The 144,179-nt window shown below is 39.6% G+C and overlaps 3 protein-coding genes and 2 long non-coding RNA genes across 13 annotated transcripts; 3 read left to right on the forward strand and 2 right to left on the reverse strand.

Moving 5' to 3' along the window:
• The first annotated feature begins 853 nt into the window (after window positions 1-853).
• On the forward strand, window positions 854-68,859 carry tcf7l1b (transcription factor 7 like 1b). 6 transcript variants are annotated; one of them, XM_061906732.1, is made up of 12 exons: window positions 854-1,600; window positions 1,692-1,764; window positions 1,827-1,954; window positions 36,376-36,489; window positions 58,260-58,395; window positions 60,153-60,255; window positions 60,576-60,659; window positions 64,853-64,996; window positions 65,077-65,239; window positions 65,331-65,438; window positions 67,492-67,543; window positions 67,946-68,859. In XM_061906732.1, exons 1-12 carry the CDS (start codon window positions 1,415-1,417, stop codon window positions 68,419-68,421), a joined length of 1,767 nt encoding a protein of 588 aa, XP_061762716.1. In that variant the 5' UTR covers window positions 854-1,414; the 3' UTR covers window positions 68,422-68,859. The 6 variants fall into 6 exon arrangements, with proteins under 6 accessions (XP_061762716.1, XP_061762718.1, XP_061762721.1 ...); XM_061906734.1 differs by having other exon boundaries at window positions 65,080-65,239; XM_061906735.1 differs by having other exon boundaries at window positions 855-1,600; window positions 36,376-36,459.
• LOC133556625 (uncharacterized) lies at window positions 43,866-91,462 on the reverse strand. The gene is made up of 4 exons (XR_009807561.1): window positions 91,329-91,462; window positions 84,566-84,678; window positions 84,079-84,197; window positions 43,866-43,929 (listed from the first exon to the last, which is right to left on the reverse strand). It is a non-coding gene; the product is annotated as an uncharacterized LOC133556625 (long non-coding RNA).
• Window positions 91,463-91,553: 91 nt separating this feature from the next.
• Window positions 91,554-101,412, forward strand: tgoln2 (trans-golgi network protein 2). Its single transcript, XM_061906739.1, has 4 exons — window positions 91,554-91,719; window positions 95,017-95,762; window positions 100,188-100,271; window positions 100,338-101,412. Exons 1-4 carry the CDS (start codon window positions 91,671-91,673, stop codon window positions 100,341-100,343), a joined length of 885 nt encoding a protein of 294 aa, XP_061762723.1. The 5' UTR covers window positions 91,554-91,670; the 3' UTR covers window positions 100,344-101,412.
• zgc:153044 (uncharacterized protein LOC751678 homolog) lies at window positions 100,843-106,536 on the reverse strand. The gene has a single exon (XM_061906740.1). It carries the CDS (start codon window positions 106,440-106,442, stop codon window positions 105,897-105,899), a length of 546 nt encoding a protein of 181 aa, XP_061762724.1. The 5' UTR covers window positions 106,443-106,536; the 3' UTR covers window positions 100,843-105,896.
• Window positions 106,537-107,627: 1,091 nt separating this feature from the next.
• On the forward strand, window positions 107,628-120,490 carry LOC133556623 (uncharacterized). Of its 4 annotated transcripts, none has more exons than XR_009807558.1 (5): window positions 107,629-107,781; window positions 110,623-110,779; window positions 110,881-111,058; window positions 111,363-113,620; window positions 116,609-120,490. It is a non-coding gene; the product is annotated as an uncharacterized LOC133556623 (long non-coding RNA). The 4 variants fall into 4 exon arrangements; XR_009807559.1 differs by having other exon boundaries at window positions 110,884-111,058; XR_009807560.1 differs by having other exon boundaries at window positions 110,979-111,058.
• Window positions 120,491-144,179: the final 23,689 nt, after the last annotated feature.

Raw genomic sequence — 144,179 nt, forward strand, 5'->3', positions numbered from 1 at the left:
ATCTAAAAATAAATACAAACTTGTTGAAAAATAAACAAGTGATTCAAATATAAACAAAGATTTCTACACAGAAGTAATCATCAAGTTAAAGTGCCCTCTTTGGGGATTGTAGTAGAGATCCATCTGGATTCATGAACTTAATTCTAAACATTTCTTCACAAAAAAATAAATCTTTAACATCAATATTTATGGAACATGTCCACAAAAAATGTAGCTGTCAACACTGAATATTGCATTGTTGTATTTTTTGTGTACAGTTTATGAACTTACATTCATATTTTGTTGAAGTATTATTCAATAAATATATTTATAAAGGATTTTTGAGTTGTGGCTATTTTTAGAATAATTTCAAAAAATCTCACGTACCCCCATTTGAGAACCACTTGTCCAAAATAATGTGTAATTATGCGATTAAACCAGACAACTTATAGCAGGGATCGGGGCTGGAACATGTCCCTACAATCCGTGACGTCACGTGCACGCATCGTCATATGGCGACGTTTTCAACAGGATACTTCACGCGAAATTTAAAATTGCAATTTAGTAAACTAAAAAGGCCGTATTGGCATGAGTTGCAATGTTGATATTTCATCATTGATAGATAAACTATCAGACTGCGTGGTCGGTAGTAGTGGGTTTCAGTAGGCCTTTAAGCATCATTAAGAATAATAACGTTTGCAGATGTACTGTATTGGTGCACCTAATGTTGTGGCCGGTGAGTGCGCCAAAGTTGCGTATTTTGATAGTTTAGTCGGAGTGTTTAGGGTTAAGAATAGCAGTGTTGCTGCATGGAGAAGAAGTGTCGGTTTTCAGAGTAAACTCCTCCTCTAAACGCACGGACGGGCTGCGCTCTTCCACTTGAGCAGCCAACTTGTTATCACGGCGCATTCTCCGGCTGCTATGTGCAGCGAAACACCCACCGCGTCCATTTAAACATTTACTTCCTTTAATTTTTTTTTTTTTGCACAAATTGTCAAACTTTTTTTTTTTTTTTTTTTTTACGGCCGCGCGTTTTTTTTTGTGCACTTTGAGGAGCGGCCGGGCATAAAGCAGGCACATGTAGCCATTGTTTCCTCACACATGGATCTTGTAGTGCTGTGAGTAACCTCTCCCAGGCTCGGACTGCAGAGTTTGTGTGTCCCCCGAGGGGCCCCAGAGAAGGACATCCCCACAGGAGAGGGGGGCGCACAGGCTGCAAAGGGACGACAAAGTTTGGACAAGTTGTTGTAAAATACTGTGGATTATCGCCGCCATGGACGTCAGGAACTCGTCCAGAGGATGAAAAAAATGGACATGTTCTGGTAGTTAGCTTTGTCTCTCAAGTGGTTTGTTTCCGCTGTTGCGCACGTTTTTTTTTTGTTGGTGTTTTTCCCCTCTTCATCCTCCTATTTATCCAATTTACTGGTGTGCAAAAATGCCTCAACTGAACGGAGGTGGCGGGGATGATTTAGGGGCCAACGACGAAATGATTTCGTTTAAAGACGAAGGCGAGCAGGAGGAAAAGATTTCCGAAAACGTCTCGGCCGAGCGAGACTTGGACGATGTCAAGTCCTCGCTAGTCAACGAGTCGGAAAACAACAGCAGCTCCTCGGACTCGGAGGTAAGAAGGTCAAATGTCTGTTCCCCCCCCCCCCCCCCCCTTCTCCCTGTTATGTTATAAGATGAAAATTCAACCAGTGTTTGTGTGTCAGCAAGCAGAGAGGCGCCCCCAAACAAGAGTTGACGCAGAAAGTTATGAGAAAGCAAGAGACTACTTCAGTGAAGGTAATAAAATTGATTTCTTATTTTATTTTTTAGTTTGATCTAACTTTACTGTACATTTGCAGCACTGAGAAGACAGCAAGATGGAGGTCTCTTTAAGAGTCCCCACTACCCTGGCTACCCGTTCCTCATGATCCCAGACCTCACCAACCCTTACCTATCCAATGGCTCTCTGTCCCCCAGTGCAAGAACAGTAAGTTTCCACATCCTGTGCTAATCGCCACTCTTTCCTGCCCACTCTTTACCTCTCCTGGATAACTTTGGCCCGCGCTGAAACGTGTCTTGTACATTGCCAGAGCGCCATATTCCCCTTAGAGCGGCCTCTCGAGGTACCGCTTCTTTGTCCGATTTGGGAGTAAGTGTTGCATTTGACAATGCAAATGATAGCCTAATCTAGTTTTTGGAATAGGTTCTGCCTAAATTCTCTGAAATAGTTGAAATGTTTTTGTTTGCCAGCTGCTACCCATCTGCGTTAAGATTGTGTCAAATACCAATATTTTGGAACCGATACCGAAAGGTATTGCGATACTTTTCAAGTGACACGGATTGGATATTTTTTGCAAACATACATTTGGTAATGCAACCAAAAAACAATATTGCCATTAAATAACATTGTGAAAATACTAGACATCTTCTCTTTTAGAGCTAAGTAGGCAAACAGGTTACAAAGGCCCTGTTTACACTACCCACCGAATTTGATTTTTTTCTCTCAAGTGCTTCAAATCTGATCTTTTTGCATCAAATTCAGGCCACACCAAGAGGTAGTCTAAATCCGATTGGAATATTGTCTTTCAAAATGTGACGAAATGCGTCCTAAATGCGACTTTCACGTCATCTTTGGGCGAGCTTCGTCATTCGTGTGCGTGGGAAAAATTATTCCTAAATTCCCTGACACATTTGAAATGTTTTTGTTTGCAAGCTGCTACCCATCTTTGTTAAGGTTGTCTCGATATAAATATTTTGGTACTGGCACGAAAATGTATTTCGATACTTTGTAAGTGACACAGTTGGATATTTTTTGCCATTAGAATCGCTCCAAAGTGCTTCAAATCTGATCTTTTCGCATCAGATTCAGGCCACCTCAGTATGTAGTCTAAGTCCGATTGGAATCTGATCTTTCAAAATGTGAAGAAATGCAACCTAAATGCGACTTTCACGTCATCTTTGGACAAGCTACGTCATTCGTGGGCGCGGGAAAAATTATTCCTAAATTCCCTGATACAGTTGAAATGTTTTTATTTGCAAGCTGCTACCCATCTGTGTTAAGGTTGTCTCGATATCAATATTTTGGTACTGGCACCAAAATGTATTTCGATACTTTGCAAGTGACACAGATTGGATATTTTTTGCCAGTAGAAACGCTCCGAAGTGCTTCAAATCTGATATTTTCGCATCAGATTTAGGCCACATCAGTATGTAGTCTAAATCCGATTGGAATCTGATCTTTCAAAATGTGACTTCAGTGTAAACGAAATGTGTCTTAAATGCTACTTTTACGTCATCTTTGGGAGAGCTACGTCATTCGTGTGCGCGAGGAAATTTTTTCCTAAATTCCCTGAAATAGTTTAAATGTTTTTGTTTGCCAGCTGCTACCCATCTGCGTTAAGGTTGTCTCGATACCAATATTTTGGTACCGGTACCAAAATGTATTTCGATACTTTTCAAAATAAAAGGCACCAAAAAAATTTCATTATTGCATTATCTTAAACTCTTATAATACATTAAACATACATCTGTTATTGCAACCAAAGAACAATTTTGGCTTTAAATAACATAATGAAAATACTAGACATCTTCTCTTTTAGAGTTAAGTAAGCAAATGGGTTACAAAGGCCCTGTTTACACTACCCACCGAATTAGATTTTTTTCTCTCAAGTGACGCGGAGCGTATCTCAGCTACATTTGGGCGGAAGGCGGGATACACCTCGGACAAGTCGCCATCTCATCGCAGGGCCAACACAGATACACTCAGGCCAATTTAGTGTTGCCAATCAACCTGGAGGGAACCCACGCAGTCACAGGGAGAACATGCAAACTCCACAAAGAAAGACCCCGAGCCTGGGATTGAACTCAGGACCTTCGTATCGTGAGGCACATGCACTAACAACCCCTGTTCAACAGTGCTTTCCCTAGCATGTAATATACAGTATATACAGTATTTATATACTTTGATTTCAAAGAAATAGCGATTGTTGAAGGACCGGAATTGTCGCTTACGCTGTCCCGTTTTTGCTGATGTGTGTGTTTACTTAAGTGAGTTGAACAATAAAGCTAATGTAAAGCCACGCTGATGTCGGTCATGTGTAATCATTCTAGTATCAACTAGATATTTGGTATTGTTACAATCGATATTTGTGTAAATTCACCCATTTATTTACATTCAGGAGCGCTGAATGGTGTGTGTAGTGAAACAGGTTCAGCTATTCCTCGTCCTGCAGGGATGATACTTGGACGAAACATAGTTTATTTGTCGCCATGGAGACAAGGATTAGTGATTTAGAAGTAGATAACACACTAGAAAGGGGACGTTACCTGCTAACTAGCTGTGTTGCTTTTAAAGTGCTGCTTGCAGAGCCACGCTTTAGTGTTTCTATTTCTTGTCTCCACACTGTTTCTGCTTGAAAGTGCTGTGTGTGGGTGTGTTGGCTAACATGGCGGCTCGTATGAAAGCATTGTCACCATGCGTGGCGCGCCTTATGTCGATGAAAGTACTGGTGTTTTTCAATGGCAGTATAGTACCTTTTTTATTTCATTAATACCACGGTATGGCACATAAGGTTAGTGCGTGTGCCTCACAATAAGAAGGTCCTGGGTTCGATTTTTTTGTGTGGAATTTGCATGTTCTTCCCGTGACTGCGTGGGTTCCTTTCAGGTACTCCAGCTACATGCACCTGTGGATAGGTTGATTGGCCTAGAGTGACCTTGAGTGTGAGTGTTGTCCGTCTATGTGCCTGAATACAGTTGGGATAGGCTCCTGCCACCCCGCAACCCCGACAGGGACTCGCGATAGAACATTGATGGATGAATGTATTGTACCGCAGTACTTATTGTATTGGTATACTGTACAACCCTGATCTGCTCTATATGGATTCTCAAGTCACACCCAGCAGTCACAACAATGTCATACCTTGCTTTGACATACATGGGAGGTATCGCACTGTTGTGTGTATGTCAGCTGTTGTCTAAGACTTTTTCAAAGTGTTGATGGGACGCTTGCGGGAACTTGTTGGGTGGATAAAGTGTCTTGCCCAAGGACACAATGGTAGTGACTAGGATGGCGGAAGTGGGGAATCAAACCTGGAACCCTCAAGTTGCTGGCACGGCCGCTGTACCAACCGAACCACACCATCTGCTCCCAGTGTCATCCACACTAGCTAAATGTATCTTAAAAAATCTAGACAAGGGGTTTCACTGTGTAAAATGTTTTGAGTCTCGAGAGAAAAAAAGCCTTATACAAATATAATTAACTTCGCTTTTTAGTGTGTTGCTGTAATACGCATCCAACCATGTTGTCCTTACAATTTGTTGGTTCGCGATAGGATACAAACATGACCCTTGCAGGGATATTTCAAATATGGGTCATAAGGGAAATAACAATACACAGTATAACGATAAACCGTTTTAAAAAGGAATTAGCGTAAACTTGTGATTGATATTCACACTTTAATAAAATCACCGTCTTAACTTAAATGGTAACATGAATAAAACATTTTTTTTTCTTGTATCCTTATTAAAGAACAACTTACCCTAACCTAAACTTGTGTACAGTAATCCCTTGTTTATCGTTAGTAATTGGTTAAATGTTAAATGACTGTCCTAAAGGAATTTCTAGAAAGTATAATTTATTAATTATACCTTGAATATTTTCATAGCTGTAGCATAAACACATGTTTACTACAGTCTAAATACAGTTTTCAACATTATGAAAATCCTGTAGAAATGAGATAACACCATTTAGTTACTGTTTTATTCCAATTTAGTAACGCTGCCTGAGGCTTAGCCAATAAGTGGCCACGATACTTAACAGTGGTTGGTTTGGTGTCATATAATGGCCAACACTACTGTAGATTTGATATTTGTTAGGTCTGAAAATGCTGTTGTAGAATATGAAAAAATGGCTTAGTGAATGCCGCAATATTTGAATTGCGATATGACACATTACTGTCTGAGCAACTAAGCTATTAAACTGGGCACGTTGAACTACAGGCTGTGCTCGATTAGGACAAATTGATTGATTAATCGATACTTGGAAGAGTTTGACACAGAGGTCTCAAGTGAATTTGCGTGATGTCACATAAACCGAAAGTGAAGCACGCCACATCCGTTTTTGCATTTTCAATAACAAACAAACAAACTCTAAAACCTCCAAATATTTAAACAGAAAATATTCAAATTAAAATATGGCTCTTAATAATTTGTAAGAAGATTTTATGTTTCTTCTGCTGAGAAAGTTTATTTCATTAGCATTTATCTTTGAAAAACTTGGCTAAGAGTTCAGTGTGTGTATACGTACTTTTTGAGTACATTCCACATACCGTTTCTATGAACGTGATCTGACATTTTGATATTGTTACTGTATGTCCTTTCGTGCTATTAAAACACGCAAAGCTAAATACTGTTAGACGTTCAAAATCTTGCAGAATGATAGTTTCCTAAATAGGACACAGGTTTCTAAAAATGTTCCAACTTGGAGAGCTGTTTCTCACATTTTATCCATCCCCCAACCCCTTTTCACCCCCCCCCCCCCCCCCCCCAAAAACAAGTACTTTCGTTAAGGCCCGTGGGCATCGAACTGAAAAGACCCCCCTCACGTTTTTTTCCCGTCGTCTTTTCACTGTTGCCGGCCCACCACTCCCCTCGCCTCCCTGTACCTTCCATTCAATTAGAAAGGCGTTAGTTGACCATTGTTATTCTGAGCAGTCTTGATGGCTTCATTGGAGGTCTCCATTGGGTCTCATTAACTAAAGGGTTACTCCACTCTCTCTTGGACGTACATCGCAACTTGTAGCACTTATAAATTATTGCTTTTGGTCACTATGGTCAGTATAAATACACATCTTACTGTGTGTATTTGTGGTATTTTTTTTTTCATTTTTGTATTTGTTATATTTTGGTTTGTGCCTCTGATTGTTGAAACAGTGAGAAATGTAAAGTTGAGACTCTCCACATGGGCAAAAAAAAATGAGGTCAACAGGACAGCGTGGGCTGACTGCGTCCATCGTCACCGTAGCAGACAAAGGCTGGCATACTTAAGAGCCATCTTGGGGTCTCCACATTGCCCAGTGGGGGTCTAATTGATGAGAGGGGTTTTCATTTAGAACTCAGAGCTTGGTTTGTCTGCACCGTGGATACGTTTCAGAGCAGTAAAACAGTAATCTTTCACGTTCGGCCGACAGTTGAAGTTCTGAGTTTTACAGTTACATTCGTCACATGAATGTATGTCGAAAACACAGAATGTCCTGTGAGATAAGAGTTCCCTTAAGGGTGCCCTAATATGTGTTGTCATCACTTGAGTCTGGAGAGACAAGCAATCCATTTGCCTGAGAGCATTTTATTTACTGTGCCCTGTTGCTTTTGGCCTGACAGGTTTGTTTTATGCACAGGAGTATTTGTGCAACAGGAGACAGATAGTGTGATTAATAGCAGGTAACAAGATCTGCTGCTTTCGCTCCCTTGTTGGGAGGTGCTGTTTAATTGGTTTAAAGAGCAAAAGGTGTTTGTGGTTACATGTACAACAATGTTTGTCCTTAAATAGCCTGTATTTGTTCATAGCCAATTGATGTCAAGCTATTTAAGGCAGCACAGTTTTCCTTTATGACGTATAAATTCAGTGGTAAGTTTGATCGGTTGATACAGATTAAATGTGTTTATGGTGAGTGCTATTGGTTAAATCACCTTAGTTTGGACTAGAGTAGTCATTAACGATTGATCTTTTAAGACAATTTTTTAATAGTCGACTAATTCAAATGACCAATTAAACAAATGTTTATTTACACTTGCATATTTTTGCTTACTATTTAACAATAATTAAACATTTCAACAAATTAGATAATACAATGTGGTTACAGAGGCAGTACTGGCCATACTAATACTGATCACAATGTTGATTAATAGAAAATATTTAAGTTAATTGAATGATTTTGCTTATCCATTCATCCATCCATTTTCTACCGCTTATTCCCTTTCGGGGTTGCGGGGGCGCTGGCGCCTATCTCAGCTACAATCGGGCGGAAGACGGGGTACACCCTGGACAAGTCGCCACCTCATTGCAGGGCCAACACAGATAGACAGACAACATTCACACACTAGGGCCAATTTTTTAGTGTTGCCAATCAAGCTATCCCCAGGTGCATGTCTTTGGAGGTGGGAGGAAGCCGGAGTACTAAATATTTAATTTTACGTAGAAAAAAATATAATATTCAAACATTTCCCTATTTTATTTTATTACATAGAATTGTCTGAAGAAAACAAAAGTCCATTTTCAAATAGTGAGCGATTATATTTGCGACTAGAAGACCAGTCAAAGGACTATTGCTTATGATCTATCTAGCAACAGATCATTGTCATATTAACCTCTTTCTACACTCTTACTAATCTACTTTCATGTTCATAGTTGCTTTTTGTTCTGCTTTAACGCGCTTTCATCTACACTTCTTAAGCACTTATTTCTTGTGTTTGCTTAAGCTATCTTTGTGGCTAGTTTAGCAATTAGCATACCTCCTTGTCTGCTGCGGCTTGCTTTTACTCTGTGTGTAATATGTTTAGCCGCTTCTTCCAGTCCTCCAGTGATAATGATACCTGTATTTTATTTTTCACAATGAAGGTGATGATTATTAACTTAGACTAATGCAGTGATTCTCAAATTGCGGTACAGTACGCGGGCTCAGTCTAGTGGTACGCAGAATAATCAATTATGTGTTATTTGCCTATATTCAAACAGTGTTACTGTTCAAACTGCGTAGCCAAACATGTTAAAGATACTTAAATAAAGCCTATGCCTTGTTTTTACTAATACTTAAGCCTACTACGTTACTGTATTTTAATGTTGGTGACATTTGGAGACCTAGATGTTTTCTGAGGTGGTACTTGGTAAAAAAAAGTTTGAGAACCACTGGGAAAATGGCTTTGCATTGTATTGACATCCACCGGGCACCAAAAATTAATCAACCAATAGGGATAATTTTTTTGAGAACAGCACAAAAAAAGGAGAAAAGACATTAATCGGAATTGGCATATAACATACTTTTTTCGCGTAAATTTGCCGATACTGATTGGTGGCCAACTGATTGGCACATTTCTAAAAGCCTACGGAATATGTAAAGAATAATCAGGCAGTGACTTCCCCATGTGTGCAGCACACTTAAGGATTGAAAAGCCCAACTTTTAAATTTGGATGTGGCGAGCCTATCATGAGCAATGAGAGACGGGCCTCCATGGGATCAGCACAGACTTCCCCTGAGGGCCAAGCATAACTGATTTAAAGCCCGCTCCGAGCTGACATTCCGCTGTAATCCACTGAGAGTTGAGGAGGAGGTTTTATGTTTGCAGAGATGTTCCAGCAGACGGCTGCCTGCTCAGGGGCGGAGGTTTGTCCCACAGAGTCTAAATCCAGCTCGTTGTTTGTCAATCTACTGACGTGATCATCACCTCATTGTTCCAGTAGTGACACAGCAGTGCCAGATTTAATGCCTGAATCTGCTTCATGGCCACGTCTGACAGCCTCATCAGCACTTTGAAACAATTCTGCAAGTAGCATCATCATCATCATCATCGCCACTAAAGAGTGAAATGCCTCTTGTGTGTGAGAAGTGTCGAGTAAGCAAGAGTGAGGTTGGCCACGCAAATATATTTTCATCAAATACACAAACTCCTGAGCATGATTGTTGAATAGGATTTTGTGTGCGTGATCGAGATATGAATGGAGAGCTTGTGTAAGTCTGAACATGTCAGGGGCTACAATTGCATGCCTTTCTGGATACTTTTTTTCTTTCTTTCTCTTGTGTTGCTTTTGCCGCTTAAAACAGACAAAGAAAAGTCAACACAGACATTGTCCTGATGAATAAAAGGGCCTCTCCCTACATAAACACATGCTGTTGGTGTGGAGGTGTCTTTTCATCAGGTTGCGCCGTCTATTCACCTTGGTACGCACGTGTGTGTGTGTGCGCGCGTGCACCCGTGTGTGTTGCACGTATAAAGTCTGCGAGGGTTACTGGAGGGTGTGATGGCGTGTTCAGGTGAAGCCCTGTGGATACTTTGCAACAGAGGCAACAGTGTCCTGCACTCACATTCTGACAACCCCCAGCGTTGTATTCGACTGCTGCAAGTAATCTCAATGGTGGAGTGCAAATATTTTTTCAGCCAAGCACTGTGTCAACAGAAGCAACATTTCTGACTGGCTATATAGTTTAAAAAAGATTTTTCCTTCAAAGGCAAACACGTCTACATCAGTTTAGTGGCACTGATTAATTAGCAGCAGATTGGCAGAAACCGCAGCAATGTCAGGACTGGCTTAAATCCTTGTTAACATTCGATTCACTCATATATTGATTCTGGGCGATATATCGATATATGCAATATATCGCGGGTTTGTCTCTGTGCAATATAGAAAATGACTATATCGTAATATTCGAGTAAACGTTCTCACGCAGTTGTTTTTAGCTGCGGGCATTACACTCCAGGCTCTCCTCACTCTTTCCTGTGTCTCCTTCTCACAGACAAGCAGGCGCACATTTTTACATACGTCACATACTTTCACGTCATACGTCACATACGTATACGCCCTCGCCCAGCAGAGAGGTAGCAGCGTGGCTAACGTTAGCTGTGATGCTACCGGGTTGTTGTGAGAGAAAGAAGGTGCGAATCTCGTTACAAATGAAGGACGAATTAATTCCCAAGAAAAACAGCACGTGGTCCATCGTCTGCCGGTGGTTCGGCTTCAAGCGGGAATATGTCGAACAGACAACTTTAATTTGTCGTGTGTGGGGCACAAGCGTTGCTACCAAAAGTAGCATTACTGCTAATATGTAGCATCATTTGAAAATTCACCTGCTAATAACTTTAATAAATACAGTTTTGGTAAATTGACTTACTTGTGATTTCCTTCTCAGCCTGAAAGTTTAAAAGTAGCATATATCAGTGCAGTATAACAAGAATGTTTTAATGTAGACACATGGAATCACCATCCTGCTATGATTATACGTATCAAGTGTTTATTCAAGGCTAAGACCTTGAATAAATATATCGTATATCGTGATATGGCCTAAAAATATTGCGGTATTAAAAAAAGGCAATATCGCCCAGCCCTAATTACAAAGTACCTATGCTGATGCTAATTTACATTCAAAACACTTTCTTTTAATCTAGATCATTGATTCTCAATCTGTGGTCGGTGTACCACTAGTGCTACGCTGCTCCAGCTAGTAGTACGCCTAAGAAAAACTTAATTAAATATTTAAACATAGTGTTACTGTTCAAACTGTTACAGTGGCCAAACATTTTAAATATACTTGTTAAATAAAACATCTGCCTGTGATTTAATGAATAGTTCGACCAACTACCCTACTGTACTTCAATGTTAGTCATTTTGGTGATACCTGGAGAGCCCAAGTGTTTTCTGAGGTGGTACTTTGCAATTTAAAAAAAAATATTAACGTCCCTCAAAGTCATGGAAGTGTAAAAATGTGTTAAATGATTTTAATATTAAATTGCAACTGATGCGACACATTCGTCCACATTAGGGCTGACCGGTACACCGGTGTTAGTCAATACTGGTATATTTTAGAAAGCGGTATGTATTTGAGACATTACCACCATACTGGTATCTTTCGATGTGCCTTTGTTATGGCCGTTTGCTCCTCTATGCGCCTGACAGGCGAAGCACAGGAGATCCTCTTTAGCTCATCCCCGCCCCTTGCGTGTTTATGTAGACTTCTCCAACGCAACATGACGCACAAAAACAAAATAAAAAACAAAACAAAATGACAATGCGGTGCCGACTTCTGGACTCCCGAGTGATAGAACGCTTTGGTCAGCGACTTAATTTGTCTATTGGTGAGTGATTAAAGCTTTATTTAAACACACACCAATTTGTTTAGGAATGTATAAATCTCCTTATAACAATTTTGTCACTAATCTTATCAATTTATGTTGTCCAATTCTGTTAGCAACTTAGCACAGAAGCTAACGACACCTCCTCTCTGCTGCTCGCTTGGTGTGTCAAATGTGTAACTACACCTCGGCTTGATAGTGCCTCTTGCCATAGCCCAGGGGTCGGGAACCTTTTTGGCTGCGAGCCATGAAAGCCAAATATTTTAAAATGTAATTCCATGAGAGCCGTACAATATTTCATAACACTGAATACAACTAAATGTGTGCCTTTTTTAAGTAGGACTAACATTTTTAGAGTATAATAAATCTCTTATTCTTATTAATAACATTGTTATTCTGAAGTTAACCAATAATAAATAAAATACGCCTAATAAACAGCGGCTGAAGAAAACGAATTGATGGATTAAGATGAATGAGAATGTTTTATATTCTGAATGTTATCTTTAACAATAATTACCAGCGGAATTATTCATTACTTATCGTGTTAAGCAATGTCAATCAATCAATCAATGTTTACTTATATAGCCCTAAATCACTAGTGTCTCGTCAGCTAAGATTTAGCTGAGAGCCAGATGCAGTCATCAAAAGAGCCACATCTGGCTCTAGAGCCATAGGTTCCCTACCCCTGCCATAGCGCGTCCGGACTAACCTACTTTAGTATAGCGTCTGGGCGGGTGAAAAGTAGTTTTAAATTAGACAGCCAGCGGGTAGAATCTCCATTTATACCCGTGCACAAGCGTGAGAATATAAACCTAACGTTAACGAACAAAATTAACGAAAACTGCTTTGACATAGTATGGGCTAATTAATTACTCTAAAATAATAAACAACACGTTACGTTACTACTTACAACACAAATCTCAGTACTCTCAACACTGGTTAGCTAGCCATAAAACAGTTAGGCAATTTGGACTAAAAAACTCTGTGAGGTGAGGCCTCGTGCTGTACTTTATGCTGAAGTTATACATGACGAATCCCAGTTTGGGCTCTTATTAAACCTATGCATATATTTCTCAAATATTTTGGTAGATCTACGACAATATTATGGAATAATTTATAGTACGTAGATCCATGTCAACATAAAGGAAAGCAGTGTTTCAACTGTCAGATCAGCAGATGCCATGTCAAGTGACACTTAAATAATATGTTACCTCAGTGGCTTCATGAATAACCCGTCTTTCTGGATTTTATTATGGGAACATGTGTTGTTTTTAGTTCCTCACTTCCTTGCAGTGCTTGTGTTGATCTGTTGGAAATGGTGTCAGTTCATCCTTCCCTTGTCGGTCTCGGTGGAAAGCAAGACATGGCGTCAATTTCTGTTTCTACCCCATAGCCTAGCTAGTTTACTGTCTAACCCGCCCGCTCAGCATTAGAAATTCTGTTTAAAGTGCACTCTGGCTTCTTCAGCACAGGACCCATCAGGAGAATCTCAGCATCCTTTGAGGGAAAGATAACCAACATCTTCCCAACTCCACTCTCCAGCCGTAGAATCCCCATGTTCAGTGACATCAATGAATCCCTTTGATGTAACATGAATATGTGTGCAAATGTGTTTTTATCAATTCATGTGTTTTTCTCGCTCACTGTTTGGCCAAAGTTACTGTGCAGTCTGGGTTTTTTTGGAACATACTTCTCTCTGTGAACATTTGTATGAACTCCTGTTGTCGGCCAAAGGTTAACACTTTTCTCTTGAGATAGCGCTCCTTTTTCTCCCTCACAGTTCTAAAGACACAATGCTATTATGTTAACAACATACCTCCTATTCCAAATACATGTATCAAAATAATGTAAAAAAATACCCAGCCCCTATTTTTTCTGTTGGAAAAAAAACATCTATTTGTTATCATCCGTTGTCCATGGATTTGTTCATTCTTAAACTTTATGTGGTTGATGACCAATGTCAATTAGGGTGTATTCAGATGTCATTTTTGGTCTTGTTAAAACTAGTGTGTTTGCTCATTTTCCCCATAAAAAACAATACACTGTGAACAACAACTTGTCTTTAAAAATCTCAGTTAATAGTTGGGATGTAACAGCATAAACATTTCATATCACAATTGTCATATCCAAAATTATCATGGTTATCATTTATATGAGACTGTTTTTGAATGTAAACCCACATAAATATTTTAAACAACAGACAGACAATATACTTTCCTTGGCAAAAGCGACACTACGGACAATTATGTTCTGGCTTCTTAGGAGCCGTATTATTATTACCATATTTTTCGGATTATAAGTTGCAGTTTTTTTCATTGTTTGGCAGGGGGTGCGACATATACTCCGGGGCGACTTATGTGTGAAATTATTAACACATTACCATAAAATATTAAATAATATTATTCATATAATTCGTGGAAGAGACGAAAAAAATGTCAGCAATCGTCACACACGTCAACCAATAAGAATTCGGCGGGGGAGGGTCATGGCAGAAGTGCATTGTGGGTCACGGGATGCCAACTGCTATATGCTATATCAGGGGTCGGGAACCTTTTTGGCTGAGAGAGCCATACAAGCCAAATATTTTAAAAAGGATTTCCGTGAGAGCCATAAAATATTTGTTTTAAGACTGAATACAACTAAATGCGTGCATTTTTCAGTAAGACCAACATTTTTAGAGTATAAAAAGTCTCTTATTCTTTTTAACAACATTGTTATTTTTAAGCTAACCAACAATAAATAAAATACTTCTTACCATTCATGCTACTTCTTGTACAGGTAGGGTAGAAACCGGATGGATGGATTAAAATGCATGAGAATGTTTTATGTTTTGAACGTTATTTTTGACACTGTGATTACCAGCGGAATTATTAATTACTTACCGTAATTAAGCAATGTCAGCTGAGATTTATCTAAGAGCCAGGTGCAGTCATCAAAAGAGCCACATCTGGCTCTAGAGCCATAGGTTCCCTACCCCTGTGCTATATGCTACTGCCGTAGCTAATAAATTAGATAATTTCAATGTTGGCGGTAACTTATAAAAACTGAGAAGGGCTGAACAAAAATGGCACCGAAAAGGAAATCATGTACTGCAGATTACAAGTTGGACGTAGTGAAATATGCAAACGACAAGAGAAAGTGGCGCATACCTTTGGAGTTGGCAGTTGTTTAGAAGCGACAGCGAGGAAGAAGATTTCATAGTATTTATCGATTAGGAGTGACAGATTGTTTGGTAAACGTATAGCATGTTCTGACTCTTACCATAATAAGTTACGTTAACATACCAGGCACCTTCTCAGTTGGTTATTTGTGCGTCATATAACGTACATTTATTCAGCCTGTTGTTCACTATTCTTTATTCATTTTAAATTACCTTTCAATTGTCTATTCTTGGTGTTCGATTTTATCAAATAAATTCCCCCCAAAAATGCGACTCGTACTCCAGTGCGACGTATATATGTTTTTTTCCTTCTTTATTATGCATTTTCGGCCTGTGCGATTTATACTCCGGAGCGATTTATAATCTGAAAAATATGGTACTTGGACATTTAAAAAAAAAAATCTCCTTCAGTTGTAATTTGTAACGGTAGACATTATTCTGTCTTGTATTCACATTGAGTTAGAGTTTATTTCAAACATGCAAGCATACAACATGATACATCACAATTTCCAGTTTCTCTTTTCAACATGTTCGAAAAGGAGTAGGAAGAAGCAGTTAGCATTTAAGCGAGCAGCTAGTAGTGGCGCTTGCTTCTAGCTCGCGATCAGTGGCATTTGCTGCTAGCTGGCGTTCAGCGCTGCTGTTTTTTCTTCTCCAGGAAATGAGCAGTAACACTTTTCCGTGAGTTCAATCAAACTGTGGTTTTACCTCAAATGTAATTTGAAACGGTAACACTAACCGTCAAGAGTTTTACCATGTTTTTTCATTAATACTGGTTATCGTTACATTCCTTGTTACTGGCAAAATAAACCTTTTTTGACTTCAAACCTCTGTGGACCTGCTTAAACCAGACATGATCACTTGTACTCAGTATTGCGACATGGTAGTTTAGTTTAGCAAAACAACTAGTCTACACATTTATATTTATTTATAACGATACGAAGGTCATCGTAGGGCTGGGCGATATGGCAAAAAAACGTATCACTCTTAATTTTTTTTCATATCATCCAATCTCGATTAATGTGCATTTTTTTTTCATTAAAGCGGATTGTCCTGTGCAGGATTACTATACCGGGTACCACATCCCTACTGTTTACTAGTGCAGTATCTTGTAACAGATATTTCCACCATGTTTGATCGAGGTAATATATACTAACAGCTGACAACTGTCATTTTGTTCATTTATATATTACTAGAGATCCAACGATACAGGTAACCCACGCTACGGTCCACACCTGGTTTTAGGGCCACAGTTTTGCTTCTTTTTTGGTACGTTTTGTGGGGGTAATAGGAACAACTTTTTTTCCTCTCAAAGTTATTTTGTTGTTTTGCTTCCCATCACAAACATTCTGCTGTAAACAAAGTATAATCGGTGTAGTGAATGCTATAAGACTTATTTGAAGTTAACCTTTACTAAACAACACTTTCAAATGGTAAATTATTATTTGCATTCTTGTATACATCGGTGCTTCTCACCAGTGCTTTGGCAAACAAGCAGTGACCTAGATCATGGAATTTTCAAAACCCAAATTGTGTATCTTATATTGAATTGAAATACATTAAAGTGCAGTTTGAATTTGAGGCACTGTAAAATAATATATACCAACACATAAAACAAGTTTAATGATTATTTAAGGAACAAAATGTTTTTTATGTATCCACAAACAAAAAAAAAGAGCACAATGTGTTTGTCTGCAGAGTTGTTTTTTTTAGAACATGTTATATCAGACGTGTGGAATCTTTGCATACACAAACTAAGAGTCTGACAAAAAATAATCAAACATAAAAATGCCTTTTCTGATTAAATTAATGGGTGTGTTTATTCTCCCAGTCGGGACCATTACGGTCACATAGACATTCTGAGTGACTGCTAGTCCGCATTCAGGACAGGATTACTGGTGTGCTGCAGCAGGTAGTGAAACTAAAGCCTTTCACTAAAGTCGCTGCTCCTTTTAAATTTTGTGTTTCAACTTCAATGTTAGTCATATTTCTTTATTTTGTTCTTCTCAGCTGCACTTCCAGCTGTGTAAGGGGAAGAGGCAGAACACTTATTGAACATTCATTACGTCGTGACAAGCCTCACTTTCGCGAAGGTGGAACCGGAGGTTGCCATTCTTTTCTGTGCACAAAAAAACGCTTTTGACGAGAGCCAGTTTTTTGAGAAAATAGAGGAAAGAAGAACGCAATAATTTCTACGGAGAAAAAAAAGATCAAACCTCAAGTATTGCAGCTGTACGTTCTGCTGATCAGCCTTGCATCAGACATCGATGTGGAACCGGGTCCTACATTCTGATTCCAAATGTTATACAGTATATTTTTGAAACTCAGTCTGCCGACCAGAAGAAATAGCTGTCACAGAGACGTCTAGCAGCCAACTGTATGTACAGGCTACATATGTAGTCTAATCAAGGCACTACTTCAAGCAAATGCATTATTGAGCAATATTTAGTCTGCTGATAAAAATTGAAGTGTGAATACAAACCAACTCTTATGCTATCTTTTTTTCAATTGCTAGTCCGGACCAGGGTTCCGTAGTGCAAGTGTGATTGCAAGGCAGTGCTAACTTAGAGAGTGCTATTTTTCTCGGGGACTGCTTCAGAGTATGTCCGCGCAATACGGATATTTCTTTCTGTTTAGTGCTTTGAACCGGAAGTACACGTGCCGTTCCCTATGCTAGTTGCCCTTAGCGTTCCTACTCGACTGGATTCTTCATTCATCTCTCAAACAAACATTGATAAGTTTTACAATATGTCTAAAACTATTTATGTTTTCATGCGTATTTGTACGTGCTATCAGAATGTTATCAAGCTATCACTGTTAGCATTAGCTATTATATTAACACGTTTATGAGTATCTTTGTTAGTTACAATGGCATTCTTTTTGTATTGTTTCAGTTTCACAAATTCCTCAGTAAATTCACCAAAAACTTCACCGTGGAGTTATTGAGTTTGTTTAGCTGAGCTAGCTTCTACAAATAGTGGGTCCATGACGACGACTTCTGTTATGTTTGATCATCCGTTTTACTGCACTTTTGCTGGCCCCATTTGAAAACAATAAAGGTATGTGAATCAATATTTACAATATCTTTGTGGGTAAATAACTCATTTCAGAACGTACAGTACATATTGCGGCTAATACATGGAAACATATTTTTTCGTCTAAGGTTTAGTGGGTGTGGCTTATATACTGGTGTGCTCTTCAGTCTGTAAAATACAGTCCTTGATAATGAAATACTTGATTATCAAGGGTTTAGTGGTAGTTCAAGGATACCTACAGTATAAAACCCCCAATCTTCCTAGGAAACTAATGTACTTTCTTTCTCTGCGACCCATTTTAACTTTTACAGAATTTTTTTCTCTCTGATATTATCAGAGTAGAAAAGTTCCGGTTCGCTAGGTAACTCTCGGAACAGTGGCTTTCAAAATAAAAGCAGCACAGTTGTGGCAGTACGGTCTTTCCCCCGTCCTTGGCTGGAAAACGTTTATTACATTGAAAGAACACGCAGGGTTGTGTATTTCCTTTATTTTCCGGTAATTGTACCTTATTTTCTATTGTTGACAGGTTTGAGTTGGAATGGAGTAAAACGTGACAATTGTCACTTAAATATTGTGTCCGTTGCTATTGTTAAGTTGCTTTACAGTCTGTATGTGGCCGTTACCACAGTAGTTTAGTTTGCCTAAAGAAATGCTTTTCCTCCGTAATTGTACCTTAAACACTTCACTCCATGCTAATAAAATGTGATTGCACAGCAGAAGAAGATGAAAAAAACAAAAAACACTTTAAACAGGGTTTCATCAGTCTGGTATTCCAAGCAGCTGTTTTAGTTTAAGCTCTGCATGCAGCAGAAGAGGGCGAGAGAGCAGGCAAAGACGAAGGAGATTGTTGACAAGATGTGGTGGTGGGAGCACAAACTGGGGCAGATACGGGTCCCGCTATTGCTTTGCCTGTTATCCTGAAGTGGGCCCACTTCCAGACCTTCAGGCATTTACTTATCAGGGGATTCTTGTCTCCCACAGAGCACCATGTCTTACCAGTGCCTCTCACAGCCCAATCAGCAAGCAGCAGAAGGCGATCAGATCACATACATGTGGCGTCAATACTGCTAAGATTTTTTTTATCAGGTTTCATATATAGTCTATCCACAGAGGGATGGCTAAAGACCATGTCATACAGTATGTGTTTCATATCAGCGAGGTTGTAGTGGTCATACTAAATTAAGAAGTGAATGGATATCCATCCAGGATGAGAGCAGTTGACAGCAAGAATAGCAGCTGTTCTTCATGTTAAACCTATAAATCACTTTAGCTGCTTCCCATTGAGTTTGTTCCATCAGTGGGGATGCAGCTCTGTAGTCTACTGATACAAATGTCAGGTTCAATGTATTATACCTGATACATTTGTGAACTAGAACATAAATTGTTTACTTCATCCAGCGCTGGCTTTAGAATTGCAGCCAGTGTTTGGAATGGATCACAAGTTTCCATTAAAGGGGACCAAAACCAACATTGCTTACCTATTTGTACCTTGTTTTTGTGTATTTGGGCTCAGCATAAGTCCCAAAAATTGAAATCAAACCATGGAGGCATTGGCAGATACATTCATAAAACAATCTCCTTCATACTTCCTTCAATTGAGCTGTTTGGAATTTGCCAAATTTGTGACGTTTTTCCATATCTCCATATATTAGGTTTTACCCTAAGAGCTTTTCGCGAGTCTGCCATTGTAGTCTGACGCTGTGGGCAATGAGTTTATTCTTTTTCTCTATTATCTTGTTTTGAGGCAGACTGGCTCGTGCATGCACATGCATCCTTCGCTGTTGCCATTTCTAATACAAAGTAGCATTTAACTTATATATGTCAGTAGACTCCAAACTGAGGCGCTAAAACTACAACATGGCAAACGGGGAGAAGACAGAAGCATGTAAATAACACCTCCCCCATAACGGCGCATCCTGAAGAGACGGTAAGAAAGTAGCTTGAAAATAGTCCGTAAAATATATTCTAAGAAAAATTTGGATGAAAGAACCACTGTTACATGTTGTGTAGACCACAAGGAAGTGTTTTAAATGTAGGGCAAAACAATCATAATATGACCCCATTAAATTAACTTTTAAGCGCCAATTTCAGGCTACATAGTCAATAAAAAATATTAGCATGGTTCAGAAATCAATTAACGGTTAATATGATGCATTCTGTACACTTGTCCTTATTGTTGTCAGCTACTCTAAAGTTTGTTATTTATTACTGTCTGTAGGTTGTGAGTTCAAACCCCGGCCGAGTCATACCAAAGACTATAAAAATGGGACGCATTACCTCCCTGCTTGGCACTCAGCATCAAGTGTTGGAATTGGGGGTTAAATCACCAAAATGATTCCCGGGCGCGGCCACCGCTGCTGCCCACTGCTCCTCTCACCTCCCAGGGGGTGATCAAGGGTGATGGGTCAAATGCAGAGAATAATTTCGCCAGACCGAGTGTGTGTGTGAGACAATCATTGGTACTTTAACTTTAACTTATATACCGGTATTTGCACCACATGTGTTTTGAGTTGATGTGGTGAATGCTGAAAAAACTGCAAGCCAAATTGTTTTGTTTTATAAATGAGAAAGAACAATTTATGCTACACAAATCTGATGTTTTATATAATACGGATTGAGTCACTGCTTGTTGAAAAATACATGTAAAGAGTACCTCAAAACGTAATTACATATTAAATCGCAATCTCAAAAAGTGTAAAAAAATGTTAGTTTGATTATTTTCTAAATAGTTTCTGCCCTACAAGTTGTATTAGTATTATTCCCCAACTTGCAGTAAAACAAAGTAACACAACAAAGACGACAGTATTCAAAGCCTGTACCAAGACCTTCCATATACACTTAATATACTATCATTTTGTGTTCAATATATAAAAAAATAGTTTTTACATAAAAATAGTAAAACTAAATTGTGAACGTATAAAATAATGGCATCCATTATTTTGTGTTATAAAATTTGTTTTTAATAAAAAATAAAGAAATTAAGTCATGAAGGTATGAAATAATGGCATCTGTAATTGTGTGTTATGAGATGTGTTTTTAATTAAAAATAATTACATTAAATTTTAAAAGGTATGAAATAATGGCATCCATAATTTTGTGTTATACAATCTCAATTACATATTTAAAACAAATTAAAAAAAGCTTTATTAAATTGTGAAAGTATGAAATAATGGCATCCATAGTCTCGACACAAACATTTAATTGCAATGGCACTCCTGTCAAATACTTTGAAGTTAAGCATTGATCCTTAAAACAAATATTAAAGAAAGTTAATGTACAAAAGGCTGAGTATTTTTTGTTAATGCTCTGACAAATAATAATTATTATTTTTGTAGTTGGCTCATAAAGTTAGATCGTTGCTTTGATAATACCGCAACCTCTGGTTGCCCTCTTCCTTCCTCAGTTACCCTCATAAACCAATTGTCCTAGTTAAAGAGTCACAATGTTCTGGCAAGCATCAAATTTGATTAAAGCCAAGCAAAAGCACAAGTCATCCTAAATGTGTAGCAGCTTTATCTGTAACCGGACTTGTGGATCCTGTCTGAATAAACGTCAGTAACGTCTGATGGACTATATCACTCTTTCCTGACCTTATCTGCTTAATTCAAAACGTTGAGGTAATGTTCTTGATTAGTTCTAAGCAATGGCTGTGGTTTAGGGACCTTGTGCTCCTCAAACACAAGACACTAGTAGATTCCCCTGGTGCCTGCCTCAGATGATCAGCATGATTAGGTTTCTTTGTTTAGACACTTCATCATGTGACATGTTCAGGTTGTACTGTCAGTGAGTTTACAAGTGTGAGATGAAGAGGAGTCGTTTGCAGGGCATTTACTGTTGACATAATCTTCAAGCCATTTCTGTGACCAGACACCCAGTCATTGTAAATGTGGGTGACTGTTTTACCTCAAATTTAGAGTATCTCCATGAGGAAAAAAAGATCTAATCAGTTTTATATGATATGGACTAGGCAGATGAGCCCTTTTGTTTGATTTGTACATGGTTTGGAGGGGCTGGCTATTGGAGATCCCTGAAGCAGGCATTAGGGGCAGGCCTGATTCTCGTGTGAAATGGGGAGGCTCTATAGCTCTCGGCTGACTTGACTGGGGCTGTATGGGTGTGTTGGCAGGGGGAGCGCCAACCATGAATAGGTTCTTTGACTACCTCAGACTTGCCCTGAAAGGCAGGACAAAGACCCTAGGGCAACGGCTTAGAGCCTCACAGCTGAGCTCCAGAATGCTTGGCCCAGTCTTCCTCCCTTCTTGCCTGATTTAAATACTACAGTGGCTTTCAGCATTCTGGTGACGGAGGCTCACATTCACATGGCCGCTAACACACCACCACCTTTTCTGTTTTTGTTTACAGAATACCATATTGTATACTATTATTGTCAAAACTCTAATGCAATGAACAGGACCCTTAGCCGCATAGCTTTAGGAATTAATTTTGATATTCCCTAATTGTATGGATGTGTGTATCACTCTCAAACACTACTCTGTTCCAAGTCGTTAATTATGGCTCATTTAATCTCATCTCCACGAGCATGCCGATGCTGACTAATAAACAAGATAGAAAAAGGTGTCCACCTCAAAATAACCTTATGGTGTAAACCTATTTAAAACCAAGTAAAGCGCCACACATCTTTTGGTTAATGTGGTTATTTGAGTCCTGAGCAGACACTCTCTCCCTCCACAGAGTGTCTAGTTTCAGATGTCACTCAGAGCTTTGTTTGCCCCCCAGGGTGAAGGGTTAGAGGCCAAGGTTCAGGGCCAGTTGGCTGAGTGGCCACAAAAGCCCAGGCTATCCTCGGCACATCCGATCCCTTCTTCAACACCAGCGTTCTCCCACAATGAAGGGATCAGCTTGCAACATTTGCCTTTTCTTATTATAATGGGGAATTCATTTCACTTATGTTACAATGTAATAAGGGTAAAGTTTCAAAATGAGGTCAGAAATCTGGTTTAGATTTGAGGCTTGATACTTTGAGTACAAACCTGGGCAACGTGTTGCACTTCCTTGTTTGGAGTTGTTCCAAAATGTTTGTCATCCAGCTTCTGTGCTGATTTATAATCCATAGAAACATGCTTTATCTTGCATTCTTCATCTATTTTAAACATTTACTGTATATTTGTGTGACTCTCTCTACCTTTGTCAGCCTCAATTTTACAGAGCCGAACTTCAGAAAAAATTTGTACCGGGTTGTAAAAAAAAAAGGCATCATATTTCCTTTGTTTAAAACACCTCTGAAAGTTTGGGAGCACATAACCTCAACCCTCATCAAACCCCCACCCAGGATCTCAACTTCTGCCTGCCCCGCCACCACCCAAACATGTCCTCCAGCCAGGTTTATTATGCCGTTTCACGCAGACCAAAATTGCAGCTGCAAGGAGAACAATCTGGAGCACATTAGCACAGGCACTGTGATTTATAAATTGTTTCTCAGGCCATAAATCCCTGCTGTAATTGTGCGCAAGCACCCCTCTCCTCCTCCGGTCACTCCCCCTTCACTCTCTCTCTCTCTCTCTCTCTGTCTTTCCCTCAATCTCTTGCTCAGAACCACTTACAGTTCTTGGGTTTAGTCTAATTGTTTGCAGCAGTGTGCAGTTCGGATCGAGTTAAAAGTTTGCTCAATTGTGGCACAGATTTGAACATCCACAAACAGCTCTTTAAGAAAGATAAACCTTCTTAGTTGCATTCTGTTCAAACTGTGAAAGTCATGTTGACGTCAACATTTGATTGTTGGTTTCTGGTTCCTGTTGCACATTCTTGGATTGTGTGTAATTGTATAGGGACTATCCTGAACAAAGTCAGTGGAAATGGAATATTTGCAGCAAAATTACCTTAACGTTCTAATTAGATTGTACCCAAACTAAAATATTGCAGCAGCTGGATTTGCAATGTCAAGTTCAGCCTTGAGTGGTCATTGGTGTGTTTAATGCTGAGGTCTTAAACTTGCGGCCCGTGGGCCCATATTTTATGACTCTCCACTCAACTTCATAGTTGAGTATAATTGTGGCCCGCACACCCCAATAGTTAAATGTATTATGGCAATCTTGAATCCCACTAGAGAGTAACTACAAAATCGGTGCAAACACAAAAATTACAACGCAAAATACATTGAACGTAAAGAGCAACTGGGGAATTCAACAGTGTCAAAATATACAATTTTAAATAAATAAATAAATGATAAATGGGTTGTACTTGTAGAGCGCTTTTCTACCTTCAATGTACTGAAAGCGCTTTGACACTACTTCCACATTTACCCATTCACACACTGATGGAGGGAGCTGCCATGCAAGGAGCTAACCAGCACCCATCAGGAGCAAGGGTGAAGTGTCTTGCTCAGGACACAACAGACGTGACGGTACTAGGTGGGGATTGAACCAGGGACCCTCGGGTTGCGCACGGCCACTTTTCCACTGCGCCACGCCGTCCCTCAAATCAAATTAGACTTTGATAATAACTTAAAGTGGAACCATGGTAAAGGCAAAGGCAAAATAAAAAAAAGTGCAGATTTATTTTAAGGTCTACCATAACTCAGGGTCACTGCTGGCAGTAGTAGTGAACACATTTAGTCACAAGGTTAAAACATGATTCTGAACTGAATACTTTGTAAAGCCCAGCCTCACTCAGATGGTACCATCAGCTGCCCCCAGGTAAATTGAGTTCGAGACACGTGGTTTGTTGAGAGGAGACATATTTCAATTGATGGTAATTAAAATTAAATATCTGTAAGCCTATCAGGTATTGACACTATATATTGTCATTATGCGTAGCAATTTTATGAGGGTAAAAAAGAGAATAAAGACAACAATATAACATTACTAAATAATGCTAAGCCTGGGGCCCTGGGCTGATATTTAAGAAGTCAATAACCGAAAAATAAATGAGAGGGTAACTTTTTTAGCGTCAGTAATCGCCACACACACGCATTCTTCGGCTGCAACAGACAGACCAGTCAATCTTAACAGCCACTGCAGGCGATTGTACTACATGCACATGAATAGTACTGATAACTGCTATAAAACTCTGCATTACCGTATTAAATTAAAAGGATCAGAAAACCGTGAAGGCAGCACGGAGGGGCAGGGGTTAGCGCCCGTGCCTCACAGCAAGAAGGTCCTGGATTAAATTCTGAGGTCTTTCAGTGTGGAGTTTGCATGTTCTCCGTGTGACTGTGCGGGTTCCCTCTGGCTCTGGTTCCCCCCACTCCCAAATACATGCAACTAGAGATAGGCTGATTGGCAACACTGAATTGGCTCTAGTGTGTGAATGCGAGTCTGAATGTTGTCGGTGTATATGTTGGCCCTGTGATGTGGGGGCGACTAGTACAGGATGTACTTTGCTGTCCGCCTGAGTGCAGTTGGGATAGGCTCCAGCCCCCACGTGACTCCGAAAGAGTCAAGCAATAGGAAATGGATGGTTGGACGGAAAAACTGTGATTGACAACTGCACATTGATAAACTTAGGGAAGGACTAGTGTTAGCTTGCTAACCAGCTTAAAGGCCTACTGAAACCCACTACGACCGACCACGCAGTCTGATAGTTTATATATCAATAATAAAATATTAACATTGCAACACATGCCAATACGGCCTTTGTAGTTTACTAAATAGCAATTTTAAATTTCCCGGGAGTTTGTTGAAAACGTCGCGGAATGATGACATGTACGCGTGACGTCACGGACTGTTAGGAAATATTAGCGCTGCGCACACACACGGCTCAAAGTCGTTTGCTTTAACCGCATAATTACACAGTATTTTGGACATCTGTGTTGCTGAATATTTTGCAATTTGTTCAATTAATAATGGAGAAGTCAAAGTAGAAAGATGGAGTTGGGAAACTTTAGCCTTTAGCCACACAAACACACGGTGATTCCTTGTTTAAAATTCCCGGAGGTGAAGCTTTCCTATGGATCAGAGCGGTCAAGCGAACATGGATCCCGACCAAATGTCAACTAGCAGTTTTCGGTGAGAAAAATTGTGGTAAAAAGTCGCCACTTACTGGAGATCAGCTGAGCTTGTGTCGTCCATACAGCTGCCGTCGACTTCCCTCAGACACTAACCTCAAGACACCCGTGGACACACCCTTCCGACTATCAGGTACAATTAAACTCACTAAAACACTAGCAACACAATAGAAAGATAAGGGATTTCCTAGAATTATTCTAGTAAATGTGTCTAAAAACATCTGAATCCGTCCCAATGCAATCGCGTTTTTTATTTTTAACTTGATTTTTTTTTTCTTTTCGTAGTCCGTCGCTATCAATATCCTCAAACACAAATCTTTCATCCTCGCTCAAATTAAATGGGAAAATTGTCGTTTTGTCGGTCCGAATAGCTCTTTTTGTTGGAGGCTCCCATTTAAAACAATGTGAGGATGTGAGGAGCCCTCAAGGGGTGACGTCATCGTCTGCGACATCCGGTAAAGGCAGAGCTTTTCTGTTGCCGACCAAAAGTTGCAAACTTTATCGTCGATGTTCTCTACTAAATCCTTTCAGCAAAAATATGGAAATATCGCAAAATGATCAAGTATGAAACATAGACTGGACCTGCTATCCCCGTTTAAATAAGACAATCTCATTTCAGTAGGCCTTTAAATGGTAACATAAACAAGAGACAATGTATTTTCCCATTAAGAAACGTCATACTCTAAACTTGGATACATTACTGTCCAAACCAGTGGTTCTCAAACTTTTTTCCACTAAGTACCAAGTAGTAGGCCTAAGTATTCATTAGGAACAGGGCAGAGGTTTTATTTAGCAAGTGTGTTATAATATTACACATAGTTTAAACAGTCACATTATGTTTGAATATAGGAGAATAAAAGTGTTACATTACTATATCTAATTAAGTTTTTTTTTTTTGGCTTACCACTAAATTAGGGCCTGCCTACCACTAGTGGTATTTGTACCACAGTTTGAGAATCACTGGTCCAAACAACTAAGCTACAATATTCACATTGAATTAAAAGGCTATGCTGTCTTTACATAAAGTCGTCGATATATAGTCGACAGTTTCCAGTTGAAATAGACGTACATACGTACGTATGTTCAACATGAAGTGAACTTTTGTGACGTCACATAAACCGGAAGTGAAACGAACTAACCGACCAATTTCCATTTATTAAAATCCTAAAATGTTTACAAATTAAAATGGAAAAAGATAAACATATTTAAACATATTTAAACACAGATGTCAAAAATATATGTTTTTTATGGAGCTAGAACAATATCTGATGTTTCTTTTGTCAAGAAAGTATAAAACAGTTTAGTGTGTATACAAGTACTCTTTAAATACTGCAGTAATAATAACTGTGATAACTTTAGTCACAATAACTTTATCTAGCCATTTTATTTATTGTGTTGGTAGTGTATACTTGAGGGTCCCCTACACCCTCCTTCACAGAGACAAAACCTAGTTTGTTTTTTTTGGTTGTGATTTTTATTAAATTGCAAAATTCTGTTAACATGGTATTTTTTTTTGTTGTTGTTTTATTTAACTTGAATACTTAAAAGATGACACTCCAATTCCAATGTTAAAATACACCCAAAATACAAGTGTATAGCATTTGAAAGGGTATACTTGCATTATTATTATGTATTATTTCACGTGTGGTTAATTTGGTCTCAAAAAATAATGGCAATAATATTGTTTATCGGCAGTAATTTGTAGGTCAATATATTGTCGAGCAGAATTTAATATGGGCCCAGGCCTAAATAATGCCTTGGTAAATAAATGCCTTACATTTTACATCCTGTAGCTTTGCTTTTATTTATTCTGACGAAAGAAAATGATGCAAAACTTAACTTTTAGCGGCAACTGTTTTCACAAGGCGGACGCATTAAATGTACAGCCATGTATTGCTCCGACGTGATTCAACGCTGAATATCATACGCGCAGCATGACGAAAACGAAGCCTCTAAATTGCAAGCGAGGACTTAACAAATGTTTGAGGTTTAAAAAATGCTTGGCAGCTATCCAGCACTCCCTGCAATCTGCTGACAATACGCATAGCTAACTCTGGGGAATGTCACGGTAGTAGGTCGGGTGCCGCGTTGAACTGTGGAAGAATGGATTTATGCTATGAGAGAAAAAAAATTCAATTCTATGTCAAAAAAACTTCAGGACATCATATTTTCTTTGCTATTATTTAGTCTAAATGAATTACAACTTGACTGTGACTGGATGATTTATTTTGCAGCAGCTGTGAATGTACTGTAAATTTCTTAAACATATTCTTCTATTTGTGCCGGAATATTCCAAAGTGAACAATGTCCAAGGACTTGAGCGTATACTTGTGGTGTGTGTTTGAGTGGGACAGAGCTGGCGTGCAGGTGGTGGGCAGCAGGCAGACAGCAGAGGTTAGCAGTGGGGTGTTAGGGATGTCAGGTAGTAAAATGTGAGATGAGGCAGGGCCCTGAAGTCTGTGGGCCTGGAGATTTGTGCTCGCACTCGCAGAGCAAACACAGGAGGCATCTGCAGGCAGCTGTGTGTGGGGGGAGGGGCTCCCGCTCGGGACAGGGGGTGGCGTGGGGGGCGATTGGGGAAGCTGGGTGGTGTTAGGTGGTGGTGAAGAGTGGAGGGGAGTGGGGGGTGGACTAGCAGAGTGAACACAATCAGCCCTCTGTTTTCATAAGACTTGTGGTATGTGCGAGCAGAAACAAATGTGTTTAATTTAGGTGTGTTTTTTTTACTTCACAATTTTGCCTTTACTACACCCACGTTTGCCCACCTCACTGCTTCGGTCAACACTGCCTTGCCTGATTTGTTTCAACGACTCTCTTTTACGGAAGTTTACTTGAAAGAAGAGCCAAGAAAAATCACCTACTGTCCTCCGTCAGAAAAAAACCTAAGATGGGGGCTGTGGGCTTGCGGAATGATCACTTCGCTGTGGTATTTACTCTGTTCAGTGTGAGGGGGGCTTATCATTACCTCTAATGCCTCGGCAGGAAACTCTGCATTATATCAGTCTGGGTTCAGTTTAAAATTAAAAGTTCTCACTTGTGGGTCACCGGCGTCGACTTGAAAGCGCACACTCATACGATATTGTAAGGCCATTTCTACACTTAGTCGTTTAACCTCTTAAACGAATAATTATTTAGCCTAAACCCCCTGTCAGCCACACAAAACCAGCGTTTAAAGTCCCCTTCCTCGGACAATTTTTACACGGGTCAATAAGCCATGTAATTCTTGAATCTCCGGCACTTGGCTTTGTATGGACTCATTGATGGTTTACAAAGTGAATTTGGAGAGGAAGTGATGCCAGAAAGACCACACCCACACAGGAAGTGAAATCAGAGCGCAACACAGCCAGCTTCATAATAAAATGGTTCTAGGTAAACACTGGAAATATGAAGACCAGTCATCCAGACATGTCCGTGTTTCTCCTTCTTCTAAATGTACAGACGCTTGTGGAAATAAAAAATAAAACATGAATACCTTAAGAGAAAGCGATTGGAGCTATTTGGGATACAACACTTCTCAGACGGCAAGAGAACTTTCCAATGTCCGGCCGGGTCAGCTGTGTTTGTACTTACCGAAAAACTTTGTCCATTTGTCAAAAGAGAGAACGAGAATGCGAGCTCCTTGAATGTGAGAAAAAAGATAGCGTGTTATTTTCATTACCTGGCCATAGAGGAAAACGGTAAAGCAGACTGTATTAGTTATTCTCCGCTATGTATGTCGCGGACTCAACGTCTCGGTCCGGTGTACATAAAGTCACCAAAAATGAATGGACAATAAAGGTGACGGCAAAACAGTGAGGAGTGTCCTGACCAGATATCTAGATCCCCAGTTTAATTAATGTTAAATGTTCATTATCACATTGATTACGTGTCTAATAAAGATTTGATTAATTTATGATGGCTCAGGTGGGACTCACAACAATAGGGTCCCACAGCACACTGGATTCCAGTTAATTGAAACACCACAACACTGGATATTGTTCAGATAAGTTACATTTAAGAACTTGCACACAAAGCAACACTGGAGATAACTATGATGTGAGCATTTTCCGTGCATGCGTACTAGGTCACATTGCTCCGGTGGACGGAGGGGGACAGGGGTATTAAAGGTGGCATTGTTGTGTGTGGACACAGATAAGGTTAGGTGTGATTTACCTTGGATAACCTTATCCAGCGTAGTGTAAACGGGGCCTAAGTGGAGCTTCGATATAAACCTCCAGCCGAGATGCTGCTAACCACCTTGTGCTCTGGAGTTAATTATACAGACATTTACGGCTGTGAATTTCAATGCAACGAGCCTACTCCCTGAACAATAAAAAGTTGTGTTCCTGTGGAACTAGACAAACAAAGCCACAGGATACAAAAAGTGACGACACCTCTGACACTGAAGGTGTAGCCTGTCTTGACATGAGAGCACGCTGACACCGAGCAGTGTTGCTGACAATTGAAACCAGATTTTTCAGGTATAAGAAACCACATAACTAACTTCTTATAATTGACTTGAACAGCTTTACACGCTCCTCTTTCTTTATGAGATGGCCTTGCTCATACCAGATGCATAATTACCTTCTTAAGGTATGCAGTTAGCTCTACATGGCTGGTCGCTGCGCTCCTTAACACAATAACTCACTTATTCCTCGCTTAAACTCCAGGTAAATATCTTTGCTGTAATTACATGTGAGTTAAATGATCTGAAAGTCAGCTAGTTAGAGTCGCTGCTGGGTTTAAAAGCACATGTGAGCTCCGAGGTACCACGCTAAAGCTGTGGATACAGGAAGCAATAACTCAGGATTGTGTCATGCAAAAGGAAAAAAAAAAAATCCTGCAGAAGTTGCTTGAGTTGCAGAAATTCTAACTCACTGGGTTACAGTGTTAAAGAAGCTCTTTTTGGGGTTGGGTTTATATTGGCCTTGTATTTTGGTCGTGCTGTTTTATTACTGAAACAACAGTAAATTACAAAATAATCAACCTGCGAGCCAGTTTGGAATATGTGTAAGTACCTCACACATTTCTTTTGTGTAATAGTTAGGACATATGACACTGCTGTTTACTGTTACAACAAACATTGTTTCCTCCTAATATTCTGAACTCATCTAAAGATGTCTGAGGTGCAAGCGGATAGATTGTATCCACCTTAGAAATCTCGGAAAAACCTTGAAGCTGTGTCGTTAGGACCTCCCTCGCACTGCCTCCCCTCTTCACTCTCCTCTCTCCCTAATAGTTCTTTTGTGTACAAGAGCATGTTAAGAGGCCAATGAGCCTGGCCCTAATAGGCCATGTTACCATAGAAACCACAGCACTCTGGATGTCTGACCTTTGACCCATTTTTTTTACTGGCTGTGAATAAGAGTGCAGAACGACCAAGCAGGTCACAATAGAGGCCCGGCAAACCGAGGGAATGTCCCTGACATAGTCACTTAACTTCATTCCTCAATAGGCCAATGGGCACTTCAAATGTGGTAGCCATTAGCAGGATGCTATCTCCGACAGAGTTCCATGGGCTTGTCAGGGTTATTATTACGGGGCCTCGAAAGAAAAAGAGCCATATAATTTGGCACATGTAGTAAAAGAGTCAATGCAATTGAAGGGAAGCCAAAATGCACAACAATGTTTACATGACATGTTTATGTTGACAGAATAGGCTTAGTTTCTACTCCGCCTTCTAAATTTGTTTGTTGTTTCTGTCTTTTTGTATCGTCTTTGTAGATAGCCTTAATAAATGGCTTCCTCCTCAACTAATCTACTTACTTCATGGTGACGGGATAAGAGGGTCTGGTGGCCATTCAAAATGTTGCTGTGGCCCAATAGGGCTTTGCAGGCCTGACCAGATGAGCTGCTTGTCGTTTCCCCATCAATTACACACTAATTAGCACAATGACTGCCGAGGTTTGCTTAAGAATTGTCAATGTAATTGCCGCTAATGTTGGCAAACAATGAGTCTTAATGCAAACTTGGAGACAAGGCGGGGGCTACTCATCACAGTTTCTTTGTCATGAAAGCTTTAATTGTGTTTCATGCATAGATCAGCTTGGGGTGGCAATAGCCGTGCATAAGCAGGTGATATCAGCAGAGCAAACCAGGGAGGGACTGTTGTGTCGGGGCCTGACAGGACTATTGTCTGGAGCTGCTGTTCATATGGGCAGGGAATGGTAATTAACACCTCAGCCAAACAGCAAGCTGTGTGGCCCATTTGTTTTCTGTTGGGGGCTAAAAGAAAACAATGGGGAGGGGTTCGCCACACAGTAGGTGATTGACATTATCTGCTGGAGCGATCCGTGAAGGCATTCCTGCTGCTATGCTATTCACTGCAAGTTAGGCGAAGCCATTTCACAAGCGTGGGGCCTCGTTTGAGCCGCCACTTTGCACACATTCACTCTTTTATTTGCTCTTTGACTTTGTCTGATTGGATTTGAGCCGCAAGCACCGAAAGCTTTTAAACTCCTATTGTAGTTTTGTATACGATTTTTGATTGCATTCTAAAAATGTGTGTGATTTTGACATTAAAATAGAAGGTTTCTCCATGAAATATGAGGTTAGTTGCTTGCAAAGATTGCACTGTCCCTCTGGCAGAGTGTGTGGCTGAGTTTGACAGCTAAAGTCCTGACATCTGTCTTTTTTCTACACTGTGATGTTGGCCTAGAGTATGGCACTGCACATTTCAGAGATGACAAAGACTGTTGGCTAAGTTTTTCAGTACTACCAGAGCAGTGGAACAATTACAACCCAACTCTGGCAGGCCACATGCCCCAGAACATATGTTGTATTTTCTCTTCAAAAAGCCAAAGGGCTCCAGCGTTGCCTTTCTGGAAAAAAATCAGTGGCATCTTTGCCACCTTTGTCACATTTGGGTCCTGTTAAAGTAGCACATTGACTGATGTCTATTCTGAATGTTGGAGGCTGCAGGCAAAGCTGGAAGACAATGAGAGAATTCAGAAGCAAATTTCTTTCAGTTGTCTGTCCGAGTCTATACAGCGATGCTTCCAGCTCCTATGCTGAACCAGACATGTCTATGGAGCTCAACCATATGTCCATTCCAGTTGTATGTGATAAAAATAAAATGTGTTTTAATTCTCAGGCATGTAAAATGTCTGCCAAAATGTGGAAGTCTTGGTTTTTAAACTTTAATTTTCATGTCTAAATATCACTTCTGCATTTTTTTTTTTTGTGAAATGTCAGTAAAAATATGATCCAAACCAAATTTTTCAATGCTTGCTTCAGCCGCAGGTAGTCGCTGTGCCTTTTGCCTAAACACCGCTCTGGGTTGCAGGACAGGGAAACAATCAGGAGCACCGAACCAAGCGTGCTGGATAACTAACCATCTAGATAGCTTACGTGTTGTCGCCACAGTTTGCTCTGCGACCCACAACGTTGACGGCTGACCACTTTTCTGCTAATCTTTATTGGATGATTACAATCCGAACAATGTTTTTCCGAACCACTTGTCTTTCTAGAGCAGGGGTCCCCAAACTACGGCTTGGCGGGCCAAATGCGGCCCACCAGCGTTCTAAATCTGTGCCGTGGGAAGTCTCATTTTAAAAAAATGTGTCCTTTCTAATCTATTTTCTACCGCTTGTTACTCTCGGGGTCTCCTAGCCGCACACACACACACCAGCCCCCAGCCAAGTTTTTTCAACCCAATGCGGACCACGAGTCAAAAAGTTTGGGTACCCCTGTTCTAGAGCATTCATTAGTAGCCAGTGAGAAGGAATATTTTTCACGTGACAGATTGTAAACAGATGTCACAACACCGGAAGTATATTACCCGAGGGGGCGTGGCTAGAGGATAGAGTTGCCAAATGGAAACTGTTTTCTGAGTTCCTTGCATGCATGTCATATAATTTTACATGACATTTTCAATGATAACAATGTTAGTAATTAAGTAAAAATCTACTAAAAAAACAAAACTATGTTGTACATTACATGGGAAATTTAAGTTTCAAAAAGACAGCCAAACGAGTTTGGTAGATAAGAATGAATGTATGGGTAAAATATAGCGTAGAAATGCACCTAATTGCAGAAAATGTAGTCTCGTTTTTCAAGATTTTCTTTCAACGTTTTCTTGGCAGCACTTTGTGCTGATAGAAATGTTCCTCTTTTTCCCCCTCAATTTGTATCTTTGTTTTTCAAAGAGTGCTCAGATCCCTAAATTCTAGTCTCTATAAATCAAAAATTTGTCCCAACATTTTTTAGCACAACGCATTTTCACTACCTCACAATTTATTGTCACTTGTTTTCTAGACAACTCACTTCTCGTTATAACCCTGCACCTTGTCTAATGTGTTAGTGAGTGGCATGCTGCTGTAGGCCCAGTAGTAAATGCGACTGTGAGCGACTAGGAAGTGTGTGAACAGTTGCTCCTTTGGGCACTGTGGCAATTAAAAGAAAGGTAGGTGCTCGGAAAAAAAGGGCCTGCGGGCACGCTCCTCATTCTTGGCAGAAAGCTGTCAAAAAAGGGATGGATTGGGTAAGGGAGTCATGGTGGGCAGGGTTGGGCCCAAACAAATGCTCACAATAGCACTTGTTTCATTTGTGGTAAGCCTCATGATTGACACAGATTAGACGAGGAGAGCTGTATGTATTGTTTTTGATTTTCTCTCCATAGTGTAGCATTCATTAGGCACCATGCACACAGTGGCAGAAAGTTTCAATAGTGAGCTAGCAGCCTCTAAAAGCGACTGCCTTCTGACAGTTGTATGGACTTGGGCCCATTAGTTGGAACCTACAATTCAGGGCTGCACAGTATAGTGAGGAGGGCTGATGTCAAGAAATTCCCCCCTTTTTTGAAGAGAAAAAGGGTTCCCTTCCCCCTTCCCCGATACTCTGTTGGACCCCAGCTGTCAGGAAACAATACCCTCCGCCTGCCCGACAAACTCATTCCTGAAAATGTTTTTTCTACCTCTTCTCTCTTTTCTCCCCCTGCTATAATGCTTTTTCCATTTTTAACCCACAGCCATCCAAGCTTCCTTCCTCCTTACAAACTAGAGTGATGAATAGCGTTTTGAAATTCCAAACGTGAAAGCATGACTCCTCCAGCTAGCTTGTTTGTCATCATTTATCCTGCACCAACTTTGCAGATATTTTTTTACTGGCCTTGTCATTGAATACCTCTAAGGCAGGGATATTCAACTAAATTGTTTTGAAGGCCACATTTCCAGAAATGCACTATTTTGTATATTCCAGGGAATCAGCATTCTCTACATTTGATTTTAGTGTATTTATTTTGTGGGAGTTACAGTGGCTGTTTTAAGAACCTTGTGCAAAAATGATAGTCATGTCTGTGACAGCACGCTAGTATTTTTGGAATCTGGTACAAAAATGTTAGTCTCTGAAGTTTTTTCAACTGAACTTGCGGACAACCAGTTGAATAGACCAAATTATGAAAAAGGGGAGGACTTAAAATGAAACCTTAAATAACACTACCAGTATAACTGAAGACGTTGAACAAAAGACTGTAAATGAAATAAACATGCTACAGCAACACCTCAGTGACATAAATCACATCACCAAAACAAATGTAATTGCTGAAAAGGATAAAGAGTACTTAAAGGGGTACCTTTAAGAATGCCTCAATTATTTAAATCACACGTTTGGCTTCCAGTGTCCTTTGTTTGCGAGCAAGGTAAAAATATCAATGCAAGGATTTACCAATGTGTTTACATTGGTCCAAGGTCCTCTATACAACAGGAGCACTCTGGTGTTTTTAGGCATTTGCTTCAAAATTGCTTGTCTCCCAAGTTTTGAACTAAACTCGGGGAATATGGTGTCATGCCATGGCTGGATTTGGCTGCTGGGCCGCCAGTTATACAGCCCTGCTCTAAATTGTCACGTCTAATCCAATTTCATGCTGTTGGTACTCAGAGATCCATTAGCACAAATATTGACAGAATTAAAAGAAAACGTGCACTTTGATACCCTCTTCTTAGTACATGGCCATGGATGAGCCGAGAACAACTTACCATAGAATTAATTTGAAATTTTCCCAGGGAAAAAATCCACAACATGCATGACAAACTGCTGTAAGTGGTATTTAAAGTGATTGATAAACCAGATGGTTGAGACATGCTTTTCAAATTCTGGCTTCATGCTAACTCGATTGCTGGAGGACAGAAAGTGTTCAGCTTGTTGCATTGAGCAATAAATCAAAAGCCAAGTAGAAAAAAAAATACATGAGAAGAGAGCTCTTTCTCTGTGGCTAGGTGTTCAGCATGACTGAACACAAACAATTACAAAACCTTGATAACTTCGATATGTTTGGAAAATACTAGTACTGAAGGAAGAGGCACAGAAAGGCAAATCAATTGAGACAGTTTCACAAAAGCCACATTATTGCATCTAATATTTCTGTGTGCTAGTCTTGCAATAAGATGCGTGCCTTTCCTTTAATCTGCTATTGTTACTCTCACCCACAGTACCTGCAGATGAAATGGCCTCTTTTGGATGTTCCCGGCTCTGCAGGACTCAAAGATTCCCGATCTCCTACACCAGGCCATTTAGTGAGTGCGCACAGAAACAGCTGCTGTGAAGTAAACACCTTAATTGAAATATTGCAACGATTTATGGTGACATTTGAACTTTTAAATAGTTACTGTGTTAATTGTCCGTGCTTCAGACAAAAATAAAGATTTGCCTGACAAAAAGGGTGCACAAAGTGGAGAATGAAAGTCCCAAATTCTGCATAAAATAATGTCTGAAAATATGTCCTTTTGTGTTTGCTACTAGTACGATGTTTTCTCAAAACTACATCCTAAGGACATTGATCAAATTAGCAAACCAATCATGTATGTTTATTTTGGGAATTCATTTACAGCAAAGGAAGTAAATGCTTCAATCAGGGATGTTAGCACTATTTGAGAAAAAAAAGGAACATTATGGAAAAAATGAGAAACAACTCTATTAGCACAAAGTGATGCCACACAAACCCTATAAGACCATTTCAAAAATCAAGACATTTTCTGCAATTAGGTGCATTTATACACTTTATTTTACCTTTTAGATTTATTGTCATCTTCCAACCTGTTTTGGCTTTATTTTGACACTTGCAATGTAATGTATCACAGCCTTTTTAGCTTTTTTTTAACTAAATAATTTACTAACATTACCGTATTTTTCGGATTATAAGTCGCACCTGCTGAAAATGCACAATAAAGGAAAAAAACATATATAAGTCGCACGGGAGTATAAGTCGCATTTTTAGGGAAATTTATTAGATAAAACCCAACACCAAGAATAGACATTTGAAAGGCAATTTAAAATAAATAAAGAATAGTGAACAACAGGCTGAATAAGTGTACGTTATATGACACATAAATAACCAACTGAGAAGGTGCCTGGCATGTTAACATAACATATTATGTTAAGAGTCATTCAAATAACTATAACATTTAGAACATGCTATACGTTTACCAAACAATCTGTCACTCCTAATTGCTAAATCTGATGAAATCTTATACGTCTAGTCTCTTACGTGGATGAGCTAAATAATATTATTTGATATTTTACGGTAATGTGTTAATAATTTCACACATAAGTCGCTCCTGAGTATAAATCGCACCCCCGGCCAATTTATGAAAAAAACTGCGACTTACAGTCTGAATAATATGGTACTGTCATTGAAAATGTAATACAAAAATTCTATAACATGCATGCAAAGAATGTAGAAAACGTTTCTCATTTGGCAACTCTATCCTGTAGCCACGCCCCCTCGGGTGATATACTTCCGGTTTAGTGACCTCTGTTTACACTCCGTCATGTAAACAATATACTTTCTCACCGGATACTAAAGCATACTCTAGAACAGGGGTCACCAACGCGGTGCCCGCGGGCACCAGGTCGCCCGTAAGGACCAGATGAATCGCCTGCGGGCCTGTTTTAAAAATAGCTCAAATAGCAGCACTTACCAGTGAGCTGCCTCTATTTTTTAAATTTTATTTATTTACTAGCAAGCTGGTCTCGCTTTGCTCGACATTTTTAATTCTAAGAGAGACAAAACTCAAATAGAATTTGAAAATCGAAGAAAATATTTTAAAGACTTGGTCTTCACTTGTTTAAATAAATCAATTTTTTTTTCTTTGCTTCTTCTAACTTTCAGACAGACAATTTTAGAGAAAAAAATACAACCTTAAAAATGATTTTAGGATTTTTAAACACATATACCTTTTTACCTTTTAAATTCCTTCCTCTTCTTTCCTGACAATTTAAATCAATGTTCAAGTAAATTAATTTTTTTTATTGTAAAGAATAATATCCATCCATCCATTTTCTACCGCTTATTCCCTTTCGGGGTCGCGGGGGGCGCTGGCGCCTATCTCAGCTACAATCGGGCGGAAGGCAGGTTACACCCTGGGCAAGTCGCCACCTCATCGCAGGGCCAACACAGAGAGACAGACAACATTCACACTCACATTCACACACTAGGGCCAATTTAGTGTTGCCAATCAACCTATCCCCAGGTGCATGTCTTTGGAAGTGGGAGGAAGCCGGAGTACCCGGAGGGAACCCACGCAGTCACGGGGAGAACATGCAAACTCCACACAGAAAGATCCCGAGCCTGGATTTGAACCCAGGACTGCAGGAACTTCGTATTGTGAGGCAGACGCACTAACCCCTCTCCCACCGTGAAGCCCTGTAAAGAATAATAAATACATTTTGATTTAATTCTTTATTTAACGTCTGTTTTTTCGACGAAGAATATTTGTGAAATATTTCTTCAAACTTATGATTAAAATTCAAAAAAAATATTCTGGCAAATCTAGAAAATCCGTAGAATCAAATTTAAATCTTATTTCAAAGTCTTTTGAATTTCTTTTAAAATTTTTGTTCTGGAAAATCTAGAAGAAATAATGATTTGTCTTTGTTTAAAATATAGCTTGGTCCAATTTGTCATATATTCTAACAAACTGCAGATTGGATTTTAACCTATTTAAAACATGTCATCAAAATTCTAAAATGAATCTTAATCAGGAAAATTAGAGATAGGCACCAGTGCCCCCCGCGACTCCTAAATGGAATAAGCGGTAGAAAATGGATGGATGGATGGGTTCCATAAATTATTTTTTTAATCTTTTCAAAACGATTCAAATTAGCTAGTTTTTCTCTTCTTTTTTTCGGTTGAATTTTAAAGAGTCGAAATTGAAGATAAACTATGTTTCAAAATTTAATTTTCATTTTTTTTCCTGTTTTCTCCTCTTTTAAACCGTTCAATTAAGTGTTGTTGTCATCATTTATTCTCTACAAAAAACCTTCCGTAAAAGGAAAAAAAATGTACGACGAATGACGGACAGAAATACCCATTTATATATATATATATATATATATATATATATATATATATATATATATATATGTATATTTATTTATTAAAGTTAAATTGAGTAAATTGGCTATTTCTGGCAATTTTTTAAGTGTGTATCAAACTGGTAGCCCTTCGAATTAATCAGTACCCAAGAAGTAGCTCTTGGTTTCAAAAAGGTTGGTGACCCCTGCTCTAGAACTACAACTGGATCTTAACAAACAGTGTTCGGATTTTAATCATTCAAATGGGGATTAGCAACAAAGTGGACAGCCGTCAGAGTTGTGGCTTGGTGAGCAAACAGAACCGACAACAAGTAAGCTTGCTATATGGTTATCTAACTAGCGAGCTTGTTTAGGTGTTGCTGGATGTCTCCCCGTCCTGCAACTCAGTGCGGTGTTTGGACAAAAGGAACAGCGAGTATCTGCGGCTGAAACAAGCGTTTGACAAATTTTGTTTGGATTGTATTTTTATTGATATATTATTTAAAAAAGCGGAAGTGATATTTTGATGTTAAAATCAATGTTAAAAAACGAGGATAGCCACGTTTTTGCAGAAATTTCCCATGCCTGTTCAAACAAACTACCACCATAATGTAGTTATGTTTATTAACAAATGTGTTGTCCGGATTTGAATCCCCTGGTTCACATCAGCTTTCACTAGCTGCAGCCGCCAGAGGCAAACTGCTGACTGCTCTGTCTGTCTGTACGGCAATAACTCAATTTCTTTCATAAAACTCTCAAGTTTGACTCTTGATGCCTGTCTTGAACTTTCCCATACAGGTGTAAACCAGACCTTATGGTGTCTTAGTGCAGTTAGACATTGTGTGGCGTCCACAGACCGTTTGGTTTGTGTTTGGGCTTTGACATGTGGGACAGTAAACATTAGACCAAGTTTTTCTATGGTTTTAGCTTTGCATGCAGTTCTTGGCATCTATTAAGGTTCTCTCACCTGTTTGATTGTATTGATAGGGAGGTCATGCCAGGAACCACGTGAGGTTAGAGTCACACTTAAGTAAAGAAGTTGTTGTGACTCAGCTGCTTGACCTTGGATTCCCTTTTAAAACATGCTTGCTGAGTTTGTGGTTGTTTTCCTGAATCCCATAATTGCTGTAATGCACATGACAAAGTCCTCATTGAGTGTTGTCAATGGGAATCTGTTTTGGAGGGGATAATGTTAGTTCATGGGAACAGTTGCTTCAGGAGAAAGCAATGATAAATATCTTATCAGAAAAAACCCTGACCTGACAGTGACCAGAATGAAAACTTTTAAATACAGGGTTTTGAATTTAATGATATTAAAGCCAAAATGACTTATGATTTCCTAAATTGGAAATTATACTACTTTTTAGTGTTATTATCATAATGCCTAAGAATTAAAATATTCTAATTGTAATATTCACTTTCACCAAGGATTGCTAGGGTTTGCCTCTCTGTCAGTTAGTCTGCAAAATAACTCAAAAGACTTGTGGGTAGATTTGGATGAAACTTTCCAAGATGGAATCAGAAACAATTGATTACATTTTGGGGCCGATCCGCACCATTTCTACGATGTTACATTATGGTTACGATATGGGTTTCAACCTCTGTGTGTGTATGCTACTGGCTCTGCAGAGACAAAGATAGTGTATAACTGACAAGGGGGTTCGCCCCCTTTCTTTTATTCCGCTGTAGATAGCGAGAACAATTATGGGCAGCTTTTAATCAAACTTTCATGAAATGTCCAAAATGGGATAAGGAACAAGTCATTACATTTTGGGGCTGATCTGGATCTTATCTACTACGTTACCTTAAGTTTACGTTATAAGTCTCAGCCTCTGTGTGTGTGCGCACTTCCACCCACAGTGACAAAGAGAGTAAATGAATGACAAGAGGCTTCACTCCTTTTATTTCCTTCAACTATAGGTAGCTCAAAAAGTTAAGGGTACATTCTGATAAAAATTTCAGGAAATGTCAGAAATTACATTAGGACAGTGGTGGTCAAACTTTTTGGCTCAGGGGCCACATTGACTTAAAATTTGACGGACAGGCCGGGCGAGCACATGATGCATTTCAAAGCATATCATATCTGTTGCAACTAAGAGTAAACTTCTCAAACATGGGCTATTTAATTATAATACATACATTTTCAATAATATCATACCAGAACATCAAAGAAACATTACAATGATTTTACAGGGTTAACACTTGCATTTGCCTTCAGTGGGGGCATTGTGTTGATCACCCTTTTTTGCCAGTGCGTCAAAGTCTAGTATCAGTTTTCTTGTGGCAATTTTCAAAAAAGATCTTTGCTCAATTCTGTTGTAATAATTGGTGGGCCGGATTAAAAAGACCAACAGGCCGGATGTGGCCCTCCAGCCATAGTTTGCCCATCCTTGCATCAGTAGCAAGTGATTACATTTTGGGGGTGATCTGGATCACCATTTGGATTTAGGACTTTTTTTTACTATTGGGAGGAAGGGCCTGGCAGTCCATCTTTTATAGTTAAATTATATTACTCACAAACATAAGGCTGGGAATGTCAGATTACCTCAGGATATGATAAGATCTCAATATGGCGGTAGTGCCATTATTGATATGTTGCTTTTAACCTCCCACATATCCATGTGTTTATGGGGCTGTAACCAGAACTAAGAACTTACTTTAACATCCAGCATTGTCTCATCCTAGAGATGTAACAATATTAAAATTTCATATCACGGTTATTGTGACCACAATGATCATGGTTATTATTATTATTGAATGTGTTAAAAAAATACTTATACACACATTTAAATCTTTGAACCAGGTTTTATTTAAACAATTAAATAAATAAATGGGTTGTACTTGTATAGCGCTTTTCTACCTTCAAGGTACTCAAAGCGCTTTGACACTACTTCCACATTTACCCATTCACACACACATTCACACGCTGATGGAGGGAGCTGCCATGCAAGGCGCCAACCAGCACCCATCAGGAGCAAGGGTGAAGTGTCTTGCTCAGGACACAACGGACGTGACGAGGTTGGTTCTAGGTGGGATTTGAACCAGTGACCCTTGGGTTGCGCACGGCCACTCTCCCACTGCGCCACGCCGTCCCTATTGAATAAAATAGTATGACACACAATACACTTTCATTGGTAGAAGGAATATTGAATATTTTTCTGGCTTCTTATGAAACATATTTTTATTTAAGTGTTTAAATGTGTCCATCTTCTTCAGTTTTAAATAAAAATATAAATAAAAAGTATAGCTCGATTACTGAGTCCAAGATAGCAGAGTCTGTAGGTTTAATGTACACAATTGAATGGTTTAGTGTCTCAGACAGGAATGTGTTTATACATGTTGTTTCTTATTGGAGAAAGACGTTAACGCCTCTTGTTTTCATGTTAGCATTTAAGCAAGCTAATGAGCTAACCCGACTATAATTTTCTAGTAAATGAGCAGTATCACCGGGCTGTGAGTTTATCAAAGTGTTATCAATCACTGTTTTAAGATCATTTCAATCTACAACAGTAATAGTAACTGTCAGAAGTTTTATCGCGGTTTATCATTATACCGTTTATCGTTATATCCCTATCCCTTTCACACTAAAAAAAGCCAAACTGAGTCCATACTTTTTAATGAAACAACTTCAATGCATCAGTTAAACTCTAGCCTTGAGTCTGCCATATTAGCGTCTTTGTGTTTTTGATTCTTCTGGGATTCAAGCCCAGTTATTAACTATTTGTGTGAGGTAAGGCCATTGAACATGTAAACAGTGACTTGACTCTGTCAGGGGGAGATGAATCGTTAGGTTGAATATCACTATAGTTCGCCATACGGATATTTTGTTAAACTCCAAAAAGTGAGGGATATTCCGCTTTCAGGTCACCTTATAGGAAACATTTCACCAAAGGTGTGTGATCCATAATTTGACCAAAAAAGTGCAATGATTTGATGATGTTATGATTACCTCCACCAGGAGGTACATATAATCGACCAAATGTATTTGTCTGTCAGTTAGTTAGTTACAGTAGTTAACAACATAACTCAAAAAGTGCAGTAATCAGATTTTGTGGGTGATATCGATCATTTCTACTACATTACCTTACGTTTACGTTATTTGGCTTAACTTCGGTGCGAGTGTTTGCTAGTGGCCCCTGTGCCGCCTCCATCGAAAGAGTCAAAGAGTCAAAGAGTGTGTGTGACTGACAAGAGGGTTCACTACGTTTATTTCAAGATAAGTGCCGATTTTACTTTGAATCTTCAGACAATGTCTGAAATGAGATAAAAGACAAGTGATGACATTGGTTGATTTAGTTTTTTGTGGCTGGGGAAAGGGAAGTCTGGGTTTCCCTGCTTAGGCTGTTGCCCCCACGACCCGACCTCGGATAAGCGGAAGAAGATGGATGGATGGATATATAAAATTGGGACATATGGGTTGGTGGAGTTATGCGCTTTCTGGGTATTTGTTTAAGTTACATTTGTGTTTTCCTGGATGAAAACGAATATGCGTGAGTCAGCACAACCAGTTGTGGTTGTGGCCACTGGCAACAACATTGCAAGTCAAAACACAGAAAGTATCAGGACATTTCAATCTAAACACACCAAAAAACATACATATCTTGCTAAATTTGCAAAGAATATCTTACCTTTAAAGCCAGTACATCTGTGATACGGGCGCATTAAAAGCAGAGGCATGTCAGACTGTGCATCTGGAGAAGAGACAAGCGTTGTGTGAAGCACAGCTTTTAACTATCATTGTATCCAAAACTTACCAGCTAAACTTTGTCTGTATATAAACCTGTACAAAGGTTTCTAAACACATCATTATCACAAAATGCAATTATATTTTTTAGAATGCTAGATAGCTTTTACATTGTTTTATTGTTTGGTTTTATTGCTACTATTTGGCCTGTTCTTTTTCTTATTTTTTTTACATTAAAATTATACATTGTTTTTTATCAGCACTCTGCCTGTCCTTGGACAAACGGACACATGTCTTATATTTGTAGCAGTTTATGAAATTGACAGTTACAGTATAAATACATGTTTTTGAATGAAGTAGTCATCTTTATTGTTTTTATTGTTAGCTCGCACATGCCGTAAAATTTCTCAAGTGAAATTTTAAAAGCCGGTGGCAAAATTACAGACCCGGTATTAGTGAACACTGTATAATTCGATTAATCGCCTAATTGTTAAGATAGATGAATTAGTTGTAAATAGTCGTTAGTAGCAGTCCAAATTGACAAATACATTTTCTGGTTCATTAGAATTTGAATATTAAAAAGGGAACTATGATACATCTAATCTATATTTAACACATTGCCTTGCAGTCTAGAATATATCATATATATTGCATATGCTTAGTGTAAATTTTGCTCCACTGTCACATTTTTAAACCCCTTTCTACGTATGCTTTGGGAGGTTGTCCTATTAGATGCAAACAAACCCCACCCCTGTTGAAATATATATCTTGAAGACAGGGCCAAAAATAAACTTCATACCATATCTCACTACATGTTGAACATTGCTGGTATTGTTTGCATGCCACAGTGAGATGAAAATAATACTTTATCAACATCTATTAAAAACGTTACATTAGCTCACTGTATGTACACTAACATTACACAGACAACTTATTTACACAATATAAACAGTTAAGGGTGCAATACAGGTAACAAAACTATTAAGAGAACAACTTTTTTTCCCTTTAAAAATGTCTCTTTATTTTGCCTGTCAGCAAAAAATGCATTTGCAGCAAACAAAGTATCACAAATTTAACAAATACTGTTGGACTTTTCCTAAGTTATCCTAAATAAACACAATACTTTCAAATAGTAAATTGCTTTTTTATTCCTTGACTAGTTGTATACACCTTAATCGCAAGCAGTGAACCAAAGTGCCAACATTTATTAAGTCAAATAGCTTCTGCTATATTTAATGAAACTACATGTAAGTGTAGTTTGAATTTGAGGAAATGCAAAATAACTGTGTGATTTAGCATTCAGCTCCTTGTTAGAAAACAGCATGTAGAAAACTGATGACCCAAATTACTGATCATTGTAAATAAAGCTGCTGTATGTCACGGTTAGGTAGATTCTTAGAGGGCGCTAGTGTTCGTTATTGTCAGGAAATGCACATGCACCCAAAAAAAGGAACAAGGCTACAGTGCAGGGGTGGTGTTTGGAGTGATTAGTGGTCACAGGTTTAAATACTGCATGGCGGCCATTGCATCAGGTAAAACATTTACTTTGAGCAAGTTGCCAACCCATTTAAAATGTTTCTGGTAAGATAAAGAAAAGTAATATTTTTTAAATTAAATACCTTTAAATACTTTGTCACATATTTTGTTTAGTCAGATAAAAAAAGACTGGAAGTGTCATCCTTTGGTTTGTTGTCACTTTAGTGTGCACTATAAACAACAATAACGGCCGTAGATAAGTATTTAAAGCCTCTCTGGGCCCAGAAAAAGGGAGCCGGGAGCTGAGGGCCAGGCGTGCAGGGCACTTTCACAGGCCTGGAGAGTGTGTATTAAAGTGGCCATAAAATGACGAGGCGTGGGAGCGTGCAGTGCTTTCTACAAGCGTGTAGGCCAGCTTTTGAATAGCGGGACTCATGGCTTGCAATGGTGTTCGTACTTACTTGGATTGTTTCACTTTCCTACAATGGAAAGGTTGTAAATTATAATCTAGTACACACACACATATTATATATATATATATATATATATATGTATATATATATATATACATATATATATATATATATATATATATATTAGGGCTGTGAATCTTTGGGTGTCCCACAATTCGATTCAATATCGATTCTTGGGGTCACGATTCGATAATATATCGATTTTTTTCGATTGTTGCTGGGTCAGGTTTGGTTTTGGAATTGGATTGCATTGTTATGGTATTGCTGTGTAGTGGTTTGCACTACACAGCACAACGTAAACGATTCGATTTGTATTTGAATTGATTTTTTCCCACACCCTATCTATATTAGCGAATCGATTTATATACACATATATACATATATACATGTATGTATGTGTATATATATATATATATATATATATATATATATATATATATATATATATATATATATATATATATATATATATATATATAATCACCTAAGATGGACTGATGCAAAGTGGAAAGTAGGGATGCAACGAAATGAAAATTTGTGGCCGAAGCCGGAGCCAAATAAAACTTAAACGCTTGGCCGAAGGCCGAATACCGAATAATGAATGCAGTTTTTCACAATTTTTTTATAAGCAACGTTATCATGGACGCCCATGCTTATTTCAGCAAGAGAAGTGTTACAACAGCGTGGCTTGGTAAAAAAAGAGTGCGGGTACTTTCCTGGCCCGCTTGCAGTCCAGACCTGTCTCCCATCGAAAATGTGTGGCGCATTATGAAGCGTAAAATACGACAGCGGAGACCACGGACTGTTGAACGACTGAAGCGCTACATAAAACAAGAATGGGAAATAATTCCACTTTCAAAGCTTTAACAATTATTTTCCTCAGTTCCCAAACGTTTATTGAGTCTTGTTAAAAGAAAAGGTGATGTAACACAGTGGTGAACATGCCCTTTCCCAACTACTTTGGCATGTGTTGCAGCCATGAAATTCTCAGTTAAATATTATTTGCAAAAAAATAAATAAAGTTTATGAGTTTGAACATCAAATATCTTGTGTTTGTAGTGCATTCAATTGAACATAGGTTGAAAAGGATTTGTATTCCGTTTATATTTACATTTAACACAATTTTCCAAATCATATGGAAACGGGGTTTGTATATATATATATGTTTATATAATTTTATTCAAAAATTTAATTTTTGTTTTATGGTTTCAGTAGCGCTAAGGGCGGAACCAGGGGTGTGATGAACAGTCCCGAAATTGGAGATGAAAATACTTTTGGTTTGAGGTTGTTTATTGATAGTCTTCACAATAAAGAAACTGTAAAACTAATCACACAAAGGAAAGTACATAATTATACACATAAAATCATGTTAAATCAACAAAACAGTTTGTTATAAACTGTAAAAAGCCATGCAACTGCATACATGTTGTCTCTTATGCCGCTAACTTAATGCTGACATACAGTGGATAAGCCCATTAACAAATTTAGCATTACGAATGTTTTAAACTTGTACAAAAGTTTAACAAAGGACATTTTAACGGAACAAAATTGACACAGAACAGCAATTGCATTGTTACTTACTTGCGTTTAGTCACCAACCTCTGTGGATATTTATAATAGATAGATTTTTTAAATTTGGACTTTTTAATTCTATTTATTTTTTTTCTCCAAAAACATTTTACCTGCAGCAGCACTACATAATATAGTACATAATATATACACATAATAACATGGATAAATGGATGTATGGGAAACACTGGTTTTGTATTTTGTACCTTTACTGTACTGAAAATTAACAAAACGGTAACCTTAATACCAAAGTATTCACTGTACCCTGACGATGCCGTACCGTTACACCCTTATATGCAATGCATGAATTAATAATAATGCTCTCTGTAAAGAAAATATGTTTTTTTTTTATGCTTATGTAGAGCACTACAACTACGAAACCCAAAGCAGATGTCATATAAACACACATTAAAACGTTAAAGCTATGTTAAAGGACAGCTTTTGGGATGTAACGTTCTTTTTCTCTGCCCATATAGCTAAATGATCTGAAAAGACCAAAAAAGTGTTTCGGAGACAAACAGGGTTTGGCCAACAGGCACTAACTATTTTGGGAATCTAACATTTTTTTTAACATTTAAATGCCGTGAGTATCAGCATTAAAAGACTGGGTCACTATGCTTGATCTGGTGACCTTTCGACCAGAAACAATGGATAGAAAGTGTCCTTATACTATCCAGAGCCCTCATATGTGTCTACCTCCTGACAGGCAGACAGGGTGATTATGTGCTCATTACTCCAGCTGAGGAGAGTGGGTGTGGGCGGGGAGCGGCAGGTTGTCTCCCCAGGCATGCAGGCTCCCCAGGCCCCAAAGACCACGCTAATGAGCGCAAGGGGAACGGGTGGGCACCAATGGGGGTCTAAGGATTACTTGCCAGAGCGAAAAGGGAGACCGAGAGACCTGAGAATGGGTGAAGATACATCAGTCAAACTTATTTGCATACTTGGCATGTGTTGAATATGAGATTGTTTTAGTCTTATATCATATTAAGGAAAGTAGTCTAAGGCTTTGTTCACTCTGCAGGTCAATTCCGATTTTTTTGCTCATATAGACTTAGACTTCCTTTTATTGTCATTCAAATTTGAACTTTACAGTACAGATAAGAACATAATTTTGTTGCATTAGCTCATGGTAGTGCAGGATAAAAGAGCAAAAAGGTGCAGATATATCCAGCCATTTTCTACCGCTTGTCTCTTTTCGGGTTGCTGGAGCCGATCTCAGCTGCCTTTGGGCGAAAGGCGGAGTACACCCTGGACAAGTCGCCACCTCCTCACAAGTCCAACACAGATAGACAACAATCACACTCACATCCACACACTAGGGTCAATTTAGTGTTGCAAATCAACCTATCCCCAGGTATAAATAAATAGATTATTGTACAGATAAATATATTGCACTTTTGCATATGCATCCACGTTTATGGATGTATGTTATATTGTCTTTATAGTCCAGCGAGTTAATCAGTCCATCTTGGATGAGGTCGCGCCCAGCCAAGCCGGCGGCATTTTAGGATATTGTTGATAAATGGGTTTGGCTTTGCATAGTAGAGTTTTAACTAGCACTTGCTGATGTAGCAACCAACTGTAGTTACTGACAGTGGTTTTATGAAGTGTTCCTGAGCCCACGTGGCGATATCTTTTACACACTGATGTCGGTTTTTGATGCAGTACCGCCTGAGAGATCAAAAGTCCGTAATATCATCACTTACGTGCTGTGATTTCTCCAAATTCTCTGAACTTTTTGCTTATTTTACGGACCATAGATGGTAAAATCCCTAAATTCCTTGCAATAGCTCGTTGAGAGATGTAGTTCTAAAACTGTTCGACAATTTGCTTACAAAGTGGTAACCCTAACCCAATCCTTGTTTGTGAATTACTTAGCATTTCATGGAAGCTGCTTTTATACCCAATCATGGCACCCAACTGTTCCCAATTAGCCTGCACACCTGTGGGATGTTCCATATAAGTGTTTGACGAGCAGTTCATCAACTTTATCAGTATTTATTGCTACCTTTCCCAACTTCTTTGTCACGTGTTGCTGGCATCAAATTCTAAAGTTAATGATTATTTGCAAAGAAAAAAAAACAAAACGTTTTTCAGTTTGAACATCAAATATGTTGTTTTGTAGCATATTCAACTGAATATGGGTTGAAAATGATTTGCAAATCATTGTATTCCGTTTATATTTACATCTAACACAATTTCCCAACTCATATGGAAACGGGGTTTGTAACCGGAGACTAATATATTTACACAGACTGTGTATGCTTTTAAAACACTGTATTTATTCGTTAAAACAAGTGCATTTGAAATTGCAGGAAAAAAATTGTACTGACATTGCACTTCATAATAGCACTTTTTTATCAGTCATTTTAAACATTTAACTCATTCATTTACAGAATAAACACATTTGAAAAAAACAAGTGCATCTTAGAGTGGTGATCCGCTCCACTCAGTGCAATTCTTTTGGCGGGAGGAATGAACTGTCAGTGCATTGAATTCATCTTACCTCACTGAATACCACTGATTTTCATGCGTTTTTTTGTCATGACAAAGGACACATGTTTTGGTGTGTTTTATTATTCATAGTTTGCTTAACAGTAACAGAATATTCTTATATGCTATAAGTGACCAGACGTCTGAGATCAGAACTGGGAATATAATCCGAGAGAAGGGGGAAAAAACTGTCAGCTATTTTTAAGTTCAAGAAACAATATTAGGTTATATATACATGCATATATCCTACACAAACAATGTATGAATACATTAGATATCTATATACAGTGTCTTAGGGATCTATAGACTGTATCTCTGTTGCTGCAGCAGAGAATTTATTCTGTCTTGACACTTTGTATTGATATTTTGTATTACATTCTTCCCTTAAATGATAATGTTTACAGTGATTGTTTTATATGTATTTTTTATGTACGTCGCTTTGGATAAAAGCATCTGCCAAATACTTAAACATAAATATATAAAAACACCTAAAAGTCTTTATATCATCATTAATATATGTTAACAGCAGGTCACTTTCTTGGATGTTGAGCTATCTATCAGGAAAATCACAGAGTGTGTTTTAATGGTAGTCTATCTGAATGCAAGTACAATTACTGCGGTGTGCCTTAAAGGGGAACATTATCACAATTTCAAAAGGGTTAAAAACAATAAAAATCAGTTCCCAGTGGCTTGTTGTATTTTTTGAAGTTTTTTTCAAAATTTTACCGGTCTCGGAATATCCCTAAATAAAGCTTTAAAGTGCCTTATTTTCGCTCTCTGCGAAGACACTGGCCATTTCCCTGTGACGTCATACAGTGCTGCCAATGTAAACAAACAATGGGAATACCACAGCAAGATATAGTGACATTAGCTCGGATTCAAACTCGGATTTCAGCGACTTAAGCGATTCAACAGATTACGCATGTATTGAAACAGATGGTTGGAGTATGAAAGTGTTGAAGAAGAAACTGAAGCTATTGAGCGAATAGCTATTGACACTATTCATAGCCATAGCATGGCCGAATAGCTGCGTTAGCATCGCTGGTAAAATGTGCGGACCAAACGATCAAGACTTTCGCATCTTTTGACATTGGAGCAACTTAAATCCGTCCATTGGTAAGTGTTTTTTTCGCATTAAATGTGGGTGGAAGGAAACGTAATATAATTGCAAATGCATCTACAGGTTATCCATACATCTCTGTGCCATGTCTGTTTAGCACCGCTGGTAAATAGCATGTTAGCATCGATTAGCATAGCATGTTAGCATCGATTAGCTGGCAGTCAACATCAACAAATCTCACCTTTGTGAGTTCGTTGACTATCGTTGCAAATGCATTTGCAGGTTATCCATACATCTCTGTGCCATGTCTGCCTTAGCATCGCCGGTAAAATGTGGAGACACTTTGGCATATTCAATGGGGGTCTGGCGGCAGACACTTTCGCATCTTCGGGCCAGTGGTGCAACTTGAATCCCTCCCTGTTAGTGTTGTTACACCCTCCGACAACACACCGTCGAGGCATGATGTCTCCAAGGTTCCAAAAAATAGTCAAAAAAACGGAAAATAACAGAGCTGAGACCCAATGTTTACAATGTGTTGACAATGAAAATGGCGGGTGTATTACCTCGGCGACGTCACATTCTGACGTCATCGCCTCCAGCGCGATAAAGAGAAAGGCGTTTAATTTGCCAAAATTCAACCATTTAGAGTTCGGAAATCGGTTAAAATAATAGATTATCTTTTTTCTGCACCATCAAGGTATATATTGACGCTTACATAGGTCTGGTGATAATGTTCCCCTTTAAGGAAGCTGCTTAGGTCCTTTACTTTTTATTATTTTTACTAATGATCTTCCCTGTGTTACAACAAACACCAATATGGTTATGTATGCAGATGACAACTATATACAGCACTCTATATACAGCACTGCCTCTACCTTAAATGACCTACAAAATAACTTAAATCAGGACCTGGAGAGAGTGTCACGCTGGGTAAATGATAGTAAACTTGCTGTTAATATTGACAAAACAAAAATCCTTCTTTTTGGATCCAGCCATATGCTTGTTGATGACCTTCAGCTTCACATTTCAATGTCAGATATGCCTATTGAAGGATGGGGTGTGTCACACAATGACTTGGAAGACCACATTGAATGACGTAACAGGCCACATCAAATTATGTGGCTGGCCACATTGAACGATGTGGCGAACCAAATTAAATAATGTGGCAAACCACATCAAATTATGTGGAAAACCATGTTGAATGACATGGAGGACCACATTGAATGATGGGGTGGGTCACACTGAATGACTTGGAAGACCACATTGAATGACGTAACGGGCCACATTGAACGATGTGGCGAACCACATCAACTTATGTGGAAAACCATGTTGAATGACATGGAGGACCACATTGAATGATGGGGTGGGTCATACTGAATGACTTGGAAGACCACATTGAATGATGTAACGGGCCACATTGAATGATGTGGCTGGCCACATTGAACGGTGTGGCAAACCCCATTAAATAATGTGGCAGAAAACATAAAATAATGTGGCAGGTCTTGAGTTTAATAAATGTGCTCTAGATTGTCCCTTTAAAAAAATCTAGCAACATTTTAAAAAATCGCTCTTTTTAACGAGCAGCAGGTGCTGCTGTGCCATTACGCAACCCAACACCACAGATAGATTGCAGTCCTGTGGAAAATCACTGAGGTTTTACATGCTATAAGGATTACCACGTTTTTGTTCATTTTCTGACGCTTATCCAGTTAAGATTATGGGTGAGCCAATCTCAGTTGACTTTGAATTCTTCAAAGATTGTTTATCGTCAATTTTTCCATACAGGATTTCGTAAGAGGCAGGGTACACCATGAACTGGTTGTCAGTCAATCACAGGGCGCATATAAACGAACAACCAGTCACACTTCTTCATACCAAAAGGAAATTTAGAGTCACCAATTAACCCAACATGCATGTTTTTAGACTTTTGGGAGGAAACATGAATACTTGCAGAAAACCCACATGGATAAAAATGTGTAAACTGAAATTAGCTGTGAGGCAAACATGCTTAGCATTTGTGCCACTGTGCGACCCCATCAGAACTTTTTGCTCCTAACCTACATAAGTGCAAAAAGGGGGTTGCAAACTGTAAATCATAACAATTTGATGATTACGAATGTAAGGGGAACCATCCCTGTCATTGTGCAGATTGGCTCCATAGGGCCTGTATGTTAATCAAAGCCTCCTACCGCCTGAGATTCTCAATTATTCAACAGACAGGTTTGTTTAGTATTCAGTTGGTATTGCATTTGGTAGTAACAATGGTGTTGGGGGGACTGGGATGGAGGGAATAAGTGTTTCTATGAGCATAGCGGACACTACCAGGCAAACAACACACACACCAAAAGCTGCACATATCAGGTTGTGCTGCCTCTTAATGAATAATCCATCAAATGTGCTGCAGGGCCAGGTGATCCAGTAAGGGGGTACTTGTTATCCCATCAGTCAGGATAAGTTGGACCCGTGAGCCTTGGTGTTGCTGTATGAATTACGAGCTCATCGTTTTCTAAAACACATCGATTCATAGTCATTTACATGGATTTGATAATAATGTCAGGGCTGATTTTGGAGCTCACTGGGGTCATTCTGCCACTTGCAGTAATTTGTCCATAACAACTCCTCTCTTTGTCAATAGCCTTGGCTGTGATATTGGATTAGTGAAATTTGTGACTCCTTAATGAGGTATAACTGACTATTAATGCAATTTTCTTCTTTAATTGCTAATCATAATAAAGCCAATACGATACCTGAACCTGTCAGCATAGGGACCTATGATGATTCTAATCTACATTAAACACACTTCCTTATGTTCTCAGGCATTCAACTGCACTGTTCAGTTTGTCTTAGAAGACGTTTTGTCTCCCATTGCTTCAGTTTTCATCAGTTCATGCTGAAATTGAGTTAGTCTTATATTATATTAAGGAAAGTAGTCTAAGGCCTTGTTCACTAATGCAGGTCAATTCTGATTTCAGTTTCATCACAATAGAGTGAAACCATCCTTGCCTGTGCACAACTCACTATGTTTTCATGCACTAAATTAGTGTGATTCCTCAAATAGTTTGTCTCCAACAAAAGAACCATCCAACAACCCATGGGAACGCCTTAATCTAATCATGTTTGGCTTTTGAGAAACCGGACTAACACACGTAGATTATGTGATTGGAAACCAACATATTTGTAAAATGTGCCAATGTTACAGGTACATATTACATGCTATAAAGCCCCCCCCAGTGTACGGGGGCACAAGTCGTATGACCAATAGCCGCATTAGAGTGTGCAATGGGACGCCACATGTAGGTGTGAAAATTTGACAATTAAAAGGAACTATTTAGGAAAATAGACCAAGTTAGTGCATGGAAACAAACTCACTGTCCCAAAAGAAGGAGGTAATCATAGGTGCCCCTGAAGCACAAAATTATTAGAATTGTAGTATTCAAAATTGTATGGTTGAAAAAAATGTTTTTTTCTTCCTCTAATGTGTCAGTTTTCTAGGCTTGACAGTGGCTTAAGAAGTTAAATTAGTTGTTAATGATTCAGCCTGATTTAAAGTCAAGTGATATGTTTCCTTTCTTTTGACCAATACTGATTTAACAGCTCTTTGAGCCTATGGATAATTTATTGTTTTGTATTAGGCAGAGAAACAACCGGGATTTATTTTCAATATTGGCTAAATATTTGGTGCGTCTGTTACTGTGTTTATTATCCAGTCAAATTCTGGGAATTTTAAGTGCATCACATAAATGCTCTGCTGATTTTGCATGCCCTATTAATTAATTTAATGACCAATGGGAATTTTCACACCACGGGTTGGCGACTGCAGTAATATGACGCCACTCTACTTTTTATTATTCTAACCCTAGAATATTGCTGCCATTGACCTTTTCTGGGGGAATGGCCAGACGTAAAGCAGGCGTAAAGCACACGTTGTCTTTTGGAGTGGTTGGTTTTAGAGATATACGACACGTTCAGTCTCCCTCTCACGTCCGCTTCCTGTTGCCGTTGACAAACAAGGCTTGGATTTCTCAGCATGCCAGGCATTCTTTTCACCCTGTCTTTCCTGGAGTTTTGAAAGGCCTCTGAGCCTCCCACCCAGAATCGCCAAGCATAAAGACACACAAAGCTGTGGGGTTATTCAGTTTGTTCTAAGCTCTCTTCCCCATCGGCTGTTTGCCTAGTAATTCAATTCAGATGTGGAGGATCCAAAAACATGTTTGCTTGAATGAAATCCACCCCTCCACCCACATTGACTAAGGACTGTGCTTTTCTTAGCGCAGTTCCAAGTTGGACAGCCAACCTAGGTACTGCCACCTCGCTCCTGTTCAGAACCTCTAAGGTTGAGACAGATATACTGTATTTTCCCTTTTTCCTTTATAAAGTACAGTACTGTTACTGATCTGTAGTGGCTGGTTTTACTTACTGTCTTAAGAGATAAGCACCACTCCAGACTTGTTTGCAACAAGCACTTCTATGTAAGGCAAAAGAGAATGCTTTTCCCCCTGTTAGTATAGATACCATCTGGTTCCAGGTTGCTTGTTATCTGTCCTTTCACGTAGAAGTTTATATTTAAAACATGGCTCATATTACCTGTGGTTTCCTTTAGTGCACTTTGCTTATGGGTCATGAGTGTGAGTATGTCTAGTTGTAACAGGCTGTAGTAACATATCCACAAATAAAGCAAGTTCACAGAGCCACTTATACATGATTCGTTTGAGTAGGCTGCCAAACGATTAAAATATTTCATCGCGATTAATCACATTTTGCCCATAGTTACCTCTTAATTAATCGTGATTAATTGCAAATAGTTATTTTATCTTTCATTGGTGTACCCTATTAAAATGCGTGGCACATCTATCATGGGAGTGGGTAATTAGTTTGATTTATGAAAATGTTTATTTAATAAACATTATGCTCAACACAAAATGGACACAAACAGACACGGACACACACACCTACACAGAGACACAAGGTATTTCCCACCTGGGGATGAATCCAGTGTATATATATATTTTTTTTTTGTGTGTATATAGTATACTGTATATACTAATACCGTAGACACACACTGTATATACATATAAATACAATCATAAGTATATATATATATATATATATATATATATATATATATATATATATATATATATATATATATACACAAACATATATACATGTGTGAGTGTGCCAAGTCGACTGTGAGCGGGATAACCAGGAAATGTGTAGAAAACGACAAAATATATACCGTTGCAAATGTTTTTTACTTCATTGTGGGGACAGAAAAGCAAGCCCAAATTGGCAGCCACATATAAAAAAAAAAAAAAAAAGGCCCAAAAACGCAACCCGCGATTCACAAACTTTCCAAGCAACTATAGAAAATAAGTCGCTTGTTGTTGCTCGCCATAGTTGCTAGCAGCTCGGAACTCTGGTAGGGGATAACTCACAGCAACTTAGATGGAAAAGAAAAAACGATCCGCCAGGGTTTCCAAAATAAAATTATCATTGATTATCATTCAGTACACACAATAATCATGTGTCAAAACAATTGTGCCATAACAGGAAACTTATCTTTGACCGCTTTACTTTAGAGCCATTTTGAGGTCATTGGATTTTTAGATTGAACATTTCTTTATTCTTTACCAATTCTGTTGAATTGTGGAAAAAAAGGATCACCCTTAGATAAAGAATAAAATAAATGAATTGGTGGATTTCTGTCAGAATTGTTTTATCATTTTGTCAAGCTGCTGAACTCAAAAACAGCTTGGAGTTGAAATTAGTGCCTTCAAACTTTGTTATGTTTAGAGCTAACGTTTGGCATATTCCAGGCTATTAATTATTAACAGACATCATTTCAAATTCTCACTGAATTGCTTTCCAAAATGTGTTGGCACTCAGGTCTGGAGGTCTCAAACAGTCATCACGATATAGATATAAATATATAAATTTCTAACATATCCTACACCAAACAACAAAGCACAACTCAAATCTACATGACATGTGGATCCAGGGATTCCAACTGAGCAGTTCTACAAATAATTGGCTTAGATTTCAATCTTCATCAGTGCTTCTGTTTCATTGTGTTTTTAGTGCGTGTACATTGACCTTAAATGTCTCTGGAAATACAGAAATCCCTGAGCAAAGTGATCTTAATACAGCCATGTTCAACACCCGTAAATATTTTCTTCTCCATCTGGGATCAGCCGAATCAAAGTGTGCTTTTGACATCGCAGAAACCACTTTGCTTATGATTTAAAAGGAGGAAAAGGCTGGCCCGTCCATAAAAACAGCAGAAAAAAGTAGCATGGCCAAAATTTGGAACAATTCTAAGCAGAGTGAAGCAAGAGAGTGTACAAATGGCTCAATGCAAACCTTGTTTCACTGCAGACCACGCTGGAGAAACGAGAGGTTGGGAAGGGGGGTGGGGAGGGATGTTGAAGAAAGGTTAGTCTGGAGGAACAAGACTCTTTTCTCCCCCCCACTCCCCTTGACCCTCCCATGTGACAAGTTGAGCCAACAAGTGCTCTATTCAGCAGGCAGCAAAGGGAAATGACTGCTAGGCTGAGCGCTGCCTAATGAAAATAGAGACGCTGGTTGTTGTTATTTGCTTCATCCTCATCGGAGTGGTAACGCTAGTCAGAGCTTGTCAAAAAGATCTCCTTTAGTCATTATGATGCAATATTTGTGTGAAAAAAAACAATGCAAGTGCTACAAGCAAAAGCAGGTTTTTTCTCAGGACTAAGTGTTCTCCATTAGTGTTTCTTTTGTCTAAACTTGGAGTGTTTTTGTGAGATATGGGTCGTAGTAGAATGTGTCAGTATAATCCATCCATTCGGGACAATCTCCCACATATCTGTCAACTGACTGCTGTCAGACTGAGTCGGAGAGGATGTCTCCAGTTGTTTACCGGCATGAAGTTTACCTTTGCGCAATTGTTTGTGGGTTACTGGTGTGACGTTTGGACTTAGTGGTGCTGTTGTTTTTGTAGTTGGACTGCACAAACAGTTCTTTCCTCAGCTAAATTAATGTAATGGTCTTGGCATGTGTCTGAAAAACTTTTTAAGTGTTCCTTGGTTTTGATCCAGATTGCATGAGAGAAGCAGTCGAACACATGCCTTTCACAAAGGAAGAACTCTTCGTTTGATGTTTATCAAACAAAACCCAACAGATGCAATGTTTTGTGCACAACATTGAGTACCGACAAGCATATCATGTCTGTTTTTGAAGTAGTGATTGTCAGAAATCCTCTCCTAAATATTTTTTTTCTTGTATCAACAGTCCAATAAAGTTCCTGTAGTGCAGCATGCCCACCATGTTCACCCGCTGACGCCCCTCATCACCTACAGCAATGAACACTTTTCTCCTGGCACGCCGCCATCACACCTCTCTCCAGAAATACTCGACCCAAAGACAGGTAATGTCACTCAAAATTAAATTAATGCATTTAATTTAATAAAATGGTTGAATTCAAATTAAAATAAAACATTTATGTCAGGTCATTAGTTAAAAAACGTATTTTCTTATTGCAGGTAACAGTTGTGTACTGTATTTATTCACTTGTCTTTGTCTTTCAAAAATAACAAGTTACCTCATGTGATTAATTACAAAAAAATATTACATTAAGCATGTGTTTGCGTGGATTAAATCACGTAATTTATTTTGACTGTAAATGCTCCTTTACCTTAATCTTGAATGGTTACCCGAGGCCCCTCTTCACGGTCAGTGATGTATTAAGAGCTGAATCGATTTAATACTTTAACATGGTGTATGTGTAATACAGAAAACGGTGAATGTACAAACAGTTTCAGATGTATTAAAGTGCACGCATGCATTAATCCAAGCACATTTCCTTTATACATCCCAATCAATGTGGAATTGAGTGCACATGTTTGAGTGACTGGCCACACCCCATTTACATATGCAAATCTTATTTAAATTAGCCACGTGCCTGGGATGACACTCTGCCCAATCAGAATTCACTGCCAAGAAGTAGGAGGTGATTCTTTCTGGCATTTCCAGCGAACAAAAGAGGGTTGAGTGGGATAAAATGTGTGAGGCTGCCACTGCTGTGGAGTCAGAGAACCGCACGCAGGACCAAATAAGAAATACTGTAAATGGGACTACATCCGGAAGAAGGTGAAGAAGGTGATGTGCATGGCCAAAACAGGCGAGGCGACCAGGGATAAAATAGTGCTCACCCCGTTTCAAAAGATAATCATGCAAATGATACACAAAACATTCGAAGTGGGGCAACATGTTGGTGCCTCTGATTGGCCCCAATATAAATATAAATAAATAAATACTTGATAAATGGGTTGTGATTTGTGTAACTTCATGTCCGCTAAATGATGTAATATTTGTTTTGAAATATTTTGTTTGATTACGCAATTTAATTATTAGAACACGGAACACCTACTTGCGGTAGCAGCCACGTGACACAAAGTCGGGCCATTCTTCCACCGCCTCTAGTGCCATTAATGTGTCGCAACCCTCGGTGGCTGCAACTGTCAGCCCGACTAGCCAAGCTATGCTCGAGTCAAAGGAACACATCGTGACAGCATTTAGTGGCAAAATTATTGCCTGGATAAATTAAAAGACGTCCTCACAAATATGAATATAAAATATAAATGCCTTGGCAAAAAAGTACATTTTGTTTCCATGTCTCGATATTTTACATTAAAATGTTTGCAAAGCCCAAACGACCACCAGTGTGTCGCCAAAGTCATGTACAAATGTGCATACGAGAAGCATGAAGTTGGTGTGATGGGCCGCACATTTCCACATTCAGTTCAATCTTGATAAACCTGCTGTGAAAAAAGTTTTTTTTGTGTGTGAGCACGCCTAATACGTGAGGCTTCAGGTTAATGCATACGCCAGTGCAAAACTGAGTGAGGAGACGCTGACTGGTGGGCACGGTGGCAAATTTCAAAACCCAGACGATAATTTTGATAAAACTGATACTGAGTTCAGAGCAAATAAATGACGTGCAGTCAATTAAAACATTCTAAAAAGTTCATGTATGACATTCTGGTAATAAAATGTGTCCATGTATTGGTCTCTGTTAAGTTAGTTTACAAATTTAGCATTAATTAACTCTCTTTACGAGTAAACAGTATGTACATGTACTGCATTTTTAACGCTTGTTTTTTCTTGTGTCCGTGGCATCTGCAGGTATACCTCGGACACCACATCCATCAGAACTCTCTCCGTACTACCCCTTGTCTCCAAGTGCTGTTGGTTCCATCGCCCACCCCCTCGGCTGGCTGATGCCGCAGTAAGTGTCTTTTCATGTCTAAAAGCTGAACATTTTTGAAGAAGTGCTCATTTTTGGATCACTAAGCTTAATCAACAATGCTTTGGACTCTGAGTTATCCATGACCAAATAATAATGATGGTAATTTCAAAGTTACCCACAGTAAACAATGAACATTTATGAATTATTCCAGCACTCATGGAATCAATTGCCACGGTGCTTTTCCACAAACAGGGGATTTGAGTTGATGAGTAGGGGATTAGTTCTGCTGGGTTTGCTGTGAGCTGTGTGTGATCCACCTCACATTTCCCTCACTCTCTCTCCCTCTCACTATCTTCCAGGCAGGGCCAGCACATGTACTCCATTCCTCCAGGGGGATTCCGTCACTCCTATCCAGCACTAGCAATGAATGCATCCATGTCCAGGTGAGTAGATAGATTTTAACACCACCAATAACTTCCAAAAGGGAGAAATCTTATATCTGCTTATAATTGGCAGGTGTGCTATTTGAATGTTCAAGTACTGATGTGGTTAAACTAAGAAGGCAGCAAATTATAAACAGTCCCTGACAAAAGTCTTGTTACTTATCAAAGTTGTAGAAACAACAAATAATAACTTGGCTTTTAGTTGATCATTTGAACTCAGAAATGGCTCGTATAAGAGGTAAACACATATCGAGAATGCTCAACATACAAACAATTAGTTTTGTATCCTTCATTGAGTTTTAAGGTTGTACTTGGACAAACGTATTGTCATACACAAAAATAATGTTAAGTAGAATGATATTTTACTTTGAAAAACTAAACATGCTACAATAACAGATAACAAAAAAAATAAAAATAATCTATTTTATTTGTAAAAACACTTTACATTGAGCAAACAACCTCAAAGTGCTACCGCGCATCAAAAGAAATAAGAAAATAAAAACTACAACAGCCTAATAGCTAGAACTAGCACACATATATCTAAAAAAAAATCGCTTTTTTAGATAACAGATCATTAACTCCCGGTGCTTTGGTAAAAACAATAAATATTGTTGATGACTCTTATAAACTTGGAGGCCTGTATTCAAATGTGTCGGCAATCACTCAAATGATTTATTTCTAAAATCATCTGGAATGGCATAGAAAGTTTATCAAAGTTCACTAAAATGATTTGGTTTCATCTTTCAAGTCTCTTCATCCATCTTACACCAGACATGCTCAACATTGTTAACACCTCCTCAGTGGCTTAGTGGTTAGATTGTCCGCCCTGAGATCGGCAGGTTGTGAGTTCAAACCCCTGCCGAGTCATACCAAATACTATAAAAAATGGGACCCATTACCTCCCTGCTTGGCACTCAGCATCAAGGGTTGGAATTGGGGGTTAAATCACCAAATATGATTCCCGGGTGCGGCACCCCACACCTCCCAGGGGGTGATCAAGGGGATGGGTCAAATCATTGGTACTTTAACTTTAAACTTGAACTTTACTTAATGTTTGGTAACCAAACTGGACAATCTTGATGCACTTTGACCATCTCCGTTTTAAGTTTGATGCGGAGGCTGAAGTGTTTGAAGGAGCGCTATTTTGCTTAAGAAATTGCTCTTTCAGGTGATTTGGCATGTAATTGGCAACAAGAATGTCTTGATACTCCAAGTTGTTGATGTTGCTATCCACGCTGCAGATCTCTTACACACCAATACTGGATATAAACCGAAACCATGATTTTTCCACCACACACTTGACTGCTTTCTGGGTAAATCCCAGTCTATACAGATTCCAAAAGGTCTTCTACAACTTTTGTGGTGATAAGGATGTAGTGCAATAGATTTTTCATCATAAAAATCAATCTTTTGCCACTTTTTCACTGTGTACACTTTCTATAAGCTATGGGCTTTGACAGATGCAACACATTTTTGTTGGTCTTTTTTAGTGTTGATTTGTCAGCACTAATTATGCCATGGAGCCCAGTGCACAAAATCATTTGATAAAACTGTTCTTGTAGATGCAAAGAAAGGGCTGACTCTGGCTCATCAAAGTAACAAATGGTCCTTTCGAACAGTTGTCTAATGGGGTCTGCTTCATCTTGGCTTGTCATGAATCACACCAGTTTCTTCAAATATTTTTCCTATCCTCTCAACTCAACGTTTTGATACGTTGAATATGTCTGCCAACTCAGCAGCAGACTTGGTCTTTGGGCTCTTGACGATCAGCACTTTGGTCTGAGGTTGAATCTTGTGCATGTTGTTAGTTTGTACTTCACATTATAGTCTTGTATGCTCAGGTTCCTGTTATACACAACTTGGAATGTGTTCATTGCTGGATTTGCAACAGGTGAAGCTCTAATCTGTGATAGGTTGTGTCATTTAAGGACATGAAAGACTTTTGTCCTTGCAAAAACAGATGTTATGGGTTAATAAGCTGTGAACATTCAGACACGTTTTGGTGCTTCATTTTGCAGCCTGTTGATAATGTGAAGGCCTTGACATTATTATGAAACAGTTTTTAAAATAATTAATTAGAAATGCACAGATATGTCATTTTAAGTTACTACGTCCTTATGTGACTTTTGGCAGGGGTTGTAATGTCGGATTCTGTATTGCCACTGACTACGAACAAAAGTGAAGCCTGGTGTATACTCTCGCGTCGCGTAGCTTGCTTAGGCCACGCTGTCGTCACCCCTCCCCCTGCTTAGCCTGTCGTTAACTTACAATGGTTAATAAACAGTTTTGTTTATTTACAATTACATGTTAGCTTTCTGTTGCCCTATGTCCCGATGAGCGTTGCAGATAATAATAGCATCCTCTGCCACGTGTCGTTCAGAAGTTGCACAGTCCATCTTCACGAAAGTATTTTCCTCTGATTTATAAGTGAAAAGTCCATTAAAAGTAAACTGATGATTGTGAGTGATTAGTTCCAGTGTAGACAACAATGTTAATGTTGTGGTTCAGTGTATAGTCTTCACAGGAAGAAAACACACAGTATCAAGTCAACAACAGCTGCAGTTGCTCCTTCTGGACACACTGCCCCTTAGTGTTTTGGAAGAGAATTACAAGTTTTTCACCACCGCCCACCAAAGAACTATAAATCAAACAAGACGCAAACTACATGATCTGAGAGTATATTCCAGCCTTAAGGCTATCAAAAATACGTTCTCCTAAAAATATTGAAGAAATGATTGACATTCAACAGTTTTTCTCTTTTTTTTACGACGCTAAAATTGTGTGGCTGTACCAATTTTAAGGGCTGACAATGAATCAGCTCATCTGAACCAACAGACTACATCAGAGTAAACTCTGACCATCTCTCAAAATGGATGTAAACGTAGCTTTGAGGTGATATTTAAAAAGTAAACAAAGGGTTTCCGCTGAAACCTATGGCAAGTATTTTTAAAATACAAAGAAAAGATTTTAATGTCTGCCAAATTGTTTACTCATCCAAATCGATGAAAATGTAATGTACTGTCCATTTGAGTTTTTGCGATGTCGCGATAGTGCCAATTCATGCAAATTCAACTAATCCTCGCAAATAATGGCGTCCCAAACTTTGTCCAATGTCCGCAACCTCACTGCACATTTTGACCAGTCAGTGAAATTTTCCCCGATTGAATTTCTCTGAGTAGTGCTCATACGTACATATCAGTTGTCTAAACAAAACATATATTTGTTTCTTGTGTAGATGAAGCAGGAAGAGTTATGTGTAACAATACATCAACTCTTTACTGCTTTACTGTCATCCTCTCACATAGCTCAGACCTACTTCTTGTTTCTGTCTAAGGCGCTTAGCCATCTGGGGAATGTAGTTAATAGATATTTTAACACCACTCTGTCACCCTGACTTCTCAGTTTAGATGTATTTTAACCACTGCTGAATGTACATTTGAAATAATTGTAATTTTAAATGGTGGGATATCAGTCTTTAAGATGTACTTATAATCTTTATTTAGAAACTTGACTCTAGAAAATATCTTGGTATAATATTGCAATAATATTTACAATAGCATATCACTTGACACACCTTAATATAAACTGCATTTATTTAAACCGTCAAGTCACCAAATATTTTCCGAAATTCATGAAACAACCTCCATCGTTAAGCTAATGCTGAGTCAGCTAGCGTTGCGTGCATTTTAAGATAAAGCTGCTGACTCTGGCTTTAACTCATGTGAGTAACAATGCTGCTGTGTGTATTGTCTACGATAAATGCAACATCGTTAAAGACTTAACATTGAATGATTGTCCCATCGAACCGGACCTCATGATAGTTATGTCGTGGTGCATGATTTCTCTCACAGTGCTCTTTTGTATAAAGAATTGGGAAAAAAATTGAGAGATACTTTAAAAAAAGGTGTCCTTTGTGGAAAGCTGTATGAACACTCTTTCTGGCTGGTCTGGAACATGGTAAGGAAAGTGGTTTCAGGTGTCATGGCCATGCTATCGCCATAGTAACAACACACTTTGCGTTCTCTAACCACTGCTGAATAAAGGGGCTTTATTTGAACAAAAAAAGCAAGCATTTAACTCATTGTACGTATAAATTTAGTCTAGACATATATACTGAGGTACTGTCAAAGGGGATAGAGGGCAGATACAGTATTTGGCATGTTAACATAATTGTTTCCCTTTTCGTCCCTCAGCTTGGTGTCCAGTCGTTTCTCCCCTCACATGGTGACTCCACCACCGCACAGCCTCCATCAGACTGGCATTCCCCATCCTGCCATTGTGTCACCAGCCATCAAGCAGGAGCCCAATGGCGACCACACCGTCCACTCAATGCATGCGTAAGATGAATTTCACTGTTTTTCTTCCTTTCCTTCACCGACCACATTGTTAATATCATCTCTTCAATGTTTTGCATCAGCAGGAAATCTCCCATGCCTCCCAAAAAAGAGGAGGACAAGAAGCCTCATATCAAAAAGCCTCTGAATGCTTTCATGCTGTATATGAAGGAGATGAGAGCCAAAGTAGTGGCAGAGTGCACTCTGAAGGAGAGTGCTGCCATCAACCAGATCCTTGGAAGACGGGTGAGTGGCACTGACAGACATGAATGTGTTTTTATCTTTTGTCCAGGGGGATTTTGGCTAACCTTTGATATATGCTGCTTTTTGTCCGCAGTGGCATTCCCTATCGAGAGAGGAACAAGCCAAATACTATGAGTTGGCAAGAAAAGAAAGGCAACTACATTCCCAGCTTTATCCGGGATGGTCAGCAAGAGATAACTATGTGAGTAGAATAAATAAATTAATTTGATTTTTGATTCTATATTCTAGATCAGGGGTCCCTAAACTTTTTGACGCGGGGGCCGCATTGGGTTAATATAATTTGGCCGGGGGCCGAGCTGTTATATATAACGTATTTTTCGGACTATAAGTCGAAGTTTTTTCATAGTTTAGTCCGACTTATACTCAGCAGCAACTTATGTGTGAAATTATTAACACATTACCGTGATATATCAAATAATATTATTTAGCTCATTCACGTAAGAGACTAGACGTATAAGATTTCATCGGATTTAGCAATTATGAGTGACAGATTGTTTGGTAAACGTATAGCATGTTCTACATGTTATAGTTATTTGAATGACTCTTACCATAATATGTGACATTAAACATACCAGGCACCTTCTCAGTTGGTTATTTATGAGTCATATAACGTACACTTATTCAGCCTGTTGTTCACTATTCTTTATTTATTTTAAATTGCCTTTCAAATATTTATTCTTGGTGTAGGGTTTAATCAAATATATTTCCCCAAAAATGCGACTTATACTCCAGTGCGACTTATATATGTTTTTTTCCTTCTTTATCACGCATTTTCGGCAGGTGCGACTTGTACTCCGGAGCAATTTATACTCCGAAAAATACGGTATATATATAATATCACGTCATCTATTGGAAAATGCATTTCTAGACAAGGTGATTAGCCTGAGCGGCTAGGAGACTGAGAGTAACAAGCAACAAGCGTTAGAGAATGGATTAGAAAGGGCAGATTTAAAAGGAAAAAGATACAAAATAATTTGGGACTTCCCGCGGGCCAGATCTCGAACGCTGGCGGGCCGGATCTGGCCCAAGGGCCGTAGTTTGGGGACCCCTGTTCTAGATCTTCTATTTATATTCTGTTGCTTTGATTAATCGTTTTAAGGCAGTGCTTGTCAAATAGCGTGGTGGCACCCCCAGTATTAGCATCTTTTAAAAAATCTTGAACGATACACAAGCCTCCAGCTTGGTGGCAGCATAGCTTGAATTAATCAACAGGCTCAACCAGGAAATATGACGAAGTATACATATCATACCAGTAACATACTGTTGTTTCTGGATTATACAGCGCACTATTATATGAGCTGTACCCACTACATTTTAGAAAACGACTGATCAAACAAAAAAACGTCATCATTATAAACCCACTAAATGCGGAAGCTAGCTCTCCAATCAGTGAAATAGACTCAATACGTCGGTGGTGGCGTTTTGGTGAATTTACACAATTGAAGTAATACAAAAAGAATTCCATTGTAAGTTATTAATATTAACACAGACAGGCATAAATGAGTTAGTATATTAGCTAATGCTAAAGAAACTTGTTTTATGACATTGCATGAAAACACGCCTAGAGATATCATACATGGGACAATTTAGTAAGCAATAATTGTTTAAGTTATACTGTTAAAACTTACATACGTTGCTTGGAGTGATGAATGAAGAATCCATACGAGTACGGGCGCTATGGACGGCTAGAAGACGGGACGGCACTTGTACTTCCAGTTGAACACTCAGTCTAAACAGAAGGGCAATGCAGCACCTGCAGAGAGCGAAATTGCCCCAACGATGGTGCCATAGCACAAACAATAACACCTATTCAGTGTCTGTGCTTGTTTTTTGTTTTAAATAATTTGCATTATGGCCGTCAGCGAAGAAAAATCCGTACATTAACCACACTGTTTTATAAGAAGCAGTGTTCAAAGCGTAGCAAAAAGGAGCGGCTTAAAGTCAGGAATTTACAGTATTTGCTGGTGCAAGCAACTTGTAGTGTTTTGTACGGATAAATAAATAAAGAATTAATATTATCAGGTTCTCAATCGTATTTCAGTTAACTAATAGACATTTAAAAAATCTGGGATGCATGGTGTGGCCAGGACTTTAAAGACAAGGACAGTTTCTGCCGCTCGACAAGTAGGATATTTAAAAAAAAAAATGTATTCAAATGTTTTAAGTGGATTTGTTTTAGATTGACTGTGACAATCATCACGTGTTTTTAAAGCTGTTTTTGCCTGCTTCTGCAGGGAAAGCGGAAAAAGAGGAAGCGGGACAGTAAATCTGAGTCAAAACCGGAAGGTAAGGAGTTGATAGTTTGTATTTATGTCCTTACTAAAAGAAGTACTGTGCAATAATGCAATATCTCCATCACTAACCCTTTCTTTAATCCATACTTTGACAAGCAGCTTATGACGTAGAGTGCCAATAGTGGCAGGTATGTCTGCAATAATTTAAAACTAAAGTCATAGGGGCTTTCTACATTCATAGTATCATATTTTCAATCATTCATGTGTACCATTTGAATGTTTAACATTTCTTTCGCTTTGCAAGTTGAACGCTTCATTGCTGCCATCTTCACTGTTTTAATAATAATCACTCGTTGACTTCTGTCACTGGTGGCATTGAGGGACGTGTACCAGATTTTAAGCCAGCGCCGGATCCATAATTCAAGTGCCTCCATCTCTCTTTTGTGCTACCCAGACTTCTCGATAAGAAGCAAAAAGCAGTGTGTTCAGTACCTGCCCTCTGAAAAGATGTGTGACAGCCCAGCGTCGTCTCACGGAAGCATGCTGGATTCCCCAGCCACTCCCTCCGCAGCTCTGGCGTCGCCTGCTGCTCCTGCGGCCACTCACTCCGAGCAGGCCCAGCCACTATCGCTCACCACCAAACCGGAGGGACGCATGCATCACCACTTCTCTATACTCGGAAAGTCTTCTGGAGCTACGTCCTCCTCATCCTCATCGTCATCATCCTCCTCCCAACCAGCCATCTCCATCCCAACTGGTACTTCAGGTAGCCATTCGACCCCACCCATCCTGACCCGGCCGATCCCTTTCACCTCTCTGCACCCCTCCATGCTGTCACCCTCCTCGCCTTTCCATCAGGCAGCACTTCACTCCCATCATGCCCTGTTCCAGTCACAGCCCCTCTCCTTGGTTACCAAACCAACTGAATGAATCTGCAAAAACAATTTTTCTACCATTTATTAGGCTGTATATTGCTTTTTCCTGAAAATAGGTTGTAGAGAAAACATTTTTCTGAATAATGAAAAGGAAGAAATATTATTGGTCAATATTTGACCGTCTTCTTTTCTACATCTCTCAATGAAGCAAAGTGTATTTTTTGTAAAGTTCATTGCTGAACCAGTTTTGTTTTTAATGCATTTATCCAACAAACCTCTTGTATAAAAGAACAATGTACATACCGTTTCTTTATAAAAACAAAAATCGAACAAAAACACATTTTCTTTGTAGCCACAATCTGATTAATGTTAGTCTTATGTTTTTTTTGTCCTTGAGCTGGCCAATAATCTTGAAGCCCTGTTTTCAATTCACAAGTGTGTGCCCGTTCTTTGACATGTTCAATAAACATTTGAAATGGTTTCTTACAGAAAATGTGTCTTTTTGCCTTTATAATGTGTTCAGTAATTCTTTTTACAATTTATGATAGTTTGGATTATTATTGCTTTATTGTGTTATTTTAAAATATTGACTCTTAAATTGATGCTGAGAATGCCATTGTCTATTTAGCTCTAGACAGATACATAAAAATCTTGCTGATGCGACCACACACAGTTTAATGTTTAATAACACACAATTAGGCTAACCACTAGGGGTGTGGGAAAAAATCGATTCGAATTCGAATCGCGATTCTCACGTTGTGCGATTTAGAATCGATTCTCTTTTTTTTTTATATCGTTTGTTTTTTGTTTGTTTTTTTATTGTTTTTTTTTTCAATTAATCAATCCAACAAAACAATATACAGCAATAGCATAACAATGCAATCCAATTCCAAAACCAAACCTGACCCAGCGACACTCAGAACTGCAATAAACAGAGCAATTAAGAGGAGACACAAACGCGACACAGAACAAACCAAAAGTGGTGAAACAAAAATTAATATTATCAACAACAGTATCAATATTAGTTATAATTTCAACATAGCAGTGATTAAAAATCCCTAATTGACATTATCATTAGACATTTATAAAAAAAAAAAAGAACAATAGTGTCACAGTGGCTTACACTTGCATTGCATCTCATAAGCTTGACAAAACACTGTGTCCAATATTTTCACAAAGATAAAATAAGTCATATTTTTGGTTCATTTAATAGTTAAAACTAATTTACATTATTGCAATCAGTTGATAAAACACTGTCCTTTACAATTATAAAAGCTTTTTACAAAAATCTACTACTCTGCTTGCATTTTTTTTTTTTTTCTCCCCTTGGCCTCAGTCTGCACCCCCACTCCAGGGCCCAGGCTAAGACCGATTTTTATTTTTATTTTATTTTAATCTTTTATTCTTTTCTCCCACCCCCCGTTTACCTGTATGTCATCTTTTTTTGTAAGGGGCGCTGGAAGCCGGCAGACCCGTCAGCGATCCTGTTCTGTCTCCCTGTAATGTTTGTCTGATCTTGAATGGGATTGTGCTGAAAATTGTAATTTTCCTGAAGGAACTCTCCTGACGGAATAAACAAAGTACTATCTAATCTAATCTAATCTAATGTCAGCAGACTGGGGTAGATCCTGCTGAAATCCTATGTATTGAATGAATAGATAATCCTTTTGAATCGGGAAAAAATGGTCTTTGAATTGCGAATCGTGTTGAATTGAAAAACAAAAATTGATTTTGAATCGAATTGTGACCCCAAGAATCGATATTGAATCGAATCGTGGGACACCCAAATATTCACAGCCCTACTAACCCCATTGAAAATTATGCACCTGAACCTAGGTAACAACATTTTCAAGCCTGAAATAAACACAAATAAAATAATTATGAACAACATCTCCTTCTGAACACACTGCACTTTATCTGATATAAAAGCATGTCAGCATTGTCCGAGCAGAGTAAAAACCTGGACGGGATCCCTGGTCCTCTTGCACTTTTACTGCATATTTATTAACCATTTGGCTTGCAGCTTAGACTTTCAATAATTCCTAGATAATGGGATGTAGCCCCTGGGATCTCATTAGGCATTTCAATTAGTGAAAAACACACAAGGTAGGTTACAGTTTTTGCTGGCTTTGGAGATGAGAGGTTATGCCAGAGATGGAACAAATATGCAGGCATCGGGGTACTGACATGGACAAATAACCTGCACCTCTTTACTGCTGTTACATTTGGAGGAGTAAATTGTGGCTAACAAACCGATTGGTTCATTAAATATAAAATGTCAATATAACCACAAACCGGAATTGTCATTTAATTCTAAATTTAACAAGGTTGATATAAAATAAATATAACTTTACACGTGTGTTGAAATGTCACAACATTATTATATATTTTTTTGGGTGAAACCGTCCTATGTAGCCACTTGGGCAAATCATAGTGTTGATGTAGATGCCATAATCTGCTAAGTGTATTTGGTGCAATGTTTAGCATCAAGAAAACATTGTTATATAATAATAAACTAGAAGAAGGCTGCGTTTTCCATACAGCAAGGATGTACTGTAACAGGATATCGCTAAATACAATTGGAAACGAAATATTGCTGGAAAACCGGGAAGTAGCTAAATCTAAACAACGAGACAAAACATTAACTTCACACCATTAAAACAAGTGCAGGGGCCAAATTATAGATGACAGCAAAATATTTGGATTGTAAAAGGATACCAACCGCAAAACTAAACTTATGTATTATATATTGTAAGCAAATTGCCCGACAACACGAATAAAAAAATCATGGCAGTACTCAACACTCATTAAGGTAAATAAAATACATTACTTGTGATGCACAAATAGGTCCAACATTGTCCTTCACAGCTTAATGCTCAATTTGTGGACCCAACCGACATCACAGAAACATGGAATAGATTTTGATCTGGAAGGATATGAACTAAACTACATCAACAGAACCAACAAAAATGGAGGAGTAGATGTGTATGTGATGAAGAACCTAAACTACAAAGTGTTAAAAGACATGTCATTTGCTATAGATAATATCTTAGAATGTATTACCATTGAAATATGTCAGGAAAAAAAGCAAAAACATATTGATCAGTTGTATATACAGATCCCCTAAGTCAAGTATAGAAACATTTGAAGAATGGATCAAGGCAACTTTCATGGACCATGGTAAAAAAATAATGTTCTTTTTCTGGAAAAACATTATCTAAGTGTTTGTGTTATAGGTAATAAGGCAGATAGTTGTTATAGCTATAGCCAATATACTTTATGTTGAGTCCATACAAAACAAGCTATGGGCCAAAAACGGCCTCCGTACCGCACTTTGGACACTGGTGCTCTAAAACATTAGAAATACACCAACATTTGCACTGCAGCAGGTAAATAAACATATTGGATTTCAGCCCGCCGTGTGACGCCCGGATGGGACTCGAGGTCAGGGGTTCTTAACCTTTTTGACCTCGGGGCCCAATTTTTTCACTCAAGTATTAACACTGAATTAGTAATCTCACTCTTGATTTGAATCATATTTAACAATTACCAAACCTACTTTCAGTTAGCAGGTTAACAACCTTGTCAAATAATATGAAAGCATTAGTTAATCACAAGGACTATTATCAAGACTTAATTCAGGCTTATTACAAAAACAAATGGGTATGGTTAAGAAACACTGCGCTAGGTCATGTAGTTGCAACTTAGCAATAGACAAGAAGTGCTGACATTTTTTTTGTAATTGTTTAAATAAACTGCACAACATCCTACTAAAGCTTTTTCTAAAATGTAGAATTTTATATTGCTAAATATAGAACTCAGAAATTACCATGACAGTGTCAGTCAAAACTAAGGGTCTTTAGTTTTTATAAGTCTCTCTTTCTCTTTCGAAATACATAATTTATGATTGAATTAGACTTCCTGTAAATTAGTTGTTCAAATTGTCCCAAAATTGGTATAATATTGTGGTCATTAGGTGTACTATACCTCTTGAAGTAAGCAGGAACCAAACTCAAAACCAAAGTCATCTCCACGGAAGTATATTGTAGCAAAATAATTTGCAAACATGTATCACAATCTGGGGCTTCACGGTGGAAGAGGGGTTAGTGCGTCTGCCTCACAATACGAAGGTCCTGCAGTCCTGGGTTCAAATACAGGCTCGGGATCTTTCTGTGTGGAGTTTGCACGTCCTCCCCGTGAATGTGTGGGTTCCCTCCGGGTACTCCGGCTTCCTCCCACTTCCAAAGACATGCACCTGGGGATAGGTTGATTGGCAACACTAAATTGGCCCTAGTGTGTGAATGTGAGTGTGAATGTTGTCTGTCTATCTGTGTTGGCCCTGCGATGAGGTGGCGACTTGTTCAGGGTGTACCCCGCCTTCCGCCCGATTGTAGCTGAGATAGGCGCCAGCGCCCCCCGCGACCCCGAAAGGGAATAAGCAGTAGAAAATGGATGGATGGATGGATATCACAATCTGTGCGCGTGTAATCCAATTCACGTGCATGTGTACTAATTTGTGTGTTTGTATAGCAACCTGAGTGTGTGTTTTCAGATCGGCGTATGTGTGTTTTGTCTGTTTTAGATCCGCGTACGTGTGTTTTAAGTTGTCTGTCTGTCCCTAATCACAATGAACCCTCGATCGGTTGTCTATTTACACGTGACTTTTGCGTCACATCTGCCATGTAACATTTAAGCGAGCGCGTCCATATTCGTGAGCGTGTAATTTAACTTGTGCGCGTGCATTCAGAAATGCATGCGTGTATTACAATCTACATGTACTTATCTATGATCTGCGAGGAGCAGGAACCGTCTATTGGCTATATTTTTTACACATGACTTTCGCGACACTTCTGCCATATACAGTGGGGCAAAAAAGTATTTAGTCAGCCACCGATTGTGCAAGTTCTTCCACTTAAAATGAAGACAGAGGTCCGTAATTTTCATCATATGTACACTTCAACTTTGAGAGACAGAATGTGAAAAAAAAATCCGGAATACACATTGTAGGAATTTTAAAGAATTTATTTGTAAATTATGGTGGAAAATAAGTATTTGGTCACCATTCAAAGCTCTCACTGATGGAAGGAGGTTTTGGCTCAAAATCTCCCGACACAAGGCCCCATTCATTCTTTCCTTAACACGGATCAATCGTCCTGTCCCCTTAGCAGAAAAACAGCCCCAAAGCATGATGTTTCTACCCCCATGCTTCACAGTAGTTATGGTGTTCTTGGGGTTGCAACTCAGTATTCTTCTTCCTCCAAACACGACGATTGAGTTTATACCAAAATGGATACATGGATGATACAGCAGAGGATTGGGAGAATGTCATGTGGTCAGATGAAACCAAAACAGAACTTGTTGGTATAAACTCAACTCGTCGTGTCTGGAGGAAGAAGAATACTGAGTTGCAACCCAAGAACACCATACCTACTGCTGACTAAAAACTTTTTTGTCCCACTGTACATGTAAAAAGACTTGCCTGTCCGTAACTCCCCCTGCATTTCCTTATACTCACCACGAGTCTGCGCCTTGTAGCCACTGATCATGTTATTCTGTGTTGAAGTCAGCAACGATGGACAACTCTCGAACACTTGCTCAGAGCTGCCAAGCTTCCCACTTTGAGCGTGACAGTCAAGCTGTTTGGTTTTCGAGGCTTACCGTAGTTCCAGTAACTGATTCACTAATGGAAATAACCAATCCCAAACCAAGCCATCAATCCATTGTGCCTATATTCAACCAAGCCAAGGAAGACACTACGCCATTTAAACCAATCAGAAACAACGCAAGGCGGGTCTTGGCGTCTTTTTTTTCACGCACCATAGCTGTACGTTGCTTAGTTTAAATTGCGTGGCGTCTTCCATGGTTGGTTAAATGTAGGCACACCTCAGATAGGCACACGCAGATTGTACTACATGCATGCACTTCTGAATCGTACACGGCAGAAAGTGTCGAAAAAATTATACTCCTCGCAGATCATTAGGTACGCATGCACAGGTTGTATCACATGCATGCACTTCTGAATGTGCGCACAAGTTGTATTACACGCTCACGAATCTGGATGTGCGCACTCAAATCTTACACCGCAGAAGCTTTGCAAAAGCCACTTGTAAGTAGACAGCCTTTTGAGGATTTTTTCTGATTAGGGACAGACAACTTTTAAAATGCGTACAAGGATCTAAAACACATGTAAGCGGAACTGAATACACATACTCAGATTGATATACACACACACAAATTAGTACACACGCAGGCGAATCGGATTACAAACGCACAGATCAAGATACACGTTTGCAAAAAATTTGCTACAATAATACTTCCATACATCTCCAGTCAGATTTGAGCATAACACATCTTAACATGATTTCTAGCCTCCATCATTCAAGGCACAAACCTGTGATTCCACTGTTGCCTACACTAGGCTTCTCTGCGGTAAAACTCATGATCTGTAACTTAAATCACAGGTAACGAGTTGTCAAAACAGCCAGAAAAGCAATATCTCCTCAAGCCTTGTTAGCAGAAGTTAAAGGTAGCCATTTTGTAACACAATGAGAAGCAACTTTAAGTTAGTCCGTAAACTTACTGGTCATTATTACATTGGGTAAATAGTCACACTCTGAGAAAATCCTTGGGGTCAAACTCACTTGCATCTTGCTGAGAGGTACATTGTGATTTGAATTATGTAATCCTCTGGTGCCGCTAAAATATGTAATGATAATAGTGGAAAAAAACATCCCAAATCCAACCACATGGCTACATATTAAAAAAAAGAATATTTAATACAGCATTATTTTCTTGCCGAATACAAACCGCAATCAATGGTACTTGGCTGTGTTCGAAAAAATAGGTGTTGCTGTAAAGTTGCAAGGCTCCACAGTCCAAACACAGTAACAGGCCACTCTATCCAATTATGCATTCGTTGCTGCACGGCTCAGCATCTGCCATGTATGTGCAAGGTCAGATTTTAAGATTTAATACATGTTAATTTTGCTCATTGAATTCTTTCAATCTCTTGCCAATGTTTTATTTTGTGGGCCGGGGTGTGGGGGTAGGCTGGCTTTGATCTTAAATTCAATCCAGGTTAACCCTTTGTATGTCAGACTCAAAATATTGCATCCAATGCCATTTAATCATGTTTGCACATGCCTACTCATGTGCCTCATTCAAAACTAATGAAGAAAAGATGGCTGATGCACAATAGTATAACATCCATTCACTTGTGACCTTATAGTCTAATAAATTACAGGATGCTGTTTTCGCGTCAGTCAAGTGAAAGGAATCGATTGTTTCTGTAACATTCTCCATGCTTAGCAAGACTCAGCTGGTGCCTTTGTGAGGATAGGTATGGCTGGCTGTGAGCTTAAGAACCTTGTTAATGTTTTATTCATAACGATTTGACCTTAAAGATGGAAATGCTAATCTGTTTCAAGAATGAGAGGGATCATTGGACTTTTCAAATGTCAAATAGTCTCACACAATTAAGACATATTCATTACAAGAACCCAGGTCCCTCACACCCTGCTGGTAAAACACCTTCAATTAACATTACAAGACATACCTTATCTCTCAAGCTCGAACATCCATTATCCTAAAGTCTATAATAACCTCTGTCACAATATTAAAACAGACACTGTCATAAATGCAACTTATATTTAAAGGGGAACTGCACTTTTGGGGGATTTTGCCCATCATGCACCATGCACATCTTAGACGGAAACACATTTTATTTTTCTGTATATTTTAAATAGAAAATGATACAATACAATCTTATTGCATTTAAAAAACACAACAAAATGAGTTTCCAGTACAACCGTCCAAGAACAGAAATACAATATATATTTACAGGGGTATTACAGGACTGGAAGACTGTTGGGTTGGCACCTAGGGGTGGCACCTCAGAAAAAAGGTAGGAAAGGTAAACATAGGGACGGGAGGCGGTTGGAAAAAGAGCAAGAGTAAAAACTGCTAGAAAAAGGCAGCTAACAATGCAGGTAATGGTGATACGATCTATTCCGCCTGTAAACCGCTCTAAAAAAATCATAAAAAATGTTTTATATACATGCTGTAAATATATGTCAGGAGTCTGCAACCTTTACTATAAAAAGAGACATTTCACCGCCTCATCCACTAAGGAAAAATAGTATATAGGCACACAACGTAACACATCTTATAAACTTTGAGAAGTTTTCTTCTTCTTTTTTTTTTGCTTTACAGGAAAATCAATTTGTCTATGTAAAATTAAACTCTTCTTTCTTTTCTCTTTTCAACTAGTATTCATGGTTATCTTACACAAGGATTGTACACTGGAGAAGCTGATTTGAACACGCAGGTTTTTAGTCCCTTTTACTTGCCTTCCTTGCGCCTCAGAACTTAGCCTGTGCGTATTTACAGCCTCACAGTCGTACATTTTTAAACCCTTATAAAAAAATGCAAATTTTCTCACTCAAGGGTTAAAAAAAAATCTGAGGGAGCCACAACAAAGAGGCAGAAGATTCACATTTGGCTCCAGAGCCGCAGACCCCTGGTATACAGTATGTAGTAATAGGCACATTCATGGTAACAAGTTATATTTACAGTATGTTGGACATTTTAAGCATAAGTTCTTTCCTGCACAGCTTGATTTGATTATATTTAATTTGAAATCAACATCAACAACAACAGAGAGCACTTTCTGTGTTTGCTTTGACTAATGGCAAACTTCAAGAGAGTCTTGGAGCGTTATCATGTAGCACTATTACTAAATGTTTCAAATAAGAACGATAAACAAGAACAGTGACTTCCAATGTTCGCTCTCACTGGAATGCCAAATGATGGAATGGTTGTATCTTTCAGCAAAAGTTTTGTACACTAAATCAGATGGAAAATTGAGATTAATCCTAATTCCTTCAGATAAAAAATGCTTCCTAGCAATATTGCGGTGTTCTTATACTTTGTTCCATTTGTTGAGTGCCAAGTTGAGAATCATTTCAAGCTGATAGCGCTGGATTTTCAAAGTTGACCAACTTGGTACCACAATCTTCTACTATACAAGTGAGATGTATGATTTATAATCAAGCATCAACTTTTCCTAAATCAATTGGTAATGGCAATTTTTTTACTTACATCATTTAGTTTAATTGAGGGACATAAACGGTAAACTACTTCTTAATTCCTCAGTAAAACATTCTAAGAAAGTATAGAATAGAGAAGGGGTTCTTAAAGGGGAACATTATCACAATTTCAAAAGGGTTGAAAACCATAAAAATCAGTTCCCAGTGGCTTGTTTTATTTTTCTAAGTTTTTTTCAAAATTTTACACCTCCCGGAATATCCCTAAAAAAGCTTTAAAGTTCTTGATTTTCGCTATTTGCGATACGACTGTCCATTTCCCTGTGACGTCATACAGTGCTGCCAATACAAACAACATGGCGGTTACCACAGCAAGATATAGCGACATTAGCTCGGATTCAGACTCGGATTTCAGCGGTTTAAGCGATTCAACAGATTACGCATGTATTTAAACAGATGGTCGGAGTATGGAGGCAGATAGCGAAAACGAAATTGAAGAAGAAACTGAAGCTATTGAGCGAATAGCTATTGACGCTATTCGGCCATAGCATGGGTGTACCTAATGAAGTGGCCCATAGCATGGCTGCCTTATTAGCATCGCCGGTAAAATGTGCGGACCAAACGATCAGGACTTTCGCATCTTGTGACACTGGAGCAACTTAAATATGTCGATTGGTAAGTGTTTGTTTCGCATTAAATGTGGGTATCTAGTTTCAAATGTACATACATACACTCTGGCACATTCAATGGGGCTCTGGCGGCAGACACTTTCGCATCTTCGGGCCAGTGGTGCAACTTGAATCCCTCCCTGTTACTGTTGTTACACCCTCCGACAACACACTGACGAGGCATGATGTCTCCAAAGTTCCAAAAAATAGTCGAAAAAATGGAAAAATAACAGAGCTGAGTCCCGGTGTTTGTAATGTGTTGAAAATGAAAATGGCGGGTGTATTACCTCGGTGACGTCACGTTCTGACGTCATCGCTACGAGACCAATAAACAGAAAGGCGTTTAATTCGCCAAAATTCACCCATTTAGAGTTCGGAAATCGGTGAAAAAAATACATGGTCTTTTTTCTGCAACATCAAGGTATATATTGACGCTTGCATAGGTTTGGTGATAATGTTCCCCTTTAACCTTTTTGACCTCCGGGCCAACTTTTCCACTGCAGAAGGGCCCAATTCCCACTCAAATATTAACAGTGAATTAGTCATCTTACTCTTAATTTTAGTTGTATTCAGTAATTATATCTAACCTACTGAGAGTTTAACAAATAATATTAAGCATGTGTTATTCCCAAAGATTATTATCAAGGCTTAGGTCAGCCTGAATACCAAAAATATTACTTATCTAATACACTGAAAAAGAAGGCCCACAAACTGTTGACATTTCTTTTTACATACAATTACACAATTCTAAAATAAAGACATTCTAACTGTATTAATAAGTAATCATTAAAATGATAATAATAATGATTATGTTTATTAAATAAACTAAACCATTTTTTTTACTGCAAATGAAATCTGTGTTGGCCCTGCGATGAGGTGGCGACTTATCCAGGGTGTACCCCGCCATCCGCCCGATTGTAGCTGAGATAGGCACCAGTGCCCTCCGTGACCCCAAAGGGAATAGGTGGTAGAAAATGGATGAATGGATTGCCATTACTGCCACAAGTGGTGGAAAAGTGTATTATAACTGAGTACTGCTTTGGCCAATATGGACCACAGCTGAAAAATATATACTTTTAGGCGGCGTTCGGGGTCCAACAGTCCCAAAGTCGTGCGTAGAGAGCATATGGTCAAGTAAGCAACACGTGCCATGACTGCAACCAAGGACGTGTGAGGTGGCTGTGCCCAGAAGCATGCAATTGCTGTTATAGGCGCCGATCGACATTTCTGCCAGTGGGTGCTCGGTGTGTGTGCTTGGTGGTGAGCAATAATTTGCAATCAAACCCACGTGGGTGCTCGGCATTGTCCGTGGGTGTTCAGCCACCGAAGCCTCCACGGGATCGGCACCTACGATTGCTGTCGTTTTGACGTTATTTTTTCTGACAAAATTTATCAAATTAATATGTCGATGTATAGTTTTAGACATACTGCAGCTCATAAATAACAAAACATGCTTTTTTTAGTGAAAGCATAATTTTGCAGAGGGCAGCTCGATGACACAGTGGTTAGCGTTCGTGCCTCGCAATAAGAAGGTCTTTCTGTGTGTTTGCTTGCTCTCCCCGTGACTGTGTGGGTTCCCATCGGGTACTCCGGCTTCCTACTACCTCAAAAAACATGCAGCTGGGGATAGGTTGATTAGTGACATTTTAAATTGGCCCTAGTGTGTGAATGTTGTCTATCTGCGTTGACTCTGCAATGAACTGGTGACTTGTCCAGGGTGTATCCCACCTTCTGCCCGAGTGCAGCTGGGATAAGCGGTAAAAAATGGATGGATGGATAATTAAGCGGCTGTATTTGATGCACAGACATGCCGTGTTTGGTGACCAGCCAGCACCTGACGGCGCAATAAATGTAAGAAAAAAAATACACAGAACGACCAAAAATATAAGTGAATTACGCTCATTTTGCCAAAATCTTCATTAGCTTTGGACCAACAATCATGGAGAAATTGTAACTTTTGTGAGAAGTATATTAAATCTGGTGGCTGCCTCCAATGTATTTGTAATAATTGTATGTATCACTCATTATGTATTATTTTAACTGATCTTTCTTTTTTGTAACATGGAGAGTGAATAAGTATATTTTTTTAGTTATTTCCCCATATTTCTACACAGTAACTCCAATATGGTAACACTGGCGAGCAGTAGAGAATATGGAGTGATTAATGATCCAGAAGATATTTTGCTTCATTAATTGACGTATTTCTCGCCGCTTTATGATGTATATTTTTTATGCGATTTTAAGTTAATTTTTCATATTTATCAATACACCCAAAATTATGTTTATTTTAGTCTTTCAATGTTCATTTGTATTTTTGCTTGACTTTCTCTTCTGCTGCTACTGAATTGCATTATTTTAGTTTTACTGATATTCAAAGATACCAGTAGTCGTTTTTAGTCAAACCATTTCTATAATTTGTTCATTTTTTCTGTTATTACTTGTATTAGTGTCTGTATGTTCTTTCCTGAACAAAACTTGCAAACACATAGTATCAGCTCACAGTTAGTAGCAGTCATGGCGCCCTGTAGTCACGTGAGTGCCTTTTGAGATTGCCTGAAACCAATTTGGCTTTACTCTCTCCATACATGACTCTAAACCAGTGGTTCTCAAATGGGGGTATGCGTACCCATGGGGGTACTTGAAGGTATGCCAAGGGGTACGTGAGATATTTTTAAAAATATTCTAAAAATAGAAACAATTCAAAAATACTTTGTAAATATATTTATTGAATAATAATGGGACGGCGTGGCGCAGTGGAAGAGTGGCCGTGCGCAACCCGAGCGTCCCTGGTTCAATTCCCACCTAGTACCAACCTCGTCACGTCCGTTGTGTCCTGAGCAAGACACTTCACCCTTGCTCCTGATGGGTGCTGGTTGGCGCCTTGCATGGCAGCTCCCTCCATCAGTGTGTGAATGTGTGTGTGAATGGGTAAATGTGGAAGTAATGTCAAAGCGCTTTGAGTACCTTGAAGGTAGAAAAGCGCTATACAAGTACAACCCATTTATCATTTATCATTTAATACTTTTCAACAAAATATGAATGTAAAATACAACAATGCAATATTCAGTTTTGACAGCTAGATGTTTTGTGGACATGTTCCATAAATATATATATATATATATATATATATATATATATATAATAATTCTTTTTTTGTGAAGAAATGTTTAGAACTAAGTTCATGAATCCAGATGGATCTCTATTACAATCCCCAAAGAGGGCACTTTAAGTTGATGATTACTTCTATGTGTAGAAATCTTTATTTGTAATTGGATCACTTGTTTATTTTTCAACAAGTTTTCTTCAACCAAAAATGCTTTGCCCTGATTAGGGGTACTTGAATTAAAGAAATGTTCACAGGGGGTACATCACTGAAAAAAGGTTGAGAACCACCGCTCTAAACTAGTGTTTTTCAACCACTGTGCCGCGGAGTCTGGTGTGCTCTAGGAGATTATATAATTTCACCTAATTGAGTCAAAAACAATTTTTGCAAACCAGTAATTATAATCCGCAAATAATGTGCCGCTGATGAGTGTCTGTACTGTCTTTAACTTGGCAGAGTAACCATGTAATATTTTTCCATATCAGTAGGTAGCAGCAGGTATCTAATTTCTTTGTCGATGTCATAAACATGGTTTGTCGTGATCACAATATGCAGGAGGCAGTGTGTAAGTAAAAAGGGTATCTAACACTTAAACCAAAAATAAACACAAGGTGAGTGCTGCTAGGAAAAGGCATTGAAGCTTGGCTGCAAAGTAAACAAAAACAGAATGCTGGACGACAGCAAAGACTTACAGCATGTGGCCCAGACGGTGTCCACAAAGTACATCCGTACATGAAAATCAACAATGTTCACAAAAAAAAGAATAGCGTCAATTGCCTTGATTGCGAAAACAACAAAACAGGAAAAGCCACCAAAATAGGAGCACAAGACAAGAACTAAAACACAACACAGAGGAAAACGCCATAAATCCCCAAATAAGTCACGGCGTGATGTGACAGGTCATGACAGTGCACCTACTTTGAGACAAGAGCTATATTGATCCATGGTTGGTTATGGTTTAAATTCATATTCTACAATTGCGAGAACTACTTTTTATTTGTCAATATTGGGTGCAGAGTTTAATTTTTCAATGATTTCTACTGGTTGTGTGCCTCTGGATTTTTTCAATGAAATACATTTGCCTTTGTTTAGAAACGGTTGAAAAACACTGCTCTAAACAGTCCAGACATAAAATAACACATCTACCTTGTGTAAGCTTTTTGTAGACAAACAAACTTTTACTGTTAAAAAACCCTGGAATACAGAAGGTGTAACAATTCCGACATTAACCTGGGAACAAAAGCAGGCAAACTTACCTGATGTAACATCCTCTCTAAGTGCTTAGGCCTACATTATTGCGGTGCTTGATTATCCTTAATCAGTCATTTTATGGTCCGGAAAAGGCTGAAAAAAGCTTGATGTGAGGTGGATTTCCGTCGAAAGGGAAGTTGAAACAAGTGAATAATGTGCCACATCATAAAGTTGAATTAGACACCTGCAATCTGGTATTTGACTTTTGTACTAAAAAAAGTTGTTAAGGCATCTAAAGGCCTACTGAAATGAGATTTTCTTATTTAAACGGGGATAGCAGGTCCATTCTATGTTTCATACTTGATCATTTCGCGATATTGCCATATTTTTGCTGAAAGGATTTAGTAGAGAATATCGACGATAAAGTTCGCAACTTTTGGTCGCTAATAAAAAAAGCCTTGCCTTTACCGGAAGTAGCAGACAATGTGCCCGTGACGTCACGGGTTGTAGAGCTCCTCACATCCTCACATTGTTTACAATCATAGCCAGCAGCAGCTAGAGCTATTTGGACCGAGAAAGCGACAATTTCCCCATTAATTTGAGCGACGATGAAAGATTGGTGGATGAGGAAATTTAGAGTGAAGGACTAGAAAAAAATAATAAAAAAGTTAAAAAAAAAAAAAAGCCGATTGCAGTGGGAGCTATTCAGATGTTATTAGACAAATTTACTAGGATAATTCTGGAAAATCCCTTATCTGCCTATTGTGTTGCTAGTGTTTTCATGAGATTAAATAGTACCTGAAAGTCGGAGGGGTGTGGCCACGGGTGTGTTGACGCCAGAATCTCTGAGGGAAGTCACGGCAGCTGCAGCAGGACGGAAGCTCCGCTGATGTCTCCGGTAAGAGGCGACTTATTACCACAATTTTCTCACCGAAAACTGCCGGTTGACATGTAGTCGGGATCCATGTTTGCTTGACCACTGTGATTCATAGTAAAGCTTCATCTTCGGGAATTTTAAACAAGGAAACACTAGCTGTGTTTTTGTGGGTAAAAGCTAAAAGCTTCCCACCTCCATCTTTCTACTTTGACTTCTCCAATTATTAATTGAACAAATTGCAAAACATTCAGCAACGCAGATGTCCAGAATACTGTGTAATTATGCGATTAAAGCAGACTACTTATAGCTTGGATCGGGCTGGAAAATAATGTCCGCTACAACCGGTGACGTCAAACGCACGTGTCATCATACGCGTAATCATTCCGCGACGTTTTCAACACGACACTTCGCGGGAAATTTAAAATTGCAATTTAGTAAACTAAAAAGGCCGTATTGGCATGTGTTGCAATGTTAATATTTCACCATTGATATATAAACTATCAGACTGCGTGGTCGGTAGGAGTGGGTTGCAGTAGGCCATGAGAAACCGTCGCAAGCACATAGCATCAGCTTAACGTTAGTATCAGTCATGGTGCCCTGGAGTCACATGAGTGCCTTTTGACCTATCATAGAGATCGCCTAAAACCAAGTTGACTTTACTCTCTCCATACATGACTCTGAACAGTCCAGACATAACAGACATAAAATTACACATTTACCTCGTGTAAGCTTTTTGTACACAAACCAACTTTTACTGTTAAGAAACACTGAAATACAGAATGAGTAACAATTCCGACATTAACCTTGGAACAAAAGCAGGCAAACTTACCTGTTGTAACATCCTCTCCAAGTGCTTCTTAGGTCTACATTATTGCTGTGCTTGATTATCCTTAATCGGTCCTTTTATGGTCCGGAAGACGCGGAAAAAGCTTGATGTGAGGTGGATTTCTGTGGAAAGGGAAGATGGAACAAGTGAATAGTGTGCAACATAATAAGGTCAAATTAGACACCTGCAATCTGGTAGTTGACTTTGGTACAAAACAAAGTTGTTAAGGCATCTAAAGTAATGAGAAATTGTCACAAACACACAGCATCAGCTTAAAGTTAGTAGCAGTCATGGCATCCTGTAATCACGTGAGTGCCTTTTGAGATAGCCTGAAACTAAATTGGCTTTACTATCTCCATACATAAATCTGAACAGTCCAGACATAAAATTACACATTTACATTGTGAAAGTTTTACTGTTAAGAAACACTGGAATACAGATGGTGTAACAATTCCGACATTAACCTTGGAACAAAAGCAGGCAAACTTACCTGATGAAACATACTCTCCAAATTCTTAGGCCTACATTGCTGTGCTTGATTATCCTTAATCGGTCATTTTATGGTCTGGAAGAGGCGGAAAAAGCTTGATGTGAGGAGGATTTCTGTGGAAAGGGAAGATGGAACAAGTTAATAGTTCTAAACATAATACGGTCGAATTAGACACCTGCAATGGACCTGTTCGAGGATTCAGCAAGCTCGTTCTCGCGAGACTCTTTTTTTTTGACGGGTCAAAGGTCGGCAGGGATAAACAAACCCAGAAAATGGCTTCCTTTTTATTGAGTGGTGCTGATTTGGAAGTAAATGTCAACTTTGAGTATTTTATGCGATGGAGTGTTGACTCATTGAAAGACCATTTGCGTTGTTGTGGACTAAAGGTGTCTGGAAAAAAAAAAAGAAAAGATCTTGCTACCAGGGCTTTTGCTGCGTGGGAAATGGGAGTAAAAGCCAAGAACACCGACGAAAAGGCTGCGGACGACCAAAAAACTTTGTTGGTGAAAGACAGTGTTAACTTTTTGCCAGACCCTCTCTCTATTTCTGACGGTTTGGTAGGAGAAAAGGATGGCATGAAGCTCGGGCCGCCGACCATGTACTTTGATATAGGCATGTACCTTGGCATTACAATCATGTACTTTGATATAGGCATGTACCTTGGAGTTACACACATGTACTTTGATATAGGCATGTACCTTGGAGTTACAAACATGTACTTTGATATAGGCATGTACCTTGGCATTAAAAACCTGTACTTTGATATAGGCATGTACCTTGGCATTACAAACATGTATTTTGATATAGGCATGTACTTTGGAGTTACAAACATGTACTTTGATATAGGCATGTACCTTGGAGTTAAAGACATGTACTTTGTTATAGGCATGTACCTTGGCGTTACAAACATGTACTATGATATAGGCACGTACCTTTGCGTTACAAACATGTACTTTGATATAGGCTTGTACCTTGGAGTTACATACAAGTACTTTGATATAGGCAGGTACCTTGGAGTTACAAACATAGACACAAGAATGCTTCAAAGTTACAAAGAAGCCAAGGCTTACAGTTATTTCACAACGGGACAGATTTCCTTTATGTTTGTATTTTAAAGATACCATCTTGTGAGATCACCATATTTAAAATAACACTCATGAATGTCACACATTGTTTCCATCTTGTGAGATTACCGTATTTCCTTGAATTGCCGCAGGGTATATAATATGCACCTGCCTTGAATTACTGCCGAATCAAACTCGCTTCGGAAAATAATTAGCGCATGCTTAATATTACCGCCTGGTCAAACTCGTGACGTCACGAGTGACACTTCCCCTGTCATCATTTTCAAAATGGAGGAGGCTGATTTCAATACCGGTAATTTGAAATCGCATAAACGGAAGAAGATTAAGAGCTATTCAGTAGGATTTAAGGTCCAAGCTTACATCACACTCAAATGTTTACTGCATACCTTGGGTAAGTGCTCCGAGAAAAGGTTCTAAAGGCCTACTGAAGTGAGATTTTCTTATTCAAACGGGGATAGCAAGTCCATTCTATGTGTCATACTTGATCATTTCGCGATAATGCCATATTTTTGCTGAAAGGATTTAGAAGAGAACATCCACGATAAAGTTCGCAACTGGAGAAAAGCCCTGCCTCTACCGGAAGTCGCAGACGATAACGTCACATGTTGAAGGCTCCTCATATATTTACATTGATTTTAATGGGAGCCTCCAACAAAAATAGCTATTCCGACCGAGAAAACAACAATTTCCCCATTAATTTGAGCGAAGATGAAAGATTTGTGTTTGAGGATATTGATAGCGACGGACTAGAAAAAATAAATAAAAAAACGCAATCGCAATCGCACAGCCCGAAGAGGCAACGTGGGTCATCCCTCCAATGGGCTCACCACTCATAGGAGGGACCATAGAGGTCGGGTGCATTGTGAGCTGGGCGGCAGCCGAAGGCAGGGCACTTGGCGGTCCGGTCCTCGGCTACAGAAGCTAGCTCTTGGGACGTGGAACGTCACCTCACTGGGGGGGAAGGAGCCTGAGCTAGTCCGCGAGGTAGAAAAGTTCCGGCTGGATATAGTCGGACTCACCTCGACGCACAAAAAGGGCTCTGGAACCAGTTCTCGAGAGAGGGACTGGACCCTCTTCCACTCTGGCGTTGCCGGCAGTGAGAGGCGACGGGCTGGGGTGGCAATTCCCGTTGCCCCCCGGCTCAAAGCCTGCACGTTTGAGTTCAACCCAGTGGATGAGAGGGTAGCTTCCCTTCGCCTTCGGGTGGGGGGACGGGTCCTGACTGTTGTTTGTGCTTACGCACCAAACAGCAGTTCAGAATACCCACCCTTTTTGGGTACACTCGAGGGAGTACTGGAAAGTGCTCCCCCGGGTGATTCCCTTGTCCTACTGGGGGACTTCAACGCTCATGTTGGCAACGACAGTGAAACCTGGAGAGGCGTGATTGGGAAGAATGGTCGCCCGGATCTAAACCCGAGTGGTGTTTTGTTATTGGACTTTTGTGCTCGTCACGGATTGTCCATAACAAATACCATGTTCAAACATAAGGGTGTCCATATGTGCACTTGGCACCAGGACACCCTAGGCCGCAGTTCCATGATCGACTTTGTAGTTGTGTCATCGGATTTGCGGCCTCATGCTCTGGACACTCGGGTGAAGAGAGGGGCGGAGCTTTCTACCGATCACCACCTGGTGGTGAGTTGGCTGCGATGGTGGGGGGGGGTGCCGGACAGACGTGGCAGGCCCAAGCGCATTGTGAGGGTCTGCTGGGAACGTCTGGCAGAGTCTCCTGTCAGAGAGAGTTTCAAATCACACCTCCGGGAGAATTTTGAACATGTCATGAGGGAGGTGCGGGACATTGAGTCCGAGTGGACCAGGTTCCGAACCTCTATTGTCGAGGCGGCTGATTGGAGCTGTGGCCGCAAGGTTGTTGGTGCCTGTCGTGGCGGTAATCCCAGAACCCGGTGGTGGACACCAGCAGTGAGGGATGCCGTCAAGCTGAAGAAAGAGTCCTATCGGGTTCTTTTGGCTCATAGGACTCCGGAGGCAGTGGACGGGTACCGACGGGCCAAGCGGTGTGCAGCTTTAGCGGTCGCGGAGGCAAAAACTCGGACATGGGAAGAGTTCGGGGAAGCCATGGAAAACGACTTCCGGACGGCTTCGAAGCGATTCTGGACCACCATACGCCGCCTCAGGAAGGGGAAGCAGTGCACTATCAACACCGTGTATGGTGCGGATGGTGTTCTGCTGACTTCGACTGCGGATGTTGTGGATCGGTGGAGGGAATACTTCGAAGACCTCCTCAATCCCACCAACACGTCTTCCTTTGAGGAATCTGTGGTGGACTCTCCTATTTCTGGGGCTGAGGTCGCTGAGGTAGTTAAATAGCTCCTCGGCGGAAAGGCCCCGGGGGTGGATGAGATCCGCCCGGAGTTCCTTAAGGCTCTGGATGCTGTGGGGCTGTCTTGGTTGACAAGACTCTGCAGCATCGCGTGGACATCGGGGTCGGTACCTCTGGATTGGCAGACCGGAGTGGTGGTCCCTCTCTTTAAGAAGGGGAACCGGAGGGTGTGTTCCAACTATCGTGGGATCACACTCCTCAGCCTTGCTGGTAAGGTTTATTCAGGTGTACTGGAGAGGAGGCTTCGCCGGATAGTTGAACCTCAGATTCAGGAGGAACACTGTGGTTTTCGTCCTGGTCGTGGAACTGTGGACCAGCTCTATACTCTCGGCAGGGTTCTTGAGGGTGCATGGGAGTTTGCCCAACCAGTCTACATGTGCTTTGTGGACTTGGAGAAGGCATTCGACCGTGTCCCTCGGGAAGTCCTGTGGGGAGTGCTCAGAGAGTATGGGGTACCAGACTGTCTTATTGTTGCAGTCCGCTCCCTGTATGATCAGTGTCAGAGCTTGGTCCGCATTGCTGGCAGTAAGTCGGACACGTTTCCAGTGAGGGTTGGACTCCGCCAAGGCTGTCCTTTGTCACCGATTCTGTTCATAACTTTTATGGACAGAATTTCTAGGCGCAGCCAAGGCGTTGAGGGGATCCGGTTTGGTGGCCATGGGATTAGGTCTCTGCTTTTTGCAGATGATGTGGTCCTGATGGCTTCATCTGGCCGGGATCTTCAGCTCTCACTGGATCGGTTCGCAGCCGAGTGTGAAGCAACCGGAATGAGTATCAGCACCTCCAAGTCCGAGTCCATGGTTCTCGCCCGGAAAAGGGTGGAGTGCCATCTCCGGGTTGGGGAGGAGACCCTGCCCCAAGTGGAGGGGTTCAAGTATCTAGGAGTCTTGTTCACGAGTGGGGGAAGAGTGGATCGTCAGATCGACAGGCGGATCGGTGCGGCGTCTTCAGTAATGCGGACGTTGTATCGATCCGTTGTGGTGAAGAAGGAGCTGAGCCGGAAGGCAAAGCTCTCAATTTACCGGTCGATCTACGTTCCCATCCTCACCTATGGTCATGAGCTTTGGGTCATGACCGAAAGGATAAGATCACGGGTACAAGCGGCCGAAATGAGTTTCCTCTGCCGGGTGGCAGGGCTCTCCCTTAGAGATAGGGTGAGAAGCTCTGCCATCCGGGAGGAGCTCAACGTAAAGCCGCTGCTCCTCCACATCGAGAGGAACCAGATGAGGTTGTTCGGGCATCTGGTCAGGATGCCACCCGAACGCCTCCATAGGGAGGTGTTTAGGGCACGTCCAGCTGGTAGGAGGCGACGGGGAAGACCCAGGACACGTTGGGAAGACTATGTCTCCCGGCTGGCCTGGGAACGCCTCGGGATCCCCCGGGAAGAGCTAGACGAAGTGGCTGGAGAGAGGGAAGTCTGGGCTTCCCTGCTTAGGCTGCTGCCCCCGCGACCCGACCTCGGTTAAGCGGAAGATGATGGATGGATGGATGGATGGATTGCAATCGCGTTGCATTGAGACGATTCATATGTTTTTAGAGACATTTACTAGGATAATTCTGGGAAATCCCTTATCTTTCTATTGCGTTGCTAGTGTTTTAGTGAGTTTAACAGTACCTGATAGTCGGAAGTGTACGTCCACGGCCGGGTGTTGACGCGCAGTGTCTCGGGGAAGTCGACGACAGCTGTACAGGAGGCAGAAGCTCAGCTGATATCCGGAAAGTGGCGACTTTTCAACCACAATTTTCTCACCGAAACCTGCTGGTTGACATGTAGTCGGGATCCATGTCCGCTCTTATCCATAGGAAAGTTTCACCTCCGTGAATTTTAAACAAGGAATCACCGTGTGAGCCAGTTCCAGCTCGTGGTGCCCAAGACTAGACTTAAGACCAGGGGAGACAGGGCCTTCTCTGTGGTCGGCCCTAAGCGCTGGAACACTCTGCCCCTCCATGTTCAAACTGCTTCCACAGTGGAGTGTTTTAAGTCTCGTCTTAAGACCCACTTTTATTCTTTGGCTTTTAACACTACGTGAGTTGAGTGGTCCTCTGTTGTCCTCTGTGTTTTTTATACACTTTGATTTCTATTTTCCTGTTTTAATTGATTTTACCCTTTAAAATAGTTTTTAATCATATTTGTTTTTATATTGTTTTTTTTATATTGGTTTTATATTTATTTATTTTTTGTTTTAATTCAGTCATTGGTGGAGCATAATATATTTGTTTTAATATTGTTTTTAACATAGCTATGCAGCACTTTGGAAACGTTATTGTTGTTTAAATGTGCTATATAAATAAAGTGGATTGGATTGGATTGTTTGTGTGGCTAAAGGCTAAAGCTTCCCAACTCTGTCTTTCTACTATGACTTCTCCAATATTAATTGAACAAATTGCAAAAGATTCAGCAACACAGATTTCCAAAATACTGTGTAATTATGCCGTTAAAGCAGACGACTTTTAGCTGTGTGTGTGTGTGCAGCGCTTATATTCATAACAGCCCGTGACGTCACGCGTACACATCATCATTACGCGACGTTTTCAAGAAAAAAAGTCCCGGGAAATTTAAAATTGCAATTTAGTAAACTAAAAAGGCCGTATTGGCATGTGTTGCAATGTTAATATTTCATAATTGATATATAAACTATCAGACTGTGGGTTTCATCCATCCATCCATCCATTTACTACCGCCTATTCCCTTTTGGGTCACGGGGGGCGCCGGCGCCTATCTCAGCTACAATCGGGCGGAAGGCGGGGTACACCCTGGACAAGTCGCCACCTCATCGCAGGGCCAACACAGATAGACAGACAACAGTCACACTCACATTCACACACTAGGGCCAATTAAGTGTTGCCAATCAACCTATCCCCAGGTGCATGTCTTTGGAGGTGGGAGGAAGCCGGAGTACCCGGAGGGAACCCACGCATTCACGGGGAGAACATGCAAACTCCACACAGAAAGATCCCGAGCCTGGGATTGAACCCAGGACTGCAGGACCTTCGTATTGTGAGGCAGGCGCACTAACCCCTCTTTCACCGTGAAGCCCTAGTGGGTTTCAGTAGGCCTTTAAAATAATTAGCGCATGCTTACTTTTACTGCATACCTTTGGTAAGCACAGGAGTGAGAAGAGGTTTTAAAATAATTAACCCCCCGGCGGCAATTCAAAGAAATATAGTATATGTACTATTCGAACATCCGAGAACTGCGCAAATTGTCTTCGGCCTATTCAAAAATATACACGACACAAAATACACAAAAAATCAAATTCACGCTAAAGTGTAGGCTAAGTCAATGCTAGAACAATGCTTATATTTATGAGTTATGGGAACACTGCTGTAAACTTACTTGGAAATGCCAGCGTCTAACCTGATTAAAAGTGGATAGTTTTCGAGGACTCCTGAAACAAAATAGTATTCTTTTTTTTGCTCCCCTCGTCCAAAATGGCGGGGCTGACATCTAGCGGCTTGTGCGAGACACTGTTTTACCTGACCTCCGGTCCTCCACAGTCTGGGGGGGCAGTAATGAGCATTTTGCCGTGTTACGTTCCGATTATTCGCCAGAAGAAGGAGCCGGTGCGGAGTGCGCACACGGAAGCAAAACCAAGCTGTGACGCTGTCAAATCTGCTCACTCCTTTTTCTGGTGACAACAAAAAAGCAGCGCTTTTATTTATTTCCTGTGCGACCACCATGAGGTCTGTTTTCTTCTTTATGCTGGTGTATTTCTACTTGGTCATAGGTGAGCAGTGTTCTACCTATTTTTATTTCGCTAGTTAGTATTATAAAGCGTTTATCGTTAATCCCTGTTGCTTAGTTAACGCCACCTGTCTGTTTGAGAGTGAACGAGTCTCGTCAATGCGGTTGGCTTGTTTAGTTTTACTTGATTTGAATCTAATATCTCTGAAAAATATCGACATTTAAACAATCACGGTGTTTCATCATCGTTATCATCATCATTTCCATTATTTCCATTCATTCCTTTCATGAAAATGCATATGTACAAGCCACGTACAGTTCACACTTTCATTGTTTTTTGTTTCCTATACATTGATTGATTATACATTTCCATGATCAGAAAGGAGCAGATGGAAGAATAATATTATTGTATTTATCTTCAGTAATGCGGACGTTGTACCGATCCGTTGTGTTGAAGAAGGAGCTGAGCCGGAAGGCAAAGCTCTCGATTTACCGGTCGATCTACGTTCCCATCCTCACCTACGGTCATGAGCTTTGGGTCATGACCGAAAGGATAAGATCACGGGTACAAGCGGCCGAAATGAGTTTCCTCCGCCGGGTGGCAGGGCTCTCCCTTAGAGATAGGGTAAGAAGCTCTGTCATCCGGGAGGAACTCAAAGTAAAGCCGCTGCTCCTCCACATCGAGAGGAGCCAGAAGAGGTGGTTCGGGCATCTGGGAGGCGTTTAAGGGCACGTCCAAGCGGTAGGAGGCCACGGGGAAGACCCAGGACACGTTGGGAAGACTATGTCTCCCAGCTGGTCTGGGAACACCTCGGAATCCCCCGGGAGGAGCTAGACGAAATGGCTGGGGAGAGGGAAGTCTGGGCTTCCCTGCTTAGGATGCTGCCCCCGCGACCCGACCTCGGATAAGCGGAAGAAGATGGATGGATGGATATCTGCCCCCTTTTTTAACACAAATTATTTTAGATTACTTTATCACTGTTCCCTCCACCACAAATTGGTTAAAGGCCTACTGAAATGAGATTTTTTTATTTAAACGGGGATAGCAGGTAAATTCTATGTGTCATACTTGATCATTTCGCGATATTGGCATATTTTTGTTGAAAGGATTTAGTAGAGAACATCCACGATAAAGTTTGCAACTTTTGGTGCTGACAAAAAAGCCTTGCCTTTACCGGAAGTTGTAGACGATGACGTCACAAGTGTGGGGGCGCTGTCACATCAAATTTCTCCCCCCCACGACCCTCCCATTTACTTCCGGGGTCATGATTAATACAGTGACAGACGTTTTGTTAACGCTATATTATAAAAAATTTAAATAAAAAAATAAAAAACGTATTGGCGTGTGTTGCAATGTTAATATTTCATCATTGATATATAAACCATCAGACTGTGTGGTGGGTAGTAGTGGGTTTCAGTACAGTAGGCCTTTAAAGGCCTACTGAAATTAGATTTTCTTATTTAAACGGGGATAGCAGGTCCATTCTATGTGTCAGACTTGATCATTTCGCGATATTGCCATATTTTTGCTGAAAGGATTTAGTAGAGAACATCGACAATAAAGTTCGCAACTTTTGGTTGCTACTAAAAAAGCCTTGCCTGTACCGGAAGTAGCAGACGATGTGCGCGTGACGTTGTTGTAAGCATTTCACCAATCTCGCGCACTTTGCAAATTATAGGTCATTTCCAATGTGCGCAAGCAATTTGCATATCGCAAGACAAGATTTTGTTTGAAAATGGCGCGACCGTGCAAATGGATGGTTTGAGGACGGCTGAAGAAGAACTTGCGGAATTCTGCACAGAAAGCTACATCGAACAGAAGAAGAACAGCAAAACAGTCTCCCAACACTGCATAGATGGCATTAAGGGTTAGGGTTAGTGTTAGGGTTGGGGTTAGTAGCCAGGACTTCCAACACAATCAATATATAACTGGAAGCAATTTCCAAAATTGCCAAAAAGATTTTGCATTATACAAATTGCGCCCATTGATTTGCAAAATGTGCACCACACATTATTCAAATATATACCTGGAAGCAATTTGCAAAAAGATTGCGCATTATACAAGATGCGGTTGCGCATAAAATATATAGCTGGAAGCTATATATATATATATATATATATATATATATATATATATATATATACACACACAGTACAGGCCAAAAGTTTGGACACACCTTCTCATTCAATGTGTTTTCTTTTATTTTCATGACTTATTTACATATTAGATTGTCACTGAAGGCATCGAATCTATGAATGAACACATGTGGAGTTACGTACTTACCAAAAATAAGGTTAAACACTGGAAACATGTTTTATAGTCTAATTTCTTCAAAATAGCCACCCTTTGCTCTGATTACTGCTTTGCACACACTTTGCATTCTCTCGATGAGCTTCAAGCACACCTGTGAAATGAAAAACATTTCAGGTGACTACCTCTTGTAGCTCATCGAGAGAATGCCAAAAGTGTGCAAAAAAAGTAATCAGAGCAAAGAGTGGCTTTTTTTAAGAAACTAGAAAAATGGCGAAAGAAACTAAACAAAGGTTTAAGATATACTATTTGGAAATGTCTCGCGGGACAGTTTAAAATACACAACGGATGATTTTTTTACCTAGGTCTGTTTTAAATAAATAAATGGGTTGTACTTGTATAGCGCTTTTCTACCCTCAAGGTACTCAAAGCGCTTTGACACTACTTCCACATTCACCCACTGATGGAGGGAGCTGCCATGCAAGGCGCTAACCAGCACCCATCAGGAGCAAGGGTGAAGTGTCTTGCTCAGGAAACAACGGACATGACGAGATTGGTACTAGGTGGGGATTGAATCAGGGACCCTCGGGCTGCGCACGGCCACTCTTCCACTGCCCCACGCCGTCCGTTTTAGGGAAACAAAAGAGCAGATTATAATACAGTGAATCTGGAAATTATTAACAGTGTTTCACTTTTTCTACATTTTATGTTACGGCCTTATTCCAAAAGGAATACATTCATTTTTGTCCTCACAATATTCACACCACACACCAAAATTGATAATGTATGTTGCTGTATGTATACTTTTAACCCAGCAGATTTGGTCACATTTTCAGTAGCTCCATAATAAATTCATAAAAGAACCAAACTACCTGAATGTTTTTTGTGACAAACAAGTATGTGCTCCAATCACTCTATCACAAAAAAATAAGACTTGTAGAAATTATTGGATACGAAAGACCGCCATGACATTAAGTCCTCAACAACTGTATGTAAACTTTTGACCACAACTGTATATGAGCAAGCATTTATAAAACAGTGATAATCTCTGGGGTTTTGCAAGGAATAAACCTGTGAATCCATTTGCAGGGACAACTTCAGACCAACCTCCCATTTTAAATACAAATGTGCCAGGTCAAACAAACACCCAAAATGACAAACTGAGTGAGCCCAATGAAGTGCTTACTGCTACCACATCTCAAGATAAGACTACTGGGAAAGATACTTCTAGGATGCCGCAGACACAGAAAAAAGCACATGCAGAAGTTGTAAACTCCCAAAACAACAAAGCTAAGAATAAAGACCTGGGAGATGGGAAGACGGGAACAGCTGACAATAACAACATATCAGGGGCTACAGACCGCAAAGGAGAACACCCTGAAGAGGAAGGTGTGAAAAAAAAAGATGAAACAGGAGCCAAGCCTGCCAATGACATGTCCGAAAAAGACCTCAGCAAGGAGACCAAAGCAGATCTTGCAGAGGGCGTAACAAATGTTGAACACATCAAGCCGGGGAGTTCAGAACCTGGGCCTGCCTCAGATATAAAACCCGAAAAAGGCACCGCAAAGGAGGCACAACCAGAAGGCGAGGTCCCAAAACCTGCAGACAGACTTCCAAACAAGGAGAATTCAGACAAGGATTCTGCCGAAGAGTCACAATCTGAAAAAAAAACTGACATTGAGGTAAAACCAGGAGATGAAGCCAAGAATGTAGAAATAGAGAACCACCACTATGATGTAAGTGATGTGGCAGAAAGCAGCCATTTCTTCGCATACCTGGTTTCTACAGTAGTGCTGGTGGCAGTGCTTTACATCGCTTACCACAACAAACGCAAGGTATGTACGAGGTCTATGAAACTTTGGTTTTAATTTAGCGTTTTCCTCCACAGGCTCACTCACAGCTGCAAAGGTCACATCTGCAAAAAAAAATTTAATAGTGGTGAATGAGGAGTTTTTGGAAAATTATTATTCATGCTAATTTTCTTTAGACCCAATCAATGCTACTTAGACTTTTGTTGTCCAGAACCATAGTCCATACACCAGGGGTCGGGAACCTTCTTGGCTGAGAGAGCCATGAAAGCCAAATGTTTTAAAATGTATTTCCGTGAGAGCCATATAATATTTTTTTTAACACTGACTACAACCAAATGCGTGCATTTTTAAGTTAGGCCAACATTTTTTAGGGTACAATAAGTCTCTTGTTTTTTATTAACATTGTTATTCTGAAGCTAATCAATAATAAATACAATACTTCTTACCATTAATGCGACTTCTTGAACAGGTGTGGTAGAAATGGATGGATTAAATTGCATGAAAATGTTTTATATTTTAAACGTTATTTTTAACACAGTGATTACCAGCGGAATTATTAATTACTTACCGTGTTAACTAATATCAGCCAAGATTTATGCGAGAGCCAGATGCAGTCATCAAAAGAGCCACATCTGGGTCGAGAGCCATAGGTTCCCTACCCCTGCCATACAGCAACACACTTAAGTTTTTAACAGCAACTACAAGGGATGTCCCAATTTTTGGCCTGTGGCCTCAAATCCTATGTGATTTTCAGTCCACTTTGACATTAAATTATAAAACTGTAAATGTTTTACAGCAACTAACTAAAGTACAGCTGAGTGTGAAGCAACCGGAATTAAATCTGCACCTCCAAGTCCGAGTCCATGGTTCTCGCCCGGAAAAGGGTGGAGTGCCATCTCCGGGTTGGGGAGGAGACCCTGCCCCAAGTGGAAGAGTTTAAATACCTAGGAGTCTTGTTCACGAGTGGGGGAAGAGTGGATTGTGAGATCGACAGGCGAATCGGTGCAGCGTCTTCAGTAATGCGGACATTGTATCGATCCATTGTGGTGAAGAAGGAGCTGAGCCGGAAGGCAAAGCTCTCAATTTACCGGTCGATCTACGTTCCCATCCTCACCTATGGTCATGAGCTTTGGGTCATGACCGAAAGGATAAGATTACGGGTACAACCGGCCGAAATGAGTTTCCTCCGCCGGGTGGCGGGGCTCTCCCTTAGAGATAAGGTGAGAAGCTCTGTCATCCGGGAGGAACTCAAAGTAAAGCCGCTGCTCCTCCACATCGAAAGGAACCCAATGAGGTGGTTCGGGCATCTGGTCAGGATGCCACCCGAACGCCTCCCTATGGAGGTGTTTAGGACACGTCCAAACGGTAGGAGGCCACGGGGAAGACCCAGGACACGTTGGGAAGACTATGTCTCCCGGCTGGCCTGGGAACGCCTCGGGATCCCCCGGGAAGAGCTAGACGAAGTGGCTGGGGAGAGGGAAGTCTGGGCTTCCCTGCTTAGGCTGCTGCCCCCGCGACCCGACCTCGGATAAGCGGAAGATGATGGATGGAACTAAAGTACATACTTTAAGACTATGTTTACACTGCAGGCCAAAGTGGCTCTAATCTAACTTTTTCTTTTGGAATCTGATTTTTTTTCTAGCTGAATGTTTACACTGCAAAGTAAAATGTGATCTTTAACAGACTCCAGTTAGTATAAACCCACACAAGCCCCAATGTGGGCTTGAAGTTACTTGCATGCGCAGTTCGAGAGTGTAAACCGTAGTAAAGCGTAAATCAGAAGTTGATCCATCAAAATGAGCTATACCTCTTGTCGATGAAGATTTGGCTTGACACTGGTGATAAAAGTAATTGTTTATGTTATCCATCCATCCATTTTGTACCGCTTATTCCCTTTGGGTTGCAGGGGGCGCTGGTGCCTATCTCAGCTACAATCGGGCGGAAGGCGTTTACACTCAGGACAAGTCGCCACCTAATCGCAGTGTTTGTGTTATTAGATATTTTATTTGATATGTAAATCAACGTTTTGAAACTTAAGGTATCGATGTTTGATGTGGCAGCAGCGTAACTTGATTGACATCGCTGGTAGCTTTTTTTGACAAATTGGCTCATTTTGACAGAACAAAGGATTCCTTAACTGAGGAAGTAACTACTACACAAGAAAACATGGGCGCCACGGATAAATGTGTTAGTAGGTTTGTGCCATGGCTGTTGTGTAGTGGAAGTAGGCATAAGGAAATCAACTGCAAGATGAGGAAGAAGAGAACTGCAAAGAGGAAAGTGACAAATGACGTAACTTCATCCATCCATTTTCTACCACTTATACCCTTTGGGGTGGCGGAGGGCACTAGTGCCTATCTCAGCTACAATCGGGCGGAAGGCGGTGTACAGCCTGGACAAGTCGCCATCTCATCGCAGGGCCAACACAGATAGACAGACAACATTCACACACTAGGGCCAATTTAGTGTTGCCAATCAACCCATCCCCAGGTGCATGTCATTGGAAGTGGGAGGAAGCCGGAGTACCCGTAGGGAACCCACGCAGTAACGGGGAGAACATGCAAACTCCACACAGAAAGATCCCGAGCACGGGATTGAACCCAGGACTACTCAGGACCTTCGTATTGTGAGGCAGACGCACTAACCCCTCTTCCACCGTGCTGCACATGACGTAACTCGCCCAAAGATAACGTTAAAGTCGCAATCAGGTCGCATTTCCGTTTAGACTTTAGGCACATTTAAAAAGATCAGATTCCAATCAGATTCGGACTGATGTGGCCCAAAAAAGAAAAATATTGATTTAATCACTTCAGTGTCATTTAAATACGGATACTATACTAGGTATTGATGGTATCGCCATCTGGATCGCTCACCTCATTGAAGCTTTTGTGGTTAAACTTCTTGTGTCGTCCTGCTCGGTGTGTGTGTTTGTTTGTGTAGAGCATGCTTAGCCATTCCTTTCCCTTCTAGTTCTCCAGCGATAATGAACATGGAAGACATTTAGTTCATTTTGCGTTATGGTGGTAAGGATTAGTGTCTTACAAGTGGCTTTCACTGTCGATAGACAACGCTTTCAATGCTATTTGCTCTCAATTTTGAGCCAGTGTTCTGGAAAGTCACGCCCCCCCCTAAGGTAAAGATCCTCAGCCGATCGCCAAAGGCAAATATTGACCGACGCCTCCACTGCTGCAGTACAAACAACAAGAGTTTCAATTGCCCACTGAAGAGTATGGAGTATCCAGTGACTTGATGCATATTTGTTTTTCCTGATAGCAGAACACAGAAATTCTAAATACATGATTTTGTGGCGCAGGTTTATGTACAGCGGGGCAAAAAAGTATTTAGTCAGCCACCGATTGTGCAAATTCTCCCACTTAAAATGATGACAGGGGTCTTTAATTAAAAAAAAAAAATCCAGGAATTCATATTGTAGGAATTTTTAAGAATTTATTTGTAAATTATAGTGGAAAATAAGTATTTGGTCAGCCATTCAAAGCTCTCACTGATGGAAGGAGGTTTTGACTCAAAATCTCACGATACATGGCCCCATTCATTCTTTCCTTAACACGGATCAATCGTCGTGTCCCCTTGGCAGAAAAGCATCCCCTAAGCATGATGTTTCCACCCCCATGCTTCACAGTAGGTACAGTATGGTGTTCTTGGGATGCAACTCAGTATTCTTCTTCCTCCAAACACGACGAGTTGAGTTTATACCAAAAAGTCCTATTTTGGTTTCATCTGACCACATGACATTCTCCCAATCCTCTGCTGTATCATCCATGTTTCCATCCATCCATTTTCTACCGCTTATTCCCTTTTTTGGGGTCGCGGGGGGCGCTGGCGCCTATCTCAGCTACAATTGGGCGGAAGGCGGGGTACACCCTGGACAAGTCGCCACCTCATCGCAGGGCCCATCCATGTTTCCATTTTGGTATAAACTCAACTCGTCGTGTTTGGAGGAAGAAGAATACTGAGTTGCATCCCAAGAACACCATACCTACTGTGAAGCATGGGGGTGGAAACATCATGCTTTGGGGCTTTTTTTCTGCTAAAGGGACAGGACGATTGATCAGTGTTAAGGAAAGAATAAATGGGCCCATGTATCGTGAGATTTTGAGCCAAAACCTCCTTCCATCAGTGAGAGCTTTGAATGGTTGACCAAATACTTATTTTCCACCATAATTTACAAATAAATTATTTAAAATTCCTCAATGTGAATTCCTGGATTTTTTTTTCACATTCTGTGTCTCACAGTTGAAGTGTACCTATGATGAAAATTACAGACCTCTGTCATCATTTTAAGTGGGAGAACTTGCACAATCAGTGGATGACTAAATGCTATTTTGCCCCACTGTATTTCATTATTTGACAAGTAATTAGTAGTAACTGTTAAATGCAACTGTACCTCATCACATTTAATCCAATGCCTCTATGTTCCTTTTTATCCAGATAATTGCTTTTGCTTTGGAGGGAAAGCAATCAAGATCTGCTCGTCGTCCAAAATCCACAGAATACCAAAAACTGGAACAGCATGTAAGTTTTTCCTTTATTAATTGTTTTGGTTTGAGTTGAATTAATTAATTTTTTTGTTTCTTCCAGTTGTAACCAGATGTTGTTTTCTTGACGCTGAATACACTGTAGGGTGGAATCAGAAGATGATGAGCGGATTTGATCATTATAACTGACATAAATTTTGGCCCGTGTTGACGTTGTTCTACTCTGTAGATGGATGCTTATTGCATGACTATGCAGATCATACTGTTGCCTTCTTGTCAGAATGAGTACAATACAGTGAAAGCAAAGTGTTCATGCTCTTTGCACCCCTTTCTTTATTCCACTTTCTAATAATATAACTGCAAAGACTCAGGAAAATTTGGTAGCAGATGAAAATTTTAGCTGTTTTTCCGTGTTATGTCTTGCTTTGTTTGTACAGCTATGACTGCACTGTGAACCAAAATATGCCATTGTGACTCCTTTATAATCAAATTCTGAGATTTTTTTTTTAATGCTTTATAAATTCTTAAAAGCTGCCTGCCAACATGTAAGGACAGTTTGCATGTGTTTGCAGTTTGCATTTTGTTCTTATAAAACATTTTTCCAAAACTTTTTGAATGCGGTGATTAGATTTGCTTTTATAACGAGAAGTGAATTGGAAGGTTTACTGTAAAACAGTGTATGGCTCAAAGACTGGAACCCTGGTAGCCTACAGAACCCAGGTACTAATAACGCATGTCAATGTTTTGTTGAATCTAGATATCTTGAGACTTACAAATTTTGAGTTTTCTAAAATGTATGTTGTTGATGTACGGCACTTTCCCTGTTCTGTAGGAAAAAAATGTATACACTGGCATTGAAAGCAGGAAACTATGCTAGTTCCTGAACTATTTAACATGTTCCTGTGTTGGATGTGGCGTAACCACTCCCAGGTGTCACAGTTAATGTCACTTTTTTTGCAGCGCTATCTGTAAACCGTCACCGTGTTTACTCTTGATGTTATCTGAAGTCTTTGTGATGGCAACCTCATTCTTATGGATTTTTACCAATTTGCTGCTTTTTGTCAAACTGACCAACATATGCATTTATTGACAGGTGATCTGCACTTTTGAAGAAAATGTATAAAAGCTTGAAGTCGAAGATAAATAAAATATTTGTACTAGAGTAGATTTTTATCAGAGTTCTGTGCCAAATGACTCTTTTATTTTATGTATTGAGGTGGTTTTAATTATATTGTATTGAAAATAACTATTTACAGTTACTCGGCAGTAGGAAGAAAACCTCCAACATTTTTATTTGGAAATCTGCAATGCCGCATTTTCATCCACCTGTCTAAAATGCTTGGGACATCTTGCTGTCTGCGTGTAGTACAAAATAAATATTCTTTTTGTACTTGGACTTCTTATCCCTTACTTGTGTGTCATATTGGCTCACAAAGGAAAACCTAACTGACAAGTAAGTCATGTTTATTTCCGCTGTGAACGCAGTTTGCTTGTCAGCGCCACAATGTAGCACCTGTATGGGGCTAAACATGGGCCTGAATGCTTTGTACTTCAATAAATGAACTTTGAAACGAAAAGGAAAAAAATCAAGTTTTAATGTTCAGAATGTTGAAAAATACATCAGTATACTCCCCTGCTATCCCATAAGGGAAAAGCGGTAGAAATGGATGGCTGGATGAATATTCTAAATAAAAATAAATGTGCTTTTTTTTTTTTTCAGGTTAAAAACAATTTAATTCACTCTGGTAATTATTAAAAAAAACAAAAAACACTTCGATATATTTTGATATTTAAGCTGTTTTTTTCAGATTTGGTTTCTTTTAAAAAAAATCAGGTTTAGTTCATTTCATTTCTAATTCAAATCTTTTTCAAATTCAGACTGCAAAAATATTTGAATCTGAATAATACAAGCTCATGTATGAAAATTAATTCAAAAGAGTTGGAAAAGTAAATCATAATTAGGGCTGTAATGGTTAACATTTGATTTAAAAAAAAGCTGGATTGTATATTCTGGTGCTTTTATGAATTGTTTGAGTGTATTGAATCAAAATTGATCAAATCTGGACCGCATGGAGTGGCCAGAAATGTGTTCATAGTCATAGTCTAACCCTAATATTTGGTCTCTCACCTACTTCGACAGCTGTGGGTTACAGTTAAGTGGTTTACATGATAGATTTGTTGTCTTCCTTGCTAGAACACAACTGCAGGACACGCTTGACTCATTTCTACAGCTCTCGCGCTCTATTTTTCATTTTTTTCTCGCGATATTCTCCCCTGTCCAGCCCCTATTTGGGCACAGGGAAACAAACAGGTAAGGAACCAAAATGTAGGACCGTATAAAAAAAAAAAAAAAAAATACAGTACAACAAATGTGTTATCTGAAATAATAGTATTATGACTCACTATAATGTAAATAAAAATTCCTCCCCAACATTAATTATTGTCCATACATAAGGATAACATACTAAATCAAATGTTACAACAGTTTCCACAGGGCTGCTGCAATAAAGCTCACATGAGAGCAGTGATGTGTGGGTGCCATGATCTGGCACTGGTTATATTTCTATCAGTCTGTACACGTTCAAAGTGGGATTGTGGATAATGCACATGTACTGTTAAAATAAAAATGAATTATGGCAAGTGGAAAATATCTTCACTAAACTATTTCCCTAAAATATACACCGAGGCTATAATGTGTGTTTCGAACAAACAAATCTATCCATCCATCCCATTTTCTACCGTGTGTCCCTTTTGGGGTCGCAGGAGGGGTGCTGCAATCTATCTCAGCTGCATTCGGGTGAAAGGCGGTGTACACCCTGGACAAGTCGCCACCTCATCACTACTCAATTACTGAATAAAGTCAACCCTAAACAATCATATTTTTCAATATTCAAACTGGGGAAAAAAAAGCTGTGCATTCATTTTGGCCCTATTACGCACAACCAACTTTTCATACCTATTTGTACCTGATGTGTATTTTGAGCACACATGAATCTCAAAAATGTGAAATCCAACTATGGAGGCGGGCTTCACGGTGGCAGAGGGGTTAGTGCGTCTGCCTCACAATACAAAGTTCCTGCAGTCCTGGGTTCAAATCCAGGCTCGGGATCTTTCTGTGTGGAGTTTGCATGTTCTCCCCGTGAATGCGTGGGTTCCCTCCGGGTACTCCGGCTTCCTCCCACCTCCAAAGACCTGCACCTGGGGATAGGTTGATTGGCAACACTAAATTGGCCCTAGTGTGTGAGTGTGAGTGTGAATGTTGTCTGTCTATCTGTGTTGGCCCTGCGATGAGGTGGCGACTTGTCCAGGGTGTACCCTGCCTTCCGCCCGATTGTAGCTGAGATAGGCGCCAGCGCCCCCCGCGACCCCGAAAGGGAATAAGCGGTAGAAAATGGATGGATGGAACTATGGAGGCATGGCGGATATATGAAATAATCTTGCCTTTCTATACACTTCTGCTTAACGATCCGTTGAAAGTTTGCTCAAACCTGTAACATGATTCACACCGACAACATTAGCGGATTATAAATCTAACTTAAATGCGCTAAAAACTACAACGTGGCTGACGGGGAGAAGACGCAGTCGAAGTGGGGGCACGTACTATGAATAAGACCGCCCACAAAACGTAGTATGCTGAAGAAACAATCTGAAAGCGGCTTGAAGATGGTCTCTAAAACATTATCTCTGCTCAATTTTGACTAAAGATCCACTGTTACATGTTATATAACCCAAAAATAAGTGTTTTAAATGTAAAAAAACAAAACAAAAAATATGTGACCCCTTAAATACACTGATGCGTTTTCCAAGATGCAACATCAAAACGTGTATTTTTTGTTTCAAAGTTTATTATTTGTTTTCAATAGCAAAAACTTTGATCTTTATTTAGGTCCATAAAAGTACACAATTTTACAAGCCCAATTCTCCCTGTATAATTGACAGGATAGACTTCTACCGGGCTTCACGGTGGCAGAGGGGTTAGTGCGTCTGCCTCACAATATGAAGGTCCTGCAGTCCTGGGTTCAAATCCAGATCTTTCTGTGTGGAGTTTGCATGTTCTCCCCGTGAATGCGTGGGTTCCCTCCGGGTACTCCGGCTTCCTCCCACTTCCAAAGAGATGCACCTGGGGATAGGTTGATTGGCAACACTAAATTGGCCCTAGTGTGTGAATGTGAGTGTGAATGTTGTCTGTCTATCTGTGTTGGCCCTGCGATGAGGTGGCAACTTGTCCAGGGTGTACCCCGCCTTCCGCCCGATTGTAGCTGAGATAGGCGCCAGCAACCCCCGCGACCCCGAAAGGGAATAAGCGGTAGAAAATGGATGGATGGACTTCTACCCAATGGGGAAATTATGGGGTTGCAAGGCGGATACTAAACTTCCATAAAAAATACGATTAAAAAAATTACATGAAAACAAGAGGAAACTAACTAAAAGGACGAGCTTATGCAACCGGCTGCCACTTTAACAAGTGTCATTTTCGACATACAAAAGTAAAACAACAAAAAAAGACCAATAAGTAATACATATTGCGCACATACAATCCCACCATACATAAACAACAAAATAAAAACAATTTTACAACCGCCCAGCCAGAGACAGGAACACTCCTAACAAAGCAACCGAGAGAGTCGACTCAGTCCTAGGCTGTCTACTAGCTCTTGGCCAATGTCCAGTCCGCACGGATGAGTGAGAATACAAAGTGTCCGATTCAACCAGGGCTACGTGAAGCTCGTCCGTCCTGACGTTCAACACCAGCTCCTCCGGTCTCTCCATGCGTTCTCCGGGTTGGCAGAGAGCCAGCCGGTCTCCAGTGCAAACATTGCCATGGCTAAAATACTCCAAGAGTTTACACCCACATCTGCGGTTCTCTCCAAGGTTTCTCATAGTCATTTACATTGAAATCCCACTGAGTTGTGAGTTTTTCCTTGCCCTTATGTGGGCTCTGAACCGAGGGTGTCGTTGTGGCTTGTGCAGCCCTTTGAGACACTTGTGATTTAGGGCTATATAAATAAACGTTGATTGATTGATAGATAAACATGCTTCACTACACACCGTAGTTCACCGGCGTCAAAATGTAATCAAATGCCATTGGTGGATCTACACCATTGGTTCTTAACCCTGTTGGAGGTACCGAACCCAACCAGTTTCATATGCGCATTCACCGAACCCTTTTTTAGTGAAAAATAAAATGTTTTTTTTTTCAGATTCAAGAAAAACTTATGTTTTTTTCATTTGTGCACAAAAGGGACGGCGTGGCGCAGGGGAAGAGTGGTCGTGCGCAATCCGAGGGCCCCTGGTTCAAATCCCATCTAGTACCAACCTCGTCACGTCCGTTGTGTCCTGAGCAAGACACTTCACCCTTGCTCCTGATGGGTGCTGGTTGGCGCCTTGCATGGCAGCTCCCTCCATCAGTGTGTGAATGGGTAAATGTGGAAGTAGTGTCAAAGCGCTTTGAGTACCTTGAAGGTAGAAAAGCGCTATACAAGTACAACCCATTTATCATTTATTTATTTAAAATGAATATCCTGGGTACCGACTCTGGACAGCCAGTACTTCATCCATGGCCACCGGACCGGACCCAGATTTGGCATATTTGTACAATTAGTGCAGATAACAAGGCGTTCATATCCAAGTTAAGATCCTCAGTAGATCCCTCACACTTGAGTCACAATGGCATCATATTTCTGGCCTCCTCTTCATAAATGTCAGGTATCTCTCCCATGGACGAGGACACCATCCGGACCGATGTGCACCCGCGAAGCTCCTTCTCGTACTGGATCAACTGCTTCCAGAAGCCGTTGTTCGGCCTCGCCATGGGTCGGCAGGTCTTGACCCAGGCGTGGGCCTCCAGCAAGGTGACGCTGTGGTGCTTGACGAGAAAGGCCATGCACAGCGCCGCCGAGCGGCTCACCCCGGCATTGCAGTGCACCAGCGTCCGGCCGCCACCGCGCGCTACTTGCTGTATTGTCTCCCCCACGCCGTCGAAATGGTCAGCGAGGGGTGAGGACGGAGAGTCGGCCAGCGGGATGTGGATGTACTGCACGCCCTTAGGAACATGACTGCTGCCGCTCTTCTTGGTCTCGGTGACGCTGATGACGCACGTTATGTTGTTCGCACTCAGCAGGGAAACGAGACCGGCCGCCCTGCCGTTACTCACGTAAAGGTGTTCGGTAATGCGGCACAGGCCGGAAAGACGTCCGTTATTAGGCATTACAGCTTCTTGATACGCAACGAAAAAAAAAAAAAGGTAAACAAGTCGCCGGCGGAAATGGCACACCTACTTCCGGCTGTAAGGCGGCCGAGAGAGGCCAAATGTCACACATTTGCCCCCAGCTGGACGCGATTTTGGAAAGCCTAAAAAAGGGGTCACCAACGCTGTGCCCGCGGGCACCAGGTCGCCCGTAAGGACCAGATAAGTAGCCCGCCGGCCTGTTCTAAAAATAGCTCAAATAGCAGCACTTACTAGTGAGCTCCCTCTATTTTTTAAATGTGTTTATTTACTAGAAAGCTGGTCTCGCTTTGCTCGACATTTTTAATTCGAAGAGAGACAAAACTGAAATAGAATGTGAAAATCCAAGAACATATTTTAAAGACTTGGTCTTCACTTGTTTAAATTAGTTAATTTATTTTTTTTACTTTACTTCTTATAACTTTCAGAAAGACAATTTTAGAGAAAAAAATACAACCTCAAAGGCCTACTGAAACCCACTACTACCGACCACGCAGTCTGATAGTTTATATATCAATGATGAAATATTAACATTGCAACACATGCCAATATGGCCTTTTTAGTTTACTAAATTGCAATTTTTGATTTCCCGGGAGTTTCTTGTTGAAAACGTCGCGTAATGATGACGTGTACGCATGACGTCACGGACTGTTAGGAAATATTAGGGCTGCGCACACACACAGCTAAAAGTCGTCTGCTTTAACCACCTAATTACACAGTATTTTTGACATCTGTGTTGCTGAATCTTTTGCAATTTGTTCAATTAATAATGGAGAAGTCAAAGTAGAAAGATGGAGTTGGGAAGCTTTAGCCTTTAGCCACACAAATGGGTTATGGGTTTACTTGTATAGCGCTTTTCTACCTTCAAGGTACTCAAAGCGCTTTCACACTACTTCCACATTTACCCATTCACACACACATTCACACACTGATGGAGAGAGCTGCCATGCAAGGCACCAACCAGCACCCATCAGGAGCAAGGGTGAAGTGTCTTGCTCAAGACACAACGGACGTGACGAGGTTGGTACTAGGTGGGATTTGAACCAGGGACCCTCGGGTTGCGCACGGCCACTCTCCCACTGCCCCACGCCGTAATTCGTTGTTTAAAATTCCTGGAGGTGAAGCCTTCCTCTGGATCAGAGCGGTCAAGCGAACATGGCTCCCGACCAAATGTCAACCAGCAGTTTTCAGTAAGAAAATTGTGGTAAAAAGTCGCCACTTACCGGAGATCAGCTGAGCTTGTGCCGTCCATACAGCTGGCGTCGACTTCCCTCAGAGACTGACGTCAAGACACCCGTGGACACACCCCTCCGACTATCAGGTAATATTGAACTCACTAAAACACTAGCAACACAATAGAAAGATAAGGGATTTCCCGGAATTATCCTAGTAAATGTGTCTAAAATCATCTAAATCCGTCCCAATGCAATTGCCCCGTCCCAATGCAATCGCTTTTTTTTTTCTTGTCCATCGCTATCAATATCCTCAAACACGAATCTTTCATCCTCACTCAAATTAATAAGGAAATTGTCGTTTTCTCTGTCCGAATAGCTCTTTTTGTTGGAGGCTCCCATTTAAACAATGTGAGGATGTGAGGAGCCCTCAACGGGTGACGTCATCGTCTGCGACTTCCGAAGGTAGAGGCAGGGCTTTTCTGTTAAGGAACAAAAGTTGCGAACTTTATCGCGGATGTTCGCTACTAAATCGTATCAACAAAAATATGGCAATATCGCGAAATGATCAAGTATGACACATAGAATGGACCTGCGATCCCCGTTTAAATAAGAAAATCTCATTTCAGTAGGCCTTTAAAAATTATTTTAGGATTTTTAGACACATATACCTTTTTACCTTTTAAATTCCTTCTCTTCTTTCCTGACAATTTAAATCAATGTTCAAGTTTTTTTTTTTTAAATGTAAAGAATAATAAATACATTTGAATTTAATTCTTCATTTTAGCTTCTGTTTTTTTTGACGAAGAATATTTGTGAAATATTTCTTCAACCTTATTATGATTAAAATAAAATAAAAAATATTGTGGCAAATTAGAAAATCTTTAGAATCAAATTTAAATCTTATTTCTAAGTCTTTTGAATTTCTTTTAAAATGTTTGTTCTGGAAAATCTGGAAGAAATAATGATTTGTCTTTGTTAGAAATATAGCTTGGTCCAAATTGTTTTATATTCTAACAAAGTGCAGATAGGTTTTTAATATTTTTAAAAGATGTCATCAAAATTCTAAAATTGATCTTAATCAGGAATAATTACTAATGATGTTCCATAATATTTTTTTTTTCATTTTTTCAAAAAGATTCGAATTATTGTTGATAGTTTTTCTCTTCAGTTTTTTGGTTGAATTTTGAATTTTAAAGAGTTGAAATGGAAGATAAACTATGTTTCAAAATTTAATTTTCATTTTTTTCCTGTTTTCTCCTCTTTTAAACCGTTCAATTAAGTGTTTTTTTCATCATTTATTCTCTACAAAAAACCTTCCGTTAAAGGAAAAAAAATGTACGATGGAATGACAAACAGAACTACCCATTTTTATATATAAATGTATATATGTGTATATATATTTATATATATATATGTATGTATATATATATATATATATATATATATTTATATATTTATTAAAGGTAAATTGAGCAAATTGGCTATTTCTGGCAATTTATTTAAGTGTGTATCAAACTGGTAACCCTTCGCAATAATCAGTACCCAAGAAGTAGCTCTTGGTTTCAAAAAGGTTGATGACCCCTGGCCTAGGGTTTCTAAAGTCGCCAGCTGTACGATATGTTTGATTGGTATTAGTTAGGAATTACCGGTTGATTCCTAATTATATTAACACAGAACATTCATTGTAAAAAACATGTTTTTTTCTACACACCGTTTTCCCCTCATTTGCTCATGGGCGTCGAAGCGTGGATGTTCAAGCACTGGGGTGGGACTGGGCTTTGGTAAAGTTTGATTTAAAAAAAAAAAGAATGTTGTTTGAACATGTAAGTTACTATAATCGTCAAAAATAATTGTCTCAAATAAATGCTGCCACGAGAATTCAATAATAATGTTGTTTGAAATAAATTGATAACGTGATTGTATGTAAATGTTGAATATTATAAACACAGGTTTAAAAAAATTACGCTTAGTTTGCCGTTGTCCAGGTGGAACGAACCATTTCGCATTCTTTCCTTAACACGGATCAATCGTCCTGTCCCCTTAGCAGAAAAACAGCCCCAAAACATTATGTTTCCACCCCCATGCTTCACAGTAGGTATGGTGTTCTTAGGATGCAACTCAGTATTCTTCTTCCTCCAAACACGACAAGTGGAGTTTATACAAAAAATGGATACATGGATGATACAGCAGAGGATTGGGAGAATGTCATGTGGTCAGATGAAACCAAAATAGAACTTTTTGGTATAAACTTAACTGATCGTGTTTGGAGAAAGAAGAATACTGCGATGCATCCCAAGAACACCATAACTACTGTGAAGCATGGGGGTGGAAACATCTTGCTTTGGGGCTGTTTTTCTGCTAAGGGGACAGGACGATTGATCCGTGTTAAGGAAAGATTGAATGGGGCCATGTATCGTGAGATTCTGAGCCAAAACCTCCTTCCAACAGTGAGAGCTTTGAATGGTTGACCAAATACTTATTTTCCACCATAATTTACAAATAAATTCTTTAAAATTCCTACATTATAAATTCCTGTATTTTTTTTTCACATTCTGTCTCTCACAGTTGAAGTGTACCTATGATGAAAATTAAAGACCTTTGTCATCATTTTAAGTGGGAGAACTTGCACAATCGGTGGCTGACTAAATACTTTTTTGCCCCACTGTATGTAGCATCACCTACAAAGATACAAAAAATTGCAATGCGACATCTCGTGGACACATTTACAACAGCTGTTTCCTTCATTCAAAAATTAGCCAACTCATCCCGTGGGCCGGATAAAACCATTTCCCGGGCCTGATCAGGCCCTCGGGCTATACGTTTGACACCCGTGATTTAAACGTATAATTACATGCACGCAGGGTGATTTTACAAGGGCAATATTATTAATAATACCATTATTTACAGTAAATATTATTGACAGACTCTCACGAAGATGTCTGTTTGCGCCTGCAGAAAGATGAGAATAGCAGTGTTTCTCATTTCAGACAGTAGCTGGGGGGTGTCGTGCCAGCAGGCAGTCCTCGGTTGCCCAGGAAACAGATGGTGGATGAAGGGCGCGCATACAAAAGAGCACAAACCTGTGGCAGCAGCTGGGGAGCGGCTCACTGACTAATTCATGCATGCGCAGTTCCTCACAGCCATGTACGTGTCTTGTCTTTGTTTCAGTACTTGTGCACAATATTTGCTTTTCCAAAGTGGACTGTGCACGCAGCTGTTCTTGACACTCCCATTTGGGCTTGCAGCAGCTCTGCAGCAGCTCTGCAGCACACGGTAGAGAGGCGAGCTTTTTTTTTTTTTTTTTTACTGCAGAGAACAACACGGGTTGTCGTTTTGTTAGCAGCATAGAGGTAGGATATCGTGTGAGGTCTGGTACAATTCTCTCGATGTTGTGGAACGTGTGCAATCTGGAAATGACTGCAGGTAAGAAAACATGATGCATGATATATTGCTTGTAGTACCCGAATAAATGTGCATTTTGTTGCATGTATTGCATACATGGTACTGATATTATTATACAGTGTCAGGCAGAATAGAATGTAATGTGCTGATACCTAAAATAGATTAATTCGGAGTACTTTATTATTGAATCTCTACAATGCACTACTTTATTTAATGTAATGTAATGAAATACAATTCTTTTTTAATTCAAGTGCTTTTGTTAAAAAAAATGCACCAGAGTAAAATTGTTGAATGTTGTGAATAACATGCAGGTGTTTTTTCAAAGGGCCATTGATTTGACAACAATTAAATATGCTGCGAGGATCTGAAGGGGAGCCAACGCCTGCAGACAGGTCATGTGCACAATACAACATAACATATTGGTTGCTATAGAGCAGTGGTTCTCAAATGGGGGTACGCGTACCCCTGGGGGTACTTGAAGGTATACCAAGGGGTACGTGAGATTTTTAAAAAATATTCTAAAAAAAGCAACAATTCAACAATCCTTTATAAATATATTTATTGAAAAATACTTCAACAAAATATGAATGTATGTTCATAAACTGTAAAATGAAATGCAACAATGCAATATTCAGTGTTGACAGCTAGATTTTTTGTGGACATGTTCCATAAATATTGATGTTAAAGATTTATTTTTTTGTGAAGAAATGTTTAGAATTAAGTTCTTGAATCCATTACAATCCCCAAAGAGGGCACTTTAAGTTGATGATTACTTCTATGTGTAGAAATCTTTATTTATAATTGAATCACTTGTTTATTTTTCAACAAGTTTTTAGTTATTTATATATATATTTTTCCAAATAGTTCAAGAAAGACCACTACAAATGAGCAATATTTTGCACTGATATACAATTTAATAAATCAGAAACTGATGACATAGTGCTGTATTTTACATCTTTATCTCTTTTTTTTTCACCCAAAATGCTTTGGTCTTATTAGGGGGTACTTGAATTAAAAAAATGTTCACAGGGGGTACATCACTGAAAAAAGGTTGAGAACCACTGCTATAGAGCAAAAGACCAAAAGGCTACCTGAATTTGAAAATCTCGCCAAAGGGTTAAATAATCTTCTTCAACTTTTAGTGTTTTTTTGTAACTGTTCAATTCAGATTTCATGCTTCTATTTAATGACAAAAAATGTGGAGCTCTGCTTTGTATATACATAAAAAAACACAACTATCCCATTGAGAATAAAGTCGGAGACCATTAAGATTGATAAACAGGCTAAAATGGGCCCAAAGTAGAATTTTATTTTGAGCTCCCGCCATTACCAAACATGTCCACTCTTTTTTGTTTATGTGTACATTTTCGTACTTTTTTAAATCAAACATGAATTCAATTTGATCCATGTTTTGTACAAACACAAATTGTAGGGAAATACATTGTGTTTGTGTGTGTATTTTTATTTCTACCCTTCTTGAGACATCAACAAGGAAAAGTACCGTCCATATGAGGACCGATGAACAACTTAGGACATAAATCATGGTCCCAATAAGGAAAACCATAGCATCTAATAGAGAATGTCTCATTTTCACCCCTGGTGGTGAGATCTATCAAAATGAGGGTGGTCCCAAAAAGGAAATAATTTTCCAATAAACTGTGTGTCGGTTTTTAAAGTGCTCCCCCTCTGGTTGACATATGAAATAACAAGTGTGTGTATGAAATTGAAAAGCGCCCCCTTTGGCCAAAATTAACAAAAGTAAAATAAATATGTATATAGAGACATACTGTGATAACTTGAAGTAAATATGATTAAAAACCAATTACAAACAAAAATTCAAAATATTTTTTGAATAAAAGCTTCCCTTTTTTATATTTGCATAGTTTGTATATATTATTAATGTTGTCAATACACTTCTTTATGCATCTAGAAAGGGAGGTCCTCAAGAGGTAGGCATTTTTCAGAGGTCTCAAGAATGTTACAAATACAAAAATGTGTGTGTGTGCCAGTTAACAAATTTACGATAATTAAAACATCTTGGCTGGGATTCGAACGGAGTGCAGTTAGTTAATCCCCAGCCAAGCTCTAACACTGTGGACCCCCAGAGAGACTGTAAATATTTGGGTAAACTCGCCACAATATTTCTATCACTGACAGAGCTGGAATATTTGTGGTAATATTTCATATATTAATTTATTAGTAGCCCTGTGATTAGGTGGCGACTTGTCCAGGGTGTACCCCGCCTTCCGCTCGAATGCAGCTGAGATAGGCTCCAGCACCCCCGCGACCCCAAAAGGGACAATCGGTAGGAAAATGATGGATGGGCCTTTATTAATATTTTATATTCACGCACAACGATTGATCGTGGTGCCCTAAAAATAAATATTACACGTACATGTTTGCTTCAGTGGTCTTATACTGTCCAGTGTATGCAATTTTGTTTAGTCCATCTTTAGTACAGCTTTGTTTTGTATGTCTCTGTCCCGGTAAACTGACGGACACCAGGATCTCACTTTGGCCTCCGTTGCACTCCTGTGTTGATGGCATCGCTTGAACGGCCTCCTCTGTGCTTCTTCATGGACGGTAAGGAACGCCATTTGGATTTAAACCTTGAGGACTTTTGATAGCCTTACATTACTCACAATAGCCAGATAAATGGTATAAAAACTCCGCCGAACACATCACGCAAATTAATTGTGTAAGAATAACTTTTTCATTCACTTATTCATAACCTTAATGACAAATGAAATTGGAGCGATGCTCTGTAGATTTTTAATTGTTAAAAGAAGTCAATGGTAAACACAAAAATTAAAAACAATACAACGTTGGCCTCAACACACAGGTGTACAGGAGGGATGTGCTGATTGATCGGTCCACCAATCAGTAGTGTCCAAATATTGCCAATTAATGCCTTTTAATGCCGATCACAAACACAGATCCTCTCTGGTTGACAATGTATTTATTTTTACACAGTGTGGAGAAGCTCCCTTGAGCTAATAATAATCTCCATTACGGAAAATAAACTGCATTTCTTGGTCTCTTAAGTTTTATTGTCATTGCCAGGCTAACTGCTAAGCTAAATACTACTCAGTGGTTGAGTGGTTAGATTGTCCGCACTGAGATCGGTAGGTTGTGAGTTCAAACCCCGGCCGAGTCATACCAAAGACTATAAAAATGGGACCCATTACCTCCCTGCTTGGCACTCAGGATCAAGGGTTGGAATTGGGGGTTGAATCACCAAAAATTATTTCCGGGCGTGGCCACCGCTGCTGCCCACTGCTCCCCTCACCTCTAAGGGGGTGAACAAGGGGATGGGTCATATGGAGGGGATAATTTCCCCACACCTAGTGTGTGTGACCATCATTGGTACTTTAACTTTTAACTTAACTAAATTGAAACAACACCATGAAAAAAGTGCTTAGTAAACTTTAAGAAGTTATAGTAGAATATGAGCAGTTGTTTACGTAAAATGAACAAATAGATTATCAAGCGCGAGGTAGAGGATAATATAACAAAAAAAAAGAGTAAAAATAAATATAGACATAATTATAAAAAAAACACTATTTTGCATGTTTTATGTTTCCTATGCTGCACTGAGAATGTTTTAGTCTTAGTATTTCATCTGTTTTAATGGCTAAGTTTGTACTATTTTAAGTGTTGGTTTGCACAGTAGGTAGCACTTTAAGATGTATATACATTAAAAGTGTGAAACAAATAAAATCTATTATTATTTTTGGCGGGCATTATGTCTTAGTCTATACCATGAATTGATTAACGAGGACCCCGACTTAAACAAGTTGAAAAAGTTATTTGGATGTTACCATTTAGTGATCAATTGTTTGAAATATGTACTGTAGAGTGCAATCTACTTATAAAAGTCTCAATCAATCAATCAAAACTGTTTAGCGGTCATTAAACGCACCGTTTTTTTCCTCTGAGTAAACAACAATCACTCAGAGACCGTAAAACAGCACAGTTTGTAGGTTCAATGTGGACAATTAAATAGCTTAGTTGTTCAGACAGTTTTATGTTTATTTAAGTTTAGATTGGGATATGTTGTTGTTTATTGGGGAAAGACGTTAATGGTCCGTGTTTTCATTTAAGCATTTAAGCTATTGAGCAGACATTAGTCAGTCCGTGAGTTTATCAAAGTGCAGTTATCAATCTCAGTCTTTCAATCATTTTATTCTAAGACTGTAATACTAAACGTTGAAGTTTTACTGGAGTTGTAATAATTACTCTTTATTGTGTACTAGCGACTTTGTTATTACTTTAACAAGTGTATGTAATACAAGATAATACTGAACTAGTTTGAATTGTGTTGAACTGTCAATAATACCCACCATAAACACATTGACAAACCTTTACAGTTAATACTGTCACTGTGGCACATGACAGCTGATGGTGTGACCCCGGGATGCAGAGACAGAAATAATGTAATTCTTTATTTAGAGAGCAAAAACTTACAGAAACGAAAGGCTCAGGCAAGGCATGTAACGGCAGCACATTGTCCAAAAAGACAATAATCTAGGGATGACAATGTCATGATCCGTGGTCCGGATCATGTTTTTGTATTTTCTGTTAGTTTTGGACTCCTTTAGTTCCTGTTTGTGACACCTGAGTTTGTTTTGGTTGTCATGGTTACTTATTGTGTTCACCTGTCTCTGATTAGGGCTCGCCTGCTCACCTGCTTCCCGAGCACTAATCAGAGGCAGTATTGAAGCTTGTCTTTGCCAGTCAGTCGGCCTGGCATCATTGATCTTTTCATGCTCTGTTCATGCTGGTATTCTTGCTTTTGCTCTTCTCATGCTCCATGCCATGCCAAGTAAGGTTTTTTTTAATTCATACCATAGCTAGCGACTTTTCTTTCTTGTCCATAGTTTGGTTGAAGTTGTGTTTTCGCCTCGTACGCCTTTTTGTTTGTTCCTTTTTTTTGGTCAAGATTAAATCATGTTTTTACCTGCAAGCCTTGTCCCGAGTAGTCCATTCGCCTTCCTGGGAGAACTACCCCACAGCAAGCTTCGACCGCCCCATCAAGACAGAGAAGAAGCAACGCATGAACCTAAATTTACTTGATTAGAAATAGAAAACAGGTGCGCTTGCAGGTAAATAAACCGAAAATGAAGGTCCAACAAAACAAGTAGATCAACAGGAAATAGAGCCAAAATAAGGAAATGACACAAAACACAGGAAAATAAAAAAGTCCAAGAGATCATGACAAATATATATGATCCGAATCGGGTTTGGTATCAGCTGATATCACTCATAAACGACCGGTATCGGAATCGGTAGCATAAAACCCTGATCAGAATAGTAATCTTTTGACTTTGATCGTGAAACGTCTTACTTCTTTTGCAGGAAGTCTATTCCAAAGAAAACACGTGCAGAGTTGATCATGTGACGTCATGCATTAGGGTAGTTTTATCCTATTTTTCCCAGAATATTGGAATATAAACTTAAATTACACAACCTCAGGTGTGTTGTACTTTAAAAGTCTGTTTTGTATATCCAGATTTGTATTAGTGACATTGATGTTTGACTTTAGTCACTGTTGTGGATTTTCTTCTGCAGGAGCTGCCATATCTGCTGACCTGGACCCTCAGAGGACGGATCAACCTTTTTTTGTGTTTAACTGAAATGTGGATTTTGAGAGACCTGGTGTCACATGACCGTATTATATCCTGTCTTTCAGCATACACTGTATGTTTACACAGTCTTACTCACACTGGTTTGATCAGTGCACCACTTTTTGCATTATGAAACAGGCACTGAGGCACTTTTCAGCTATGTACACTGACCTCCCCCTTGTTGCTATGGTTACTTACTCTCTTCACCCGGTGGACTTCTAAATTCCCCAGTAGTCATTAGTACTTAGTTACGTTATCAGAAGCACACATCTCGCACTTTTAAAAGGTGTCAGTAATTTAGAATCATCCATCTTGATCATACTGTACAAGTGTGTTGTGCGCTTGCTCGTGGTGTAGTCGCTGTGTGAGGGGCATGGAGTGTATGCATGTATTTGGCGTCTTTGCGTGTTTATGTGCATGTGTATTCTTATACAACGTGCAAGCTCCTTCAGCTGCCGAATGCGCCAGACTCTGGAAAAAAAATATTTACAAATTATTATTTGACATTTGTTTTGGCCCAGCAACTATGAACAACTACTACTAATGACGCTGAAGCAGGGCTATTCAACTGACGGTCCGGGGGCCAAATCTGGCCCGGGAAGGACACCATACCTGCACCCAGGTTCAGTTCAAAACTTGTTACACAAACACTTATGGTAGTAAATTCCAAAAAAGTGCCCATGTTGTATAGAGGAACTTGGACCACTGTAAACACATAGGCAGATCCCCGCATTGACATTTTAACCTTGCTGGCAAACACCGAACATTGGGGTCCAAACTTGCGATATACATAGCTTAGGTGTTCCTCAAGGCATGACGTTAAGTCCTCTCCTTTTTGGTAGATACATTTTTTTCCCGGAATATGATTTATATAATCAAGAGTCGCTGTAGCCTGTTCATTTCAGATATAGTCAGTAGTCATTTGTTCAACTTCTTTAGTTACACTAGTGGTGTTCCACAAGGATCCATTTTAGGTCCTCTGTTTTTCATAATTTGCACCATTCAACTGGTTCAGTTCAAAAAACTTGTGAGAGATTCTTAAAAAGTGCTGTCATAGAGATGATCTTTGACTAATTTTTTTTGCCAAAGTCAATCAATCAATATTTATTTATATAGCCCCAAATCACAAATGTCTCAAAGGACTGCAAGTGCCTTGAATTCTGACCAAATAAATAGACCAAAACAAACTGTCTACTATAGTGGATGCTGGTTCTTAGGAACACACACAAGTGAAGGAAACAGTCAGGTCTTTAGCTCTCTGAAAATGCAGTCACCAAAACAAATTGAATAATTAAGTAATAAAACTAATACTAACAATAATAATAAATATTACGTTGAATATCCCTGCCCTAAATATAATTAAGGATCATCGTGAAAGATGACACGCATGGCACACATTTTTCTGGTCATGCTTTATCAGCATCAACTGATTCTTTAACAAAATCCAACAAATGCTTATAATTATACAAATAGATTTGTACCCAGGTCTGGATTATACTAACATTAATTTTTCTAACATTCTGATAATCACTAACCTCACTGATCGCTTATGGCTGACTAACTCACTCACTGACTAACCCTCTGCTTTATGGCCGCAGTTGCACAAAACTGTACAGTCTTCTCCGGTGATCTTGCAATCCCTCTTCTAGAAAGTAACTATTCTTAAAACACTAACATGAGTTATCAAGAAGGGTTTCAAGATCTGGGGAGGACAATCGAACGAGCCGGAAGCCGAAAAGTGACGTATCAAGCTGGCTTGACCACATAAATCCACACAGATATTGGAAAAACAAAGTACAATTCTCCCACACTAGAGCAGGGGTAGGGAACCTATGGCTCTAGAGCCAGATGTGGCTCTTTTGATGACTGCATCTGGCTCTCGGATAAAACTGAACTGACATTGCTTAACAGGATAAGTAATGAATAATTCCACTTGTAATCACAGTGTTAAAAACAACGTTCAAAATATAAAACATTCTCATGCATTTTTTTGTTCAAGAAGTTGCGTTAATGGTAAGAAGTAATTTATTTATTATTGGTTAGTGTTGGGCTTGCCCTCCTGGTTGTTCTTCAGACCACCAAGAGGCTGTTTTAGGGTTACAATATTGTTTTATTTTAGTTTTCTCTCAGTCGCTTTACAGAAATTGTATTTTTCTCTTTCGTCCTCACTCGCGCTCTGGCTCCAGCCCCAACCCCGTCTCTCCTCCTGGCTGCTGCTTATAACAGAGCGACAGGTGATTAGATAAAAAGGCCCAGGTGGGCCTCTACGCACCTGTCGCTGATTTCGAGGCCAGTCCTGGCAACATCCCGCTTTGCTGCAGGTCATGCCCCCTCCACAGTTAGCTTCAGAATAACAATGTTATTACAAATAATAAGATTCTTATTATACTCTGGAAATGTTGGTCTTATTTAAAAATGCACGCGTTTAGTTGTGTTCAGTGTTAAAAAAAAATACTATCTGGCTCTTAGGGAAATACATTTTAAAATATTTGGCTTCTTGGCTCTCTGAGTCCAAGAGGTTCCCGACCCCTGCACTAGAGGCTAAAATTAAAGGAACAGATTTGTGTTGCTTTGTGTGCACAATGTGGTCAAGCTTTGCAGGTACTGATTAGTTGCCAAGGGCAACTTTACTAACTATGCCTTTGATACTAACAGTCAAATACTAACATCTCTGCTATGCAAAACTCTTCATATATTGCAACCAAAGTGTTGATCATCTGACTAAAGCATGGCCTGTGTTAACTTTTCCAAAATCATACAGAGGACTAATCATTGGTGCAATGAACAAGCCACTAACATTCTTGGAAATACTAACCAAAAAGTATTCAATAACTAACACACTAATGAACTAACCAACAAACTAACATGACTAACTGGAATCCGTAGCATCCAGATTTAGACGGGTTGCATCACGTATTGAGTGTGCTAACAAAGTTTGAATGCACTTGTGTTGAATGTGTGTGGGTGTGCACATACGGAGGACACTTCCATGCTGTGTGTTGCCCGGAAGGATATTTTGAGTGTTCTAATTAAGAATATGATGCCAAATGTTGTCACGTACAATAACACAATTATTTGTTCCAGCCCAGAATGATAAACGGCTGAAAATGTCAGACTAAAAAAGTCGTGGTCTTAAAACAACAAAAGAAGCAATTATATTCTGAAATTTAAAAAAAACATCCGCGGATGTGTGTTCTTGGAGATCTGCATCACTTTAGCAATGGGCCATCAAAGAATAAAGATACATTTTTGTTGATAGGTATCATAACAAAAACAATACGACTGAAAAAAATGCATATATGTTGATAGTCAAATTCCGATGACTGGTATACAGTCACTATGAGTCATTATTTATCAGTAGAAAAAACTGCATTTAGATTAAATAATAGGGAGTCATATCTTGGAATATGAAATCCGTTATATGAATTTGTTTTAACGATTAAAATTCTTGAATAATGACTACAGTGTGGTTTTCGAGTTTGTAAGATGCAATGCACTAAGCCACTGTAACTGTTATTGTTTTTAATCAATAATGGCTGTGATGGTGATAGAAATTATAAGCGATGATATTAATCATACATATTGTTTCTGTTATTGTAATTATTATACTTTTGTTTTTCAATCACAATTGTTGATGTTATTATTGTTGTTGCTTTTATGATTTAAGTTAGTTAAGTATTATACTTGTATATTAATCTTAATTGCTTTGTACATTTCTAAGTAATGTAAAGTTGGGATTGGAGTTGGCTGTTATTAGATTAACATTTTTTGTGATTATTTTGTAAAAAAAAAAAAAATAAATGGGGAAAAAACTCTTCTGCATGAACTATTTGTCGCATATTCATTCCACGGATGAACACAAACATCAGTATATATAACTACTGCAAATTTGGAAAGAAACATTTGAAAATTATATTTGATGCTCGGATTTTAACAGTTTTTTTTTCTGCATCATATTTGTATACATAGTATATTGAATTTCCTATAAAGGGGTCAAATTTGAGTTGGTTGTTATTATATTAACATTTTTTGTGATTTATTGTAAAAAATAAATAAATAAAAAAATGGGTAAAAAAATGTTCCGCATGAACTCTTTGTCACATATTCATACCACAGATGAACACAAACATCAGTATATATATCTACTGCAAATTGGTATAGAAAAGTTTGAAAATTATATTTAATGCTGGGATTTTACTTAGATTTTTTTCTGCATCATATTTGCATACGCAGTATATTGGATTTCCTTTAAAGGGGTCAAATTGTGATTTTAATCTATATTTAAAACACTTACTTGTGCAGTAGATACCATGTCATAGTGGCACTTTGGTCAAAATGTTGCATACATTGTGCTGTACAAATTTATCTTCAAGCCACTTTTTGGTTACCCTTTTAAGAGTTATTATATGCAAATGAACCCTGCCCGGCAGCCATTTTTGGAGTTTCAGTGATAAGCTTCCTGCTTGGTACTGAAAAATGAGGTATGATAAATAATTAGAATTATATATTACTTTTGGGCAACAGAATTTGCAATAGCCCAGAGTTTTAGCATCCAACTGCACATGTACAAGCTGGAGTCTAAAGAAATTTCAAAACAAAAAGAACGCATCTATCGATGGTTCTTGTTATGTCTGTTGCCTTATTAACTTAATGCTGATAGAATGTTACTTTACGTCAGGGGTGTCAAACTACTTTTAGATCGGGGGCCACATGGAGAAAAATCTACTCCCAAGTGGGCCAGACTGGCAAAATCACGGCACAATAACTAAAAAATAAAGACAACTTCAGATTGTTGTTTTTTTTGTTTAAAAATAGAACAAGCACATTCAGAAATAGTACAAATCATATTGGTTTTTTTTTGTTTTTTTTCCACTTACACGTTGCGGTTATTAGTATTCTACCTTTATGTGTCGTTATTTATACCTTCTGAATAGATTATGTTATAATGTTCACCAGTCAGCACATTGGTCTTAATTTTCAATCTATCAAGATAAAAATCAAATCACAGGACGTTGTTTATGTAGTTTGCTAATTTTCCTCGACTGGTACACTAACATGTTTTTTTTTTTACATATGTAGCATAATCTACAAATATACAAATCAGTTCTATTGCGACATCTAGTGGACACATTTAGAACAGCAGTTTCTTGCATTCAAACATTTTGGCTCATCTTTATACTTAGCAAACTCTTTCCGCGGGCCAGATAAAACCTGTTCGCGGGCCTGATTTGGCCCACGGGCCGTACGTTTGACACTACTGCTTTATGTAGCCTGTCTATTTCTGTTAGTAGACATGCAGTTTGGTATATATTTAACCTCAAAACTAGTATTTTAGCAAAAATATTTAAAAACAAACACATAATCAAAGTTTTGTACACAGTTCTTTCACCAAAACAATCATGTGTGATGATCCCCTGCCCGGATCAGGTTTTGTTTAAATGTAGGATTCCCTTGTTTTTGTTTCAGCCCCCCTATTTGAATTCCTCATTGCCATGGGTGCTGATTATGTTCACCTGCCTCTGGTTAGTGGTCGGGACATTTACCTGCTCCCGGTCACCAGTCAGAGAGCTATTTATTCCTGCTTTTCGCTAAACTCGGTCTGGCTGTTTTGTTGGCTTCATGCAACAAGTTACGTTGATTTCTTGCTCTTGTTCCTGTACTAGTTTTTGCCTTAGCTTCCCGTGCAACCCCACACGCTTTTCTGTTTATTTGTATTCTTGCATCATTTAATAAAAATAAATAATCTTTCTTACCTGCACCCTGCTTCCGGAGTTCCATCTGCATATTGGGGAAACAATCCGCGCATTACCATGCGACCCAACAGTAACAATGTGTATTCTTTGATTTATGCTCATTATGTGTTTTTATACTGAGAATATAGTTGTGGTCTTCACTTGTGCTTTTTAATAAACACTTTCTTTCTTTGCCTCATAACTTTCATGCTAAGATGAACAACTTTGTTTTACTACACATACTGAAATGAGCAACATGGATCCAAAAACCAGACTTCCACTAGGTCATATCGCCCAATTAATCCTTGAAAAATGGTTGGTAGTGAAGAAGAGTTTTATATTCCAAACTTTTGACCTCTTTACCATGATTTGATTAACGTGGACCCCGACTTAAACAAGTTAAAAAACTTATTGGGGTGTTACCATTTAGTGGTCATTTGTACGGAATATGTACTGTACTGTGCAATCTACTAATAAAAGTCTCAATCAATCAATCAAACTCTTAAGGACTGTAAGGCAGCTAGTTGAAATCTTAAATCTCCCTAAATTGTCGAGCCAGAAAAATGATGGTAAACGTATTTTACACTCAATCGCAAACACATAAATGTTTCTTCTTTCTAAAAAACAACAAAGAAACCAAGACATAAGACCATAAGACGTGTAAATAATTATTGAGAATGGTCGATCTTTTGTGTCAATTGATGCCAAATATTGCAAATTCCCATGCTTCTTGAATGGACCTTGAATGTGTTAAAAAATAAGTGAAGAGTAATTGCAGATTGCAAATAGTCAGTGCATGCATCGCAAGAACGATTTCCACTTCGTCAGTTGATTTATGTTGCTAACTAACAAAGTAAGTAACTAATTACAAAACCTCTTAGTCCTGGCAGAGGTAACTATAATCACTGGGAGAGTGCAGATTTTGCCAGGCCCTAATGAAAATAGTAAAATAATCCCCGTGAAAAAATCCTAAATTCCAGACAATGCTCTGGTGTTCTGGGAAAAAAAATGCTACCTATAAGAATTTGCTACCCAATACTACTGTAAGAACATGGACTTTGGTGCAACTTGCTGCGTGGCTCTCACAGCTTGCTGCGATGTTTGTTTTCCCGGAATGCAAACGAACTGGCTCAAAGGTAAATACATGATTTTAACTTTAACTCAAAAGCTACAAACAAAAGGTGCTCAAAGTGGAGGCACAAAACTTAATGCAAAAAAAAAAAACTAACACAAAGGCACAACGATGAGCATGAAACAAAAGCACTTACGGTGACGAGAACTACGGCATGGACAGAACAGACACAAGAAATTCAATATGGGCAGAGCAAGAGATGAATGATGTCATTAGAGTAATGTCACCAGGTCGACTACCTGGCAACTACAGGCTTAAATAATAGCGACACAATTAATAACAGGGGTGTGAGTTCAAACAAATGAGGCAGGTGAAACTAATGGTTGTCATGGAAATTAAAACAAACCAGGGCACGCAAAAACAGGAACTAATGGAGTCAAAAACAAAACAGAACATAACTAAACAGAATCCAGACCACTGAACACGACAACTGCTTATCGCTAAAGATTTACTCGAATCAAATAACCATAGCATTTAAGGTAAAAAAACAACTTAGCTATATTGTGGGTATGTTTAGCATTATTTTATATACCAGGAAACAAACCAAAACAAAACATTGTAAACCTTGATTAAAAATACAAAAATGCATGGCTTGATGTTTTTTTTTACTGTATGGTAACACAATAAATGTCAACAATATGACAAACTCAAATGAATAATGATAAAAAACTCCAAAAGCACATGTTCTGGGGCCTATTTCGGACATTGGCTGAAACTTTCATCCAAATCCGTCCATTACTAATGTTGCTAACTATCGGACTACGCAACTTGCAATGTTTTATGAAGCAGAAATATTTTTTCAGAACACCGGCTCATCTTTAAAATATAATCACTTTTTCTTTATCACGTACTGACATTTCCTGAAAGTTTCATCAAAATCAGCCAATATTTATTTTGATTATGTTATGTTGCTAAGTTCCAGCACCCCCCGCGACCCCGAACGGGACAAGCGGTAGAAAATGGATGGACGGATGTTGCTAACTAATTAACTGACTAACTAACCGCAGGCATATACAAAATCTCGCAAATTATATGAATTGACAGCGACTCCGAAAGGGACAAGTGGTAGAAAAGGGATGGATGGATGGACAGTGTTGTTGAACTAAGGGGAAAGTAAGGATCATAATTGAAATACAAAGGTCTCATTAAATAATGAAACAAAAACACATTTTTTTTCAAAGAACCAGAAGTCCATCAACAACAGTATAAGAGTTGATGATTGCAACATAACTTCTTTATTCATTTATCTATTTAGGTATTTAATATTTATTTATCATTTATTTATTTATTATTTATGTAATATTTATTTATTATGTATTATTTATCTATTATTTATTATGTATTCATTATTTATTCATTATTTATTATATTATTTATTATAGTACTGAAGAATGATTACCCCACATTATTTTTTATTACACATAAACGCAAAACAAGTTAGTATTCTTGCAACTGATGTATGCTATACAAAGATTAATGTTGATTTATTGTCGCACTTAATTTCTATATGCACAAACTAAAACAAGACTAGTGAGTTCCAGGAGAGGGCAGCATCACCAAATCAGAAGAGTGTAGTTTTCTACTGCAAAACTGCTGCAAGTGTTTCAGGGACAGGGACATTCTGTATCCCACAAGAAAGATGGAAATGATTAGATTTGACTTCATGCAGAAGTTATTATTTTTTTTCTTAAAAAAAAGTCAGTTATCAGAAAGCAGAATGAATGTTTGAATGCATGGATTGATTAATGTGTTACAATTTAGTGATCAGTTTTATGGAATATGTACTGTACTGTGCAATCTACTAATAAAAGTTTCAATTAATCAATCACTCAAAATGCAGGAATGTTTTATCAATGTATCGTATCCTTCAAGTGTTGTGTGTACAGTAAGATCCACTTAAAGGACCCATAGCGCCCAGGTTAGCGAAATTTCACTAACAAGTTCTCTTTATGTATATTCCCCAACTGAAAATGAAACTGCCTGTCATTTCCCATTATACCAATTAGTTTTTGACAAATGGGTGGACAACTAACTGTACTTGGAAAATCATCTTTCCATCGCCAGGCACAATGTCCCTGCATTGACTGTGTGGACAAAATGATGGAAAACATTGTATGGATCACTTAACTGCATGTTGTTCGCTACCCTGGTCCATGAATACTTCAGAGCTTACAGTGTATGGTTGACACAGGAGTCGGCAACCCAAAATGTTGAAAGAGCCATACTGGACCAAAAATAAAACAAAAAAAATCTGTCTGGAGCCGCAAAAAACATAAAGACTTTTAGAAGTCTTATAATGAAAACAACACATGATTTAAGTGTCTATAATAGCCTTTGTGGAGAGATGGAGCCAACGAGCCGACAGCAGGATAGGACAAACAGCGGAGCGGAGAGGCGGGATGCGGAGCGGAGAGGCGGGATGCGGAGCGGAGAGGCGGGGCACGCTAGGAGCGACGCTGCGGCAATCCGTGTCAGGTGCGTAAATTACACACCTGCTCTCAATCCCTGCATCTTCTCCTGCAGCATAAAAGGGGAGAAGGAGGAACAATCGGGGCAGAAGTAGGAGAACCAGGAGAAAGACCTAAAGAGCGACAACGACTGAGAGCGGGCCGACGAGCGTGATGAGGACGCGGCCCACTGAAGGCGAGAGAGGAGCGAGCAGGATCGGAGCAGCTGAAAAACGATCCGAGCAAAAGGCAAAGCTGTTATTGAAAAATAAAAGCGAGTCAAACCTGCTCAGCAATGTCATTCCTCAATGGTCCATGTACCCCGCACGATGACGGCAGGAAGCCGTTCACAGCCTACTATTAAAATGACCATGCGTCGCAGGCTGGCGCAAATCTTCGTTGACAGAAATGTTGATATTTAATAAATATACTACACATTACTAAACGGAAGCTTCTCAGAGGTTGAGATAACTCCTGGAAATTACTGGCTTAGATGTTTGTGTCCAGGTTAAAGGAAACGGAAACTGCAAATGAAATTACCTCAAATATACCTAAAATACGAGGCATAATGATGCAATATGTACATACAGCTAGCCTAACTAACATGTTCGCATGACCAAATAGGCCTGATTAGCACTCCAACAAGTCAATAACATCAACAAAGCTCACCTTTGTGCATTCACGCACAGCATAAAACTTTTGGTGGACAAAATGAGACAAAGAAGGAGTGGCATATAATATGTCTTACTGTGGAAGCATCTGAGAAAGTTTTACATATAAACAAACTACGGTGCATTCAAGGACTTCTGAAATTAGTAAGATAAAATGGCGTACGCCAAATACTCTCTTCAGTGAAGCATGTTAAATGAAAACAGTGAGATTCATGTGTGTCCTCTTACAGAAACCATATACAAAACACATTTTTTTTCCCTCATCTTTTTTCATTTTCATTCATTTTTGAAAAAGCTCTAGGGAGCCAATAGGGCGGCGCTAAAGAGATGGTTATGGCTCGGGAACCGCGCATTGCTGACCCCCAGGTTAATGTTATGTACTGTATAATATAAAATAATCGCCATTTACGTACTTTACTGCACTTCCGTCTCCTCTTCCGTAGACACCATGGCCTGTTTCCTCATGCTCTTGAAGACATCAGTAGAAGAGGACTCACAATTGAATACTAGCGGCTCTCCTTCTTTTTCAAACTTCTTTCACAGTTTTTCTGCAGGTTCTTTGACTCAGTATTTGTTCCCTCAAGGGAACAAATACTGATTTTCTGGATTTTCTGGATCACATTTGGCTTGAGTCTTTTAACAAAACTATTCTTCTTTGAAGACAGAATCATTGAAATGGTTTATGCAAAGTACACTCTTCTCACTTTGTCTCACTTTGCATGAATCAATTTGACTGGAGAGGTCCATATTTTTTACATATTTCCGTCATTTGGAAATGGTACTATCCAACATACTGTACCAACAATGCATCTGACAGACATATTTGATAATTGTTACACATTCTGTGCAAACATATCTTGTTTCAGGATAAAGACGCTTCTATAACACAAACTCTATGCAATATGAAATTGCCTCTAGTCTTCTGTAGGTGACGTCAGCAGACTGATGCAGGCCTGCCCACATTTTGGAGCTAAAAGTGGGTGTTCCAAAATGAGCGAAATGTAAGGACTGGTGGGCATCGAGGTGCCGGGTTCGATTCCCTCGAGGACGCGTTGACGTGAACACAACAAAGGTAAGCTCTTAAAAGATTTGTTTAACAAAAAGAGAGCTCTGAACAGAAATACTGGAGCTGATATGAAGGCCAACCAAAAACGCTAGTATGAAAACTAGGAAATACAAACAGAAAACTAGACTTGGCATGAAAGCACAAAAATGTAAAAACAAAAACAATTAAAATGTGAGCTAAGAAAAGGCAGGTGGCTTAGGATATGAGCTAGCGAGAATAAACGTACCGAGAAGAGCAGTCGTCACTTGTTGCATGTGAGCAACTCTTATGGACCCAGACTGAACAAAGAAAAGAGGTAGGCTTATATAGGAGAGTGATAATGAGCAGCAGGTGTGCAGGAACCGAGACTAGCAGGTGGACTGATGAGTGACCATGGTGACAAAGCAAACAGGAAATAAGGAGTCAGATGGAAAGATATACAAAATGGAAAAATAAATAATATGTGTAGATCCGAGCAGCGGATCGCAACACGGAAACCTGTTAGAAAATGAGCCTAAAATCACTACTGTCTACTTTGGGCGGACTTTTACCTGTAGACATTATTTTGAAATAAAGTATGAAATAATAAATACATTATGAAATAAGTGCTATTGTTGTCATTATTACAGGGGCTCTTTAAGTGTTTATTTAGGTATGATATAGAAATATTCGTGTTACGTGTGGGGCTGGCAGCTTGCTGCAAGGTTAGTTCCCCCGGGATGCAGACAGACCACTCTGGACAGGACGTGCAGGTAGGAACATGATTTATTCTTACAACTCAAACTAGTACCAAAAACAGAAAACAAGCCAGAGGACAAACGTGCCGATCGCACTGGACGCTTGGGCTACCACTTAGCATAGGCTAGAGGACAAGGAAAACTCACCTAACTGTAGCATGAAGAAAACAAAGAGGCCAGGCCGACTGACCGGCAAAGGCAGGCTTAAATAATGCCTCTGATTAGTGCTCAGGAAACAAGTGAGCGTCCCAAACACCAATCAGAGGCAGGTGGAAATTATAAGTAAACATGGTAACTGAACAAACTCAAGGGTGCACAAAAACAGGTACTAAGGGACTCCAAAACTAAAAGAAAATAAAAAAACATTATCCGGGCCACGGATCATGACAATTTGTTTTTTGGAAAATAATCCAACAGGGGCCTTTTAATAGTTAATTAAGTGTGATACAATTTAGGATGTCGTTGTGGCTTGTGCAGCCCTTTAAGACATTTGTGATTAAGGGCTATATAAGTAAACTTAGATTGATTGATTTAGGAATATTTATTTGTTTATTTAAAAATGATGCCATGGTAGTCAGCTAGTTTTACTGGAGTCCACACAAAACATAACATATGAGGGGTGTCGAAAAAAAAAAAAAAAAAAAATCTATTTAAAAATGTTTTTTTTTTTTTGCAGTCTGTCCTGTGCAGCCTTTTAGGCCAATCGTAATGTTGATGTGGATGCCCACAGCTGCTGTACAGACTTACTTTTAAAAAGAGAACTGTTAGCTATTTCTCTTGTTGCTACCTTGCCAACCTTCCCGGATTTTCCGGGAGACTCACGAAATTCAGCGCCTCTCCCGAAAACCTCCCGGGACAAATTTTCTCCCGAAAATCTCCCGAAATTCAAGCGGAGCTGGAGGCCACTCCACCCGACATTGAGTCAGACCTGACTCAATGTTGTGACCCTCTTAAACAGGACAATACTGCCATCTACTGTTCATAGAATATTATGTAAATATATTCTACATTTAAGTGCAGTCAAGGAACATGCATTAGGGAGTCTGTTGTTCTGAAGCCCACAGTAAAGAGACGTAACTTCATCACGTCGCCTGGTTATTGACTCCAACCCAATATATTACACTGTCGACGGGCAAAATGAAGAAATACGCTTGCAAGTATCCAGGAGAGTTCAAAGGGGAAGGGGTATGTTGCCTGTAAATTGTGTAGAACAGACTTCTCCATTGAACACGGCGGCCGAACGGATATTCAGTCATGAACGGTTAGCGAAGCACAAAGCGTCCACAGCGCAGCATCGTTCACAACCCAGTATTATGGCCTACCTCGCAAAATGGAGGCCCAATGGTGTATGTTATGCTGAGACAAAGATGGCTATGCTGATAGCTGGAAGCAACATCCCGTTCTCATTTGCGAATGTCTACAACAAATCCGTGAAGGATGTTCCCGGATTCGGAGCTCGCTCGCCAATAAGCAAATGGCAGAACAAAGGTTACTCAAATAGTGAAAGGTAAGTGTTTTTTTTTTTATAGTAACCAGCAAGCACAGTGCAGTTAGTAGAACAACTGTGTTTTTATTACTGTGTATTTGATAGGTGCGTCGGAAATTAAACAATTTTTTAAATTAATATGTATAATAAAATAAATATAAATAGCTAGAATTCACAGAAAATCAAGTATTTCTGTATATATACATATATATATATATATATTTATATATATATATATATATATATATATATATGAAATATATATGAAATACTCGAGTTGGTGAATTACACGCCATCCTTCTTAACCACGCCCCCCGCCCCAACCACGCCCCCCAACCATGTGTGGCCAAACCCAAAGAAATCCTTTGCTCAATCGTGAGGGATGGGTTACAAACCTAAACAATCTGACTTACATTAAAAATGGACTTACACCACAGTCTAGGAACAGAACCTAATGGTCACCTCTTCAAAGTCATTGGAAGGCCTGGGCGATACATTTGAGTTTTTTGTTGAAGATTATTTAAAATGCAGCATATATTTTGCCCCCAGGAGTTTCTGTAGCTTCCACCTCCTCCTAATTGTTTTAGCAGGGATTATAGATGAATGGAAATTCACACACCTAGCAAAACATGGCTAATGCTAACGCTACCAAGAGCAAGACATTTCTTCCAAAAAAAGAAAAGTGTTGTCAGACTCAATAGGTTGGATTAGGCGTTGAACCGGGTTGCAGGCTGAAAACTTTGTTTAAAAAGGCAGCAGCACATTCCACTCACTAAAACTATAGCCGTCTCAATGTTTTACTTGATTATCTATTTCCATACAATGTAAAATACTACATTTTTATTTACATAAGTATTTTGTCAAGACCGAAGTTTAAGATTTGCACTTTATTAATCTCATTGTTAGAGATTATTATTTATTTGCATGCAATGCTACATTTTATATAACAGAAGTATTTTATTCAAGACAGAAGTATTGCCTTCCAGAAGAAGCTCATAATTTAGTTATTTGAAAATTATTTCACAAAAATTACAATTTGAATCTGTTCTAAAAAGAACAACATTATTTAAATGACAATTTTGCTAAGATTACAATGTAGTGCATGCTGTGTAATCTAAAAACACAAGGTTTTGATCAACTAGAACAGGGGTAGGGAACCTATTGCTCTAGAGCCAGATGTGGCTCTTTTGATGACTGCATCTGGCTCTCAGATAAATCTTAGCTGACATTGCTTAACACGATAAGTAATGAATAATTCCGCTGGTAATCACGATGTTAAAAATAACATTCAAAATATAAAACATTCTTATGCATTTTAATCCATCCATCCGTTTTCCTACCGCACCTGTTCAAGAAATAACATTGTTATTCAAAATAATTAGAGACTTATTATACTCTAAAAATGTTGGTCTTACTTAAAAAATGCACGCATTTGGTTGTATTCAGTGTTAAAAAATATGATATGGCTCTCAAGGAAATACATTTTAAAGTATTCATGGCTCTCTTAGCCAAAAAGGTTCCCGACCCCTGAACTAGAAGAAAAACTTGTTTTGAATTAGAAAAAAATCGTAAATCTAATTTTTTATGATAAAAAATATATATATTTTTTATTGTTATGCAATATTAGGCCAAGCCTAGTCATTGGCTATTTTTTGTTGAGGTGATCAATGAATAATGTGTATTTCTTATTAATATTATATTTTCATTTCATTTAGATTTAATAATATTCAAATTTTCCTGAGGTAACTCTCCTGAAGGAATAAATAAAGTACTATCAATCTATCTATCTATCTATCTATCTATCTATCTATAAATCTTCAGGAGGGTACATGTGAAGTTCTCCAATCTCGTGAGCGCCACCTCAGCCATCAGCAAATCATCTTAAAGTCAGTATTAATGATTAAAAACCAAAGTTTTGTTTGCTTCTTTCATTCACTTGTTGCAGTCTGAGAGAGCCCCCAACCCCCTCATACTCCCCAATTGGAGTCCGATGCGAACCAGATGACAGCGGTTTCCACAGGTATGGGTATTGGGGCCCGGGGTCATCATGGGTCAGCCATAATTCACGGCAGCGCTCCCAGCACAGTCTTAACACACACAATACCCGTCACAGAATTCTCCGAGTCCACTTAAAGTCTTAAATATCACACACACACTACAGTTCAAAGGGAGGCGCGGTGGCATGAACAGCATTGATCGACTTAAAGATGTTTTTTGTTAAATGGCTTAACTTTCGCCATACTGTTTGAGTACATACTACAGAGGCAAGTCTGGCTAAGAGAGGGTAAAAAAAAAAAAATCTGTCAACCAATTACTTAATCAGTGTTACTCTGTGACAAGTCAAAAACAAAAATGCCCATTGTGCATGTGTATATAATGTAGACACCTAAAACTACTGGCATGTGTTACAGGGCTAAGTGTTGGATGAAAGATTTACAAACTAAAGCATGACAAAGGAAAGTAGTAGTGTCAGTATTCCTTACAGTGGCAATGCCATGAATCAGGCCTTGTCAACTGGCGGCTGCCAAAGCTTTTCATTTGGCCGGACATTGATTGATTGATTGAGACTTTTATTAGTAGATTGCACAGTTCAGTACATATTCCGTACAGTTGACCACTAAATGGTAACACCCGAATAAGTTTTTCAACTTCTTTAAGTCGGGGTCCACGTTAATCAATTCATGGTATAAAAAGGGGTCTTGAACTTTTTTGGCTGAGAGAGCCAAAAAGCCAAATATTTAAAAAAAATTTTTTTTGTAAGAGTTATATAATATTTTCTTTTAACACTGAACACTAAACGCGTGCATTTTTAAGCAAGACCAACATTTTTAGAGTACAATAGGTCTCTTATTCTTTGTAATAACATTGTTATCCTGAAGCTAACTGTGGAGGGGGTGTGGCCTGCGGGCCTGCAGCGAAATTGGGTGTGCCAGGACCAGCCTCGAAATCAGCGACAGGTGCGTAGACGGCCCACCTGGGCCTTGTTATCGAATCACCTGTCGCTCTGTTCTAAGCAGCAGCCAGGTGGAGAGATGGGGTTGGGGCTGGGGCCAGAGCGCGAGCGAGAACAAAAGAGAAAAATACAATTGCTGGAAAGCAACTGAGGGACTTATTGAAAAATAAAACAATATTGTAACCCTGAAACAGGCTCTCATGCCGGTGCTTGGTGGTCTGAAGAACCCCCAGGAGGGCAAGCCCCACACTAACCAATAATAAATAAATAACTTCTTACTACTAACGCAAATTTTTGAACAGGTGCGGTAGAAACGGATGGATGGATTAAAAATGCATGAGAATGTTTTATATTTTGAACATTATTTTTAACACTGTGATTACAAGTAGAATTACTCATTACTTATCGTGTTAAGCAAAGCTGTCAGAGTTTGTTTGTGATGAACCCCAAGATGCAGAGATGGAGGCAGGCATGGAATGAGAAAACATGATTTAATTAAATACTACGACAAAAACAAAACCAAAAGGGTACAAACACAAAGCGTGCACGAGGCGGATAACAAACTAAGGGAGCTAGCATGGGAGCTAGAAAACAAAAAGGAACTTAGCATGGTAAACAGAAGTCGTACTTGTACTTAGAAAACAAACTGGAAGCAGGGAACAAAAGGCAGTAAGCTAAAAACCGCAGTCAAACATAGCTTACCGCAACGCTGCATAGACAAGACAAGATACGACAGGTAGCAACGACAAGAGCGACATGTGGCATGACAATACAATAATCCAGCACTGACTGGAGGACAAAAACAGACTCAAATAGAAGCGGGCTGATTGACAACGGGTGTGGCCAGGTGCCAATCAGCCACAGCTGAGGGAAAAAAGCGCTCAGGGAGAAACACAGGAAACTGACAAAATAAGAGCGCTGGCAGGAACTAAAAACAGGAAATACTAAACACAGAGGAAACAAAGACGAATGCAGAGGAAAAAAAAACTAAAACACAAACAAACTGTCAGGGGAAAGCCTGGCAAATGTCAGCTCAGATTTATCCAAGAGCCAGGTGCAGTCATCAGAAGAGCCACATCTGGTTCGCGAGCCATAGGTTCCCTACCCCTGGTATAAATTGTCACAAAAATAGGCTTAATGAAACCATTCAAACTGTGAGAATCCTGAAAAAAATCTAACAAAGTGGCGAACGATGAACTTTTAGCAGCAGCTGGACAACAAAGTGTGGACTATTCTGCCCCAAACAAGTGCTCGAGTCATTGTTTTTTGTCGGACCTTTTAAGCGACGGACAATGGTAGAAATCCAAACGAGTAAGCTTCATTATAAAACTTGGTCAAATCTTTGATATTGTGTATCGAGATATTTAGTTTGTTTTGTATTGCAATTGTGGATTTTGTGATGTCTTTTGTGTTCATGGTCATACTGGCGATCAAAGCTTGTTTAATACATGTAATGCTAAATTTGACCAGTAGAGAGCAATAACGCTACACCTTAGCTTTAATTGTGATGAGACACAGACACAAACATTGTGTCCAATGTTTGATGTGGATGTTGTTTAGGTAGGTCTTTATTGTCATTGCACAGGTACAACAGAACTTTGTTTTCAGCACAAACCCGTTCAAGATTAGACAAACAGGGTTACAGAACAGAAACGCTGATGTGTCGCCACAATGCACCCCGTAAAAGATGGGGAAAAGGTAAATGCTGGGGGAAGATGAGTAAAAAAATATAATCTAGACTTGGCTCCTAAGGGGGCCCAGTCTGGAGTGGGAAAAAACCTCCATAGCAAAGCACATGTACATATTACAACATACATCTTGCAACAGAGGGGAGAGAGTGGGGCCTACGGTGGCAGGCTGCAGCTCTTCATGTTTAGAAAAAAAATGGTTCTGTTTCAAAACATTATGAAGAACAAAATGAACTTAGACTTTGTCTTAGTGTATCTACAAAGCCATTAAGCACTTCCTGTTTAATGTGGGCAGGTTACCATTAAAAAAGTTTGGAAAAGCAACTGAGTGTTTCCTCAAACTGTCGCATTAGTGACACCTGCAACTGCCACAACACATTCATTTAGCATCATTTAAATATTACAATTATAATATAATCAAAACAATTGTCAAAATGACACCATGATAGCCGAATTGAATGTAACATAACTACAAACGTAACCAATGTGAACATGGTAGATTTAAGCATAAAATCAAATAGAACGAACAACAAATGTAGAAACACACATTTTTACAATGGAGTTCAGGGTGCACATTGTGCCGTCAACAAGTTGCAAGCGCTGCACGAAATGGTTGTATTGACTTAAGTTTCGCTTTCTTTATTTGTTCAGTTGACAATTTACAATCAAAAAAGGTATTGTGCGTCACTACAACATTAGTCGGCCGCCAGCCACAACAGGAGCAGCTGATTAGAGTAGCGGCAGCTAATCCAAAGGGCACTTTAAGTCAGTTGACACGTCACCTTTAAACAGTGTGATGTGTGACATGGTTACACTGGATTGGATTATGCAACATCCAGTGGACACATTTAGAACAGCAGTTTCTTTCATTTAAACATTGCAGCAAAATTTTATACTTAGCAACTTCATTTTGCGGGCCATACATTTGAGATAGACAAACATTTTTTGTTTGTTTTAACTTCTTAACAATTCGACCTTGGTGGAGGTCTGAGGTCGATCTATCATGCGAAGAAACACCCCAAACATGTTTCCGCCATATGACATATTTTCTGTGTGAATATTTGCACTCGTCTTTGCACGATAAAGGCTTTTGGCTGGCGTTCATTGCCGTTATTTCGGGCCTCAACACAGGCATAGATGAGCAACAATTGCAGTTGAGAGCAGTAGAATTAGGGTGAGGGGTTGCCGGTCTTTAAATATACAATAGGGGCTTTAACATAGGGGCAGGGGGAGTTCAAGAAAATGGTTTGCAGACTTTTAAAACATACGAAGAGGTAGAAAAGAACTATGAAAAGGGCCATCTGTGTGTTAAAGCGACTGCAAATTCTTTAGACCAGCAAAACTTAGCAGTCACACAATCTAAAATAATGCAAGCATTTGAAATGTTTTAAAGGCGTGCGTAACATCGCGTTATGTAATAATGTAATACAATTTCTACTCATTATCTAATAATCAGCTGCATTTTGTTATAACATTCTTAAACATATTATTTTTTTTCAATTTGATGCATAATTGAACCAAATTTGAAAAAAAAAAAAAAGTCTGATGTTTGGATTGTCACCACAACATTTTTGGAAAAACAACATGCATCATTGATGGAATAAACTATTTTTTTCTGTTTCATATTTGTATTCATGTTTTCTATTTGTAGTATCATGTAAAGTTTAGTATCATAATAACAATCAATATTGACTTCCAATATTTCAGTGCACTGGTTATTTTCATGTCAGTAATAATTCATGTGTGTAACTTTTGTCTTAGCTTGCGATCACATTGTCCACTGTACACAATATAGTTACGTTTACATTTATTTGACCAATAAAACATCGTTATAGATTCTTAAAATTACCTCTTATGTCGAATAAAGGTCTGATAGTTTTTTTTTATGCACCCAACTACCACCAACCCAAATCCCCCCATCTCCCTTCGTGCGTCGGTTGAAGTGGCCAGGGTTGGGGGGGTGGGTTTGAGTTGATGGTAGCTGGGTGTATAATGGAGCCCGGAAGAGTCAAGATGCATGGGATTCTGGGTATTTGCTCTGTCGTGTTTATGTTGTGTTATAGTGCGGATGTTCTCCTGAAATGTGTTTGTCATTCTTGTTTGGTGTGGGTTCACAGTGTGGCGCATATTAGTAAGAGTGTTAAAGTTGTTTGTATCACAACCCTCAATGTGACCTGTATGGCTGTTGAACAAGTATGCCTTGCAGTTGCGTATGCGTTCAGATAGAGGTTGCATCCAAAATGTGACTGAACGGCTGGCACGCAGACAACATGGTGAAAATCCTGGCGCGATGACATGTACAAAGGGTGCTGGAGCAGTGGTTCTTAACCAGGGTTCGATCGAACTCTAGGGGTTCGCTGAGTCGATCTCAGGGGTTCGGCGGAGATCAAAACACACCCGACTCTTCGTGTAAATACAAACTTCTCCCTGTTGGCATATTACAGCTACGGCAACAGCTGACTGATTTGCAGGTGTGTAATTAGTTGTGAGTTTATGCACTGTCTTAGTTTTGTTGTTTGAACAAGGTGATGTTCATGCATGGTTGATTTTGTGCACCAGTAAAAAAAACATGGTAACACTTTAGTATGGGGAACATATTCACCATTATTTAGTTGCTTATTAACATGCAAATTAGTAACATATTGGCTCTTAACTAGTCATTAAGTACTAATTAATGCCTTATTCGGCATGGCCTTATTAAAACCCTAACTCTCTAACCCTGACCCTAACCCTAACCAAATAACTCTAAATGAAGTCTTTATTACTTAGAATATGTACCCCTAGTGTCCAAATAACTCTAAATTATGTCTTTGTTACTTAGAATATGTTCCCCTATACCAGGGGTCGGCAACCTAAAATTTTGAAAGAGCCATATTGGACCAAAAATACAAAAACAAATCAGTCTGGAGCCACAAAAAATTAAAAGCCATATTACATACAGATAGTGTGTCATGAGATATAAATTGAATTAAGAGGACTTAAAGGAAACTAAATGAGCTCAAATATAGCTACAAATGAGGCATAATGATGCAATATGTACATACAGCTAGCCTAAATAGCATGTTTGCATCGATTAGCTTGCAGTCATGCAGGGACCAAATATGTCTGATTATCACTCCACACAAGTCAATAACATCAACAAAACTCACCTTTGTGCATTCATGCACAACGTTATAAGTTTGGTGGACAAAATGAGAAAGAAAAAGAAGTGGCAAAAAACATGTCTTAGAAAGTCGGAGAAAGTTATGCATGTAAACAAACTAGGGTGAGTTCAATGACCGCCAAAATTAGTAGGACAAAACGGCGCTCGCCAAATACTCGAATCAGTGCATGTTTAATATAAACAGTGTGCTTTATAGCAATTATGGATGTTTGTGTTATGTTTGTCCTCCTACAGAAACCAAATGAAAACAAAAAATATGTTTTTTTCCCCCTCATCATTTCCATTTTTCATATATTTTTGAAAAAGCTCCAGAGAGCCACTAGGGCGGCGCTAAATAGCCGCATGCGACTTCAGAGCCACGGGTTGCCGACCCCTGCCCTATACTAAAGTGTTACCAAAAACATATAACTTTGTGTTGAATTTGAAAAAAAAAACATTAAATTTTTGTCATGCGTTGCGGCGCATTTGCTGCGCGGAGTTGCCAACGACCAGTCTGCGGGATTGCAGGTTAGGCTTTTTTAAAATTATAATAAAACAAAAGAACACTGACACAAAAATGGAAAAATAAAGCGTGTGCCTACGCACGGGAAGCTAATGCTAAACTTAGCTGGAGACAAAAAGTACAAAAATATAACGTGCCGACCGCACGCGAAGCTAAGGCGGAATTTAGCACATGGAAAGACAAAGAACAGAATACTTAACGTGACTTGTTGCGTGAAGCAAACAATGAGCCGAGGCTAAACTAAGGAATAACGCAGGCTTATATACTCAAATAATAATTGCCATCAGGTGTGCGACAAAGGAATAGCAGCTGGGACAAAATAAGAAACCATGGCAACGAGCTACATCAGGAAGTGCATCAACACAGGAATCGGCCAAGTCTAAAACTAAACATGAACAAAATCATATAAACGACAAAACCATAAATGATGCGCGTAGCGGATCGTGACAATTTTTAACTAAAGAAGGGTTCGGTGAATGCGCAGATGAAACTGGTGGGGTTCGGTACCTCCAACAAGGTTAAGAACCACCGTTCTTGAGGCATTGTCATCACGGCACGCCGTCAAAGTTGATGTCCGGGTGAAAACCGCAAAATGTTTACCCGGGAGATTTCTGATAGAGACATTAAAATTGGAAATCTACCGGACTTCTCCGGGCGGTCGGCAAGTATGCGGCTGAGCCACATCAGAGTGGTCAAAGAGCCGCATGCTGCCCCGGAGCTGCGGGTTGCCGACCCCTGCTGTAGATGATCACAAAATGGGGCGTTATTACATGATGAGGTATTGCATAATGTGTTAAAACCGAATGCACTTTGGGATTGGCATTGATAGTTCTCTCTAATTTCCCTCTAAACTTTCTAACTTGTGTGCCATTAAAGTATGAGACACAGGACGTTCTCAGTCACACCGTCGTCTCCCACACACATTGAGCCCCGTTAATAGTGTGAAAATGGAGATACGACCCGGCGCTTTCTTTCTCTCCTCTTCTTGCAGCCAACATTCCGAGTCCAGATAAGCGAACAGTCAGAGAGAGCCAATCTGTCCTACGAGCTGCTGAATGATGGACGGTAATTAAAAGTTAGCTAATAACCTCTTCACACCTGACATTTCAACAGGGGGGGGGGGGTCCTGGACACCATTATCTACATATAGATTAAACAGCGTAATTGGCAGGAAGATAGGGTTAGGAAGATCGAGGTGAGAAAATAAGTGTGTGTGTGTGTGTGTGAGGAGGGAGTACGGGGGGCCGGGCCATTGCCAAACCATTAAACAGAATATCTGAGTGACACTCAGATTTTGCTCCACTTGCTAATATGGCAGGAATTGAGCTGAACTAAGACGCTAAATGAACAAATGCTGCCTATCTTGGCGGCTATTAGCGGGGCAAACACCGGCCGTGGAAAATAGCTTTAATTTCATCATAATTGCTTGATGGACGTGACTCGCTGGAGACACAGCATGAGGGCGAACAAAGTGAGGCGGGGGAAGAGGACGAAGGAGAAGAAACTTCAGATGAGGTCCATTTCATGATGGAGTTAAGGTGGATTTGAAATCGTTGGACAAAAGTAACTTTATAGGTGGCGAGTCACTGTTCTTTATGCATTTTAAAAGGTGTGAATTAATTGGTGGTGACTAGAGATGTCCGATAATATCGGGCTGGCGATATTATCGGCCGATAAATGCTTTAAAATGCAATATCTGAAATTATCGGTATCGGTTTCAAAAATTAAAATTCACACCAATAAAAACCTTAAAGGCATTGCCTTTGCGTGCTGGCCCAATCACAGAATATTTACGAATTTTCACACACACAAGTGAATGCAAGCATACTTGGTCAACAGCCATATAGGTCACACTGAGGGTGGCCGTATAAACAACTTTAACACTGTTACAAATATGCGCCACACTGTGAACCCACACCAAACAAGAATGACCAACACATTTCGGGAGAATATCCGCACCGTAACACAACATAAACAGAACAGAACAAATACCCAGAACCCCTTGCAGCACTAAGTCTTCCGGGACGCTACAATATATACACCCCCGCCCCCATACACCTCAACCCCGCCCACCTCAACCTCCTCATGCTCTCTCAGGAGGAGGCATGTTAAAAAAAAATGATGCACTTTGTGACTTCAATTATAAATATGGCAGTGCCATGTTGGCGTTTTTTCCATAACTTGAGTTGATTTATTTTGGAAAACCTTGTTACATTATTTAATGCATCCAGCGGGGCGTCACAACAAAAATAGGCATAATCATGTGTTAATTCCACAACTGTATGTATCGGTATCGGTTGATATCGGTATCGGTAATTAAGAGTCGGACAATATCGGAATATCGGACATCGGCAAGAAAGCCATTATCAGGCATCTCTAGTGGTGACCTATTTTTAACAAGGCTTTTGCATGTCTGCCACTAAAATAGGAGGTTGTGGCTATAAAACATGCATTTTAGGCCAATTGAACACTGACTTGTCTGTAGGTGTGAATAGTTGTTTGTTTGTTTGTAGGGCCGACCCCTGGCATAAACACACAATGGCAGTTGTAGGGAAGGTCACATGACTACGGTGACCAATCGCTTCAGTGGCTGATCATGTTGTCGTGCTCTGTCGGGGCCTCATGTCACGACAGTGGCGTGGTTTACCTACTAAAAGTAAACATATGTTCAAATGTTTGTTGTCCCAATACCAATATTTTGGTACCGGTACCAAAATTATTTCGATACTTTTCAGTACTTTGACACTTTTCTAAAAAAAGGGGACCATGAAAAATGGCATCATTGGCTTTATTTTAACAAACAAATCTTAGGTTACTTGAAACGTATGATTCTTTTTGCATGTTTGTCCTTAAAGAAAATAGTTAGCATACTGGACAACTTGTCTTTTATGAGTAAGTAAGCAAACAAAGGCTCTTAATTTAGTCTGCCGACGTATGCAGAAACAAATTGTGTCATTTATATTCTATTATTTTGTCAAAATTATTAAGGACAAGTGGTAGAAAATTAATGATTAGTCTACTTGTTCATTTAAGGGGGGAGGAGTGTACTTGAATTTCAGTGTTCATTTATTTACAAATATACACACACATAACACTCCTCTACTTATTGTTGTATTTGAAAGTGCAATGCTTTGCAGCCAGTAGAAAAGCCTTTGAAAGAGCATTGGTATGGGCAGCATCCGTGACATTTAATTTGCAGGAAAGGAGTGAATTTAGGGTTGAATTGTCCATCTTCGTTCTATTCTCTGTCACTCTCTTTTTTTGGCCATTACTACTTGTCGTAATTTTGAAGCAATGCATGATGGGATTCCGGATGTTGTGTGTCAGTGTATTAACATGCCGGCTGGAACAAACCCACGCTGAGAAATGGCTCCGTGCCTGCCTACTCTATGGGTTGTAGATAAACCTAGGGATAACGGAGACATATATAATAGTCTCCTTCTTGTTGTGTGTGCAGTCGTGCACTCTCCTAAAGCCGTAGATGTTATAAAGTGACTGGGCTGGCATGCTGTTTATAAGGAAAAGCGAACGTGACGACAGGCTGTCCTCACTCAGGTCCGGCTGGAAATCGGGAGAAATTCAGGAGAATGGTTGTCCCAGGGAGATTTTGGGGAGAGGCACTGAAATTCGGGAGTCTCCCGGAAAATTCGGGAGGGTTAGCAAGTTGGATAGTCGAACCTCGGATTCAGGAGGAACAGTGTGGTTTTCGTCCTGGTCGTGGAACTGTGGACCAGCTCTATACTCTCGGCAGGGTTCTTGAGGGTGCATGGGAGTTTGCCCAACCAGTCTACATGTGCTTTGTGGACTTGGAGAAGGCATTCGACCGTGTCCCTCGGGAAGTCCTGTGGGGAGTGCTCAGAGAGTATGGGGTATCGGACTGTCTTATTGTGGCGGTCCGCTCCCTGTACGATCAGTGCCAGAGCTTGGTCCGCATTGCCGGCAGTAAGTCGAACACATTTCCAGTGAGGGTTGGACTCCGCCAAGGCTGTCCTTTGTCACCGATTCTGTTCATAACTTTTATGGACATAATTTCTAGGCGCAGTCAAGGCGTTGAGGGGTTCCGGTTTGGTGACCGCAGGATTAGGTCTCTGCTTTTTGCAGATGATGTGGTCCTGAAGGCTTCATCTGACCGGGATCTTCAGCTCTCACTGGATCGGTTTGCAGCCGAGTGTGAAGCGACCGGAATGAGAATCAGCACCTCCAAGTCCGAGTCCATGGTTCTCGCCCGGAAAAGGGTGGAATGCCATCTCCGGGTTGGGGAGGAGACCCTGCCCCAAGTGGAGGAGTTCAAGTACCTAGGAGTCTTGTTCACGAGTGAGGGAAGAGTGGATCGTGAGATCGACAGACGGATCGGTGCGGCGTCTTCAGTAATGCGGACATTGTACCGATCCGTTGTGGTGAAGAAGGAGCTGAGCCGGAAGGCAAAGCTCTCAATTTACCGGTCGATCTACGTTCCCATCCTCACCTATGTTCATGAGCTTTGGGTCATGACCGAAAGGATAAGATCACGGGTACAAGCGGCCGAAATGAGTTTCCTCCGCCGTGTGGCAGGGCTCTCCCTTAAAGATAGGGTGAGAAGCTCTGCCATCCGGGAGGAACTCAAAGTAAAGCCGCTGCTCCTCCACATCGAGAGGAGCCAGATGAGGTGGTTCGGGCATCTGGTCAGGATGCCACCCGAACGCCTCCCTAGGGAGGTGTTTAGGGCACGTCCAACCGGTAGGAGGCCACGGGGAAGACCCAGGACACGTTGGGAAGACTATGTCTCCCGGCTGGCCTGGGAACGCCTCGGGATCCCCCGGGAAGAGCTAGACGAAGTGGCTGGGGAAAGGGAAGTCTGGGCTTCCCTGCTTAGGCAGCTGCCCCCGCGACCCGACCTCGGATAAGCGGAAGAAGATGGATGGATGGATGGATGGTTGGCAAGCCTGCCTCTACATCACCATGCGGTAGATCATCTTCTCACAATATATGATCTTAGGCAACTCCACCAACATAACAGAATGAAGTCCACTTTTATTATAAACCAATGTCCAATTTCCTGCGGGCCGATCACGGGATTCGGCCTTAATCACATCCCCCATGTAGAAACATCCTCTAGACACTATCAGTAAAATATTTGTAAATATATTTTATATAGTAAAAGATGATTACGTGACATCACACCAGAAAGCAGAGATCACTCTCTTATGACAGCTGAAGTTTTAAGCACTTACCTCTTACTCTCTGAAACCTATTTGTCTGCACAAAGTATTTTACTAATATTTGAAGAGGACATGATGAATAAATACATTTTATGTATGCTCCCAACACGCCTGGGGGGGATACGTGGGGGCCCTCAGCCGGTTCGTAACTCCCCTTCCTCCCATAGAGGAGTAGGTTTTTTTTTATTATCAGACCATTCAAATGCAAAGTTGATCGTGAAATCAGACTCTTCTTCTTCTTTTTTTTTTTTTTTTGTCTTGTCCAGCTTCTCAGGCAAATCATATAGTTGATGTAAATGCCCATATCGGCTTTTCAGATTTACTTTACAAAAGAGAAGTGTGTGATACATCTCTTTTTGCTTTATTTGAATTTGACTTTATTAAATGTATTTATATTATCATTTTGTGCAGCCGGGCCGGAGTGAGAGGGGAATGAATGAGAACAAAAAGGAAGACAGAAGGGGAGATTGGGGGGACAAGAGGGGGATTAGACAGAGAGACAAAAACAACAACAGCAAACACAACAATAACAACAACAAAAGAACAACACCAGCACATACAATATGTAGAAATGATGGTAAAAGTGATAGCAAAGGAGCAGTTAGCGAAATAAATAATAATATAGAAATAACAATGAGCATTTTTACACTACAAATGGAGTAATACAAATACCAATAGAAATAGCGCTATTGATAATGAACATTACCAGTAATTTTCCTCTATTATAAGTTAAAGTTAAAGTAGCAATGATTGTCACTCAC

This window comes from Nerophis ophidion, linkage group LG07 (genome assembly GCF_033978795.1).
Source record: "Nerophis ophidion isolate RoL-2023_Sa linkage group LG07, RoL_Noph_v1.0, whole genome shotgun sequence".
Classification (NCBI taxonomy): Eukaryota; Metazoa; Chordata; class Actinopteri; order Syngnathiformes; family Syngnathidae; genus Nerophis; species Nerophis ophidion.

Bases quoted from the DNA above. Each gene is read 5' to 3' on its own strand.
- tcf7l1b (XM_061906732.1), top strand. From the start codon at position 1,415: ATGCCTCAACTGAACGGAGGTGGCGGGGATGATTTAGGGGCCAACGAC. The intron at 64,997-65,076 runs GTAAGATGAATT...GTTTTGCATCAG, and splicing joins ACCGTCCACTCAATGCATGC to CAGGAAATCTCCCATGCCTC. The intron at 67,544-67,945 runs GTAAGGAGTTGA...TGTGCTACCCAG, and splicing joins ATCTGAGTCAAAACCGGAAG to ACTTCTCGATAAGAAGCAAA.
- tgoln2 (XM_061906739.1), top strand. From the start codon at position 91,671: ATGAGGTCTGTTTTCTTCTTTATGCTGGTGTATTTCTACTTGGTCATA. The intron at 91,720-95,016 runs GTGAGCAGTGTT...ATCCATTTGCAG, and splicing joins GTATTTCTACTTGGTCATAG to GGACAACTTCAGACCAACCT. The intron at 95,763-100,187 runs GTATGTACGAGG...CTTTTTATCCAG, and splicing joins CTTACCACAACAAACGCAAG to ATAATTGCTTTTGCTTTGGA.
- zgc:153044 (XM_061906740.1), bottom strand. From the start codon at position 106,442: ATGCCTAATAACGGACGTCTTTCCGGCCTGTGCCGCATTACCGAACAC.